The 144,179-nt window shown below is 39.0% G+C and overlaps 1 protein-coding gene and 1 pseudogene across 1 annotated transcript; both read left to right on the top strand.

The window, feature by feature from the left end:
* Window positions 1–37,786: 37,786 nt before the first annotated feature.
* PRRG1 (proline rich and Gla domain 1) lies at window positions 37,787–141,986 on the top strand. The gene is made up of 4 exons (XM_033202100.1): window positions 37,787–37,907; window positions 99,883–99,933; window positions 115,467–115,627; window positions 137,869–141,986. Exons 2-4 carry the CDS (start codon window positions 99,924–99,926, stop codon window positions 138,352–138,354), a joined length of 657 nt encoding a protein of 218 aa, XP_033057991.1. The 5' UTR covers window positions 37,787–37,907; window positions 99,883–99,923; the 3' UTR covers window positions 138,355–141,986.
* LOC117078543 lies at window positions 125,965–126,691 on the top strand (annotated as a pseudogene).
* Window positions 141,987–144,179: the final 2,193 nt, after the last annotated feature.

Raw genomic sequence — 144,179 nt, 5'->3', positions numbered from 1 at the left:
TTAGATTGAAAAATATTCTTTTTTTTTTTTGAGACAGAGTCTCGCTCTGTCGCCCAGGCTGGAGTGCAGTGGCGCACAGTCTCTGCTCACTGCAAGCTCTGCCTCCCGGGTTCACGTCATTCTCCTGCCTCAGCCTCCCGAGTAGCTGGGACTACAGGTGCCCACCACCACGCCCAGCTAATTTTTTGTATTTTTTTTTTTTTAGTAGAAACGGGGTTTCACCGTGTTAGCCAGAATGGTCTCAATCTCCTGACCTCGTGATCCGCCCGCCTCGGCCTCCCAAAGTGCTGGGATTACAGGCATGAGCCACCACACCCCACCTTGAAAAATATTCTATTAAACATCCCTAGATGAGCATCTTCTTGTTACTATATTCTGTTTCCTTCAGTATGAATAAGTTTGATTAAATAAAGGACTTGGAGACTGGGGTGGAGCAAGATGGTGGAACAGAAGTTTCCACCAATCATCCCCCCTGCAAGAACACCAATTTAACAACTACTACACAAGAAAAAGCACCTTCATAAGAACCAAAAATCGGATGAGCACTCACAGTACCTGGTTTTACCTTCATAGCATTGAAAGAGGCACTGAAGGGGTAGGAAAATCTGTCTTAAACTGCCTATGCCACCCTTCCCCCTTCCCCTAGTACTGACAGCATGGTGCAGAAAGCATTTTTGTGTGCTGGAGAGAGAGAGAGCTTAGCAATTGTGAGGCACTGAACTCAGTGATGCCCTGTTATAGCAGAAAACAAAACTACACCAAACTCAGCTGATGCCTGGTATTTAAAGGACCATTTAAACCAGACTTAGCTACAGGGGAATCACTGATCCTAGTGGTTCAAACATGAGTTACTGCAAGCCTCCTGACCACAGGCTAAAGTGCCCTGGGTCCCTAAATAAACCTGAAAGCACTCTAGGCCACAAGGACTGCAACTCCTGTGTGAGTCCTAGTACTGAACTGGACCCAGAGCCGGTGGATTGGTGGGGGGCACACAACCTACTGAGACAGCAACCAGGGTGGCTAAGAGACTGTTGACATCACCCCTTCCCTAACACCAGGCTTCACAGCTCATGACTCCAAAAGAGACATTTTCCCTGTGTTTGAGGAGAGGAGAAGGAACAGGGGGAAGGACTTTGTCTTGCATCTTGAATACCGGCTCAATCACAGAAAGATAAGGCACTGGGCAGAGTCGTGAGGTCCCTATTCCAGGTCCTAGCTCTTGGACACCCCTTCTGGCCCAGGTGTGCCTAGAAATGTCTTGAAGGGAAAGACCCAGTCCTGGCAGGATTCATCATGTTAACTGAAGAGCCCCGAATAACCAGCAGCAATACCCAGATACTATTTTGAGGGCCTTGGGTGAGGTTTTGAGACTTGCTGCCTTCAGGTGAGACTCAGCACATTCCCAGCTGTGGTGGCTATGTGATGAGACTACTTCTGCCGGAGAAAAATGGATGGAAAAGTAAACTGGACTTTGCCTTGCCTCTTAGGTATCAGCCACAAGGGAGGTAGAGTACTAAACAGGCTTCGGGGACACCAATTCCTGGATTTGGCTCTTGGATGGCATTCTGCACCTGCCCTGGCCCAGATAGGAGCCCACTTTCCTGAAGGGTGAGTCCTAGGCCAGGCAGCATTCACCACAACCTGGCTGAAGAGCTCTTGCACCCTAAAGGAACAAACATTGGCAGTAGTCTGGCAGTATTTCCTGTGGGACTGTGGTTTTGGTGGTCTCAGGGTGAGGCTCCACTGCCTTTGGAAAGGGGAAGGAAGAGTGGCAAGGAATGCATCTTGTGGTTTGAGTGCCATCTCAGCTGTAGCACAATAGATCAGCAGAAAAATATCTAAGGTTTTGATTCTAGTCCCTGGCTCTAAGACATCACCTCTGGACCTGCCTGGGGCCTGGGGGAGCTAGCCACCCTGAAAGGAAGGACACGAGCCTAGCTGGCTATGACATCTGCTGATTGTAGAGCCCCAGGGCCTTGAGTGAACATAGGAAGTAGCCAGGGAGTGGTTATACAAAGCCTTGGGCAAGACCCAGTACTGTGCTGTCTGACCCAGTGCAGTCTGCGTGGTGGTGGCTACAGGGGTGTTTATGTCACTCCACTCACAGCTCCAGGTAGTTCAGAACAGAGACAGAGAAAGATGCCATTTGTTTGAAAGAAAGCAAGGGAAGAGAACAAAAGTCTTTTCCGGGTCACCCAGAGAATTGGTACAGATCTTGTCTAAAATCATCAAGGCAGTACCTCAATGAGTCTGCGAGAAACACAGCATTACAGGACTTAGAGTGCCCCCTAAAGCAGACACAGCTTAGATCACAACACCTAAGTCCTTCTGAATATCTGAAAAGCCTTTCCAAGAAGGAAAGGTACAAACAAGTCCAGACTAGAAAGTCTACAATAAATACCTAACTCTTCAATGCCCAGACACTGAAGAACATCTACAAGTATCAGAATCATGGAGGAAAACATTTTCTCACCAAATGATCTAAATAAGGCACCAGGGACCAATCCTCAAAAAAATAGAGATATGTGACCTTTCAGACAGAGAATTAAAAATAGCCATTTCCAATAAACTCTAACAAATTCAAGATAACACAGAGAAGAAATTCAGAATTCTGACAGATAAATTTAACAAAAAGGTCGAAATAAAAAGAACCAAGCAGAAATTCTGGAGCTGAAAAATGCAACTGGCATACTGAAGAATCTGAGCCTTTTAAAAGAAGAATTGGTTAAACCAAAGAAATAATTAGTGAGCTTGAAGATAGGCTATTTGAAAATACAGTCAGAGGAGACAAAAGAAAAAAAGGAATAAAAAAAAATGAAGCATGCCTACAATATCTAGTAAATGGCTGAGCAAACTTAACATTTATTGGCCATAAAGAGGAGATAGAGAAAAACACAGGGGTAGAAAGTTCATTCAAAGGGATAATAGAGAACTTCCGAAACCTAGAGAAAGATATGAGTATCCAAGAACGAGAAGATGATAGAACACCAAGCAGATTTACCTCAATAAAAAGACTACCTCAATGCATTTGACAATCAACCTCCCAAATGTCAAAGATAAAGAAAGAGTCCTATAAGTAGCAAGAGAAAAGAAGCAAATAAGATACAATGGAGCTCCAGTACATCTGGCAGCAGACTTTTCAGTGGACACATTACAGGCCAGGAGAGGGTAGCATAACATTTAAAGTACTGAAGGAAAACCAAAAAAAAAAAAACTTTTACCCTAAAATAGTATATCTGCTAAAAATATCCTTCAAACATGAAGGAGAAGTAAACACTTTCCTAGACAAACAAAGGTTGAGGGATTTCATCAACACCAGACCTGTCCTACAAGAAATGCTAAAGTGAGTACTGCAGTCAAAAAAAAAAGGATGTTAATGAGCAATAAGAAATCCTCTGAAGGTACAAAACTCACTGATAACAGTAAGCACACAGAAAAACACAAATTAATATAACACTGCAACTTTGGTGTGTAAACTACTCTTATCTTAAGAAGAAAGTCTAAATGAAGAACCAATCAAAAATAGTAACTACAAAACTTTTCAAGACATAGACAGGGCCGGGCGCGGTGGCTCAAGCCTGTAATCCCAGCACTTAGGGAGGCCGAGACGGGCGGATCACGAGGTCAGGAGATCGAGACCATCCTGGCTAACACGTGTGAAACCTCGTCTCTACTAAAAAATACAAAAAATTAGCGGGCGAGGTGGCGGGCGCCTGTAGTCCAGCTACTCGGGAGGCTGAGGCAGGAGAATGGCGTGAACCCGGGAGGCGGAGCTTGCAGTGAGCCGAGGCCGGCCACTGCACTCCAGCCTGGGTGATAGAGCGAGACTCTGTCTCAAAAAAAAAAAAAAAAAAAAAAGACATAGACAGTACAATAAGATATAATAGAAACAACAAAAAGTTAAAAAGCAGAGGGGCAAAGTTAAGGGATAGAGTCTTTATTAATTCTCTTTTGCTTGTTTGTTTATGCAGACAGTGTTGTTATTAGCTTAAAGTAATGAGTTACAAGATAGTATTTGGAAGTCCCATGGCAATCTCAATCCAAATAACATGAAACAAATACACAAAAAATAAAAAGCAAGAAACTAAGTCGTATCACCAGAGAAAATCACCTTCACTAAAAGGAATACAGGGAGAAAAAAAAGAGGAAGAGAAGATCACAAAACAAGCAGAAGACAAATAACAAAATGGCATAAGTCCTTACTTATCAATAATAACACTCCATGTCAATGGACTAAACTCTCCAATAGAAAGACGTAGAGTGGCTGAATGGACAAAAAAAGGCCCATTGATTGATTGCCTACAAGAAGTACACCTCACCTATAAAGACACACATAGACAAAAAAAAAAGCATTGAAAAAAGTTATATCATGGCAAAGGAAACCAAAAAGAGAAGGAGTAGCTATACTTATATCAGGCAAAATAAATTCTAAGACAAAAACTATAGAAAGAGACAAAGAAGACCACTATATAGTGATAAAAGGGTCAACTCAGCAAGAGGATATAACAAATTTAAATATATATACACCTAACACTGGAGCACCCATATATATAAAGCAAATATTATTAATGCTAAGGGACAGATAGACTGCAACACCATAACGTCTGGAGATTTCAACACCTAACTTTCCACATTGGAGAGATATCCCAGCCAGAAGAAAATCAACAAAGAAACATCAGACTTAATCTGCATTATAGATCAAATAGACCTAATACATATTTACAGAACATTTCACCCAAGAGCTGCAAAGTACACATTCTTCTCCTCAGCACATGAATCATTTGCAAGGATAGACCATATGTTAGGTCACAAAACAAGTCTTAAAACATTCAAGAAATTGAAATAATACCAAGCATCTCTGATCACAATGGAAAAAAACTAGAAATCAATAACAAGAGGAATTTTGGACACTATACACACACATGGAAAGTAAATAATATGCTCCTGAATGATGTATGGGTCAATGAAGAAATAAGAAGGAAATTGAAAAATTTTCTGAAACACATCATAATGGAAATACAATATAACAAAACTTATGGAATATAGCAAAAGTGGTACTAAGACGGAAGTTTATAGCTAAAAGTGCCTACTTCAAAAAAGAAGAAAAACTTCAAAGAAAAAACTGGGTGATGCATCTTAAAGAATGATAAAAATGAGAGCAAACCAAACCCAAAATTAGTAGAAGAAAAGAAATAAGAAAAATTAGAGCAGAAATAAATGAACTTGAAATGAAAACAATACAAAAGATCAAGTAAACAAAAAAAAATTGGTTTTTTTGAAAAACTAAATAAAATTGACAAACTGTTAACCAAACAAACTAAGAAAAACAGAGAGAAGATCCAAATAAATAACATCAGATATGAAAAAGGAGACATTACAACTGATACCACAGAAATTCAAAGTATCATTAGTGGCTACTATGAACAACTATATGCCAATAAATTGGAATATCTAGAAGAAATAGACAAATTCCTAGACAGATATACCTACCAGGATTAAACCATGGAGAAACTTTTAAGAAATGAATACACCAGGCCAGGCGCGGTGGCTCAAGCCTGTAATCCCAGCACTTTGGGAAGCCGAGACAGGCAGATCACGAGGTCAGGAGATCGAGACCATCCTGGCTAACACGGTGAAACTCCGTCTCTACTAAAAAGAATACAAAAAACTAGCCGGGCGAGGTGGCAGGCACCTGTAGTCCCAGCTACTCGGGAGGCTGAGGCAGGAGAATGGCGTGAACCCGGGAGGCGGAGCTTGCAGTGAGCCCAGATCGTGCCACTGCACTCCAGCCTGGGCGACAGAGCGAGATTCTGTCTCAAAAAGAAAAAAAAAAAAAGAAATGAACACACCAATAACAATTAACAAGGCTGAAGCCATAATAAAAAGTTGTTTAGTAAAGAAAAGCCTGGGCTCCAATGCTTCATTGCTAAATTCTATCAAACATTTAAAGAAGAATTAATACCAATGCTACTCAAACTATTCCAAAAAATAGAGGAGGAGGGAATACTTTCAAACTCATTCTATGAGGCCAATATAACCCTGATACCAAAACCAGACAAAGACACAACAACAAACAAAAACTACAGGCCAATATACCTGATGAATATTGTTACAAAAATCTGCAACAAAATACTAGCAATCCAATTTCAACAATACATTAAAAAGATCATTCATCATGACCAAGTGGGATTTGTCCCTGAGATACAAGGATGGTTCAACCTACACAAATGAATCATATTAAGAGAATGAAGGACAAATCCATATGTTTCTTTCAATGAATGTGGAAAAGCATGTGATAAGATTCAACATTCCTTCACAATAAAAACCCTTAAAAAATTGGGTATGAAAGGAACATACCTCCGAGTAATGAAAGCCATATACAACAGACCCACAACTAGTATCATACTGAATGGGGAAATACTGAAAGCTTTTCCTCCATGTTCTGGTACATGACAAAAACGCCAACTTTCACCATTGTTATTCAACATAGTACTGGAAATCCTATGAGATTCAATCTACCAGATTGCTCTAGAGCAATCAGAGAAGAGAAAGAAATAAAGGGCACCCAAATTGGAAAAGAATAAATTAAATTATCCTTGTTTGCAGATGATATGATCTTATATTTGGAAAAACCTAACAACTCCACCAAAAAAACTACTAGAACTGATAAACCAATTTAGTAAAGTTGCAGGATACAAAATCAACATACAAAAATCAATAGCGTTTGTATATGCCAACAGTGAACAATCTGAAAAAGAAATAAAAATGTAATCCCATTTACAACAACCACAAATAGAATTAAGCACCTAGGAATTAACCAAAGAAGTGAATTATCTCTATAATGAAAATTAGAAAACACTGATTAAAGAAATTGAAGAGGATATACAAAAAATGAAAAGATACCCCACGTTCATGGATTGGAAGAGTCAATATTGTAAAAATGTTCACACTACCCAAAGCAACCTACAAATTTAATGCAATCCTTAACAAAATACCAATGACATTCTTCACAGAAATAGTAAAAGCAATCTTAAAATTTATCTAAAACCACAGAAGGCCCAGAATAGCCAAAGTTATCCAAGCAAAAAGAACAAAACTGGAGGAATCATACTACCTGATGTCAAATTATTCTACACAGCTATAGTAACCAACACAGCATGGTGCTGGCATAAAAACAGATACATAGATCAATGGAATAGAATAGAGAATACAAAAACAAATTCACACACCTACAATAAACTCATTTTAGACAAGGATGCCAAGAACATATATTGGGGAAAAGTTAGTCTCTTCAATAAATGCTGCAGGGAGAACTGCATATATCCATATATAGAAGAATGAAAATAGATTCCTATGTCTCACCATATACAAAAATCAAATCAAAATGGATTAAAAACTTAATTCTGGGAGGCTGACGCAGGAGAATCGCTTGAACCTGGGAGGCAGAGGTTGCGATAAGCCAAGATTGCGGCAATGCACTCCAGCCTGGGCAACAAGAGCGAAACTCTGTCTCAAAAATTAAAAATAAATTAAAAATAAATTTTAAAAAAAACTTAATTCTAAGACCTAAACCATGAACCTACTACAATAAAACATTGGGGAAACTCTCCAGGACACTGGTATGGGCAAAAACTTCTTGAGTAATACCCCACAAGCACAGGCAACCAATGCAAAAAATGGACAAATGGGATCGCATCAAGTTTAAAAACTTCTACACACTAAAGAAACCATCAACAAAGTAAATAGACAACCAAATGAATGAGATAATACATTTGCAACTATCCATCTGACAAGGGACTAATAACCAGAATATGTAAGGAGCTCAAACAACTCTGTAGGGAAAAAAAACCTAATAATCTGATTTTTTTTTAATAGGCAAAAGTTTTGAACAGACATTTCTCAAAAGAAGACACACAAATGGCAAACAGGCATATGAAAAGGTGTTCACCGGGCGCGGTGGCTCACGCCTGTAATCCCAGCACTTTGGGAGGCCGAGACTGGCGGATCACGAGGTCAGGAGATCGAGACCATCCTGGCTAACACGGTGAAACTCCGTCTCTATTAAAAATACAAAAATTAGCTGGGCGTGGTGGCGGGTGCCTGTAGTCCCAGCTACAGGAGGCTGAGGCAGGAGAATGGTGTGAACCTGGGAGGCAGAGTTTGCAGTGAGGAAAGATGGTGCCACTGCACTCCAGCCTGGGCGACAGAGCGAGACTCCGTCTCAAAAAAAAAAAAAAAGAAAAGGTGTTCAACATTACTGATCATCAGAGAAATGCAAATCAAAACTGCAATGAGGTATCATCTCACCTCCATTAAAATGGCTTTTATCCAAATGACAGGCAATAGCACATGCTGGGAAGAATGTGGAGAAAAGGGTACCCTCGTACACTGTTGGTGGGAATGTAAATTAGTATCACCACTATGGAGAACACTTTAGAACTTCTTCCAAAAACTAAAAGTAGAGCTGCCATATTATACAACAATCCCACTGCTGGGTATATACCCAGAAGAAAGGAAAACAGTATGTAGAAGAGACATCTGTACGTTCATGTTTGTTGCAGCACTATTTGCAATAGCCAAAATTTCGAAGTAACCTAAGTGTCTTTCAACAGTTGAATGGATAAAGAAAATGTGGTACTTATACACAATAGAGTAATATTTAGCCATAAACAATAATGAGAGCTTGTCATTTGCAACAACATAGATGGACCTGGAGGTCATTACGCTAAGTGAAAAAAGCCAGGCACAGAAAGGCAAACTTTGCATGTTCTCACTTATTTGTGTCATCTGAAAATCAAAACAATTGAACTCAAGACAGACAGTAGAAGGATGTTTATCAGATCGGGAAGGGTAGTGAGGGGGTGAGGATGAGGTGGGGATGGTTAATCAGTGCAAAGAAATAGAAGAATGAATGAGACCTATTATTTGATAGTGTAACCAGGTGACTATAGTCAATAATAATTAAATTGTACATTTAAAATGACTAAAAGAGTATAATTGGATTGTTTTTAACACAAAGAATAAATGCTTGAGGGGTTGGATACTCCATTTTGCATTATGTGGTTATTACACATTGCAAGCCTGTATCAAAACATCTCATGTACCCCATAAATATATATATACCTCATGTATACCTCTATGTACTCGCAAAAATTAAAATGTCAAAAGGCTCAATAATTTAGATCCACTTTTATTTTTTTTAGAATGAACCTTTTTAATGGCCTGCTTGATTTTTGCTATCCAACCTTTACTCATGGTAATGTTATGAGAAACCATGGCAGTATTTACTTGAATAACAGTGACCCATACACTCAAAATGAATTACTTTAGAAATTGCTATTTTGGGAACAAAACTCTCTAGCTTTCTCTTCAGAAATCTAGAATTATGCTCACCAGAACGTGTCTCTAACCTCATTTTTATCAAAGTCAGTCACTGGTATAACACAACATAAAACTGTCATTTATGAAGTAAAAATTGCAGACAAAATAATTTTATTTATATATATAAATATACAGATATAGGTATCCATATACAGACAGTGCCTGTTTTCTATGTAATTATAGTATTCTGATCAGAGTTTGTTTTCATGTGAACACAAGTCCTTTCACTGACTCTGGGTCTAAGGATAGATCAGATCATTTCCCTGTCTACACTCCTGGAATAGATAGGAGAAGATGCCACAGATTTAATGTTTATTTAAAATAACATTTATCTAAAATAATTCTCTCAGGTACTTATCTCCCCTTACCCAGCTGTCTAACTGCTTGTAAGTTTGGACGTGAGTAAGTGAAAGGTAGCACAGGAGAAGCATAATTGTGATTTGCTTGAAGGCTTATATAGTGATCTTCTCTTCTTTTGCTGATAAATGCCACATCACAATTTCATCATTTCTTTTCGAGTGGTGCTATGCACATGGTTGTATTGTAAAGTTGCTGCTAGTCCTGCTAGATTGTTTTACATTGAAGTGGAGAGGAGGGAAAAGAAGACAAGGAGATGAGGAGTACATTCTGAACCTTTTGTAGGATATTTATACACTTTAAATTCAGAAGGATGGTATTTCATCAAAATTTTCATGGCCCTTTTTCTATGTATAAACATCCCATAATGTTTGCTTACATATTGATTTAGTTAGTGAACTTTGTTTCATGCCATTAAACTGTTACATGTTGAAATAATCTGGGTAAATAAACTGCATCAATGCCATTTTCATTATTTGTCTAACTTAATTTTATATGTGTTTCTGTGATAGAGAAGATTCATTATGAAAGTTAAGATATTGGTTCTGTGGTATTCTCTTTTGCCAGCATTATACCAGGTATAGGATGCATCTGCAGCTTGGGTCCTACTGTATAAATAAAGGGGAGTAAAACACAATCTTCTGGAAAGGGTAATGTTTAAACACAAACAGTAAAATACCTTTCTTGTACACCACTGAGATTTCAAGATTGTTATGGCAGTATGTACTAGACTAATCTCACCATTTACTTTATAAACCCATTTTTTTGTAAATGGAATTGTATTTTCATTTACTACATTTGCGTTTTAAAAAATCCAATAAAAATATTTTACTACTGCAATACATAGTCTACCTAATTTATATTTTGGATAAAACCAAGTTTGTATATAAGATGTAGTTAAACTGCAGTGTACTTGTTCAAAAACAGCCTGTAATGGTCAATAATAATATTTGGATCCAGTTTTAACTCCAGTTACTAAATGAATATTTGAAAAATTATTTTATTTTTTCCTTTTTGGTTTTGACTTTAGTTTGACTTGACATTAATAAATGTAGTTTCAAATATGGAATAAAAGTCCTCTCGTAGATGCTTTAATGGGTACATTAAATCTTTGAAGCCATATTCCAAAAATTGTAAACATTTATAAACTGTTGCTTCAAAAGAAATAATGAAAAGTATTTGATATATACACAATGGAATATTATTCAGCCATAAAATTAAAGAATGAAATCCTGTCACTTGCAGCAACATGGATCGAACCGGAGGTCCTTATGTTAAGTGAAATAAGCCGGGCACAGAAAGACAAATATTGCATGTTCTCTCCCACTTGTGAAAGCTAAAAAAGTGGATCTTATCCAAGTAGAGGGTAGAACGTTGGTTACCAGAGGCTAGGAAAAGAAGGAGCAAGGGGGAAGGATGAAAAGAAGTTAATGAAGGGATACAAAAATACGGTTAGAAGGAATAAGTTCTAGTATTTGATATTATAGTAGGGAAATCATAGTTTATAATCATTTATTATATATTTCAAAATAGCTAATAGATGTGTAATATTCCCAACACAAAGAAAAGATAAATGTTTAAGGTATAATGGTTATCCCAATTACCACGATTTGATTATTACCCATTGTATACAGGTATCCAAACATCACATGAACTCTAAAAATATGCACAACTCATATATACTTATATATATATGAATTTGATATTTAGCAGTATAAAAAGCAGCAATAAACCTGAAATGAATAATTTCAACCCTGATTGCAAACAATATAAATTTGATTTTTCAGTCTTTAATATTTACATGACTAGTATAGTTTTCCAAAACCATTATCATAAGCAGAATGACCTGATTTTCAGATATTTCTGTTGTCTAAGAGAGAACTGCATAAAAAGGTTAGCTTCATTCCTACTTCAGGAAAATCAATAAGTAGATTTTTCTCCTGGGTTGTTTGTATCATCTGAAATTCATAAATATATAATTCCTAAAGTACATTTTTCTATAATGTATTTTGCTCCAGATATTCAATGTGTGCATACATGTATTTGTATTGCTTTAATTCAAAGTAACCCCTCAAAAATGTACTTTGACTAGCAAGTATGTTTCTGAGAAAGTCTATAAAGTTTACTAGGTTGCAAGCATGGATTATAGATTTTATTTTAATTAATATGGATAGTACCAGCTATACAACGCAATGTTTGTATTTAAAGCCAACTCTGACTCATCCATGGTCATGAAAAACAATGATCATTACAATAATAATTTCTAAAATGTACTAAGCAAAGACTATCCTATGTGCTTCATATATTTTTTAAATTTAATCCTTTCAATGCTCAGAAGGAGGAGCTGTGATTTTTTTCCCCCCCATTTTACACATTTGAAGATTGGGGATAGGTTAAAGGACTTACCCAGGGTCACACAGTTAGAAAGTGGCATAGAAAGCACTTAAATTCCCATCTCCCTGGCATCAGAATTGGTATTCATAAATTCCACCCTATTCTCAGGACCAAGTTCCCTTTGTGCGCACCAAGTCTCACAAAATGAAATAGGACAATTTGGATTATCCAATTGAACTTACTCACCTGGGATTCTTTTTGTTTGTTTGTTTGTTTGAGACAGAGTCTCGCTCTGTCTCCCAGGCTGGAGTGCAGTGCTGCGATCTCGGCTCACCTCGGGTTTAGGCCATTCTCCTGCCTCAGCCTCCCGAGTAACTGGGACTACAGGCGCCCGCCACCTCGCCTGGTTAATTTTTTGAAGTTTTTAGTAGAGACAGGGTTTCACCGTGTTAGCCAGGGTGGTCTCCATCTGCTGACCTCGTGATCCGCCCGCCTCGGCCTCCCAAAGTGCTGGGATTACAGGAGTGAGCCACCGCGCCCGGCCAGAGATTCTTGCATAAATAAAATTTTTAAAGGAGTTACTTAGGGCCAGACAAAATACATCCAAGAAGTAACAGTAGGTATGACTGAGCCTGATAGAAAGACCTGCATTTCAAGTATTTAAGTAGTAAGTAGAAGGCTTTCACAAGTTAAAAGAAAAACAAACAATTGTGGTTAATTATAAGTAGGTGAATTCTTAATGTTAAAGGAGAAATAACAATAAAAAATAAACTGCTACGTATACTAAAAACTTGGTTACTAAAATTGAGATGAGCAGCAGAGAATGTGGAGTAGCTTCAACTTGCCTATCAAAAAGTGAACTTCACTATGCCATAAAACTTACAGTAGCCAAAGTGTCATAATCAGATTTTAGTTTTAGTAGGGTCAGAGAGAAATTACATTTTAACTCTGATTAATTCCAACAGCTTGTTAATTGCATACTTTGACAATCTAGTTAATGAGACCATTGACAGAAAAATGTAAGATCAATTGTTTTTACTGAAGCTTTTCCAATTCTATTCCCTTCACAAAAATAAACTGATAAATTATATGGGAAAAATCTGTATTTGTAACTAGGAAACAAACTGCTAGGCCAATAACTTTGCTGAGGCAGGTAGCCTGCAGTATAAAGGGCATTTATTTTTAGGTAAACTGTAGGTGTTCAAGAATTTCCTATTGGCAAAGGCTACCTTGGTTAGCCACTGTGCAGAAAAGAGTTGAGATACCATGCCTTAGCATTCTATCGTAAGAAACGTCTGCTTGTAACTTTGGCCCTTGGCTGGCATCTGTTAACCTGGATTTCAAGAGAGTTCCTACCATTCCCAGAACTGATAAAAGCGGCTCATTGTGCCAAAACTGTACAACCAATGTGGTTTATGCTGAACCCCTGCTTTCCTTCTGCTTGTCTGGAAATTTGGTACATGATACCTACATGACCAGCCTCCAGTCAAAATCCTGGGTGCTGAGTCCCTAGTGGGCTTCCCTGTGCAGAAACATCACACACATGTTGCTGCATTTTTTTTTTCTGGGGAAGAGTTTGCTCTGAGTGACCCTCATCAGAGGAAGAGAGCATGAAGAGGCTAGCACATAGATTTGTCCACATTCTGCATGAATCTTTTCCCTTTATGATCAGGCTGTGTAATTATACTATTTCTCTAGTAAGTCTTCTACATATGTACGACTATTCGCTGAGTCCCACGAGTTTTTCTAATGAATCTCCAAATGTGAGTGTGGTCTCACAGACCTTTGACGCAGCCACTTTCCATAGGCATCTTATTTCCACAGACTTTAATTTAAAAAGCAGTACAGGGTTAATATGTTCCATCAGAAATTTGTGGAGAGACTTGGCATTTGGTGACTGTGCTGATAATATAAATAAACTCCAAATGTATTTGCAATATGTGATTTCAATACATCACTCTGCAATGGGCATTTTACACAGTGAAACGGAAGGAAATCAGGAAGGCAGTGGATGCACACAGCAGAAACAATAGTGGACTTTTAAAGAAAAATAAGCACAAGTGTCATTGTTCTTTTATCCTTAGGGCACAATTATTCTTTGTTCTGAGAAATGTGAGAAAAAAAATCTAAGAATCCATGTAAAGATCTCTTGTGGACTTCCAAAAATATCAGCTGAGGGAGAAAGTAGGCAGAGATAGAAAGGAATCATGTTATTAATTAATGCTATCTTTCAAAATTACAGAAACCACGTTTGCTACATTGTCAGTGTGTTCTGTCTGCTCTTTTTTTCAGATATAGGAGAGCTGTTGAATATTTGTGAACAAAGGAAGCAAAAATATTCCTACGCTATGTTTGGAAATTGAATTGAAAACAGAAAAGAAGAAAGCAGAGTGTTCATACAGATGATCACATCAAAAGAAAATATTCCTGTCATCAAATTAAAATAAAATGCTGATTCCATAATAAATATGTCACAAAGAGCTACCGTAACACAGTGTAACATGTTGGAGACAATAATTCCATGTACATCTTTTAAGCATCACTGTAATTCTTTTCTCATCCTTTAAACCAATGCGATTTTTTTTTTAGAATGAGTAACATGTAGTGTTATTGTAGCAGGATGAGCAGCAGACAAAACTCCTCAGACACCGAGTTACAGAAGGAAGGGGTTTATTCGGCCGGGGGCATGGCAAGACTTCAGTCTCAAGAGCCGAGCTCCCTGAGTAACCAATTCCTGTCCCTTTTAAGGGCTCACAACTCTAAGGGGGTGCATGTGAGAGGGTCGTGATTGATTGAGCAAGCAGGGGGCACGTGACTGGGGGCTGTGTGCACCAGTAATTAGAGCGGAACAAAACAAGATAGGGATTTTCACAGTGCATTTCTATACAATGTCTGTAATCTATAGATAACAGAACCAATTAGATCAGGGGTCGATCTTTAACTACCAGGCCCAGGGTGCAGCGCCGGGCTGTCTGCCTGTGGATTTCATTTCTGCCTTTTAGTTTTTACTTCTTTCTTTGGAGGCAGAAATTGGGCATAAGACAATATGAGGGGTGGTCTCCTCCCTTATTATGACAGTGTTGAACACATTTCATGTAGTTTCACAGAGCATTTCCAGAAAACGAGTAGCAATTTAAGACAGATTTAATCTATTGAGAGTATGACTCCAAATTATTTTCCTATTCTTTAAGATTCCTGTGACATTTATGCATCCTTGGCATCTACTCCCTTTGTTTTTCCCCTTTCCATCCACTTACTATGTTATGTCACCTTATTTTCTCCTACAAATTAATGACTTCTTAATAGAGAAGAAGTTATTAACACACTGGCCTTAAGGGGAAATGCAAGAGGATAGAATTCAAAAAAAGGTAATGAGAATGATAAACAGTTTGAGGACTGTAGATTTTTATCATTATGATACAATTACTCTAATTATAATGGCATGCCTATTAAAAAGATCTGTCATTAAAACTGCAGTGTTGTGGCAAATAATTTTGTCTATCAAATAATTTTAATTTTGTCCTAAAATGATACTGTTTGAATGCTCTCAGTCCAGTTAGAATACATCAATTATTTATAACAATGATATTTTTGCTTCTGTTACACCCTTCTTAATAAAGTTGTATGAATTTGGCTTCACAAAATTTTGACTTTAAACTCGTTTAAGAAAGGGAAATTAATTCATCACTCTTTGCTTGTACTTTTATCTGAACATTCCCCAACTCTTCCCAATGCTTACTCCATAATAGGAATTTGAAAGGGAAAAATGTAGGGGGTTACAGGAATACTTTACTCCTTTTGGTGCTATGTTATAAAAATTATTTTCCTTTTTAATTCATAATGGACAGGAGAACAACAACTCTAATGATTTCAATTCTAGAATTTCCATTGAGTTCTTCTTTATAGTTCGATTTCTCTGCTGAGATTCCCTGTCCTTATATTTATTGTGAGAGTATTTTTATTTATTTCCCTGGGCATAGTTGAAATAGTTCCTTTAATATCCTTGCCTAACAGTTTAGATAATTGCATCATGTTAGGGTTCATCTCCGTTGATTGCCTTTTCTCCTAAAAATAAAATGGGCCACTTTTTTTGTTTGTTTTATTGAGTAATTTTGGATTTTACCCAGGATATTGTGAATGTTATGTTGTGGAGACTCTAGATTCTGTTATACACTCCTGAAGAGTTGATTTTGATTGATGTAGTTTTGTTGGCTTGTTTTTTAATCAGGCACAACATTTGGTTGGTCTCAAAGTGCATGATCCAAATTTTCTGAAGCGGCAACAGTTCAAATTTCAGTTTATTTAGATTTAGCTGTGTTAACTTGAGCCTACCTGGCACTATTTGTGGTTCAGTCACAGAAATGAAGAAAGTTTATAGAGAGAACTTGGCACACTCCTCCTCTGTCTCTTTTTCCATGTCACTCCCTCACTTTCCCTTTCCTGTGGTTTCCCTGAACTCTGTCCTCTGAATCTTCAGACCAGGAATACTACAGGTTTCCTTCTCCTTTTTTTTTTTTTATATTATACTTTAAGTTCTAGGGTACATATGCACAACGTGCAGGTTTGTTACATATGTGTACATGTGCCATATTGGTGTGCTGCACCCATTAACTTGTCATTTACATTAGGTATATCTCCTAATGCTATCCCTCCCCCCTCCCCCCACTCCATGACAGGCCCCGGTGTGTGATATTCCCCACCTTGTGTCCAAGTGATCTCATTGTTCACTTCCCACCTATAAGTGAGAACATGCAGTGTTTGGTTTTCTGTCCTTGCAATAGTTTGCTGAGAATGATGGTTTCTAGCTTCATCCATGTCCCTACAAAGGACATGAAGTCATCCTTTTTTATGGCTGCATAGTATTCCATGGTGTATAAGTGCCACATTTTCTTAATCCAGTCTGTCACTGATGGATATTTGGGTTGATTCCAAGTCTTTGCTATGGTGACTAGTGCCGCAATAAATATACATGTGCATGTGTCTTTAAGCAGCATGATTTATAATCCTTTGGGTATATACCCAGTAATGGGACGGCTGAATCAAATGGTATTTCTAGTTCTAGATCCTTGAGGAATCGCCACACTGTCTTCCACAATGGTTGAACTAGTTTACAGTCCCACCAACAGGCACTTCGCAAAAGAAGACATTTATGCAGCCAAGAGACACAAGAAAAAATGCTCATCATCACTGGCCATCAGAGAAATGCAAATGAAAACCACAATGAGATACCATCTCACACCAGTTAGAATGGCAATCATTAAAAAGTCAGGAAACAGAAGGTGCTGGAGAGGATGTGGAGAAACAGGAATACTACAGGTTTTCTATCAGAGTTTTAACCACTCTGTGTAGAGCTACCTTTGTTTTGTACTAACGCTAAAAGGTAAAAAGCTAACCCTATCCCCTGTTCTTTCTTTCAAGTTTCAAGCTTCCTTTTGGATATTTTCTTCCAGAATTTTGTTTTGTTTTGTTTTCTGTGGCAGGGTTGGATCTGGTAGAGCTACTCAGCTATACTATTCATAATAGCCAAACTCTATAGCTCTATGTGATTTCAAACATTACAACTGTAAAATAAACTTTGTGACTGTAAAAGTTTCTATGCTGTTTTTGCTAGTTGCTAGTCAGATGCTATAATAAAATAATTTAATCATTAATACAGCTAATAAAGCTAATAAAATTCAGCCTTTCTATAAGCTATTTAAAATTTTAAAACAGAATTTTTCAGAAGACCATAAAGTAACAATAGGAAGTAAATGGAAAAATAATTACCTGGTAATTCACATTATAAATTAAGAATGTTTGAGAGAAGAGTAAGTGGCATTACAGAAGCCATAGGTGAGAGGTAAATAAAAAGACTGTGACCTTGATTCTAAGTCATTGGAGATAAAGACATTGTAACTCAGTGCACATTTTCTCCCTCAAAGTCTGATGTGGGTTGGCAGGGGCTTTCCTACATTTGGTGACTCAGGAATCCAGCTTCCTACCATCTTGTGATGGTGCCATGTAGACATGCTACCTCCATAACCTTTGCTACAGGGAGAAAGAGTGCCAGAGAGTTGTACACAGTCATTTTACAGCTAGACCTGGAAATGTCATGCCACTTCTGCCTGCCTCTCATTGGTTAGAACCCAGTGAAATGGCACTAATGCAACTGCATCTGCCAAAGAGGCTAAAAATGATGTTCTTTTGTGTGTCTAGGAAAAGAAGGTAGTTTGGTAAACAAATAGCATCTCTATGCCACATTCTCCTTTCAATCAAGTCTAGCAGCAGAAGTAAAAAGACATGATTTTTACTCCACATTTCTCTTCTCAGTAAGGGTAGAGATAGTACTTTCTTTCCACAAAAAGAAACTTGCTACTTTTGGGGGCTACTTTTTGGGCAATATTACCAAGAACATTGAGAGAAACAAGATTACCTCAGAAAAAAAGTATTTATGGAGTTTATTTAAAGGGAGCAAAGGAATAAAGAGTAATATCTTTATTTATAGACAGACAATATTTTGGGAGTTGCTGGTGTTTTAAATGTCATTGCTGCTCCCTCTTAGTAGCAGTCTTCTTAGCAACCTGCTCTATGTTACAACAGCAATACAGAATCTGTGGTTGTTGTATAATAAGAGACAAGGGTGTATGATTTCTGCGTTTTTACAAAGGTAATCTATAGCCTATATGGAGGTTAGGAGCACTGGAGACCTGTCACTGAGAGTTGGTGCAGCTGGGGCTATATTCATACTGATGGACCTTTATCCCCAAGGAGGCTGGTGGCCTGCTTTGATCTTTCTTGTGTCTCTCTCTCGGCATGTAAGAGAGACCTACATGTAATCCATTCAGAAACCTCAAAGCGTCCAAAGTTCTCCATTGATTAGATTACTGGATCTCTCCTTAAAAACATTCCCTGCATTAGATTTTGGACTTATTATGCATCCATTGTTTTATTGTTACAGTTGACTTTATTATTATTTTATTTAGAAGATCTTAGCTAACTTCCATAGAGGTTTATCTGGTTGGTTTCTTTGTTTTAACTGTCTAAACTCTTTTTTCAATTTTATTTAGTCAATACTTAACATATTTAGCTTTATTTTTAAAACTCCTTTCATACACACATACAGAGAGGGAGAGAAATAGAGAGAGAAAGTAAAAGATATATACAATATGGTATTTTTGTAGAGAAAATATCAAAAATGATTTTTCCAAAAGAGCCATCGTCTCTTCTACAATAGATAATTTTAGCAAAAAAAATTATATTGTTTTAAGTATAGTCTACAGTATTTTCTACTATAGAATTTATGTAATATAAAGTACTTGAAAAATAATCCCCAAAAGTCAAAAGATAAACAAACATAACTCATAATCCATCATTCAATCACTATTTAATATTTAGAAAACATTTGCAATGAAAATTTAATGATGTTTATAAATGGATAGAGAGAAAATCCAGTATAAAATCAAGAACAGCTGGTTAGCTGAGTAGGTGGTCCATAGAAATCGAGTGGGAGATTTGAGACATTGACATTAGAAGAGCATAAAGCAACTAAATGATTGAAACAGAGTGAAAATGTTATAAAGATATGGGTTTAAAATATTCAAAAGGAAAAGTAAAGGAAGTAGTAAGCAACAAGCAAAATTCCTTAAATCAAGAAAACATCCCGGCCGGGCGCAGTGGCTCAAGCCTGTAATCCCAGCACTTTGGGAGGCCGAGACGGGCGGATCACGAGGTCAGGAGATCGAGACCCTCCTGGCTAACATGGTGAAACCCCGTCTCTACTAAAAAATACAAAAAACGAGCTGGGCGAGGTAGCGGGCGCCTGTAGTCCCAGCTACTCGGGAGGCTGAGGCAGGAGAATGGCATAAACCCGGGAGGCAGAGCTTGCAGTGAGCTGAGATCCGGCCACTGCACTCCAGCCTGGGCGGCACAGCGAGACTCCGTCTCAAAAAAAAAAAAAAGAAAAGAAAAATCCCTCCTGCTAGTTCCCTGATGGAAAAGGTTAGAGATAGCTTATTAGCTTTCAATATAGAAAAAAGTGATGTCACCCCTAAACCAAGTAACATTACCCCTAAGAGCCCACTGGGACTTCAGCCTAGCCAAAGTGAGTCAGAGTTTTCTTCCCAACTGAAATAAAGAGCATGAGGTAAAACTAATGAATCTAATTTTATGGTCCGAGTTGGGGAAAGAGCAATCTGGCAATTTCCTCACTGGATGCAAGAAAAATAAGTTATTCTGTTTATTTTTATCTTGGCATTTTATATGTATGTCTAGCATCTTTTTTTCAAATGAGTACTTCCATTTAGGACTGACAACAGAGAAAAATGCACACTCAGGCTAGATTTTACTTATTATTGAGTTCAAAATTGAATAAGAAATGGCTGTAAAAGCTCAAGAACTTACATAGAGTCATAAATAATATGCAGGGGAGCATAACTGAGAGAAGGCAAGGAAGAAGATAGGGAAGAAGCTGAAAACAAAGGAGGGAAAGAGGGAAGGCATGTGAGAAGTAGGGAGGAGTTTTCTTTATAATTCAAATAGATGTTGTTTTAAAAGGAAATGGGCCATGTATGCTACAAGTTCACAAATTCAATCTGAAAATCTCCATTACCAAAGTGTCAGGCCTCTGAGCCCAAGCCAAGTCATTGCATCCCCTGTGACTTGCACGTATACGCCTGTGACTTGCACGTCCGCATCCCCTGTGACTTGCACGTCCGACCGCCCAGATGGCCTGAAGTAACTGAAGAATCACAAAAGAAGTGAAAAGGCCCTGCCCCGCCTTAACTGATGACATTCCACCACAAAAGAAGTGAAAATGGCTGGTCCTTGCCTTAAGCGATGACATTACCTTGTGAAATTCCTTTTCCTCGCTCATCCTGCTCAAAAAGCTCCCCCACTGAGCACCTTGCGTCCCCCACTCCTTCCCGCCAGAGAACAATCCCCCTTTGACTGTAATTTTCCTTTTCCTACACAAATCCTACCCAAATCCTGTAAAACGGCCCCACCCTTATCTCCCTTCGTTGACTCTCTTTTCAGACTCAGCCTGCCTGCACCCAGGTGATTAAAAGCTTTATTGCACACACAAAGCCTTTTGGTGGTCTCTTCACAGGGACGCGCATGACACAAAGTTCTTAAATTGCTTTCAAAAGAGATTACTGCTTATTTTCTCACAGTTTAGACATTCTAGGTATAATCCCTGCTTAACATATCAATGTGATTAACTTTTTAGTTTACTTTTGGAAATTTGTCTCTAATTAACCCAAGTGTAGCAGGCCAAATAATGTCCACTAAAGGTATACATGTCCTATCCTAGTCTTTGGAACTTGCAAATGTATTATCTCACATGGAAAAAGGAACTTCGCAAATGTGATTAAGTTGTGGATTTTGAGATGGTAAGATTATACTGGATTTTTCAAATGGGCCTTAAACATAATCAGAAAGATTCTTACAACAAGGAAAAAGAAGAGATTTGGTGACAGAAGAGGAAATGTGACAATGGAAGCAAGAAGTTGGAGTGATGTGAGGAAGAGGATGAAGGGAACCATTAGCCAAGAAATACTGGCAACTTCCAGAATTTGCAAAAGGCATAGAAGCAAATCATCTGATGAAGCCTCTAGAAGAAACACACTCTGCCAACATCTTAATTTTAGACTTTTTCGGACTTTAAACAGTTCTGAGCTCCAGAACTGTGAGATATTACATATATGTTGTTTTAAGTCTCTAAGTTTGTGGTTATTTGTTACAGGAACAGTAGGAAACAGCAAGTCAGTTTGAATAGATGTGAAAGCTTTAAAAAAGGCTATTACATACATATAATATGTATATTATAAGGCTATATATATGTGGAGATATAGATGGATAGATAGATAGATGGAGGCATATCAGTATCTATCTATCTATCTATCTATCTATCTATCTATCTTTTTTTGTTGTTGTTGTTGAGATGGAGTCTGGCTCTGCCGCCCAGGCTGGAGTGCAGTGGCCGGATCTCAGCTCACTGCAAGCTCCGCCTCCCGGGTTCACGCCATTCTCCTGCCTCAGCCTCCCGAGTAGCTGGGACTACAGGCGCCCGCCACCTCGCCCGGCTAGTTTTTTGTATTTTTAGTAGAGATGAGGTTTCACTGTGTTAGCCAGGATGGTCTCGATCTCCTGACCTCGTGACCCGCCCGTCTCGGCCTCCCAAAGTGCTGGGATTACAGGCTTGAGCCACCGCGCTCGGCCCTATCTATCTATCTTTAAACCATCTGACATGTTGGATTTTTAATATAAAATGGAAAATAAATACAGTGCTGTAGCACATTCCCCTGGAATCATGTGACAGTACTGTTATAATATGCAATATTGCTATACCACTTGTGATAGTGGTAAAACGCAAATGAAATATAAATACGACAAAAACTCTCTTAACTGACCTTCTCTTAAAGTAGTTGTAGATTAACTGATGATCTCCGTTTCAACTGTAGCACATAGAAACTTATGTTCACAGCACCTCGAATATTCTTGGACAATAATACTCCTGCTGGCCGGGCGCGGTGGCTCAAGCCTGTAATCCCAGCACTTTGGGAGGCCGAGACGGGCGGATCACGAGGTCAGGAGATCGAGACCATCCTGGCGAACACAGTGAAACCCCGTCTCTACTAAAACTACAAAAAAAACTAGCCAGGCGAGGTGGCGGGCGCCTGTAGTCCCAGCTTCTCGGGAGGCTGAGGCAGGAGAATGGCGTAAACCCGGGAGGCGGAGCTTGCAGTGAGCTGAGATCCGGCCACTGCACTCCAGCCTGGGCGACAGAGCGAGACTCCGTCTCAACAACAAAAAAAAAAAAAAAAAAAAAAAAAAAAAAAAATACTCCTGCTTACTTCTGATTCCTCCACTGAAGTGCTGTGTTCTAAAAGCAGTTGTATTTTATCCCCAAACTATTTACTTTAATTGTATACCTGTAATTTGATGATAACTATTATGATCCTTTATACACAGTTTTAATTACATAATTTGACTAAATGATAATTTGACTAAAATGATAAATATAAATTAAAAAGAAATTTCTTGTTTCTTTAAAAATGCTTTGGAAAGATTTAATGCTAATGAATAGCTAATAAAATTGTTGCTAAAGTATGTATGGGGGAGACAACTTAAAAGTTTTGAAAGCGATCATAAAAAATCTGGAAGGGTTCCATAGTTAGATTGCTTCCCAAATGTCTTTAGTTTCTTAAAGTTCCTCCTCTAAAGACATCCAAAAATGGAAATCAGAGATGCTGTTGTCCTGATTAAGAGTACAACTTAAGAGCCAGACATCCTGTACTTTAATTTTATATCTACCATTTACTAATCATAAATTTTAGGCAAGTTTCTTACCCTCATATGTAAAATGAGGATAAAATAATAGTTGCTACCTCCAAGAGACACTGGGAGGATTAGTAATAGCTAGTGCATAGTAGTGCTCAATTATTAATATTAATATTATTACTGCTACCATTGATGTGGTTAATTCAAGAATGACTACCTAGAACATTTATTGGTGGAGCTATACTCAAAGAAGAGGCTTGGGCTTTATGTCAAAGAAAAAAAACACCTGATAAATAAATGCACATGTTATCGTTATGTTAAATTTTTCAATTCTCTTATTTGGCCAACTTTGCCAATTAACAAACCAGTTTCAATCCTAATCACTTCTGATGAAGGGTTTTCTTATAGATTGATTTAAATTTCTGTAAATTATTAGCTTAAAAACATATATATAAGACACAAATTTTATGAAAATTCAAAGCTCCTGTGACATATAAGCATCACTCCATCCAATCTTTTCTTCTCAACCTTGTTTCTTAAGATTAATAGTCTAAAACAATGAAACAATATGCCTGCGGCCCATAACACCCCATCTCACTTTGATTCTTCTCTTCTGTTGTAGCAGGACGAGCGGCAGACAAAACTCCCCAGACAACGAGTTACAGAAGGAAGGGGTTTATTCGGCCGGGGGCATCGGCAAGACTTCTGTCTCAAGAGCCGAGCTCCTCGAGTAACCAATTCCTGTCCCTTTTAAGGGCTCACAACTCTAAGGGAGTGCATGTGAGAGGGTCTTGATTGATTGAGCAAGCAGGGGGTACGTGACTGGGGGCTGTTTGCACCGATAATTAGATCGGAACAAAACAAGATAGGGATTTTCAGAGTGCATTTCTATACAATGTCTGTAATCTATAGATAACAGAACCAATTAGGTCAGGGGTCGATCTTTAACTACCAGGCCCAGGGTACGGCACCAGGCTGTCTGCCTGTGGATTTCATTTCTGTCGTTTAGTTTTTACTTCTTCTTTCTTTGGAGGCAGAAATTGGGCATAAGACAATATGAGGGGTGGTCTCCTCCCTTACTGTCTCAGTACACCACTCATCTTATACAAGGCTCAAAGCCCTTTCAAGCTGAAATTGCCTTCTGCTGGACCAAAAGGATTCCCTTTGTATCTGCTTTCAAACATTTCAATGTTGTTGAATTTCTGTTGTTATCTTACCTTACAGAACCATACTGAAATAGATGGTTTTAGAGCTATCCTGAGACCTAGCTTGCTGTTTTGCCTGGGATCACTCGGAGAGGCCTATTGAACAGAAACAGGAAACAGGAAAGTTACAAAATAAACAGAATTTCTTTTTTCTTCTTTGGGATAATAATAACTACTTATGGTTAGACAATAAAGGGCTGAAGTGAAAAGAGTAGTGGGATCCCAGGTTGCGTCTGGTAAAATCATCTCAATGTTTTAGCAATTAGGAATTGGGCTTTACTCAGATGTTTTATACTGGAAGTTTGTAATTATTTGGGAAAAATTGTTCCCTACTTTTTGGATTGGATTAGGGCAAAATACCCCAAAGTCTACAGCTGATTATTAAAAGGGAAGGAAGAAAGTATCATCCAAAAATATTTATTAAGGTCAGGCTTTGTTGGGGTTCTTCCCAAGGATTATATGACACTTGGCTCCTTCTTCCAGCACTAATAGATTTAGGAAAATCAATTCAGATTGTGATGAAATTTAAGATACATTAGAGCTGAAGACAGAATGGCCAACAAACATTCAGACTAAGTAGAAAGAACAGAGAAAATTACTAAATATTGCCAATTTTTATTTTTCTGTTCTGAAAGCTGGATGTTTGTTTGACTAAAGGAATTCAGGATTCAAATGTCTTAGATTAAGAATCACAGCTTTTAGCATTAAAAGTGAAAGTAACGATTTAGAGGTAATAGCACAAAGTGAGATGTCAGAAGACCTGGATTCTAGTTCCAGCTCCACTATGTATCAAGGTGAAACTTATGAAATCTCTTACTCTTTCAGAGATGAGTTAACTGGGACCGAACATTTATTGGACATTAATCTAGAACGTTAGATGCAGTGTTTATCCTTTCCTAGTTTTGGATTCATTATTTGTAAAATGGGGATAATAATAGAACCAAACTATTATGGGTAGAAGTGATGATTAGAAGGAATAATGTATGTAAAGAGCATAGAACCGTGTCTGGCATCTGAACAAATATATTAGCTGTAATTTATTTATCCATTTGTTAAAGATGAGGTCAGAGAGACTGACAAAAAAAGAACACATGTCAGAATTGATGGCATTAGGTGATTAAAGGGGAGCAATTGTTAAGTCATTATTTATAATTTTATCAACCTCTGAAGAAATGTTGGTACTCCAGAGCAAGTCCTCAAGTGACTGCACCCTAGTCAATCAATCAAATTTCTGATCACAAATCTTACTTTTTTATGTGAAGATCCAGAGTCTGTGAATAGCTTTTTCATAGTACCCATTCTGTCTAATTTTAAACAATTAACCTTGGGAATACAAGAATGTGCAGAAACACAATTTATATGTGTGATTATTGTTTTAGCTTTCATTCCAATATTAACTATACTGTATTAATATTAGTTACTATCCCACAACAATTCAGAACTGTTTACCCACCAAGAAGATGATCCAGATTAAATGAGGATTAGAAGAGGTTTCGGGGAATGCTGGAGAAATAACTTCTGTGAAAGGTAAATGGGGGAAGAAGCAGGATTGGGCAGAGAAAGCCTTAAGCCTGAGATGTTGATTTGATTACCTTTGAAAGGCAAGTGGGGAGGAAGCAAGTCAAAGAAAACCTCAGACAAAGGTGCAAATTTGATAAAGTCTCAGCCAACCCAAGAGAGAGCTCGGGAGCAAAGACTGATGTTAGAGAAGTGCTGCACTAGGCAGAAATGGCCAGGCATCAGTACCCCATGGTGCTCAGTCAATTGGTGGAAATTGTCTAAAAAGTGTGCATTGGCTTTCAATGCATACTTTGAAGATGGTATCACTGGAGGCTGCCAGCAAATTCTACTCCTTGTAACTAAACAGCAGTTTTCTTTCTTGACGGAAGATCTGAGTGGTGTACCTGAATGAGTGCCAAAGAGAGTTTCCTATAATATATATACCTTCAGTATATTTTATTAGAATAAGAATTTTTTCTATTTTTCATACCTGACATAATTTTAAATTTTATAATTTAAAGCATTTATATCTTTTCTTGTATATACTTTACCAAATTCTTGAGTTGTTAATTTTAAATAGCAAATTACAAATTATAGTAGAGGAGTTTAAAATATGTATTTAAAGTTGATTTACTTTATTTTTAAGGCAACTAAGTAAAATGTTCTTTCCTGTATTCTCAAATATAACAATGGAGTTGGCATTTAAAATGCTGAGATACCTAACCATAACATTTCATCCATATTTTTCATTAAATTAAAATTCATGATTCTGAAATAATATTTTTGTTATTGCAAGCTCATTTTAGATGCAAAACCAACATGCTCTATTAGTTTTCCAGTTGTTTGAGAAGTTGTATCTGTATATTCCAAGTATATTCTAAGAAATTCTATGCTGCAATTGTAATGAACAAAGAATCACTGCACATTTTCGGAATGTGATAAAAGAGTATTTAAAATACACCCTGCCGGGCGCGGTGGCTCACGCCTGTAATCCCAGCACTTTGGGAGGCCGAGGCGGGCGGATCACAAGGTCAGGAGATCGAGACCATGGTGAAACCCCGTCTCTACTAAAAATACAAAAAAATTAGCCGGGCGCGGTTGCGGGCGCCTGTAGTCCCAGCTACTCAGGAGGCTGAGGCAGGAGAATGGTGTGAACCCGGGAGGCGGAGCTTGCAGTGAGCCGAGATCCGGCCACAGCACTCCAGCCTGGGCGGCAGAGCGAGACTCCGCCTCAAAAAAAAAAAAAAAAAAAAAAAAAAAAAAAAAAAAAAAAAAAATTAAAATACACCCTTCACATCTGTGAGTCATACAAATCATTCATTGAAAATGAAATATGTTTCATACATGTCCTTACATTTTACCAAATTCAGGATGATAGGCTATGGCTTTGTATTACTCTACAGTATAATGAAAGCTGTAATCAAAATGTGCCAGGTACATTAGAAATGAAAAGCCGTGCCGGGCGCGGTGGCTCAAGCCTGTAGTCCCAGCACTTTGGGAGGCCGAGGCGGGCGGATCACGAGGTCAGGAGATCGAGACCATCCTGGCTAACACGGTGAAACCCCGTCTCTACTAAAAACTACAAAAAACTAGCCGGGCGAGGTGGCGGCGCCTGTAGTCCCAGCTACTCGGGAGGCTGAGGCAGGAGAATGGCGTGAACCCGGGAGGCGGAGCTTGCAGTGAGCTGAGATCCGGCCACAGCACTCCAGCCTGGGTGACAGAGCAAGACTCCGTCTCAAAAAAAAAAAAAAAAAAAAAAAAAAAAAAAGAAATGAAAAGCCGTACTCTGATTATTCATTGTAACAGCAAACCAGAGATATTCTCTCACAAATATTTTTACAGAGACATGTGTACAGATAGATTGATTATACAGATATATACTGGAATTTCAAATTCACTTAAAGACATTTTAAGATGTGTGAATATTAGTTCCCTAGATATTCTAAAGATTTAAGAAATTTAATCATTATTTAAATGATGATCATCGTTATTATGTAACTAACTTCTGTATTTTGTAGCCAAAAGAAGTTCCCTGTATTCCGATGAGACTTAGTAAACACGGATAGCAAAAACATTTCATTTATTTAACATTTCCTTAGTACACCACATTTTGCTCAGTATTTTTCCAATGTTTTACTATAAAATTTTTCAAACATACAGAAAAGTGGGAAGAATTGTATCATGAACACTCACCACCTATATTCTACAAATAGCATTTAACTTCACTTGTTTCATCACATTTTTCCATCCATATGTCCATTTCTCTATTTCTACATCAGTTCAACTTATTTTTAATGCATCTGAAAGTAGGTTGATAAATCAGTATATTTCTCTTAAAATACCTAAGAATGAACTACAGTTTAATACAATCTGCCCTATGTATCTATGGGTTCTACATCTATGAATTCAACAAACCATGGATTAAAAATTCAGTAATTACCAGGCATGGAAAGGCCGACCTTTTTGTATCTACAGGTTCCACAGGGTCAACAGAGGATCATATGGGTAAATTTCGATATCTGCAGGGGTCCTGGAAACAATCTTTGTTGATACTGAGAGACAAAGGAACAACTATATTTATTTGTGTGTGTATGGTGGGGTGGTGGTGGTTTGTTTGTTTGTTTGTTTTGACAAGGTCCCACTTCCTCACCCAGGCTGGAGTGCAGTGGTGCTATCTGGCTCATTGTAAGCTCTGCCCCGCCCCCAGGGTCAAGTGATCCTCCCGCCTAGGCTTCCTGAGTAGCTGGGACTACAGGTGTGTACCACCATGCCTGGTTCATTTTTGTGTTGTTTGTAGAGACAGGGTTTCACCATGCTGCCCAGGCTGTTCTCAAACTCCTGGCCTCAAACGATCTGCCCACCTCGTATTTGTGTGTGTGTGTTTCATTTGAGATAAAATTTTCACACAAAATAATGCATAATGCTTTGAGTGTATCATTCAATGAATTTCTACAAATGAACAAACCTGTATAACCAAAATATAGAATATTGATAATACCCCAGAAAGTTATCTCAAGCCTTTGTACTACTTTCCAGCCAATCTCCCAACACTCCACAGGAAAATATCCCTCTTTTTTTCCCCCATAGATGATTTTTGCTTGCTCTAGAAATTCCTAGTAATAGAACAACACATACTCTCTCATGTAAGGCTTTATTCACTCAATAGTTATTTTCAGATTCATCCACATTATTACTTATTTCAGCAGTTCATTCCTTTTTATTTCTGAGTAGTATCCCTTTGTGTAAAGATATTTGTTTTTTTAATCCATTATTCTCCAGATTATGGCCCAATATAAATAAAGCTGCCGTGAACCTTCTTGTACTAGTAATTTTTTGTATGCATTTTTCTTGAGTAAATACTGATAAGGGGAATTGATGGATTATAAAGTAAGTATATGTGTTGCTTTAGAAAAAAATTTCAGATCTTTCTTCAAAGTAATTGTATGTTTCACTTCCACCAACAACATATAAATGTTTCAATGACTCCATATCTTCCCCAACACTTGCTTGTGTTAGTCTTTTCAAGTTTAGCCAAACTGGTGAGTGTGCTATGTTAGTTAATTGTGGTTTTATTTTGGATTTCCCTTATGACTGATGTTGTTGGACACATTTTCATATATTCATTGGCTGTATCTTTTCCCTTTTGAATTTTCTATCAATGTTTTTGTTAATTTTTAATTTACTTATGGTTGAGTTGCAAAAATTTTGTATGTATTTTGATACCAGTATTTTTTTTTTTTTTTTTGAGACGGAGTCTCGCTCTGTCACCCAGGCTGGAGTGCAGTGGCCAGATCTCAGCTCACTGCAAGCTCCGCCTCCCGGGTTTACGCCATTCTCCTGCCTCAGCCTCCCAAGTAGCTGGGACTACAAGCGCCCGCCACCTCGTCTGGCTAGTTTTTTATATTTTTTAGTAGAGACGGGGTTTCACCGTGTTAGCCAGGATGGTCTCGATCTCCTGACCTTGTGACCTGCCCGTCTCGACCTCCCAAAGTGCTGGGATTACAGGCTTGAGCCACCGCGCCCGGCCTGATACCAGTATTTTATCAGATATATGTTTTGCAAATTTTTCTCCCACCCCGAGGCTTGTTTATTAATTTTCTTAATGGTATTTTTTAATGAGTAAATATATTAAATTTTTAAGGTTTAAATTTTCATTATTTTTCATTTACGATTATTGCTTTCTTTGTTCTAAAAGACCTTTGTCTATCTCCAAATCACAAAGATAGTCTATGTTTTCATATAAAAGATTCATAGTTTCACTTTTTACATTTAAGTCTATTGTTCTATCTCAAATTAATTTTTGTTTATTGCATGAGGCAGGAATTGAGTTTCATTTCCTTGCATATGGATACCCAGTTGTTCCAGCACTATTCATGGAAAAGGTTTTTCTGTCCCCAATGGATTGCCTTGGCTATTTTGTCAAAAAATCAAATGAACATATAAGTGGAGAGACATTTCTAGTTTCTCTATTCAACTCTACTGATAGATTTGTTCATTTTTACACTACACTGTCTTGATTGCCATTATGTTATAGTAGATCTTAAAAGGTAATTATTGTAAATCCTCTAAGTTTGTTCTTTTTCAAAATTACTTTGCATAATCTAGGTTCTTCCTTTGTATGTCTATATGCCTTTATTTTCCTATATGCCTTATATCGTTGGTCTATTTCCTTAAAAGTCCACTTAGATTATAATTGGGAATGTGTTGACACTAAAACTAATGTTGGGATTAATGATATATTCATAATATTGAGGCTTTTCATCCATGAACATGATATTTTTTTCATTTAGTTAGGTCTTGATAAATTTCTCTCATCAGTGTTTTGTATTTTATAATAAAGAAGTCTTGCATATTTTTATTAAATTTCTTTGTAGCCATATTATAGTTTCTGATGTTATTATAAATCAAATTGTTCTGACATTGTTTTGAAATTATTTTCTAATTGTGTGCTAGTATATAAAACATAAGTTTTTTTTTACATTATTTAGTTTCCAAATATAGGAAACTTTTCTAGATATGATAGTGTTACACATTTCTAATTTAATTTCATTGTAGTTAGAGTACATGCTTTTTATTTCAATCTTTTTAAATTTATTATCCTGGTTTTATCATATAATATGTCTTACTACATGAATGTTTACTAAGAATTTTTTAGAAGATACAAAAGAAATACAAAAATTAAACCCTGCTTTCCTGCAGGTAACCAACCACGTGGGAGTTAAAAATGTAAAAGTGCCAAACAATATGACATTCAGGAAGGGCTAAAATTACATCATTAGTATGAATTGAATACATAAGTGATTAAAAGTCTGAAAAGAAAAGGTTTATCAAAGTAGGGGATCATTCAGGGTATACACCCCTCCAATATTTTTAGACATGAGTCTTGAAATGGGTGTTTGGCATAAACTATTGAATTGGAAGTTGGTGAAATCATTAGTAACACAAGGGATTTTAAAAAGCATTGGCAATTCATGAGCACAAGACAGCATGGAGTCTTCTTCTTCCTCCCTTTTGTTCTTTTTTCATAAGATTTTTTTCCAACCCAGTATATGTCATACTTTGTGATTAACGCTAGAGCTACACTGTCTGTCTCTCCACGCAGAGATCTCTCAGTGAAGAGAAAGATGTAGGCATAAATATATTAAGGCATAAGCCTTAAGAAGGGGGATGCGGGCCGGGCGCGGTGGCTCAAGCCTGTAATCCCAGCACTTTGGGAGGCCGAGACAGGCGGATCGCGACGTCAGGAGATCGAGACCATCCTGGCTAACACGGTGAAACCCTGTCTCTACTAAAAACTACAAAAAACTAGCCGGGCGAGGTGGCGGCGCCTGTAGTCCCAGCTACCTGGGAGGCTGAGGCAGGAGAATGGCCTGAACCCGGGAGGCGGAGCTTGCAGTGAGCTGAGAGACGGCCACAGCACTCCAGCCTGGGTGACAGAGCGAGACTCTGTCTCAAAAAAAAAAAAAAAGAAGGGGGATGCAAGTACAGAGATAGCGAGCAGAGTGTCAATAGCTGATTTACTTTGCCTTGAATGGCACCAGGAAGAATTTATATAGTGGTTGTCTTTGAGCTGGATCTGTAAGAACGTGTCTGCCAGAGAGAGAAAACAGGAAAGTCCTCACAGCACGAAAGTATAAGGCAAATATAGCTAGCAGCTTAGGGTGCGTATGATGGGTAGGGGAATGAGTTTGCAAAGGTGCAATGCAGCCAGATAACACGATTTGATTGTGCTGAAAAAGTTTGTATTTTATGGTAAAGTGGACAGGAGTCATGAAATGTCTTTAAGTAGTACAGTGGCTTGATCACATTTGTGTGTATAAAGCTATCTGGCAGAACTGGGAAGGATGGATTGGATTTGGGAGAAACTAAAGACAGGGAAACAGCTGGGAGACCATGTGGTAGCTCAGGTGATTGGTGATACATCTGAAGTGAGGCAGGAAAGATTAATTAATATGTGAACATGCAGGAGGTAGAATGAATAGAAAACTGAGGATAGAGAAAAAGTGGTCATGAGTGATTTACCACTTCTTTTTTTTTTTTTTGAGACGGAGTCTTGCTCTGTCACCCAGGCTGGAGTGCAGTGGCCAGATCTCAGCTCACTGCAAGCTCCGCCTCCCGGGTTCACGCCATTCTCCTGCCTCAGCCTCCCGTGTAGCTGGGACTACAGGCGCCGCCACCTCGCCCGGCTAGTTTTTTGTATTTTTAGTAGAGACGGGGTTTCACCGTGTTAGCCAGGATGGTCTCGATCTCCTGACCTCGTGATCCGACCATCTCGGCCTCCCAAAGTGCTGGGATTACAGGCTTGAGCCACCACGCCCGGCCTGATTTACCACTTCTAATGTGTTTGACGGGGTGCATAGTATTTTCATTATGAAGAAAATAAAATGCAAGAAGGAAGGCAGATTTTGGAAGAGAAATTGAGTTTCATTTCTTTTTTTTTTTTTTTTGAGACGGAGTCTCGCTCTGTCGCCCAGGCTGGAGTGCAGTGGCCGGATCTCAGCTCACTGCAAGCTCTGCCTCCGGGTTCACACCATTCTCCTGCCTCAGCCTCCCAAGCAGCTGGGACTACAGGCGCCCGCCACCTCGCCCGGCTAGTTTTTTGTATTTTTTAGTAGAGACGGGGTTTCACCGTGTTAGCCAGGATGGTCTCGATCTCCTGACCTCGTGATCCGCCCGTCTTGGCCTCCCAAAGTGCTGGGATTACAGGCTTGAGCCACCGTGCCCGGCCGAGTTTCATTTCTTATACCTTGAGGAGGAATAATCCATTAGCCAGAAAACCAGAGATCTGAAAATCAGGAGAAGGATTAGGGCTAGAGATTTGATTTGCAAGTCATTAATACTGACTTGACATAAGTCAAGAAGAGAACCGGATTTACACCTAACTGGTGTGTCTAAGGGAGACTTGGACTATTGGATGAAGATGAGGCTGAGATAATTTATGAGGCCTCTTCTGGGCTTTTGAGTAACTATAAAGTGAAAGGAAGAGTGGAATAATATGGGGTAACTGGGAGATGGATGCTGGTGAAGTAGACAGAAGATCTGGAATACCAACTCTAAAGTCTGGTTCTTAAGCCTGCCTTATTTATGTAACAAAAAACATATCAGAAACAGGTAATTGGAGGAAAGTTAAGCTCTCATCCTATATTAATTAGAATATTTTACGGTGTATACAAGAGAAGCTAACTTGAGCTAGCTTCAGCAAAATAAGATACCTTCTTATGAGGATTCAGTGGTTCCTCATAGAAGCCAATGATAAGAATGCCACTGTAACTATGAGGCAGACAACCATTGAGGATCCAGGCTCAGCTCCACTGTGTCTACCTCTTTCTGTCTCTCTCCTCTTCCATCCAATCCAGATTTGTTTTCCTAAGATTCTCTTTATGTTATAGTTCCTAAATTGACACATTATAGCTTCAGACACCCAGTGTTACCAATTCCCTGCCACTATTCTAAATCCCCAGGGACGTTCTCTGGCCCAGAATGGGTCAGAGATGCTCCACCCTGATCCAATTCATTCTGTGTGTGTTTAGAGGGGCCAAGGGACTCCAGGTCAATTAAATAATAATATCTGGGGGTAGGATCCAGATATCAGTATTTTTTTTTTTTTTACAAGTGTTTCAGTTTGAAAACCAGTGGCTTAGGCTTTGTTACTTTTATGAAAAGAAAGACTGTAGTAGGGATATTAATGTGCCCCAAAAGATATCCCCGTGCCAATACCCAAAACCTGTGAAAATATGTTACATGGCAAAAGGGAATTAAAGTTACAGATATAATTAAGGCTGCTAATCAGGGCCAGGCGCGGTGGCTCAAGCCTGTAATCCCAGCACTTTGGGAGGCCGAGATGGGTGGATCACGAGGTCAGGAGATCGAGACCATCCTGGCTAACACGGTGAAACCCCGTCTCTACTAAAAAATACAAAAAACTAGCTGGGTGAGGTGGTGGGTGCCTGTAGTCCCAGCTACTTGGGAGGCTGAGGCAGGAGAATGGCATGAACCCGAGAGGAGGAGCTTGCAGTGAGCTGAGATCCAGCCACTGCATTCCAGCCTGGGTGACAGAGCAAGACTCCGTCTCAAAAAAAAAAAAAAAAAAAAAAAAAAAAAAGGCTGCTAATCATTTGACCTTCAGATAGGGAGACTGTTTCGGATTATCTTAATGTGCCCAATATAATCAGAAAGGTCCTTACATGTGGAAGAGGTAGGCAGAAGTATCAGTGTGTCAGAGTAATATTATTGTTGGCTTTGAAAATGGAATAGAGCCGGGAATGAAGGAATGTGGGAAGTCTCTAGAATGTGGAAAAGGCAAGAAAAAAGATTCTCCCAAAAAGTTTCCATAAAGGAACTCAACTCTGCTAACACCTTGATTTTAGTCCAGTGTGACTCTTGTCAGACTTCCTCCAGGGCCATATGATAAATTTGTGTTGTTTTAAGCCATGAAGTTTGTGGTAATTTTTGTAGAGCAGCCACAGAAAACTAATACATAGACACCGTTAACCAGCTTTGTTAATACTTGAATATTTGGAGAGGCAGGGAGAGGGAGAGAAAGAGGGGTCAAAGATAATTCCAAGGCTGTATTCCTTAAATACAGATGTTCTATGGTGGACATTTTTTTTTTTTTGTCTGTCCAATGCCTGTCTCTTCTGAAAATGGCATCTCCCTCTTACTGTTTGTTTTCATTTAGGAATTTTTCTCTTTATTTTTTTTTCTTTAACCATGTGGTTATACTTGGGTCCCATTCTTGTGTCACATATGCATTTTCTTTTCAGGAGTGGTTATGGTACTCAATCCTACCCAATCAGATGCTTTAACTGTTGCTTTAAAAACTGGAAGTGAGAGAAGAGAGATACTTTCTGTCTGGTAGCAACTTGGTAGGTGTGAGCAACTTGTAAGAGGCTACGGTGCCAAACCAGCAGAACATGACTTTGAGATGTTCTGTTAGAATGACCCTGTCTGGATTGAGAGCCTGAGCTGGAATTTGAAGCATTCCTGTTGCTGGTTCCATTTAATCCTATGGCCAATCATAGAACTACCCTTTCACAACTTGGGTTACACAATAACTTCCTCTTTTTGCCCAATCTACTTCAATCTAGTTCTTGTCATTTCAACCAAAATATCCTGAAAAATTTAGACAAAAAAGAAAAAAATAATCAAGTGAAAAGTTAAAAAAAAGAAACAACACATATACACATCTATTAAGGATGCAAATCTTACTTTTATTAACCAGCATTTTTTTTTTTTTTTTTTTTTGAGACGGAGTCTCGCTCTGTCACCCAGGCTGGAGTGCAGTGGCCAGATCACGCCATTCTCCTGCCTCAGCCTTCCGAGTAGCTGGGACTACAGGCGCCCGCCACCTCGCCCGGCTAGTTTTTTGTAGTTTTTAGTAGAGACGGGGTTTCACCGTGTTAGCCAGGATGGTCTCGATCTCCTGACCTCGCGATCCGCCCGTCTCGGCCTCCCAAAGTGCTGGGATTACAGGCTTGAGCCACCGCGCCCGGCCCGTTTTTTGTTTTTTTTGTTTTTTGTTTTTTTTGTTTTTTTTTTTTTGAGACGGAGTCTCGCTCTGTCGCCCGGGCTGGAGTGCAGTGGCCGGATCTCAGCTCACTGCAAGCTCCGCTTCCCGGGTTCACGCCATTCTCCTGCCTCAGCCTCCCGAGTAGCTGGGACTACAGGCACCCGCCACCTCGCCCGGCTAGTTTTTTGTATTTGTTTTAGTAGAGACGGGGTTTCACCAGGTTAGCCAGGATGGTCTCGATCTCCTGACCTCGTGATCCGCCCACCTCGGCCTCCCAAAGTACTGGGATTACAGGCTTGAGCCACCGCGCCCGGCCCGTTTTTTGTTTTTTTAAGAACCTGTATGTGAAATATTTTACTAGTGAAATGAATAGGACAAAGTCCTGCTTCCAGGCACTTACAGATCTATTAATCGTGCAAAATTTGTGTCTACATTACCAATCTCCTTTTGGCAACAGATCTCTCTACATCCTCCCTAGGCTTATTTGACAAGTGCAAGATAGAAATGAGTTCTAGAAAATCTGATTTGTAAAATATATGAATGGAAGACAAGAAAGGTTAAATGGAAGAATTTCAGGATATTCATATCTTTAAGGGCAATTACCAAATTCTCCCATAAAATGTCCCCATCACAGTTAAAATACTTGCTGGGAGAGACTATTGGTGTGGTCCTGTGGCAATTCGTTTATTCTTAATAAGTCAAATGTTTCTTAATTCCATCACAATTAAAGTAAAAAGAAGGGGAAGTTAGTTTGGAATAAATCACTTCAGGCCCACAGCCCAGTTCACTTTGGATTCACTCAGGTGTGTGTTTATTTTAATAGCTGATCTGAAGGCATGTGAGATGCCACAGCTGAGCAGACTGTAAACAGAAAAGCATACAACTTAAAACCAAGCACGCATGCAGCATGGAATAATAATCAAGCTAGGCTCCTTATGATGCAAAATGCCAGAAAACCTCCAAGCATTAGGTCAAAGTTTACACAATAGCAAAAGCCTTTTATTCTGTTTCTTAGAGGGGCCTGTAGAATTCTAAGGTTCCAGTTCTAAGATAGCTCTAGTTTTACCTAAAAAACGAGGTCAAAGATGGGTTTCTTCCCAAGATATTTGGGTAAGTTTGTACAAGACTTTTTTTTTTTTTTTTTTTAAGAAAAAGCAGATAGTTGTCACCAAGAGTTGTCCGGAAACAGTGGCAAGGGAATTATTCCTCAAGGAAAGGGCAATTCTCTGAGCTTTAACAGTGGGCAGTGGTCGAATAGTCACCAACCACGATCTGGGCTCACACATAGCAAAGAGGTATATTAACTAGGATGCCCTACACAGGCGGTCTGTGGATGAGAAATCCTTATGCCCCTCACTTCACCAGGGCTGAAGAGTACGCGATGAGGAGAAACTAGTAGGAAAAGGAATAATGTGTGGTGAGGTATGTATGCGAAAGAGAAAAAGGCCGGCGGGGACTCGTGGTAGCTAGAAGGAGAGACGTGGCGGCCCGAGGGCTGACTACTTGGGCCCGCGCCGAGCCAGGCTTTCTCCATAGTGCGTGTGGGAGTGCACAGACGGGTCTCGACGGCTTTTCTGTATGTGTTATAAATAAACCCCAAGAGTGGAAAGCTCCAGCAGGATGCCCTGAGCGCTGGTTCTTCCCAGCAGAAGCGGTGGAGGATCCGCCCCTCGTTTCCCACCCTCCGCCCCAGCTCGTTCCCACCCCTTCTCTCCTAACCCCGCCCAGCCCAGCCCCCGCCTCTTCCCACCTCCCTTCCAGTCCGCTCGCGGTTCCTGGCTCCGGCTAGGCTCCGCAGAAATAGGAGCGCGCAGGCGCGACGTGCGGATCGCAGAACGCTGAGTAGCGGAGCCGGACCCGCTGTGAGTGTGGTGGCCGCGCTGGGTTCCTAGCTGGGGAAACGTGATCGGGGCGAAGCGCCCCAGGAAGGATTGGGGTGTGTGGGGGTGACTTCGGTTCTGCGAGGAGAAACCCGTCAGACGTGCGGTAGCGTTGGTAGCGACGCTGCCTGTGGGCGTCCGGCCAGGGCCGCGTGGGGAGCGGAGTGCGTGGTAGCGGGAGTGGGTGAGGGTGGGTATGACGAGAAAAATATTGAAGGAATGGGATTCAGAGGCTGGAAGTCCGCACACAGGCTGGGCAGGACCGCGAGGCTTGCAAACGGTGCTGGAGGGTGTCCCAGCTTCAAGTTCAGTCCCCTGCTTGGTGCCCCTGAGGGACGTCCCAGGCTCATCCCCTCCTCCAGCGCTGCTTTCTCTGGTGCGGAGTTGCTAGAAACATTCCCCGTCGGAGGGGAAAGGATTTGGAGGCGGTGGGCTGTCGGCCCGGGCTAGTCCCAAGGAGGGCGTGGCATTCGTGTGACTTTCCTTTACCCACCCCCGGGAATGTGTCCCTCTTCTGGTCCATTGTGCCCGTGGACATTTTAACAAAGGCTATGACTGTTTTGTAGGCAGTGACGGGTGACAGTGGGAGGGGGTGCGTGCGAGGTCGGTCGCGGTGCGGCCCTGGGGGACGGGAGAGCGCGGGGAGGGGGAGGCGGCGTGGGGGGAAGTGGGAGGAAGAGAAGAGTCTTCCTGCTTCAGCTTTTTCCTTCTTCCTGGTCCGCTGAATTTGATCATTGGTAGGAACAGCCCCAAGAGGGATATGACTGGAAATTAGTGTTTGCGCGTTTGGACTCTGGCTCCAGCCACTGGTTTTTGTGATTGTGCTGTGCATGTATTTTCTACGAGTCCCTTTAGGAGAAAAGCGAAGCTAATGGGATTTGAGAGGAAATAATTGAATGAAAGGATGAAGAGGTGGAGTAACAAAACTTAGAGCTTAATTATTTGTCTGTTGATGGTCATACTATAAAGCCAGACTTTGAAGGATGCGAAGGTGTCCAAGTCAGGGTAAGTGAAAAGTTGGTTAGGCTACTGTTGATTGTTTCAATCAAGAGTGGATTATTGGGCATGTGTGTGGATGTGGTGTCAAGGTCTTGGGCCGACTCACTTTAGAACCTTTGAAAATGATATTAAGGATACAAAACACTAGGGCAAATGTTATAATATTGGATAAAGTTCCATATGCTTTCATTTTCAAACTTAGGGACTTTTATGAAAGATAGTATATGTGTTCCCAAGCATAGATGTTGATATTTTTCATTTGTTTTAATACAACAAAATAAACTGAACTTCCTCCTCCTCCACCCCTTTCCCTTGATTGTAAATCCTGTTTTATAAATGTTTACTTTCTGAAGTATACTTAAAAACACAATTACCCCCCAACCCCTACCCCTGCACCAACCCCAGGCATGAGGTGAACAGGATTTCTTCTGGTTTTGTTAGGTTATTCTTTCTTTTTCTATTTTCCCAAATTTGGGGCAGGTGGGGGGCGGGGAATGTTAGGGATGCCTTTTCTCTTTTCTAGTGCCTGATGAACTCCTATTCATCCTTCTAGACTTAGCCTAATTCACTTCCCCCAAAATTTTGCCATCTACTCCAGAGTGAGTTAATCACACCTTTTTCTGTTAAATTTATATCACTTGCCTTTTTTCTCCATTGCTACTAGACCCGCAGTCTTCTATGTTACCCTTATACCTAGAGCTGCCTGGCATGTGGTAAGCACCTAATAAACTCACTTACAGATATATATTAATAAATGCTGTTAGAAAGGTAGTAATTCATAGGCTGGGCGCAGTGGCTCACTCCTGTAATCCCAGCACTTTGGGAGGCCGAGGCGGGCAGATCACCAGGCCAGGAGATCGAGACCATCCTGGCTAACACGGTGAAACCGCGTCTCTACTAAGAATACAAAAAAATTAGCCGGGCGTGGTGGTGGGCGTCTGTAGTCCCAGCTACTCGGGAGGCTGAGGCAGGAGAATGTGTGAACCCGGGAGGTGGAGCTTGCAGTGAGCCGAGATCGCGCCACTACACTCCAGCCTGGGCAACAGAAGGAGACTCCGTCTCAGAAAAACAAAGAAAAGAAAGATAGTAATTCATATTGCGTAAAGTTCATGGGATAATACAAGAAATTCAGAATTCTGAAATTGTATTTAATATTTGAGCAGCATTATTTGGAATATGGATAAGCACTGAGTGTGGAAATATGTTCTCATGTATTAGTCATAGTTTATCCTTCTAAAAAGAGGTGCAAAAACTCTACAGATAAAGGGAAAATAGGGATCAGAAAAAGGTGAAGTTTTTCAAAAGGCCAATTTCTGATACTAAAACTAGTGAAGTTAACTATTTGTAGAAAGACACAAATAGGTTGCTGCTGGAATTTAGGAAGTACTGCAAATGAATCAAGTTGCCAGATGGTATTCTCTGAAGGGTGATATAACTAAAAAAAGCTGTAACCTAACCAGTTGTATTATACTCCTTTTAAATCTTAAAGTATTTTCAGCCTTTGGCTAATGGGTCTCTTCATGTTACAGTTCCCTGATAGGCTTGGTCTAACCATTTCTGCCAACCTGCCTTTGATATCTCTCTTAACTCCGCCAGGATCACTGGCCTTCCAATTACCTCTGGCTCCTAACAGGAATTATCTTCCCCCTGCTTCTCACCTCCAGCCTTCTTCTCCTGAGTGGATTTATGTATTTGAGAAAATACCATGAGCAAATAATCACTTATAGTTTAAAAATAAGTCAGGATTGGCTACCTGCTTAGCCTAGCCTTCTGTGCATGCAAAGCAGACAGAGAACTATGACCATTAGTAACTCTTATTTTTCTTCATTTTTCCCTTAGTCATCTAAATGCAAAAGCACTTTTAAAAAATTTCACTTTTAAAAATAACATTAGTCATTGTTCCCAACATACTTCAAGTTAGTCCCTGTTTTATTTTTTATTTTTTATTTTTTTTGAGACGGAGTCTCGCTCTGTCGCCCAGGCTGGAGTGCAGTGGTGCAATCTCAGCTCACTGCAAGCTCCACCTCCCGGGTTCACGCCATTCTCCTGCCTCAGCCTCCTGAGTAGCTGGGACTACAGGCGCCCGCCACCACACCCGGCTAATTTTTTGTATTTTTAGTAGAGACGGGGTTTCACCGTGTTAGCTAGCCAGGATGGTCTCGATCTCCTGACCTTGTGATCCGCCCGCCTCGGCCTCCCAAAGTGCTGGGATTACAGGCGTCCCTGTTTTTTTGACTAAAACTCAAAACTTGGGGAGGAAGAGTAGCATCCATAAAACTTTTTTTAAAGTTCTGCATCATCTGTGGACCTACTGAATGAAAAAATATTTGAAACCAACCATTGTGATTATGCCTTCCTTCTTAAAACATTCCTCACTTAGACTTCCTCCTCATATTTCTGATTTTTTCCTCTAATTATTTGACCAGTTAACCTCAGTCACCTCCACAGTCTTCTTAGGGTTCTGTTCAAAACTCTTTTTCTCAGTGTATGCACAATAGTCAAGGGCATGGAAATTGGAGGAATTGAAAATTGGAGGCAAGACAAGAATTTAAACTCTTCTTTCTAAGCATTAGTTTCCTCACTTGTGAAAATGATAATTATAATACTTACCTGATAATTAAGATCAGGTATATAGTGATGTGATGCATAATTGCATTTTGGTCAACTATGGACAACATGCATGATGATGGTTCCCATAAGATTATAATGGAGCTGAAAAACCTGGTGTCTTTGTAGCCTTTGTAATGTCACAGTGCAGTGCATTACAGTATATAACACTTGATAATAATATTAAATAACTATGCTAATGGTTTATTTACTACACTATACTTTTTAATTATTATTTTAGAGTATACTCCTTCTACTTATATAAAGTTAACTGTAAAACAGCCTCAGACAGGTCCTTCAGGAAGGCAAGAAGAAGGCATTGTTATCATAGGGGATGATATCTCCACACATGTTATTGCCCCTGAAAACCTTCCAGTGGAACAAGATGTGAAAGTGGAAGAGTGATATTGATGATCCTAGACTGTGTAGGTCTAGGCTAATGTGTATGTTTGTGTCTTAGTTTTTAATAAAAATGTTTAAAAAGTTAAAAAAATTAAATAGATAAAAACTTATAGAATAAGGATATAAAGAAAATGTTTTTGTACAACTGTCCAGTGTATGTTTTAAGTTCAGTATTATTACAAAAGAGTCAAAAAGTTTAAAATATTAAAAAATTTATGTAGTAAAAAAGTTATAATAAGCTAAAGTTAATTTATTATTGAAGAAAGAATTACATTTTTTATATGTTTGGTGTAGCCTATGTGGAGAGTGTTTATAAAGACTACAGTAGTGTACAGTAAATGTCCTAGGCCTTCACATCCACTTACCACTCACACACTGACTTACCCAGAGCAGCTTTCAGTCCTGCAGGCTCTATTCATGGTAAGTGCCCTATACAGGTGTACCATTTTTTATCTTTTTTTTTTTTTTTTTTTTTTTTTTTTTTGAGACGGAGTCTCGCTCTGTCACCCGGGCTGGAGTGCAGTGGCCGGATCTCAGCTCACTGCAAACTCCGCCTCCGGGGTTTACGCCATTCTCCTGCCTCAGCCTCCCGAATAGCTGGGACTACAGGCGCCCGCTACCTCGCCCGGCTAGTTTTTTGTATTTTTTAGTAGAGACGGGGTTTCACCGTGTTAGCCAGGATGGTCTCGATCTCCTGACCTCGTGATCCGCCCGTCTCGGCCTCCCAAAGTGCTGGGATTACAGGCTTGAGCCACCGCGCCCGGCCCATTTTTTATCTTTTATACCTATTTTTACTGTACATTTTCTGTGTTTAGATACACAGACATCATTGTGTTACAATTGTCTCTTCAGTACAGTAACATGCTGTACAGGATTGTAGCCTAGGAATAATAATAGGGTATACCATATTGTCTAGGTATATAGTAAGCTATACCATCCAGGTATGTGTAAGTACACTCTGTGATGTTGATACAACGACGAAGTCACCTAAAGAGGCATTTCTCAGACCATATCCCAGTTGTTAAGTGATGCATGACTGTTAACAGCTTATAATGTGTAGCACATAGAAGTGCTCTAAACATGTTAGCTGTTGTTATTTATGTCTGCTGTTTCTTTTTTTTTTTTTTTTTTTGAGACGGAGTCTCGCTCTGTCGCCCAGGCTGGAGTGCTGTGGCTGGATCTCAGCTCACTGCAAGCTCCGCCTCCCGGGTTCACGCCATTCTCCTGCCTCAGCCTCCCGGGTAGCTGGGACTACAGGCGCCGCCACCTCGCCCGGCTAGTTTTTTGTAGCTTTTTTAAGTAGAGATGGGGTTTCACTGTGTTAGCCAGGATGGTCTCGATCTCCTGACCTCATGATCCGCCCGTCTCGGCCTCCCAAAGTGCTGGGATTACAGGCTTGAGCCACCGCGCCCGGCCTATGTCTGCTGTTTCTTGTGTGCTCCCATTATTTCAGTAGCAGTTAACTTCAGAATGTGGATGTATTGATATTTCCCACCCTGTTTGAGCTCCAGTTCTGTATTTGTAGATAACTCCCATGTATTTCCAACAGGTTGCTTAGCACAGTGGTTCTCAAACTTCAGCATATACAATAATCACAAGATGCATAGATTTCTGGACCCCGTACCCAAAGTTTCTGATGTCTAGCATAGAATCTAAGAATTTCCATTTCTAATAAGTTCATAAATGATGGCAATTCTACTGTCCCTGGGAAAACATTGAGTGGCATTTGTCTATATGGCATTCAGACAATTTGGTGGAGAGGAAGGGAGAGGAGACCAAAAGACCAAAAATGTATAAAAATTAAGAACAGAGTGCACTTGAAGCTGGTAGTGCTTTTTTTTGTTTGTTTGTTTAAATTGAGACAGAGTCTCGCTCTGTTGCCCAGGCTAGAGTGCAGTGGTGTGATCTCGGCTCACTGCAAACTCCGCCTCCCGGGTTCACGCCATTCTCCTGCCTCAGCCTCCTGAGTAGCTGGGACTACAGGTGCCCACCACCATGCCCAGCTAATTTTTTTTGTATTTTCAGTAGAGACGGGGTTTCACCGTATTAGTCAGGATGGTCTCGATCTCCTGACCTCGTGATCCGCCCGTCTTAGCCTCCCAAAGTGCTGGGATTACAGGCGTGAGTTACCACGCCCGGCCGGTAGTGCTTTTAAGACTGGAGTTTAGAGTGTCCTCTAAAATGTGGAGAGGATAGGACTGAGGAAGATGCTTGGATTTCATGACCATAAGGTTTTCTTTTGTTTTTGGTGTGTTTCAGGTGCAGATTGTTGGTTTAATTATACTTCTCAGTTAGTATTATATTATCATTATTATGACCAGGAGAACATATCACAGGTGTTTGAGGTAATGGTTTTTCTTTGTTTGTTTGTTTTTTGAGACAGGGCCTTTCTCATGCCCAGACCGGAGTGTAGTGGCACAAACACGGCTCACTGAAGCCTCAACCTCCTGGGCTCAAGCAATCCTCCCACCTCAGCTTCCTGAGTAGCTGAGACAACAAGTGTGTGCCACTATGCCCAGCTAATTTTTAAATTAAAAAATTTTTTTTGAGATGAGGTCTTACTATATTGCCCAGGCTGGTCTCAAACCTGGGCTCAAGTGATCTTACCACCTCAGCCTCCCAAAGTGGTGCGGTTACAGGCGTGAGCCACCATGCTCAGACATAGAGGTAATGGTTCTTAATCTGGTGTGTGCATCAGACTGTCATAGGGAGCTGTTTCAAACAATACACTTAAGTTTAGTGCCCCTCCCCACAGTATTGACTCATAAATCTGGATTTCAGGGTTTGGGATCTAGGCATGAAAAAATTCCCTGGTTAAGAGTCATCTCTTCAGCAATGGTGGGCAGAATATGGAAACACTGAAAATAAAAGTTTTATTGGTAAATTGTTGGTGAAAGGAGAATAGAAGAAAAAGACTGGAGTTTGAAGATTTTTAGAGTTCAATAAAATGGGAATATGTAAAAGAGAGGTGAAAAGCCTGCCGGAGTCAAGGAGTGATTGAATGTGTAATGTTATGAACATATAATTGATGGAATACAGTACTGGAGCAGGAGAGCAGGAGAGAATGGAATTAGTGGGTACCATAAAAAGAGAGGAGAAGGCCGGGCGCGGTGGCTCAAGCCTGTAATCCCAGCACTTTGGGAGGCCGAGACGGGCGGATCACAAGGTCAGGAGATCGAGACCATCCTGGCTAACATGGTGAAACCCCGTCTCTACTAAAAATACAAAAAATTAGCCGGGGGAGGTGGTGGCGCCTGTAGTCCCAGCTACTCGGGAGGCTGAGGCAGGAGAATGGCGTGAACCCGGGAGGCGGAGCTTGCAGTGAGCTGAGATCTGGCCACTGCACTCCAGCCTGGGTGACAGAGTGAGACTCCGTCTCAAAAAAAAAAAAAAAAAAGAGAGAGGAGAAAAGAGTGAAAAAAAGCAAATTTGAAGCTGGAAATGGGAGAAGCTGAAAGAACTCTCTTTAAGGAAGGTTTGTTTGCACACTACTGTTCTTCAGTGGAACGTAAGTAGTCTTGAACTCTTAAGTAAAATGGATTTTTTCAAGTTTAATAATGCTAGCAAATAAATCAATAATTTCAACTGTTCCAGTTACCACTAATGGCTACGAGTGTATTTTTCTTCAACTTAGCTCGAATAATTATTTTTTGAAATTAAGTCTAGACATGCTGTGTTGTAATGTTATTGCCCTAGCCCTTGCCGTAAGACTGCCATATCATATGTTTCATATGATTTTCATTCAGTTATTCAACAAGTATTTGTATGATTGTCAATGGCCATGCATTCTTCTAAACACTGAGGATACAGCAGTATATAAAACAGTTGTATTTTATTAGAAATTTCTGCCTTTGAGGCGCTTGCATCATATTTGAGGGAGGCAGATAATAAAGTAAATGAGTAAAATATAAGAAATGTGAGATATTAGGCCAGGCGCGGTGGCTCAAGTCTGTAATCCCAGCACTTTGGGAGGCCGAGATGGGCGGATCACGAGGTCAGGAGATCGAGACCATCCTGGCTAACACGGTGAAACCCCCTCTCTACTAAAAAATACAAAAAAACTAGCCGAGCAAGGTGGCGGGCACCTGTAGTCCCAGCTACTCGGGAGGCTGAGGCAGGAGAATGGCATAAACCCGGGAGGAGGAGCTTGCAGTGAGCTGGGATCCAGTCACTGCACTCCAGCCTGGGCTACCGAGCGGGACTCCGTCTCAAAAAAAAAAAAAAAAAAAAAGAAATATGAGATATATATAATTTTGTATACGTATATATGCATAAATATACATATATGTTAAGTGACATGGTGCTGCATTCTTTGGAGAAATACAAAACAGGGAAGGTGAATGGGGGGACCCATAGGTATTCATCTATAGGTGAATAGAGCATGTTGGAGGGAGGTAATCAGGGAAGACTTCACTGTCAGCAAGGACTTGTAGAAGATAAGAAAACCATTTATTTGGAGGAAGAGCTTCCTAAGCACAGGGAACAGCAATTGTAAAAGTCTGGAGGTGGGTTCTTTTTGAGACCTTTTAGCTAAAAACAGCAAAATAGTTTTTGCGGCTGGAGTAGCGTGAATGAGAAGGGGAGAATAATAAGGCATAGAGTCAGATAAGCAAGAAGGATTATGGGAATGGTGGGAAGATTACAAGAGGAGAAATTTCTGAGTGGGAAGATCAAGAACTACGTACTGGCCGTGTTGAGTTTGAGATGATTATTTGATACTCCAGGTAGAATTCATGGGATAGGTATGGGTAAACAGGAAACTCTAGGAATGAATCACAACATTTTAAGGGAAGAGAAGGGGTCATTCCTTTGCTTTGTTTTTAAATTTAAAAACTTTAGTTTTTAGTTTTGGCCGGGCGCGGTGGCTGAAGCCTATAATCCCAGCACTTTGGGAGGCCGAGACGGGCGGATGACGAGGTCAGGAGATCGAGACCATCCTGGCTAACCCAGTGAAACCCCGTCTCTACTAAAAAATACAAAAAATTAGCCGGGCGAGGTGGCGGGCGCTTGTAGTCCCAGCTACTCGGTAGGCTGAGGCAGGAGAATGGCGTAAACCCGGGAGGCGGAGCTTGCAGTGAGCTGAGATCCGGCCACTGCACTCCAGCCTGGGCGACAGAGTGAGACTCCGTCTCAAAAAAAACAAAAACAAAAACAAAAACAAAAAACAAACAAAAAAAAACTTTAGTTTTTAGAGCAGTGTTAGGTTCACGGAAAAATTACAAGGAAAGTACAGACAGTTCTCACATACCCCCTCCTCACATACACAACCTCCTGCACTATCAGGACATCCTGTACCACAGTGGTACATTTGTTGCAGTTCATGAACCTCCATTGACATATCATTATCACCTAAAGCTAATTGTTTATATTATGGCTCACTCTTGGTATTGTACATTTTATGGATTTGGACAAATGTATAACATATCCACTATTGTATTAATATTATGATATGATATAGTTTCACTACCCCCCAAATTCTCTGTGTTCTGCCTTTTCAACTACCCTTCCTTCCCGCCCCTGGAAGCCACTGATCCTTCTACTGTCTCCATAGTTTTTCCTTTTTTAAAATGTCATATAGTTGGAATTATAAAATATGCAGCCTTTTCATATTGGTTTCTTTCACCTAGTAATGTTCTTGTAAGCTTCCTCCATGTTTTTTCATGGTTTAATAGCTTATTTCTTTTTAGTGCTTAGTAATACTCCATTGGATGTACCACAGTTTATTCACTCACCTACTAAGAAATATCTTGGTTGCTTCCAAGTTGTAGTAATTATAAATAAAGCTATTATAAATATCTGTGTGCAGTATTTTATGTGGACATAGATTTTCAATTCATTTGAATACAAAGGAGCTCAATTGCTGGATCATATGGTGAGAATATAGTAGTCCCCCTCCCCATCCATGATTTCACTTTCTACATTTCCAGTTACCAAAGGTCAGCTATGGTCTGAAAATGTTAAATGGAAAATTCCAGAAATAAATGTCGTAAGTTTTAAATTTTGTGCCATTTTACATGATGAAATCTCGCACCAGCCTACCACATTCTGCCTAAGACATGAATCATCCCTTTATCCAGTGTATCCATGCCGTATATGCCTTTCGCCCATTAGTCACTAAGTAGCCATCTAGGTTGTCAGATCAAAAAAACAGCACATATAGGAGTTAGTACTATCCAAGATTTCAGGCATCCTATGGGGTCTTGGAATGTATTCCCCATGGTTAAAGGAGGACTATTTTATGTTTAGTTTTGCAAGAAATTGACAAAGTGTCTTCCAAAGTAACTTACCACTTTTAATCCCATCAGCAATGGAGAGTTTCTATTGCTCCACATCCTTGCCAGCATTTGGTGTTGTCAGTGTTCTGTATTCTGGCCATTTTAATAGATGTGTAGTGCCAGCTCATTGTTGTTTTAACTTGCAATTCCCTAATGACATACGATGTTGGGCTTTCCATATGTTTATTTGCCATCTGTATCCATCTGTATATCTTCTTTGGTGAGGTGTCCACATATTTAGTTCATTTTCAAATCAGGTTTTTTTTTTTTCTCATTGCTGAGTTTTAAGAGTTGTTGTGGCCGGGCGCGGTGGCTCAAGCCTGTAATCCCAGCACTTTGGGAGGCCGAGACGGGTGGATCACGAGGTCAGGAGATCGAGACCATCCTGGCTAACACAGTGAAACCCCGTCTCTACTAAAAATACAAAAAAACTAGCCGGCGAGGTGGCGGGCGCCTGTAGTCCCAGCTACTCGGGAGGCTGAGGCAGGAGAATGGCGTGAACCCGGGAGGCGGAGCTTGCAGTGAGCTGAGATCCGGCCACTGCACTCCAGTCCGGGCGACAGAGCGAGACTCCGCCTCAAAAAAAAAAAAAAAAAAAAAAAAAAAAAAGTTGTTGTATATTTTGGATAATAGTACTTTATATGTTATGTCTTCTGCAAATATTTTCTTACAGTCTGTGGCTTGACTTCTCCTATTCTTGACAGTGTATTTTACTGAGTAGAAGTTTATAATATTAAATCAAGCGTACCCATCCTTTCATGAATCACACTTTTGGTGTTATAACTAAAAACTCATTACCATATCAGAGGTCATGTAGATTTTTTCCTATGTTCTAGGAGTTTTATAGTTTTGTATTTTACATTTAGGCCTATGATCCATTTTGAGATTTTTATGAAGGATGTAAGGCCATATCTAGATTCATTTTTTTTTTGTATGTGGATGTCCAGTTGTTCCAGCATCATTTGTTGAAAAGTCTGTCTTCATTGTTTTGCCTTCGCTGCTTTGTCAAAGATCAGTTGACGATGTGGATATATCTGTCTATTCTGTTACATTTATCTGTTTGTCCATTCTTTGGCACTGTCTTTATTACTGTAGTTTAATAGTAATTATTGAAATTGGGTAGTGTCAGTCCACCAACTTTGTTGTTCTACAATATTGTCTTGGCTATTCTGTATCTGCTGCCTCTCCATATAAACTTTACAATCAGTTGTTTTTTAAAAAAATTCACAAAATCACTTGCTGGGATTTTGACTGGGGTTGCATTGAATTTGTAGATCAAGTTGGAAAGAGCTGATATCTTGAGACTAATGAGTCTTCCTATCCATGAACATGGGATATCTTTCCATTTATTTAGTCTTGATTTTTTTCACCAGAGTTTTGTGGTTTTCCCAATGGAGATCTTGCTCATCACTGATATATAGGAAAAGAATTGACTTTTATTTATTAACCTTGTATCCTGTAACCTTACTATTATCACTTATTAGTTCCAGGAGATTTTCTTTCTTTCTTTATTTATTTATTTATTTATTTATTATTATACTTTAAGTTCTAGGGTACATGTGCACAACGTGCAGGTTTGTTACATATGTATACATGTGCCATGTTGGTGTGCTGCACCCATTAACTCATCATTACATTAGGTATATCTCCTAATGCTATCCTTCCCTCCTCCACCCACCCACAACAGGCCACAGTGTGTGATGTTCCCCTTCCTGTGTCCAGGTGTTCTCATTGTTCAATTCCCACCTATGAGTGAGAACATGTGGTGTTTGGTTTTCTGTTCTTGTGATAGTTTGCTGAGGATGATGGTTTCCAGCTGCATCCATGTCCCTACAAAGGACATGAAATCATCCTTTTTTATGCCTGCATAGTATTCCATGGTGTATACGTGCCATATTTTCTTACTCCAGTCTGTCATTGATGGACATTTGGGTTGGCTCTAAGTCTTTGCTATTGTGAATAGTGCCGCAGTAAACATATGTGTGCACGTGTTTTTATAGCAGCATGATTTACACATGAGAGTATATGTGTTCAGTAGACTCTGTATGTGTATGTATGGAGAGTGTATGTATACCCAGTAATGGGATGGCTGGGTCAAATGGTATTTCTAGTTCTAGATCCTTGAGGAATCGCCATGCTGTCTTCCACAACAGTTGAACTAGTTTACAGTCCCACCCACAGTGTAAAACTGTTCCTATTTCTCCACATCCTCTCCAGCACCTGTTGTTACCTGACTTTTTAATGATTGCTATTCTAACTGCTGTGAGATGATATCTCATTGTGGTTTTGATTTGCATTTCTCTGATGGCGAGTGATGATGAGCATTTTTTCATGTGTCTGTTGGCTGCATAAATGTCTTCTTTTGAGAAGTGTCTGTTCATATCCTTTGCCCACTTTTTGATGGGGTTGTTTGATTTTTTTTCTTGTAAATTTCTTTGAGTTCTTTGTAGGTTCTGGATATTAGCCCTTTGTAGATGAGTAGATGGCAAAATTTTTCTCCCATTCTGTAGGTTGCCTGTTCATTCTGATGGTAGTTTCTTTTGCTGTGCAGAAGCTCTTTAGTTTAATTAGATCCCATTTGTCAATTTTTACTTTTGTTGCCATTGCTTTTGATGTTTTAGACATGAAGTCCTTGCCCATGCCTGTGTCCTGAATGATATTGCCTAGGTTTTCTTCTAGGGTTTTTATGGTTTTAGGTCTAACATTTAAGTCTCTAATCCATCTTGAATTAATTTTTGTTTAAGATGTAAGGAAGGGATCCAGTTTCAGCTTTCTACATATGGCTAGCCAGTTTTCCCAACACCATTTATTAAATAGGGAATCCTTTCCCCATTTCTTGTTTTTGTCAGGTTTGTCAAAGATCAGATGGTTGTAGATGTGTGATATTATTTCTGAGGGCTCTGTTCTGTTCCATTGGTCTATATCTCTGTTTTGGTACCAGTATCATGCTGTGTTGGTTACTGTAGCCTTGTAGTATAGTTTGAAGTGAGGTAGCGTGATGCCTCCAGCTTTGTACTTTTTGCTTAGGATTGTCTTGGCAATGCAGGCTCTTTTTTGGTTTCATATGAACTTTAAAGTAGTTTTTTCCAATTCTGTGAAGAAAGTCATTGGTAGCTTAATGAGGATGGCATTGAATCTACAAATTCCTTGGGCAGTATGGCCATTTTCATGATATTGATTCTTCCTATCCATGAGCATGGTATGTTCTTCCATTTGTTGTGTCCTCTTTTATTTCGTTGAGCAGTGGTTTGCAGTTTTCCTTGAAGAGGTCCTTCACATCCCTTGTAAAGTTGGATTCCTAGGTATTTTATTCTATTTGAAGCAATTGTGAATGGGAGTTCCCTCATGATTTGGCTCTGTTTGTCTGTTACTGGTGTATAAGAATGCTTGTGATTTCTGCACATTGATTTTATATCCTGAGACTTTGCTGAAATTGTTTATCAGCTTAAGGAGATTTTGGGCTGAGACGATGGGGTTTTCTAAATATACAATCATGTCATCTGCAAACAGGGACAATTTGACTTCTTCTTTCCTAATTGAATACCCTTTATTTCTTTCTCCTGCCTGATTGCCCTAGCCAGAACTTCCAACACTATGTTGAATAGGAGTGGTGAGAGAGGTCATCCCTGTCTTGTGCCAGTTTTCAAAGGGAATGCTTCCAGCTTTTGCCCATTCAGTATGATATTGGCTGTGGCTTTGTCATAAAGAGCTCTTATTCTTTTGAGATAAGTTCCATCAATACCAAATTTATTTAGAGTTTTTAGCATGAAGGGCTGTTGAATTTTTTCAGAGGCCTTTTCTGCATCTATTGAGATAATCATGTGGTTTTTGTCTTTGGTTCTGTTTATATGCTGAATTCTGTTTATTGGTTTGCATATGTTGAACCAGCCTTGCATCCCAGGGATGAAGCCCACTTGATCATGGTGGATAAACTTTTTGATGTGCTGCTGGATTCAGTTGCCAGTATTTTATTGAGGATTTTTGCATCGATGTTCATCAGGGATATGGTCTAAAGTTCTCTTTTTTTGTTGTATCTCTGTCAGGCTTTGGTATCAGGATGATGTTGGCCTCATAAAATGAGTTAGGGAGGATTCCCTCTTTTCTGTTGATTGGAATAGTTTCAGAAGGAATGGTGCCAGCTCCTCCTTGTACCTCTGGTAGAATTCGGCTGTGAATCCATCTGGTCCTGGTCTTTTTTTGGTGGTAGACTATTAATTATTGCCTCAATTTCAGAGCCTGTTATTGGTTTATTCAGGGATTCAACTTCTTCCTGGTTTAATCTTGGGAGAGTGTATGTGTCCAGGAATTTATCCATTTCTTCTAGGTTTTCTAGTTGATTTGTGTAGAGGCGTTTATAGTATTCTCTGATGGTAGTTTGTATTTCTCTGTGGTCGGTGGTGGTATCCCCTTTATCATTTTTTATTGCTTCTATTTGATTCTTCTCTCTTTTCTTATTAGTCTTGCTAGTGGTCTATCAGTTTTGTTGATCTTTTCTAAAAACCAGCTCCTGGATTCATTGATTTTTTTAAAAGGGCTTTTTGTGTCTCTATCTCCTTTAGTTCTCCTCTGATCTTAGTTATTTCTTGCCTTCTGCTAGCTTTTGAATGTGTTTGCTCTTGTTTCTCTAGTTCTTTTAATTGTGATGTTAGGGTGTCAATTTTAGATCTTTCCTGCTTTCTCTTGTGGGCATTTAGTACTATAAATTTCCCTCTACGCACTGCTTTAAATGTGTCCCAGAGATTCTAGTATGTTGTATCTTTGTTCTCATTGGTTTCAAAGAACATCTTTATTTCTGCCTTCATTTCATTATGTACCCAGTAGTCATTCAGGAGCAGGTTGTTCAGTTTCCATGTAGTTGAGCGGTTTTGATTGAATTTCTTAATTCTGAATTCTAGTTTGATTGCACTGTGATCTGAGAGACAGTTTGTTACAATTTCTGTTCTTTTACATTTGCTGAGGATTGCTTTACTTCCAACTATGTGGTCAATTTTGGAATAAGTGCGATGTGGTGCTGAGAAGAATGTATATTCTGTTGATTTGGGGTGGAGAGTTCTGTAGATATCTATTTGGTCCGCTTGGGGCAGCCTGAGTTCAATTCCTGGATATCGTTGTTAACTTTCTGTCTCATTAATCTGTCTAATGTTGACAGTGGGGTATTAAAGTCTCCCATTATTACTGTGTAGGAGTCTAAGTCTGTTTGTAAGTCTCTAAGTATGATTTTGAAAAGGAGTGGTGAGAAGGGACATCCTTGCCTTTTTTCTGAGCTTAGAGGGAATGTTTCAAGTCTTACACCATAAGTATGATGTCAACTGTAGTGTTTTTATAGATGCCCTTTTCCATTTGAGTGTGTTCCCATCTATTCCTAGTTTGCTGAGATTTTTTTTTTTTAATTCATGAATCAGTTTTGGATTTTGTTAAGTGCTTTTTCTGCATATATGGATATTATTGTGTATATTTTCCCTTTAGGCCTGTTGATGTTCTGGAGTACATTAATTGGTTTTTGAATATTGAACCACCCTTGCATACTTGTCATATATCTCACTTGATCATAGTGTATAGTTTTTTTGTATGTGGTTGGTGGATACAATTGATAATATTTTGCTGAGGATTTTTCAATCTGTGTTTATGGTAGATATTGGTCTGTAGTTTTCTTTTCTAGTAAGTCTTTGTCTGGTTTTGGTTTTAGGGTAATTCTTTTTTTTTTTTTTTGAGACGGAGTCTCACTCTGTCGCCCAGGCTGGAGTGTAGTGGCCGGATCTCAGCTCACTGCAAGCTCCGCCTCCCGGGTTTATGCCATTCTCCTGCCTCAGCCTCCCGAGTAGCTGGGACTACAGGCGCCCGCCACCTCGCCCGGCTAGTTTTTGTATTTTTAGTAGAGAGGGGGTTTCACCGTGTTAGCCAGGATGGTCTCGATCTCCTGACCTCGTGATCCGCCCGTCTCGGCCTCCCAAAGTGCTGGGATTACAAGCTTGAGCCACCGCGCCCGGCGGTTTTAGGGTAATTCTGACCTCATAGTATTGCCTTGGCTTCTAAATTCTGGAGAGATTGTAGAGAACTGGTATAGTTTCTTCCTTAAATGTTTGGTAGAATTCAGCGGTACACCCATCTGGGTGTGGTGCTTTCTGTTTTGCAGGTTATTATTGTTTCAATTTCTTTAATAAATATAGTCCTTTTCACATTGTCTATTTCTTTTTTTTTTTTTTTTTGAGGCGGAGTCTCGCTCTGTCGCCCAGGCTGGAGTGCAGTGGCCGGATCTCAGCTCACTGCAAGCTCCGCCTCCCGGGTTCCCGCCATTCTCCTGACTCAGCCTCCCGAGTAGCTGGGACTACAGGCGCCTGCCACCTCGCCCGGCTAGTTTTTTGTATTTTTAGTAGAGACGGGGTTTCACCGTGTTAGCCAGGATGGTCTCGATCTCCTGACCTCGTGATCCGCCCGTCTCGGCCTCCCAAAGTGCTGGGATTACAGGCTTGAGCCACCGCGCCCGGCCACATTGTCTATTTCTTTTGTGAGTTTTGTCACATTGTATCTTTCAAGGAATTGGTCCATTTCATCTAGCTTATCAAATTTGTGGGGATAAAATTGTTAATAATATTCCTTTATTATCCTTTTAATGTCCATGGGGTCTGTAGTGATGTCCTTTCTTTTATTTCTGATAATAATTTGTATCCCCGCTCTTTTTTTTCTTAATTACCCTGGCAAGAAGTTTTTTGAATTCATTCATCTTTTCAAAAAACCAGCCTTTGGTTTCATTTATTTTTCCCTATTGATTTTCGGTTTTCAGTTTCACTGATTTCTGCTTTAATTGTATTATTTCTTTTCTCCTATTTACTTCAGGTTTAAGTTGCTCTTCTTTTTCTAATTTCCTAGGATGGAAACTTAGATGATTGATTTCAGATCTTTCTTTTTTTTCTAATGTGTGCATTCAAGCTATAAATTTCCCTCTAAGCACTACTTTTGCTGCATCCCACAAATTGTGACAAGTTGTATTTTAATTTTCACTTAGTTCAACATATGTTTTTAATTCCTCTTGGGATTTCTTTTTTTTTTTTTTTTTTTTTTTGAGACGGAGTCTTGCTCTGTCGCCCGGACTGGAGTGCAGTGGCCGGATCTCAGCTCACTGCAAGCTCCGCCTCCCGGGTTTACGCCATTCTCCTGCCTCAGCCTCCGGAGTAGCTGGGACTACAGGCGCCCGCCACCTCGCCCGGCTAGTTTTTTGTATTTTTAGTAGAGACGGGGTTTCACCGTGTTAGCCAGGATGGTCTCGATCTCCTGACCTCGTGATCCGCCCGTCTCGGCCTCCAAAGTGCTGGGATTACAGGCTTGAGCCACCGCGCCCGGCCTCCTCTTGGGATTTCTTCTTCAATAATCCATGTGTTATTTAAAGGTATGTAGTTTAATCTCTACATATGTGGAGGAATTCCAGCTATCCTTCTGTTACTGTTTTCTAGTTTAATTCCACTATAGTCTGAGAGCTGACATTGCATGATTTCTATTCTTTTAAATTTGTTAAGATATGTCTTATGTCCCAGAATGTGATCTGTCTTGGTGAATATTCCATGTGAGCTTGAGAAAAATGTGCAATGTCTGTTGTTGGATGAAGTAGTTTATATATGTCAGTAATATCCACTTAATTGATGGTACTATCGAAGCTGTTGAGTTCAGCCGTTTCCTTACTGATTGTCTTCAAATAACACTATACCCCTTCATGGGTACAACCTGTTTGTATTGCAACACCTTTCCTACAATGGCAAAGTGATTTGGTTATGCTGAAAACCTGAGGGACCATAGAAATAATGTTATCATTGCAAGTTGCCTTTTGAATCTCCTAAGAAAATAACTGTATGTCAAACCTTAGTTCAGCATGTACTGAACACCTTTGGCATGTAAGGGGTGTGTGTGCTAGCTTTACCTTTTGTAAATTAGCGACATAATTACTTCTCAAGATGTCATTGGGAATAATGAAATGAGAATCAAAGTGCCACAGGGTTGGGGTAGTCATAGCTCTTAAAAATGGTCAAAGCCAGGTGCAGTGGCTCACGCCTATAATCCCAACACTTTGGGAGGCCAAGGTAGGCAGATCACGAGGTCAGGAGATTGAGACCATCCTGGCTAACACAGTGAAACCCTGTCTCTACTAAAAATACAAAACATTAGCTGGGCGTGGTGGTGGGTGACTGTAGTCCCAGCTACTGAGGAGGCTGAGGCAGGATAATGGCGTGAACCCGTGAGACAGAGCTTGCAGTCAGCCAAGATTGCGCCACTGCACTCCAGCCTGGGCGACAGAGCGAGACTCCGTCTCAAAAAAAAAAAAAAAAAAAAAAGCTCAATAATTGCTTTGCTTTCTCCATTATTGTGTGGTAATAATTGGTATAGTTATTTTCAACCTCATTTAAATATCGATGATGAATTTTTTTTTTTTTTTTTTTTTGAGACGGAGTCTCGCTCTAGCCCGGGCTGGAGTGCAGTGGCCAGATCTCAGCTCACTGCAAGCTCCGCCTCCCGGGTTCACGCCATTCTCCTGCCTCAGCCTCTGGAGTAGCTGGGACTACAGGCGCCCGCCACCTCGCCCAGCTATTTTTTGTATTTTTAGTAGAGACGGGGTTTCACCGTGTTAGCCAGGATGGTCTCGATCTCCTGACCTTGTGATCCGCCCGTCTCGGCCTCCCAAAGTGCTGGGATTACAGGCTTGAGCCACCGCGCCCGGCCTCGATGATGAATTTTTGATAGCAGTTGTTATCTTCTTGAAAGGCTTGGCAATTAAATGCACTAGAATTGAAATAACAATTTCACAATTTGAACTTTTAGGTACATTTTTTCAGTGCCTCAGAATTCGTAACGTATGATGTCTTTGGGAGAATGTGTTATATTTTAATCTTTGAATTTGAGTAAGTTGTCTGTGGTCTATTTCTTCCCCTCTTTCAAAATTGTGTCTGCGATGTGTGTTGTTTTCTGGAGTCCTAGTTAACCAAACACCTCCTTTTTCAGTGACAAAGCCTTGTTATTGAAAGCACTTTATGTTCAGTGACTCTCATCCAATCTGTCTCCAGTGTGCTTGTTCTTTGTGGTTTGGTTTCTAATATTATGCATTCCAATTTTGTAAAAAAAATCTATATGAGTAACTTTCCACAGTAATCCTCTCTGACATGTTTGCTTCAGGGAAAAAGCAGGAAAAGTCAGAAACATAAGCCTAGTTTTAAAATTTGCTGTCACTGCAAAAAAGTGAATAGAATATATTCCAAATTTCTTTTTCTGTATTAGTATTACCTGTGGGACCAGAATAATTATTTTGGCAAGGATATATTTAATTTCCTATATAATTTTGTCCTGCTTCAGTATCTTAGTCATTTTTCCTTTGATTTGTCAAAAAAATTACAGAAATAAAAAAGAAATTTAATTATTTAGGTTTATAAACTGTCTAAAAATACAAATATTTTTGTTGCATTAAATATGACTATAGTATAAAATAAATACATGTGTTCTTTGAATTTTAAACTTCCTTTAACTTATAATGCAAATAGTATATATTAACATGTACTTTTTAATGTATTTCATTCTCTAAACTATGAATGTTAACACGGTTTATATACTTGACCTTTGCAAAGTTTTGAATAGTCCACTCCTACTGCTGTTGTCCTAGCATTATTTCCTTCCTAATATGGTAGTCATTTTTTTTAACTTTTCTCCCCAGTCATTTCTTGCCTGTCCTTAACGCAAGTCTGCCCATCCACAGATATTGAAAGCTTCCGACCTTCAGGAACCACCCTTCACATTACTCCTAGAAAGCCCCATCTAACCCTACAGATCAAACTGTTCACTTTCAAAGTTTGTTTGTACCTAACCTTTCTTCTATTTTTTTCTGTTTGCATTCCTCATTTGCATTTCAGTTCTTCACCTTTTAACTGAGGCTAGTTCTCTACCAGAATCTCAGCCCCATTTAACCAGGGGTCAGAGCATCCATATTGTCTTTGTCTACTTGGTTTCTGGTTGGTTCCCACTACCAGGAATCAGGATGCTGAATATCCCTAGAATCCTTGCCATTGGAGTGGGTAGACTCTAGTTTACTTCGACTGGGACTGTCAAGAGGGAAAGGATGTTTGAGTCCTCAGCAGACTGGGAGGGGGCCTGGAGCAAATCCTGTGTTAAAATGGGATTTTGTTTTTTCCTCTGGGACCCAAACCCACTCTTGACAGTTCTGTTCTTCACATGAAAGTATAGTGATTGTTCATTATTCAGAAGATTGCCCAAATTATTTTTTCCTCTGATCTGTTGAGCAATTCCTGGCCATATAGATTATCTTCCTTAGTAATAATTTGAATGATAATAATAATAACCATTCTGTGGTGCACCAGATATTTTATTTTTATTATTTTTATTACCCTGTAAGATATATGGCTTTTATCTCCACTTTCTAGTAAGTACATTGCAGTTCAAAGAGTTTAAGTGCCCAAGCTCACTTTGGAGGTATATAGTAGAACTGAAATATCAAATCAGGTTTCTCTGACATTAAAGCATGGAGCTTTTTTTTAGGAGACTCATTTCATGAAGCATAGTTTTAGGCTGTCTCTTCTCATTCTCAGTTTCACACAGTAAGACTTTGTGTTTATGAAGATAAAATATATATTGAGAATTTACTGTGCATGTATTTCATGCATCCAGCATTACGATCTAACATGGATTAGTGCTTAATGAATATTAACTAAAGGAATGAGTGGAGACTCTGTAAATTTGTTAGAAAGGGTAATCTCCCTGTGCTTAACACAGTGGCAGGCATATGGTAGGTGCTAAAAAATATTTGTTGAATTCATGAGATCAGCTACTCAAATATTGTTGAATTAATGATATTATCCACTATACCGTTCCATTAAAAGAGATGACAGTGAATTTAAGTAGTTGAGCCATTGATCCAGTTGTCTGGTAAAGGAAAAGATCAGTTTAAATGGATGCTTTTCCTTTGGATGCCTGAAAGTGTACTTAGTATCATACTTGCAAAAGAAGGGTGTCACTTACTTGCTTCATCTTACTTGACCTTTCACTCATTCACCCCCAAAACTTCTTCCTTGACTTTTGCCCCTTCCCTGGATAATGCCATTAATTCCCATGACTTCAACCTCATTCTTCACACTGAAAATTCTCACATCTGTACCCAGTCAAAATTTTCCCTGAAGATTCAGAGGCATATACTTGACTGCCTACCTTAAAGTAAACTGTCCAAAAACAGAACTTCTCCCCCTGCCTAACACCCCACCTATATATCTGCTTTTTCTCCTTTTTTTTTTCTCATTTTGTTAAATAGGAAGGAGGCCCTATATTCAGGATAAAGACTTCTGGATCCTGGGTATAAACAGGAATGTGACCACATGGGGTTCCCTTTGCCACTCCTTTGGAGAAATCACAGTCCTGGTGCTAGAGTTAAGGCCCCTATATTAAGGAGCTAATGGTAGTCTATATCACCCCCTCCAAAAAAGTTTCTGCTTTTTATTGCTTTCTGTTAACCGTCTACTCCTCCTTGCTGATACAAGCAGGGATGGTAAGAAACTGAGCCCTCTTTCTCATTACCTCCTTTTCTCAAGCATATGTGGGAGAATGCAATCTGATTATCATTTATAGGCTCTCATCCCAAACTTATTTTAAATGCAAATCTTGAGATTAAAACCATTTTGTCTTTTATCTAACATTGGATTGACTGCAATAATCATGTGATTTTGTAGATCACTTTGAGAGTTTATACTGTACTATAGGTTTAGCTATCCCAGTGTCTATCTGTAGCCCATAATTAGTGAAGACAATAATATTCTCTTGAATTTTTATTGTGGCTTCATGTCCACAGAACTCTCTCAGGGCTTGCGTGGATTTTTCCCCATTATCCATTTCTTTCTTAGCTGGATAATAGGCCACAAATTGTTTTATGAATTCCTTTTCCTGTTACTTCCCATCTTCACAAAGGTAGAGTTAACTGTCACCTCCCTCTCTGGGCCTGTCTATGGTTTAATCCTTCTTGTGCTGTAGTTACTGGACTTCAACTGATGGTATTAATGTTTTTTCTTGTTACATTGCTACAATGGCATGTGGTTTTGCTTCTCTTTTTTTCCATCATCACACACTTGGCAGGACCAGTTTGTCTGAAACAGTATGTGAATTGTCTCCAAACAGCCTTATTTAAGTCAGATGTTGTCTCTGTAAAACATTGGCAAAGAAATCTTAAGCATTCCCTTCCTACATATAGTCATATTAAATAGAACTTTATGAGGCATTGCATTCTTTTTATTCCAAAAATGTTTAATATAGCCCCATATGTAGTATTGATAGAAACTATGAATTCTATTAAGATGGCCAAAAGTTAATGAACTTCTGCGATGGACCCTGGTGGACTGAGCAAAGGAGGATGAATGCAGGAATAAAGACAAAGACAAAAGAGTATGTTTGGAAGAAGGGGTCGGGGGCTCCTTGCTTCTAGTGAACAAGAGCCTTGAGCTTCTAGAGCCCTTCACATTTATTGAGTAAAAGAAATAGGGAGAAGGGGGTGGTTGTTGGTCAGCTGCTTGATTTAGTGCAGGCCTGCATGACTGCTTTCTCTAGATGTTCCAGTAGATAACCTCAAGGAGCATGGCACCAGGAAGTGACTGCCCTCAGCATACCTTCTGGCGGCAGGTGCAGATGTGAGTTTGCCCACATCCTGCATTCATGATAAACAGTTTGCTGTTTGATCATATTGCCTCCAGTGGAATGCTGGGTTGGTCACAACCCTTAGGCTTTTGGCTCCCAACAAATTTCTCACCTTTTTTGGTATAGGTAAATCTTAGTTGCTAATAATAATCTGTTATCTGTCCATATCTGCATTTAAAGAAATGTGATTAAAACTCATTTTATTGGAGGTTCTCCAGCCAGCCAGGGTTAAAGCAGAGTATCTCAGAGAGCTCTGACTTGATCTTATTTTACAGCTTAGGTTCTAGCACTTTCTTGGGTAGATGTTTCTCATTGTAGTGCCCCTGTTGTTTTAGAACCATTGCCTTTGATTTGACCAGAAACAACAGCATTATTTTCAGGGAGTATTACCAGACCTTAAGGGTATCCTTCTGTGGGACCAAGAATGTGTGGTTAGGTAGTACAAGTGCTTCCTTCACTGTGCGTAGCAATATCCTCCCACAAATAGGTACCCTGCTTCAGGGGTGCCTGTATTTTGAGTGATTAATTGCATTAGCCTTTATAGTAGGTGACAGGATATTCGGTTCAAAACTTTATGCTTATCCTACTCCACTACCACTTTCTTTTAACTAATTCAAGTCTCAGCCGAGACTTCAAAAATTTTGAAATTAAATGTTATTCTAGTACTTCTGGTTCACAGAAAATCAAATAAGTTCAGCATATTACAGAACAGCCTTGCTGTGCAGCCCTCTGACAACTTTGCACAACTTAGTATAGGATATGGGGGCAATGCTTGACTGTAGTCTGACCCAAGTCTTGGTGAAATGCCCTGCAATTCTGGCTAGAGCAAGGAAGATAAGAAGCCTGGTGAGGAGCTGCCGTGAGACAGTTTCTCATCCCTATCATGTAGGAAACTGCCAAAATACCATTTCTCACCCATTTTCTAGTTTCAGTTGAATGCAGAACTTTTGACCTTATACCCTGTGTGGGATAAGCCTATGAATTTTCTTGGGTTTAGTTTAGAGATGGCTCTTCAATAGCACCATGATCCATTGCTTGGACCATTTGTCATCTGTATCTTCTAGTTTGGTGTCATGATGTGAGACTAGGGACTTGGGAAACTGATACCATGCTGATTTAGCTTTTGATGTCTATGTAAGTAATGTCTATATAAGTTGTCTGAATTCATCTGGGCCCAATTTCCTTTACCAGCCAAATCAATGGAAGTGTGGCAAGCCAACCTAACAGCTGTGTTAGTAATACTTGTGGCCCTGTTAGCCACCACATTGCTGCTTTGGTAATGTTTAACTGTGTAACAAAGTGGGACTCTTACTGACCAAACACCCAGCTAGTATATGTACTATGGGATATTCCTTGAGCCTTGTACTTGTCACTGGGCATAATGGAGCCCCCAGTTTGGCAAGTGGACAGAGGCGAGGGCTGTATATCAGAATTACTCTGAATTGCTTTCTCACGTTGTCAGCCCGAGGAAGATACCAAGACCCGCTAGTTGAAAAGCCATATTTACACAACTAGAAGGGCCATACCAATTCTGAAGCTGCCCTCACACACACATCTGAGTGTGGTAAGAAAGGAAGCATGATAACAGTGTTTGGGCCTACTCAGAATGGTGCGCTTTGAATATGTGGTTGCCTCCTGCTCATCAATCCTGTGGTCTCCTCAGTCTATGGTGTTTTGCGTTTCAAAGAAACCAAATGTTTGACCATATAAGCATCTGTAAAACATTTCTAGTTTGGCATAATATCTGGAAAAAATAGAAGGCAACATGGAGAATAATCTTTAAAGTATACATTTTTGTAAAAAAAATGCAATACTTGTTGATTTTGCATTATATTCTTTTTTAATATAGGCATTTAAGGCATTTTTGCCTTCTAAGCACTATTTTAACTGTGTTTGTAGATTTTGATATGTATTTTTATTACTATTTAGTTCAACATTTTGTCTGTTTTCTCTTGTAATTTATTCTTTAATTCAGTGATTAATTTACAATTGTGTTTTTACTGTCCAAATATATAGAGTTTTCCTGGTTTTCATGTAGGTAAATTTGAGAGGAAAATATTAACATAGCAGATCTGTGTAACATTCAGTAGATCTCCTTCGTATCTCCAAGGGAACTTGGAATCATGATTGACTCTTGATCAGCCACTGGGAATGTGGCCCTTTGGATGTCTTTTACATAATGTTGAATTTTTGTTTTTCTACACCTGGATCAGTGGACCATGTAGGTACCTGCTTGTCAAAATTGCTTTGTACAAACATCAAGATTGATAAGGTATGCCTGGTTTCTAAGTCTTGGTTATTGTGGCTGGTCCTATAGCTGGATATGCCTATATGATCAGCCCTCTATAAAAGCTATGAATGCTGAGACTTAAATGCTCTTGTGCTCTTCTTCAAACAGAGATATTCTGTATATGTTCTTATATTGCACTACTAGAGAGATAGCACATATAAAAAGCCTGTGTCTGACCTCTCTGGGTTCTACCCAATGCATATCTTTTTCCTGCTGCTTTTACTCTGCTCCTTTTGCTGTAATACATATTTTAGCCTTGATTGTAACCTAATATTGAGTCCTTCTGATGAACCTCGAACTTGAGGGTGGTCCTGGGTTCCCCAAAACTGTATTCTAATTTAATTCTTTTTTTTTTTTTTTTTTTGAGACGGAGTCTCGCTTTGTCGCCCAAGCTGGAGTGCAGTGGCACGATCTCAGCTCACTGCAAGCTCCGCCTCCCGGGTTCACACCATTCTCCTGCCTTAGCCTCCAAGTAGCTGGGACTACAGGCGCGCACCACCACGCCCGGCTAAGTTTTTGTATTTTTAGTAGAGACGGGGTTTCACCATGTTAGCCAGGATGGTCTCGATCTCCTGACCTCGTGATCTGCCCGCCTCGGCCTCCCAAAGTGCTGGGATTACAGGCGTGAGCCACCGCACCCGGCCTCTAATTTAATTCTATTGTGGTCAGAGAATATACTCCATATGATTCCTTTTTTTTAATGTTGAGACTTGTTTCATGGCCTAGAATATGATCTTTTCTGTTAAGTACATCACATGCCCTGAAAAGAATGTGTATTTTGGCATTACTGGATATATTGTTCTATAAATACCAATTCTATAAAAGTAGCTAATAGAGTTCAGATCTCCTGTGTCTTGCTGATTTTGTTTTTCTAGTTCAGTTAATTGCTGAGACAAGATTGTTAAAATCTCTAGGTATGATTGTGGAATTATGGATTTCTGCATTCAATTCTGACAGTTGTTGTTTCATATATTTTAAAATGCTGTTGTGGGATTCATATGCATTTGGTATGATCTTTTCTATTGAATTGACCCTTTTATCATTATGAATTGTTCCTCTTGATCTCTTATAATACATTTGGTTTTTATATTTGTCTTCTGATGGCCATTCTAGCTTTTTGCTTAACTCTTTGCAAGGTGTATCTTTTCCATCCAAGTACTGTTGACACATCTGCATACTTACATTTAAAATGAATGTCTTATAAACGGTATATAGTTGCTTTGGTTTTTTTATTTTTACCTTCTGACAATCTCTGCTGTTTTAATTGAAATCTAGTTCAGTAATTTATAACTGCCAAATAGTTAGGTTTAGACCTAAGATCTGTTCTTTTTTTTCTACATGCCTCTTCTGTTTTTTCTTCCTCTTTTCCAGCTTTTTTTTTTTAATCTGAAAATGGTTTCAGAATTCTGTTTTATTTTTCCTGTTGATACTCTAGCTATTCTTTTTTTTTTTTTTTGCACTATTTTTTTGATAGTGGCTGCCCTAGGGATTATAAGATACAGCCATAACTTTCATAGTCCGCTTACTTAGTTAATAATGTGCTACTTCAAGTAAAATATGAAAATCTTACAAATTTCCAGGCCCACACCCCTATTTCGATTGTAGTTATTACATGTAAAACAAACTCCCCTCTACTCACACAGCCCACAAGGCACTATTATCATTTTACTTTTAAACAGTTATTGGTTTATACAGAGGAAAAAAAGGATAAAATAGTATTTTACGTTTTCTCTACTATTTGCCCTTTCTGATTCTCTTCATTCATTTTTGAGTATCCCAATTCCATTTGGTATAATTTCTCTTCTATCTAAATAACTTCTAGCATTTCTTATAGTGCAGGTTGGCCAATGACAAATGCTTTTAGTTTTTTTTTTTTTTGAGACGGAGTCTCGCTCTGTCGCCCAGGCTGGAGTACAGTGGCTGGATCTCAGCTCACTGCAAGCTCCGCCTCCCGGGTTTACGCCATTGTCCTGCCTCAGCCTCCCGAATAGCTGGGACTACAGGCGCCCGCCACCTCGCCCGGCTAGTTTTTTGTATTTTTTGGTAGAGACGGGGTCTCACTGTATTAGCCAGGATGGTCTCGATCTCCTGACCTCGTGATCCGCCCGTCTCAGCCTCCCAAAGTGCTGGGATTACAGGCTTGAGCCACCGCGCCCGGCAAATGCTTTTAGTTTTATGTGAAAATATCTTTATTTCACTTTCACACTTCAGTGATATTTTTGCTGAATATAAAATTCTGGGTTAACATTTTGTTTTTTTCACGCTTTAAAGATGTTTTAACAATTTTTCGGTCCTCCTTTTTTTTAATTTAAAATTTAATTGATGAAAATTACATAGATTTGTTTAAGATGATGTTTTAAAATATGTATATATTGTAAGATGGCTAAATTGAGCTCATTAACATATGCATTACCATACATATCATTTTTGTGGCAACATCACTTAAAATCTACTTTCTCAGCAATTTTCTTTTTTTTTTTTTTCTTTTTTTTTTTTTTTTTGAGGCTGAGTCTTGCTCTGTCGCCCAGGCTGGAGTGCAGTGGCCAGATCTCAGCTCACGGCAAGCTCCGCCTCCCGGGTTCCCGCCATTCTCCTGCCTCAGCCTCCCGAGTAGCTGGGACTACAGGCGCCCGCCCCCTCGCCCGGCTAATTTTTGTATTTTTAGTAGAGACGGGGTTTCACACTGTGTTCGCCAGGATGGTCTCGATCTCCTGACCTTGTGATCCGCCCGTCTCGGCCTCCCAAAGTGCTGGGATTACAGGCTTGAGCCACCGCGCCCGGCCCCACTCAGCAATTTTCAAGTATACAATACATTGTTATTAACTATAGTCACCATGTGTACGGTACCTTTGAATTTATTCCTCTGTCTAACTGAAATTTTGTATCATGTGACCAACATCTCTTTGATCTTCCCCCACCCAGTTCCTGATAGCCACCTGATATGGTTTGGCTGTGTCCCCACCTAAATCTCATCTTGAATTGTAGCTCCCATAATCCCCACATGTCATGGGGAGGGACCTGGTGGGAGGCAATTGAATCATGAGGGTGGGTCTTTCCCATGCTGTTCTCCTGGTAGTGAATAAGTCTCATGAGATCTGATGGTTTCATAAAGGGCAGTTTCTCTGCACACCCTCTCTTGCCTGCCATCATGTAAGACGTCCCCTTTGCTCCTACTTTGCCTTCTGCCGTGATTGTGAGGCCTCCCAACCATGTGGAGCTGTGAGTCTATTAAACCTCTTTTTTTTTTTTTCCCCAATAAATTTGGTCTCAGGTATGTTTTTGTTAGCAGCATAAAAACAAACTAATACACCACCACTTACTCTCTGCTTCTATTAGTTCAACTTTTTTAGGTTTCATGTAAGTGAGATTATGTGATATATAACTTTCCGTGCTTGGCTTATTTCACTTAATGCCCTTCAGGTTTATCCATGTCATTGCAAATGACAGGAAATCCTTTCATTTTAAAGGCTGAACAGTATTCCATTGTGAGTATATACCACATTTTCTTTATCCATGTATCTGTTGAAGGATACTTAGGTTGATTCCATATCTTGGCTATTGTGAACACTGCTGCAATGAACATGTAAGTCAGGATATCTCTTTGACATGCTGATTTATCTTTTTTTGCATATATACCCCATAGTGGAATTGATGGCAGCAGTGGCCCACCTAGAGCAGTCGCTGCCATGACACTGGGCTGCAGTGGGGGAGGTAGGGCCAGGGCTGCTCACTCCATGGAAGCAGCAGGGGCTGGGACTAGGCAGGGGCCATGCCCTCCTGGGCACAGCTGTAGCCACCCAAGTCATGGCTGTGGACTCTGGCCTTCCTTTGCCCTTGGGGGCTGGGAGCAGGCCGGAGCTCTACCCTCCTGGGTGCAGCTGCAACTGTCCAAGTTGTGGCTGCAGACCCGGGCCTCCCTGTGCTCCTTGGGGCCAGGAGCAGACAGGAGCCCCATCCTCCCAGGTGCAGCTGTAGCTGCCCAGCCATGGCTGTGGACCCAGTAATCTCTGTACTCTTGGTGGTCTGGGAAGGCCCCCCATGCCCCTGCAGGCTCAGAAGTACCTGCTCCTGCTGCCTGGTCTTTCCCCACTCCTGGTGCCCGCTCTGATCTCGGAGCAAAGTTGAGGCTGAGCCCAGGCACTGTTGCAACTGACCAGGTGGGTGCCAACGAGCCTGGGAGGGAGGTCAAGGTGGAGCTGAGGGCAGTTTGGTGCTGGCGTGCAGGCACCCCTCAGCAAAAACAGCCTGGATGCCATGAACAACGGCAGGAGGCAGACAGGCTCCTGAGTAGAAAGGGATAGTTCACCAGTGAAGCCCCACCTTCAAGCCAGGGAAGTCCTGAAGCCTGGGAGCCAGGCTGCCAGTCACACAGACTGGAGTGGGAACTTATGGTGCTTTTCCCAGCCCACCCATAGCCACTCATGGACCAGTCAGCATGCACTTCCTCCCCTCTGAAGCACATAAAAATCCCAGATTCAGCCAGACTCAAGGAAAGGATGAGATGTCCAGCTGCGGAGAGGAGCTACCCACTCCAGGGTGTCCTCTCTGCTGAGAGCTGAACACTCATCAAGACACCCTGCCTGTGGAGAGGAGCTACCCAATGTCTCCTCTGAGCTGTTCTGTCGCTCGATAAAGCTCCTTTTTGCCTTGCTCACCCTCCACTTGTCCATGTACCTCATTCTTCTTGGATGAAGGACAAGAACTTGGAACCCATCAATGGCAGGGCAAAAAGAGCTGAAACACACCCCTTGCTCACCACGTTGTAGGCAACAAGAAGGAGAGAAGAGAGAAGGAGAGAAGAGCTGCTTCCCTTCGGAGAGCCGAGACCTAGAAGTTCCCTGAGCCAGGGCTGTGACAACCTGTTTGGGGTGCTGTGGTTCCTGGCATTTCCAAGCTTCTGGATACCACTGTGTTCCCTGGTGTCAGCCGTGGAAGCTGATTGCAGTACGCCTGGTCCAGCCACAGCCTTGCAGGGAGCCAGCGCCCATGCCAGCATCTGGAGCTTCCTGCCCCACTGCAGTCAGCATGTCTGGCTGTGCACAGAGGCTGGACCCTATACTTGCTCACACACCCCTCACCGCTCTACGCCTGGCTTGCCCTTGGCAGGCATGGGAGCCAGGCTGGTAGTGTGAGCCGAGTGTAGCCTGCCAGGCTGAGTGGGTGGAATGAGCTCAGCAGGCCCAAGCAAAACTCAGGCAAAGATGCCACTGGCCACAGAGGTTTCTGGCTGGTGAAGCAACACCACAAGAATCCTGTGACAGAACTGCTGGATCATGTGGTAGTACTTTTTAAATTTTTTGAGGAACCTCCATTCTGTTTTCCAAAATGGCTATACTAATTTACATTTCCACCAATGGTGTTGAAGGTTTCCTTTTTCTTCATATCTTTACCAACACTTGTTGTCTTTTACCATTTTGATAAGTGCTGTTCTAATAAGTGTGGGGTATATGTAGTTGTGGTTTCAACTTGCATTTCCCTTAGTGATGCTGAGCATTTTTTTTTTTTATATACTTGTAGACCGTTTGTATGTCTTTGAGAAATGTCTATCAGGTACTTTGCCCATTTTAAATTTAAGTTATTTATTTTTGAGATAGAGTCTTGTTCTGTTGCCCAGGCTGGAGTGTGGTGGCACAATCTCAGCTCTCTGCAACCTTTGCCTCCCAGGTTCAAGTGATTCTCCTACTTCAGCCTCCCAAGTAGTTGGGATTACAAGGTGCCCACCACCACACCCAGCTAATTTTTTTGTATTTTTAGTAGAGACAGGGTTTCACCATGTTAACCAGGCTGGTCTTGAACTCCTGACCTCAAGTGATCGACCTGCCTTGGCCTCCCAAAGTGCTGGGATTACAGGCATGAGCCACTGTACCCAGCTAACTTCACTCATTTTTAAATTGGACTATTTGTTTTTTGCTATTGAGTTCTTTGAGTTCCTTATATATTCTGGCTATTAACTCCTTATCAGATGTATAGTTTGCAAATATTTTCTCCCATCCCGTGGGTTATCTCTTCATTCTGTTTATTGTTCCCTTGGCTGTCCAGAAGCTTTTTAGTTTGATGAAATCTAATTTGTCTATTTTTGTGCCTTTGTTGCCTGTTCTTCTGGTATCATATTCAAAAAACTATTGCCCAGACCAATGTCTTGTACCTTTTCCCTTATGTTTTCTACTAGTAGATTTATAGTTTCAGGTCTTACCTTTAGGTCTTTAATCCATTTTGAGTTGATTATTGTATATAGTGTGAGATAATGGTCCAATTTTACTCTTTGCATGTGGATATCCAGTTTTCCTACCACCATTTATTGAAGAGACCCTCCTTTTCCCATTATGTGTTCGTGGCCCCTTTTTGAAAAATCAGTTGACTGTTAAATGTCTGGGTCTGTGTCTAGGCTCTCTATCCTGTTCTGTTTGTCTATGTGTCTGTTTTTATGCCAGTACAATGGAGTTTTGATTACTTTAGCATTGTAGGATATTTTGAAGTCGAAAACTGTGATGTGTCAATCTTTTTTTCCCCTCAAGGCTGCTTTGGCTATTGGGGGTCTTTTGTAGTTCAACATGAATTTTTGGATCGTTTTCTCTACTTCTGTGAAAAATGTAATTGAAATTTTGATAGGGATTCCATTGAATCTATAGATTGCTTTGGGTGGCAAGGACATTTTAGCAATATTAATTCTTCCATTCCATGAAAATAGTGTGTCTTTCCATTTATTCATGACTTTTCCAAATTTTTTCAATGTTTTATAGTTTGCAGTGTGCACATCTTTTACATCCTGGTTACATTTACTCCTAAATGGGGTTCTTTTTGGTAGCAACTATAAATGGGATTGTTTTCTGATTTACTTTGTAGGTAGTTCATTATTAGTGTATAGCAACACTACTAACTTTTTATGCTGATTTTGTATCCTGTACCTACTTTAACCAAATCTGTTTATTACTTCTAACAGTTTTTGGTAGAGTCCTTCAGGTTTTCTCTATATGAGACCATTTTATCTGAAAATAGTTTAACTTTTTATTTTCTAATTTCACACCTTTTTTTTTTTCTCTTGCCTAATTGCTCTGGCTAGGACTTCCAGTTGTTTTTTTTTTTTTTTTTTTTGAGACGGAGTCTCGCTCTGTCGCCCATGCTGGAGTGCAGTGGCATGATCTCTGCTCACTGCAAGCTCCGCTTCCCGGGTTCAAGCGATTCTCCTGCCTCAGCCTCCCGAGTAACTGGGACTACAGGCGCCCGCCACCACACCCGGCTAATTTTTTTGTATTTTCAGTAGAGACTTCACCATGTTAGCCAGGATGGTCTCGATCTCCTGACCTCGTGATCCGCCCGCCTCAGCCTCCCAAAGTGCTGGGATTACAGGTGTGAGCCACTGCGCCCAGCAGGACTTCCAGTTCTATTTTGAGTAGAAGTTTTGAGAATGGGCATCTTTGTTCCTGATCTTAGAGGAAAAGCTTTCAACTTTTCATCACTAAGCATGCTATTAGCTGTGGGCTTGTCATATATGGCCTTTATTGTGTTAAGATACGTTCTTCTGTACCTAATTTGTTGAGAGTTTATCAGGAAACAATGTTGAATCTTATCAAATGCTTTTCTGTATATATTGAGATGATCATATAGTTTTTGTCTATCATTCTGTTAATGTAGTGTGTCATATTTATAGCTTTCCATATGTTGAATTATCCTTGTGTTCCAGGAATATATTCCATTTGATCTGGTGAGTGATCTTTTAAATATGCTATTGAATTCAGTTTGCTAGTATTTTGTGAGTATTTCTGCATTTGTGTTCATCAGGGATATTGTCTGTAATTTTATTTTCTTTAGTGTCCACGATCCATAGTTTCTGATGAGAAGTTAAGCATTAACTGAATTGTTGTTTTGACTGTGATATATCATTTTCTCTTGCTGCTTTCAAGGCTCTTTCTCTTTGACTTACAGTGGTTTATTATTTACCTCAGAATGGACTTCTCTATTTATTCTGCTTTGAAATAATTTCGTATCTTGTATGTATTAATAGCTGTCTTTCATCAAGTTTGGGAAATTTTCATTTATTATTTCTTCAAATTCAGAAATTATATTTTGTATTTTAAAATTCCTTTTTTATTGCCTTTATTTCTCTGCTGAGGCTTCCTATTTCTTTACTGAGGTTTTCATGAATTGATAAATCCAAGGTCTCTGTCATAATTGAGGTTGGTTCTGATGTTCTGCCTCATCAAACTGTGTCTTTTTACTTTTTAGTATGCTTTGTGTTTATTTTGTCAAAAGCTGGAGTATTGGGTAAAGGGTGTAAGGTTTTATGTGTATTTGGTTAGGGATTAGGCTGTGTTTAGTGTTTTCTGTAGCTGTAAGTGTCAGGAAATAAAATTTCCTCTGCTGTCTTTGTTTTTTTTTATTTTTATTTTATTATTATTATTTTTTATTTTTATTTTTTATTATTATTATACTTTAAGTTCTAGGGTACATGTGTGTAACGTGCAGGTTTGTTACATATGTATACTTGTGCCATGTTGGTGTGCTGTACCATCAACTCGTCAGCACCCATCAACTCGTCATTTACAGCAGGTATAACTCCCAATGCAATCCCTCCCCTCTCCCCCCGTCTTTGTTTTTTACTTCCCTGTTATATTTGAGTTCCTCTAGCAACTTTTTCTTAAGATTTGAGATATGCAATTCTTTCTGTTGTATCCCCCTGTTATTATACAGGATCCCTATTGATGTAGTAAGGTGCAGGGAGATAAGTGTTCTATGGTCCTATGATTGGGTCTCAATCTTTTAGTGAGCCTGTGCCCTAGACTGTGACCTTCGCAAATGCTTCTCAGTTTTGCTTTGTTTTTCCCACCTTTAGGTGAACTAGGAAGGCTAAACGGGAACAGGAATTGGGCATTTCCTTCTTCCAGGTCAGTTAGGGTCTGCTAAATCCCCAGTTGGTTATGTTCTAGTAATACAGATGGCCCTCTGTATCCATGAGTTTCACATGCATGGATTCAACCAACCATAGATGGAAAATATTTGGGAAAAAAAGCAATAAAGAGTAACAAAATAACAATACAATACAAAATAACACAAATAAGAATTGCAGTATAGCAACTATTTACCTAGCGTTTATATTGTATGAGGTATTATAAGCAATATAGAGATGATTTAAAGTATATGGGAGGATGTGCATAGGTTATGTGTAAATACGACACCATTGTGTATAAGGGAGTTGAGTATCTCTGGATTTAGGTATCCTTGGATACTCAGGAACCACTATTGTTTCACTTGAGGGTAGGCCTTGGTAAGAAGGAGAATGTTCTTGAGTGCTTCATAAAATGGCTGTTTTTTCACTTTCCCTGCCTGAAGCCCAAGATAATTTTTCTTTGATCTTTACCGTGAGAACCTGATAGGGCTCCTGGAGCTAAAACTCACAGAAGTGGGTATAGGTCTACGATTGGGACTCCCTGGAGTTTCTAACTCTCAAACTACAGTTTATGTTTTCTTAGCCTGATACTGGTTCTGGAGTTTTCTCCTAGGCTTCTGCTTCAGAAAGTTGGATTTTCTATATCTGCCTGTCGGTCTCTATAGTTTTGGGGGCAGTGGTTTGCCCTGCAGTTACAACCTCTAATGGATCTAGGAAGAGTTGTTGATTTTCACTTTGTTTAGCATTTTTCTTGTGAGGATAAGAGTGATAACTTCCAAGCTCCTTACATTCTGAACCAGAAAATGAAAGTCAGTTTTTCATGAATTAGAAACATGTCTATTTGTATTTCATTGATGATAACCAGTTTAAAATCTTATGTTACTTCCAACATCTGGTTCATCATGGAGTTGGACTCAATTGATTTTTTTTTTCCTGGTTATAATGTGTTCTGTTTTCTTGATTCTTTCTATGCTGGGTTCTTTTGAGTTATATCTTAGATATTATGAATGTTAAATTGAGGAGATTCTGGATTATGTTATTTTCACCCAAAAAGTATTGGTTCCTTTGTTTTAGCATCTAGTTTTGTTGACTGGGCTTGAACAGCTAACTCTGTTTCTTTTGCAGCAGCTCTTATCTTCATTCAGATCTTTTGTTTTTGGGGCTGCTGAAAGTCTGGACTGTATAAGCATGGTTCAATGTTTAGTCAGAAATGTGAGTAGACAGAGCTTAAGAATCCACTTTTCAGCTCTTTGTCATCAGTGCTCATGGTTTTCTGGGATTTTGTTTTTGTATTTTAGGCCTGAGTGACTTTTTTTTTTGTTTTTCCACTTCTGCTGTGCATACTTTGTATCGAGTCCTAGACTAACACCATCTCCTCTCCTGCAAGTGAGTGCACCAACTCCACCAGTGTGTATCTTTTTCTCTCCACTCACCAGTACCTTCAGGGTGGCAGCTTTAGTCTCAGTTTAGAATTGTTCTTTTGCTTTGTATCTGTTAAACAGGAACATGGTTCAAGGTTCAGTGTGAGTGAACAGAGTTTAGGAATTCCCTCCCTGGCTCTCTTCCTTCTAGTATTCCCCATTCTCATCAGCATTTTCCAACTTTTTGATTTCCTAAGACAAAAAACAAAATGAGAGGATTTTTTCTTCTATGCGTGCCCCCTTCTCCACTAGCTGTTGTTCACCACAAGGTCTACACTTAGCCCAGATTTAAGTCTCCATTCCTCATAGCAATTGTGGGTTTCTCATCTGAATCTGTGTGTTTCTGTTCACTGTCCAGTAGCTTAAGTTCATTTCTGTTTGTATTATATCCATGTTTTATAGTTATTTGCTCTCTCTATATATCTATATAGATATATAGATATGTTTTCTATATAGATATATTCTATTATATATAGATGTGTTCTATTTTATATATATATATATTCTATAGCAGACCACATTACTATCTTTTGTCTTATTCTGATATCTCATATCTCTTTACTATCCTTTCTCTTATTCTCATATCTCTGAGATATATATATATGTGTGTGTGTGTGTGTGTGTGTGTATATACACACACACACACACACACAACACGCATACTGAGGGGGGAGAGGATCCTATACATTCTGAACTCATCATACCCAGAAATGGAAAGTTTTCCTTGAGGGCAAAAAATATCCTCTGCTTTACTGAATAATCTCTTAGAAACCAGGACCATGTGTTCCTTCAGTAACTTTTGGTAAGGTAGAAGCTTGTGATGTCCCAGTCTCTTGATTTCCGTATAACAGGGAGTGGGGGAGGGAGACATTGTGGAGATAATCAGAAACCTTTGGAGGCTATGAGCAGCCTATGTCATCCCACCTCTCTCAGTTATACTGAAATTTGACTAGCTTTTCACAGAGTCTGGAAATTTTTTATTAACGTAGTTAGGACTTTTTTGAGCCAAATGCTCATTTCTACTGTTCTTAATACAATGCCTGTTACAAAGTTAGGTATTCAGTAAATACTAGTTGAATCTATTAATTAGGAATTGACCATAAATTAGTCACCACTAATAAATTACCTAAGTGTGAACGTTTTGTTTATCTCAAATAAGATGATTAAATAAAAATATTTGCATATTTTTCATCTTGCATTAATGTTGATACACAGCCAATATATTTCAAGTCATTTTAAATAAAAGATTAATCTGTCCATGATATACTTTGTTAGATAAAGCTATTTAATGAATTGTTTTTGGATAAATCCTGTAATGGTGTTTTCTACTTCTTCTGTTTAACTCATTTGTTGAAAGACGGTAGGGAATAGTGGACCAGGAATTAAATAAAGTTCATTTTGTAGTTTCTGCCTCATATTATAGCCAAAGTAAATGAGATTATTAACATGAACACTTTAAAGATGTATATCAAAATTAGGAGGCTTGTAGAAATTCTCAAGTAATTTAGAGTGTAGCATAGCAAATAATGAGTTTCTCTAATATTGGGGTTAAGATGTTCAGCAGAGCATGAATTATAAAATCCTCAAAATACAACTTGAAAGACTTTTGACTTTTGGCCCATTATTCTCTTGTTAATGCACATGTAAGAGATTATGTGGGGTCTTTATGTCATTAGGGCAAATTATAGGCTGTACTATAGGTGCTATTCAGTATTGAATACGAATGAGTTCAAAGTAGCTTTGTTGATCTTTCTCTAAAACTAGGTATTTGGCATTGACTTATCAGTGTGATTGTAAAAGAGATGTAGTGTGGAACCGTTTCCTGAGATTGATCCAAGTATTCAGTATCATAGTTTAGAAACTCCCTTCAGTTATCTGCCCTATGTCTCCATTTACTCAGTAATGTACGCAGACTGGGAAACCTTAAGGAGGCTTGAGACTTCTGGGTTCATTACAGAGCTGTGGGTAGCCACCTTGCTGTTGTTGACTCTAGTGACCTGTAACTATAGATCAAGCTGTATGCAGCGTTTTTCTCCTTCGGGTAAGTTGGGTTGAAATCCAGTGCTCCAAGCTGCTCTGAGGCTTTAATTGCATGAGTGAGCACTGAAAATGTGAAAAACAATTTTAGACCAGAATAGCAAGGTGAGTAAGGCCAAAGACTGTATTCTATGGATATTCATGAATGTCACCCACAGAATTCAATATTTTTTCCAGACGATTCTGAAAGATTTTAATTTAATGAATGTTTGTTTTATTCTTCTGAGGACCCGGTAGAAATCCTGTTGATTCTGTAGCAGACCACATTACTATCCTTTGTCTTACTCTCATATCTCTGAGGTAGATGAATGCTTCAGAGGTAAGGTGTTATATTTTCAAAGGACTTTTCGTATGTTTTATTGTATCTGTGTGATCAGAAGGACAGGGAGAAAGTCTGTTTTAAAATTAACAGCATGAGGTATTGGAATCCTATAATGCTTATATAAAGTTTGGTGAAATGGTTAGCCAAAGATAATTTTCTCCTCAAACTAGTAACTAAATTGATATGTAGGAGCAGCCTTTCCTGAGTTACTTTCCTTGGTAGCTAAAACTGCAGCAGGACATTTCAGTAGCAGTTTCCAAGGAAGTGAATGGATAGTGAGGTAATTTCTTAAGTACTTGGATTCTGATTGTCTCCAGAGGCTTTGAAGCTGTTAGTTACACAACAGACGGATTTGATCTCCTAGGATCTTTGCCAAGTTTGTAATTGCACTGAGATTTTTAATGATCACAAATGACAACATGATGTCCTTCTCTTTATTCTGGGAGTGAGATAATTTGTACATAAGAAACAAAATTAGGCTTTAGTTTGAAAGGCTTGGAGAATCAGACTTCTTTTAGGCCAGATACAGTGTATATCTGAGAGATAGTTATACAGCCATTGAGTTGTAATTGCTTGGTTCATTAAGGTATCCTTGAAAATCATTAGTCTGTCAGTAGCATGAGGGCAGGTTTTATGTCATTTTGGTAATCATTGGGTCCTAGCACAATAGTTGACTGTGGTAAGTCCTTATTAATTTTTGTTGGAAGAATGGGAAGTATGTTGAGTTGCAATGTCTTTTTGCAAATTTTTTTTTTTTTTTTTTTTTTAGCATGGGATTAGAGGTAGCAGTTTTGGACAGGAGGCAAGGTAGAGTGTTCTTTCCCTTCTGCTCCTGGCAGGCAAGTCTTCTTTTTTTAAGACTCTCAAGTGTCACCATGTTTGTGAAGACTTCTTATCTTTTTTAGGTGCAATTGACCTGACTAGTCTTTCTAAAATGTGTCCTTTACTTACTGCTTTTATAGCATCTGTGATGTGTTTATTGCATTTTTATTTGCTTCTTTTACCATAGTAGAAAATTCAATTATTATTATTCAATTATTATTCATCTGTCTATTCCTGATATATATATAGTAGAAAAGTGTTCCACTGCAAGTAACAGCAATAATTATCGGCCAAGGAAGTTTTTTTTTTTTTTTTTTTTTGAGGCGGGGTCTCGCTCTGTCGCCGGACTGGAGTGCAGTGGCCGGATCTCAGCTCACTGCAAGCTCCGCCTCCCGGGTTTACGGCATTCTCCTGCCTCAGCCTCCCGAGTAGCTGGGACTACAGGCGCCCGCCACCTCACCCGGCTAGTTTTTGTATTTTTAGTAGAGACGGGGTTTCACCGTGTTAGCCAGGATGGTCTCAATCTCCTGACCTCGTGATCCGCCGTCTCGGCCTCCCAAAGTGCTGGGATTACAGGCTTGAGCCACCGCGCCCGGCCGCAAGGAAGTTAATCTCAGAAAATAGTAAGAAATGTGTATAAAATATAGGTAGGTATATTTTTAGTGCTGTTTATAATGAAGAAATAGAACCATCCTAAACTAAAACCAATAGAGGACTGATTAAATAAATGATAAATATTTATATAAGGAACTATGAAGTAACAATTAAAATTTATGCATTTTCCAAATTACCTGCCTTAAGTATACATCAGTTTGGTGAACAGAAAATATTCTTCACCCATATCATACAATAATCTGTATTCAACCCAATGTTGGTTTTGTGTTATAGATCAAGTAGAAAAGGAGCAGTAAAGAGGAAAATGGGAAATTAAAATACTGTTCAAATCTACAATGAAATAAAGGTAGTGAAGTAGGCAACTGGTTTGTTTAGACAGTCCAGGGGATTTGGTATCTTATTCATCAGTTGTTGAGTGTATTCTCTGTGCCAGCTAAGTGTTGGATGCTATGACAGATGCAGATAGGCCAAGTCATGGCCTCATCCCTCAAAGAGCTTGCAATCTGGGGAGAATAATACACACATAGAAAATGGGTGAGCAAACAAAAATGAGTACTACAGATTTGAATGCCATAGAAATTTAGAGGACAGAGTGATTACATCCTCCTGGGCTGGTGAAGATACATTTCTAAGGAGGAGAAGAATTATACTGTCATTAACGATGGCTTTAGGATTTAAATAAAAATGGAAGGAATATCATATTTAAACGAAGGAGAATGGGTGAACAAAGGCATGGAAATGGGAAAGTAGACAGCATTTGCAGAGAACTAGCTCCACTCAAATTTTAAGATTCTTCTTGCAGTGGAAAAGCAAGGGCCAGAACTGTAAGAGCCTTTCTTAGAACCTCTGATTCATATTTGCAAGGTGCAAAAATGGGCATTTAAATATTAGAAAATCTACTGTAGGACATATGAAATTAAGCTGAGAGCTGAAAATTTTCCATTCTTGGTTCAATACTTCAGTGAAGACAGCATTAGATTAAGAATCAGACCTGGAATGTGGTACTACAGGTTATAATAAGTAGTAGCTCTGTAACCAAACTAAGCCTTGGTTTCCTCATCTGTAAAACAGGTATGATTATTCACCTCTCTGGACTCATTGGGTTCTTAATGAGCAGATCAAGTAAAATGGTATAAATGTTCTTGATGCAGAACTGGGGGAGCAAGAGAAAAAAAATCTTCAGACAGAACTCCCTCCATACCTCTGTTCCTGTACCTCAACTCTGATGAAAAGATATGTAACTAAGGGAAAGAAGGGATTTACAGAGAGATTTGAATCTACCTGAAAATGGAGTATTAAAGTGGTGATAGTCCAGAAAATGTTTCCTCCACCCAGTACCAGATCCTTTAGTACATTGTTTCCAGACAGTTAGACTCCAGTATAAGCTTGTGGGGATACATTTTAGCTATAACCATATAATAACAAACATCCTGTTTTCTTGTGGCTGATTGATCCCAGGGCTGCACTGATTCTGTAAACCAACTTGGCAGGATTTCCACAAACTGCTTCTGGGGAGTAGTAATTCTTAGGGACCCAAGGCTATCCTCAAATGAACTATAATACCTTGCCCTTAATTCTTTAGAATGGAAAAATAATCAGAATTATCTTGGCCCATGGGGTTGCTTATAAGCAGTTCTCTCAGGACTGCTGTTCTTTTTTGGAGAAGGGCCAGTAGAGTGAGTCAGATCTTTTATGTTTTGTTTATAGAGTGGCCATCAGACATTGGTCTGAACCACCCAGGTGCAATGAGTTTCCTTTGGCATGGTCATTCCACTAGGTATGCTTTTGATTGTGTCTAAGTTGTTTTAAGAAGCCATTTGAGTGGGCCAGTTTCTAAATATGTTATACAAATATAGAGTACATTGCTTCTATGCTATCTTGCCCTTGGCCGACTTACAAGAAAGAAGTTATAAGAAATTATGACATTAAATGTGTTATTGTATATACTATATGGATGTTGAAGACATCGTTCATTACATTTCTTCTTTTGAGGACACTGGATAATTTTTCTGTCTAATCTCAAAATCATAAGTAATAAAATTTCTGGGCAACTGGTTTATTTTTATCTTAGGGATACCATAGCTCATGTAACAAATTATTTTTTGCTATTGGCTACTAGGAGGTTTACCCCTTCCTTTATCAAAATTAGAGAACCTTCTATAACTGTTTTTGTGTGTGTGTGTGTGTGTGTGTGTGTGTACAGACCTGAATCCTGTCTTTGTCTTATCTCTCTTATTATTGATCTTTCCCTTTGTCATGTTTTTTTCAAATGCTTATTTTTAAACTTTTATTTTATCTTCTTTTATTACATGATTTTATGTAAATCATGTTTAATTCTTTCCAGAACAGGACTACCTAGTGTGAATAAATAAAGTGAATTTGATACAGAAATATTAAGTTTAATTTGTTGAATTAGTGTACGTATTTCCTTTTTGTTTATCATGATTTGGTGATAATCTAGGACAACAATTAAGTGATATCCATAAATATATACAACTGAAATTTTATATAAGATAATTTGTGAGGTCAAACAACAATTGATCATATGTATATAATAACCCCTGCAATGAACAAACAAAGTGTATCTTGACCTTTTCTTTTCAAGCTTCCCTAAGTCTTCATACATTTCACCTGGAAGCCTTTTACAGGGGAGGAAACATACTCCTAAAAATATCTCACATTTGGTTAAGGAACAAAATGGACTTGTCTGTTGTATATTGCCTGGTCAGAATCAATTATTCCACACTCACCCTTTGTGATCTCTTTCACTGCCATACCATCTCCACTTCACTATAGGAAAGCTTCAATTTTTGTAGTTTATTTCAGTTAAGTATTAAGAGGCAAGCTGGTTAAATTAATTGACACGTGTGAAGAACTGATAACCCCCCTGTTTAATTTTCCCAGTAGTATGCACTTGCTTGCCCCAAATAATAAGATAGCTCTGTCTCCAGATGTCTTGATACAGGTTTTCACACTCTTCTTCCCCAAGGAAATAATGTAGCAGTGTACTAAGATATACACAGCTATGTTATTTGCAATTACAAAAATATAATCAAATCTTAAAGGCTGCATAATTTTCCAGTGTATGGATATAACAAAGTTTATTTCCAAATGGTAAAACATTTAGGGAATGGTTAAATTATGGTACATGAATATAATGCAACTATTAAGAATCATGTTTATAGGAAGATTCTTATAATGTATAAATAAAAACATAGAATATAAACTGGAATAACATATGAGCTCAATTCATTAAAATATCTTTTTAATTCAATAAATTTTGATGCATATGAGGAAATAGCATCAAATAAGATATACATGATTTCTGAAAGCATTAATTAAAATAGGACATCATTACAAAATCAAATCTCCTTTGGGGATTGGTAATTTTTAATCAAATGTGATTAAGCTCATTTTCTAGTTCGTGGACTTTCCAGGACCCTCGTTTCATTTCTCTTCTGCTTTCTGTCTGAGAATTCATAATGCTCCAGTTCAAGAAGATTGAGTTGAAGAGTATAAAAGCAAAAGAAATGGATAATTCAAGCCTAGAATTCCACATTATTTTTAGATTTTCTTTACCTACATAGTTAGTGTAACCCAACAACATCACTTTCTCCCAGGAATCCATCCTTGTAATTTTGTCTGGGCTACTTCTTCAGGAAAAGATACTAGTTTGCAAAGGAAAAAGTGCTTCTGCAGGTGCCTTTTAATTTTATCTTACAAAGAAACCCACACTCATGCTTTTATGGGATGTAATTCTTATTGTTATGTAGCTTTATCAATTTAATTTTTTGTTGAGACAAATTTCCTTTGAATAATTTTTAATGATATTTATAGGACGTGGATCTTTACTTAGAAAGTCTTTATTGAACATGTAAATCTTATTTAAGAATTCATCCTGCAAAATATATATTCTTGAGAATTGAGGCTAATATTTTAATTATCTGTGTCAAGTCATTACATTTTGGTTCTGGTAGTTTTAATGTGATATTCTTGAACATTCACTACAATGACATGATTTAGTAGCTAGTGATGCAACAGTATTACATGTCACAGAAATAACTGTGTCCTTCTAAGGCCTCAGAGGCATGTCAAATTTGTCCCATATGCTATTTGCAATGATTTCTCAATGTCATTTTTTTTGTGACATGCTTGTACAGTATGACAATGTGAGAGTTAAAAATATGAGAACCTATTTCTCTCTGGTTGATTTGTTTATATTGATCTCTTGAAGTAATTTAGTATATCTTTGATCTTATTTATTTAAAAATTAAAATACCTGAACTTCTTATATGATCACTTTTAAAACACCAGATTTGTTACATTTGGAGCTAAAATTCTGTGCTCTGTTATGCCTAAGATAATACAACCAAAGCCACATTGTTTATTCTTCTACTTTTTTACTTATATGTGGTGTCCATTATGCATTGATCTTGTCCAGCAAAATTAACTTTTTTAACTGATTGTTCGGCTATCTGAAGAATCTTATTAAAATTTAATCGGTAAACTAAAAATAAGCACCTAATGCCATAGTGCATTCTGGTAACTCATAAAAGAAAAGAAAAAAAAAAGAAGAAGAAAGTAAAGCCTAATGTAGGCTTGTAAGGTTAAGGAAGGTTAGTATATACTTATTGGCCATTCAAGGGTATATATAAATGACCATTTTTCTTCTTTTGAGAAGTGTGATATAATGCAACCACACTTACAAGTGATATACTTTCCCGTTTGCAGAATATTTACTGTTTTGCCTACTATCACTGAACTGCCCTGAGTTATATACCACTATATAATAGGGTTAAAACTCATCCATGTCCCTTCTATTCCATGGAAAAGACTTTCTGGACGGTGGCTAAGGCTAACATAAGATTCTTGAGCTATCTCCTCTGTGTAGCTTACTTCCCACTCACCAAAAAGAAGCAAATCCTGTCCAGATGCATTGTCTTCATAATGGCTTCTCTCTTTTTTTTCTCATTTCTACCTTAAGGATTCCTTCTGCCTTACTGCTATTCTTATTTCTCTTATATTTCTAGAGGAGGCACCTAACTATATTCCTACTATTAGTTTTATCTTTCTTTTATTTTGATGACTGTTCTGTTGTTCCAAGACTCTTATTTTCATAATACCATACAAAACTCATAAGTTTAGAAAATTATGGCCTTTAGCTGATCTGAAAAGTGATGTATGTTTAAATGGACAAAAGACTTGAAACAGGCACTTCACAAAAGATATTCAAAGGGCCGGTGTACAAAAAGGTATTCATTTTCATCACTCATCAGGAAAATGCACAATGTGATACCATTACCCCCACAAGAGTAACAAAGGTGAAAAAGACAATACCAAGAGTTTGTAAGAATATAGAGATGTAGAATAATTGGAACTCTGCTGGGAGTGTAAATTGGTGCAACCACATTGGAAAACTGTTTAGTAGTAATGAGTAGAGCTGAATATAGGCAGCATGGGACCCAGTAATTCTACTTCTACACCCAACAGAAATAGAAATATAGGCATACACCCAAAAGAAATAGATATATAGTTTCATCAAAAGACATGCACAAGAATGTTTACCACACTACTTGTAATAAACCTAAACTTGAAATAACTTAAATTTCTATCAGTAGAATGAATAAATGGGGATATATACCTAACATGGAATCAGTAGTGAGAATGAATGAGCTACAACTATATGCAACAATATGGATGAATCTTACAAACATGATGTTGAGCAAAAGAAGCTTGATCCAAATGAGTACATACTATGATTCCATTTATATGAAATTCAAAAACACACAAAACTTGTAATAAGTCAGGGTAGTAGTTACCCTTATTAGGAAGTAGTAACTGGACAGGAAGCAGAAGTAGGGTTTCTGGGGTGCTAGTAATTCTGCTAAGTGTCTTGATTTGGGTGCTGGTTACGTGGGTGGCCTCACTTTTTGAAAATCCAACAAGGTATATACTAATGATTTGTATACTTTTCTGTATGTATGCCCTATATATGTGTGTGTGTGTATATATATATATATAATTTCACAAAAGAGCAATACTATATGCTATATTATTTATCTACCACTGCATAACAAATTACCCCAAAACGTAGCAGCTTCATGTAACAAACATTGGTTATCTCACACAGTTTCTGAGAGCAATCTAGGAGCAACTCAGCTGGGTGGTTTTGGCATAGGGTCTCTCATGAGATTGCTATCAAGATGTAGACTGGGGCTGCAGTCATCCAAAGGCTTGACTGGACCTGGAGCATCTGCTTCCAAGATGCCTTTTTTTTTTTTTTTTGAGACGGAGTCTTGCTCTGTCGTCCAGGCTGGAGTGCAGTGGTGTGATCTAGACTCACTGCAACCTCTGCCTGCTAGGCTCAAGTGATACTCCTGCCTCAGCCTCCCAAGAAGCTGGGATTACAGGTGCCTGCCACCATGCCTGGCTAAGTTTTGTATTTTTGGTAGAATTGGGGTTTTGCCATGTTCACCAAGCTTATCTTAAACTCTGACCTCAGGTGATCCACCAGCCTTGGCCTCCCAAAGTGCTGGGATTACAGGCGTGAGCTACTGGCACCCAGCCCAAGTTGGCTTCTTCATGTACCTGTGGAGGGATGCCTCAGTGAAAGCTCTTTGTATTGCCAGAGGCTACAAAATAACCTCACAGATAACATTATATATATATATATATATATATATATATATACTCTTGCATATTTGTTTATACATATATAACAAATGATATCATGAATACTGTTTTATAATGTTTACTCATTACATTGTGGACATCCTTTTTTATTTTTTGACTGGCTTATCTATAGATCTATTTCATCCTTTTTTCATAGAGCTCTATTGAGGTATGATTGTCATATAATTGGCATACATACACATATTTAAAGTGTACAATTGGAGATTTTTTTAAATGTATGTGTACAGTCATGAATTTATCATCACAATCTAGGTAATGGGCAAGCAGTCACCTGCAAAAGTTTCCTCCTGTCCCTTTGTAATCCTCTTCTCATAGTTTTTAATGGCTGAAAAGCTTTATTTGCATATATAAAGTGTCTATAAAATCCATACTTACTTTGCTCACACATAGCTCAAGCTAATATTTTGTTTAAATTGTAGAACTCTCACCCCATTTAGAGAAAGAAATACACTCCCCAACCCCAGTCAAGAACCTGCTATTGTATGTCATCATTGATTACCTAGGTTATCTAGGTAATTACCAGATTACCTAGGTAAGAATCTTAGCCTTGCCACTTTACAGACATTATGATCTTGGGCAAATTGCTTAACCACTCTGTATCAAATTCCTTACCTGTAAAGTGGGGATAATAATAGTTTTATATTTAACTCATAAAATTGCAAAGATTAAAGGAATTAACACAATGATCTGATAACAAAGCACTATGTTATTATCTGCTGCTGTTATTATTCCCATGGTTTGTTATGCTAAAAGCCTCTTTTCAGTTTCTCCTGATGATGTTAAAGCTATGAGTTGCTAGGACCTTGTATTCAAATAGCCTACCAGAACTTATCTCCTCTTTTTTTTTTTTTTTTTTTGAGACGGAGTCTCGCTCTGTCGCCCAGGCTGGAATGCAGTGGCCGGATCTCAGCTCACTGCAAGCTCCGCCTCCCGGGTTCACGCCATTCTCCTACCTCAGCCTCCCGAGTAGCTGGGACTACAGGCGCCCGCCACCACGCCCGGCTAGTTTTTTGTATTTTTTTAGTAGAGACGGGGTTTCACCGTATTAGCCAGGATGGTCTCGATCTCCTGACCTCGTGATCCGCCCGTCTCGGCCTCCCAAAGTGCTGGGATTACAGGCTTGAGCCACCGCGCCCGGCCAATCTCCTCTTTTTACTCCTACTTCTCTATCACCTCCCTCTGAGCATCTTGATAAAGGTGAGGAGAAGTATGTAGCTAATCATAGGCTGTTTTAGTATTGGAGAGTTTGGCTTTAGGGACATTTCATAAGGTGAGAGATACCCAAAATAGAACACTTAAAACAATTCCAAGACCTTATCAACCAAGATGTCAAAATATGAATGACATTTCTACATTAAAAGCTGTTATTGATCACTTTGATGGTAATGATTACACATGTATAGTAACCTTTCCTTGAGCACATACTAAGTGTATATTCTAGGAAAGATCCTAAGAATTAAGGTATTTATTGTCTTTATGAAGCGTACTATATTAGTCCATTCTCACATTGCTATAAAGAAATACCCAAGACCGGGTAATTGATAAAGAAAAGAAGTTTAATTGGCTCATGGTTCTACAGGCTGTACAGGAAGCATGATACTGACATCTGTTTAGCTTCTGGGGAGGCCTCAGGGAACTTAGAATCATGACAGAAGGCGAAGAGCCAGCACTTCACACGGCTGGGACAGGAGAAAGAGAGAGAGGGGGGAGGTGCTACACAGTTTTAAACAATCAGACCTCGGGAGAACTTACTATCACAAGAAAAGCACCAAAGGGATGGTGCTAAACCATTCATGAGAAACTGACCGCATGATCCAATCACTTCCCACCAGGACCCACCTCCTTGATTGTGAGATTTGGGTGAGGACACAGATCCAAACCATATCATTCTGGCCCTAGCCCCCCACAAATCACATGTCCCTCTCACATTGCAAAATACAATCATGCCTTCCCAATACTCCCCCAAAATCTTAAGTCATTTCAGCATTAACTCAAAAGTTCAAAGTCTTATCTGAACAAGGCTAGCCCCTCCCACCAGTGAGCCTATAAAATAAAAAACAACTTATTTCCAAAATACAAGGGGGTATAGGCATTGGGTAATAAATCCCCTTCCAAAAGGGAGAAATCAGTCAAAAGAAAGGGGCTATAGTCTCCATGCGAGTCTGAAATCCAGGAAGGTAGTCATTAAGTCTTAAACCTCCAAAATAATCTCCTTTGGCTCCATATCCCAAATCTATGACCCACTGATACAAGGTGTGGGTTCCCAAGGCCTTGGGCAGTTCCACCCCTGTGGATTTGCAGGGTTCAGCACCCATGGCTGCTTTCAAGGGCTGATGTTGAGCACCTTCTGCTTTTCCAGGCTGAGGGTACAAGCTGCCAGTCAATCTACCATTTGGGGTCTGGAGGATGGTGACCCTCTTCTCATATGTCTACTAGAAAATGCCCCAGTGGTAACTCTGTGTGGGGGCTCCAACCCCAAGTTTCTCCTCCTTACTGCCCTAGTAGAGGTTCCCCATGTGGGCTCTGCCCCTGGAGCAGGCTTCTGTCTGGGCATCCAAGCTTTTCCACACATCCTCAGAAATCTAGACAGAGGCTCTCAAGCCTCAACTCTTGCTCTCTGTGCACCCACAGGCATAACACCACGTGGAAGCTGCCATGGCTTATGGCTTACATCTTCTGAAGCAGTGGCCTGAACTGAATCTGGGCCCCTTTGGGCCATGGCTGAAGCTGGAGCAACTGCGATGTGGGGAGCAGTGTCCCCAGGCTGCACAGCAGGGCAACAGGGCCCTGGGCCTGGCCCATGAAACAATTCTTCCCTCCTAGGCCTCCAGGCCTTGATGGGAGGGGCTGCCATGAAGATCTCTGAAATGCCTTTGAGGAGTTTTTCCCTATCATCTTGGCTATTAGCATTTGGTTTCTTTTTACTTATGCAAATTTCTGCAGCTTTCTTGAATTCTTCTCCTGAAAATGGACTTTTTCCTATCACATGGCCAGGCTGCAAATTTTCCAAGCTTTTATGCTCTGCTTCCTTTTTAAATGTGTTCCAGTTTTATGTTATTTCTTTGCCTACACATATTAGAATAGGTGGGTAAAAGCAGCCAGGCCACATCTTAAATGCTTTGCTGCTGAGACATTTCTTCTGCCAGATATCCTAAATCATCATTGTCAAATTCAAAGTTCCACAGATCCCTAGGGTGGGGGTACAATTCAGTCAAATTCTTTGCAAGGGTATAACAATAGTGGCCTTTGCTCCAGTTCCCAGTTAGTTCCTCATGTCTATCTGAGACCTCTTCAGCCTGGCCTTCACTGTCCATATCACTATAACCATTCAACCAGTCTCTAGGAAGTTCCAAACTTTCCTGCATTTTCCTATCTCTTTCTGATCCCTCCACACTCTTCCAACTCTGCCCGTTACCTAGTTCCAAAGTTGCTTCCACATTTTTAGGTATCTTTATAGCAATGCTGCAATCCTTGGTACCGATTTTCTTTATTCATTCTTGCGGAGCTATGAAGAAATACCTGAGACTGGGTAATTTATAAAGAAACAAGGTTTAATTGGGTCATGGTTCCACAGGCTGCATAGGAAGCATAATGCTGGCATCTGCTTGGCTTCTGTGAAGACCTCAGGAAACTTACAATCATGGTGGAAGGTGAAGGGCAGCCAGCACTTCACATGGCTGGAACAGGAGGAATAGGTAGAGGGGAGAGGTGCTACACACTTTTAAACAACCAGATCTTGCAATAACTCACTCATTCACTCTCACGAGAATAGTACCAAGGGGATAGTACTAAACCATTCGTGAGAAACTGCTCCCATGATCCAGTCACCTCCCACCAGACCCCACCTTCTACATTGGGAATTATAGTTGAACATGAGATTTGGGTAGGGACAGATCCAAACTGTATCACATACTATCAATGTAAAGAGATGTGGCTAGGATTTGTAGGGATGAGAATAGACTGGGATCTGGTGTTACAGCAAAGGAAGTGAGTAGGTCCTACTGATTGGTAATGTTAGATTGAGCCAGGGATATTGCCACTGTTTTTTTTTTTTTTTGAGACGGAGTCTCGCTCTGTTGCCCAGGCTGGAGTGCAGTGGCCGGACCTCAGCTCACTGCAAGTTCCGCCTCCTGGGTTTACACCATTCTCCTGCCTCAGCCTCCCGAGTAGCTGGGACTACAGACGCCTGCCACCTCGTCCGGCTAGTTTTTGGTATTTTTTAGTAGAGACGGGGTTTCACCTTGTTAGCCAGGCTGGTCTTGATCTCCTGACCTTGTGATCCACCCGTCTCGGCCTCCCAAAGTGCTGGGATTACAGGCTTGAGCCACTGCGCCCGGCCATTGCCACTGTTTTAAACCTGTGTAATGGGAGTTTGTTTTACTACTTTCCCTAAACTGAAAACAACCTGTCTTAGTTGATTCAGGCTGCTATAACAAAGTACTTTAGGTAATTTTTGAAAAACAAAAATTTATTGCTCAGTTCTGGAAGCTGGAAGTCACAAATTAAGACGACGGCAGATTTAGTATCTAGTGAGAGCTTACTCTCTGCTTCAAAGATGGTACCTTACTGCTGTGTCCTCACATGGCAAAAGGGGATGGGAAGCTCCCTCAAGCCTCTTTTATAGGGATATTAATCCCATTCATGAGAATGCAGCCTCATGACTTAATCCCTTCCCAAAGGCTCCACCCGTTAACACTGTCATAATTAGGTATTAACTTCCAACATATGAATTTTGGAGGACACCAACATTCAGACCATAGCACAATCCAAGTGTCTGTCACTGGTAGAATAAATAATGAACAGGGGTGTGTGTGTGTGTACGTGCCTGTGTGTGTGCGTATAATATACAGAGCCAGTGGTAAGAATGAATCTACTACATTACCTGCAACAGTATGGATGAATCTCACAAACAAGATGCTAAGCAGAAGCCAAAAAGATCTAAAAGCATATACTAATGATTTCGTTTATATGAAGATCAAAAATGTAAAACTCATTTATGGTATAAGAAATCAGGTTAGTGATTCCTAGTGCCTACCACTCCTTTCCTCACTCTGCTAATTCCAAATACAGAGCTTGTTCTCATCACTGTAACCACCACCACTACTCTTACTGTCACAGAGTGTCCAGGGTCGTCTTCTTCAGGGCTTATAAGGTCCAGGGAAGTTATAAGGATGGCTGTCTACAAGGAAACATTGAATGGGAACTGGCTAAAGCCTCAGGTATGGCTAAAAATTGGATGGGAACTGGCTAAAGGGTCACACATGGATAAAAATTGGATGGCAACTGGCTAAAGCCTCAGGCATGGATAGGCATCCTTACAGTAGGGAGGTCATCAGCAAGGGAGTGGCTACTGCCCAAGGGAAGCCCTCAGCATATAGCCCCAGGAAAGATTCTGACCATGTGCTTGCTCTTATGGCTTGTAGATGCTGAACCCACCCCCAAGGGGCTCCTGAGCATTCAAGAAATGGCCCTCACTAAAAATGCTTCTTCATTTTTAATCTGTTTGATTCCTTTCTGGTCTGACTCTTCCAACCTAGGCCCCACTGATTTCTCTCTTTCCTTCAATGCAGAGGAGCCTTTCTAGCCTGGAAGGTGGGTTTGGGTGGGTAGGATTGGAGGAGGAACTTCTGCTGTCATTATTTTATTTAATAATTTCATCTGCTAGAAGACTTCTTGGTTTTCCCAAGTACCTTAAAAGACAGAAAAACTTACTTTTTCTCTTTTTCTGACCCATAATTGTCTTTCATTTGAAGCAATGAACACAAAATGGCTTAGGTACTTGTAGGGCAGATGGTAAATACACAGTAAAGAAAGAAGCAAAAAACATAAACTATTGGGAGAAACAACTTTAGTAAACATCTTAAAATGTCATTCCATAAGACTTGGGTTGAATTAGGTAATAAAAGTATTATTAATATTATGAAATTTCGAGGAGAAACGAGTTTATGTGTGTGGTGGAAAAAATATTTGTTTTAGATTCATGGTATTTCAGGTGGTGGCAAGATATCCAGGTGTAGATTTCTCTGAGGCATTTAGACTTGTGAAACTGAAGGGATGGGTCAAGGCTGAATGTATAGATTTATTGGGATGGAAGGTAAAATTCAAACATCATTGTGGATGAAATAAACTATTTCTGTTAGAGAATACAGTTGACTTTATGAAGTGATTTATAGGGCATCTAGATTGTTTGATGTGGTGTGCAATGACTTTTTTATTCACTGAGGTGTTTCTATAGTTTTAGCATAATTTATTTAAATGGTTGTACCATTATCTTTAATATTTTATTGTGCACTGGAAATATAAGTCCCACTGTCATATAAAATTAATATCTCTCACTTGAAAGTTAGAGAATTCTCTTCCTGTTGTTACTGATGGTGCTGGATCTCTGTGTTTCAATGATACTTACACTAGGCTTCCTTGTTATTTCTTTGACTTGTTGACGTATGAAAATTCAGTAAGCCATTTCATTGTATACACCAGGGATTGTTAAATAATGGCTGGCTGCCGGTTTTTGTGTGGCCATGAATTGAGAATGGTTTTACATTTTTAAATGTAAAAAAATTAAAGAAGGGTATTTTATGATACATGAAAACTATATAAAATTCACATTTCAGTGTCCATAAATAAAGTTTTTATTAAAATATAGCCACACAGAATTTGTTTCTGTGGCTGCTTTCATGCTGTAACAGTAGAGTTGGGTAGTTGCAACAGAGACCATATGACCCTCACAGCCTAAAATATTTATTCTCTAGCTTTTTACCGAAAAAGCCAATTGACCCCGATATACACCAACTGTTGTATCATTAGAAAACTAGTGCCAGGTGTGGTGGCTCACACCTGTAATCCCAGCACTTTGGGAAGCTCAAGCTTGCCTAGCTTTGCTTAGGCGGGTGGATCACTTGTGCCCAGGAGTTTGAGGCCAGCCTGGGCAACATGGTGAAACCCTGTCTGTACAAAAAAAATACAAAAATTACCAGGAGGCTTAGGTGGGAGGATCACTTGAACCTGGGAGGCAGTATCCCCCAAAAATACATAAACCCACAGAAGTATTTATCTTACACAGGCAATAGTTATTTAATAACATCTTTTCCTGCTTTATTTTTCTCCTTGATAGGTACCACTATTTATCACTGTTTTACATACTATACTTTTGCTTGTTTAAATAAACAGACACAGGTTAACTATTTCTTCCCTCTAGATTGTAACTTTAGTGAGGGCAGGGGTTTGTGTCTGTATTGCTTACTGTTGGATTCTCTAGCACCTAGGCATGTAGTAGACACACAATGTATATTTTATTTGAGTATTTACATAATATATATCTGTTGAATTGAGAAACGAACGGCTGAATTTGCTACATATTACTGTATCCAACTCTGAGGATGACTGGGCGATAGAAACAAAGTATCCTTTGTTCATTTGCATAGCTTGCCTAGCTTTGCTCTAGAGATTGTAGGAGGTATCTCTGAATTTCAGCAATATCTAACAGCATTTTGATGCTGTTCCCTAGTGTATATAGCACTGAAGAACAGCATGTATATACATATTAGATACATTCATTTTTAAAAGTATTTAATAATATACTTTTATAATGTATTTTATATAATTATGTTAATAGATCATATATTATTTTATATTAATATTTAATGTTAATTATACATATGAATATAAATTTACATATATCTATACCTCAAGCTTTTATATCAATTATTGTTTTTATACATTGAAACAGTAGGCTTTGTGAAGTGAATGGCACATAGTAAATACCTAAAGGTTAAAATAATTGAAGAATTAAGCAAGCTCTTAGGTAATAGGTTATTTTATGAAGACAGAGGTATTGCTTAGTGGTTTCCCACTGCTTTTACAATGAAATCCAAATGGTTTTCCAGCCAGTAAAGCCTTGTATGATTTGACCATTTGTCTTTGTCTCCCACCTTCTCCCTTGCTTGTTATGCTGAAATCAAACTGAACTTTTTTTTTTTTTTTTTGAGACAGAGTCTCGCTCTGTCTCCAAGGCTGGAGTGCAGTGCAGGGGTGTGATCTCGGCTCACTACAACCTTCACCTCCTAGGTTCAAGCAATTCTCCTGCCTCAGCCTCCTGAGTAGCTAGGATTACAGGCGCACACCACCACACCCGGCTAATTTTTGTATTTTCAGTAGAGACGGGGTTTCACCACATTGGCCAGGCTGGTCTTGAACTCCTGACCTGAGGTGATCCGCCTGCCTTGGCCTCCCAAAGTGCTGGGATTACAGGCATGAGCCACCACGCCCGGCCCGAACCGAACTTCTTTAAGTTACTCTATTACCTTAAGGTCCTTTATTTATAGTTAAACAAAATATAATGACTCCCCCATAGACTCTAAGCTCTATTAGGGCAGGGATCACAGATGCCTTATTCACCATTAGCAACCCAATGTTTAGCAAAATAACTAAAATGTAATAAGCAGTAAGTAAATATTTTTTGAATGACTACATATGTGATTAAAAGAACACTGGAGTTGATGTCAGAAACCCTAGGTTAAAATCTTGGGAATGCATTCTGAATCTTGACCTAGGTACCAATTACACAACTGTGTTTGTCAAAAGTCATCGAGTTTTAATGTTGGCCTTTTTTATGTAAATGTGTTGATAAGTTTTTAAAAACCCAATCCTAAGATCCTCCTATTTACTGTGTGAACATGAGTAAGTCCATTTCTCTGAAGTTTAGTTTTATCATTTATCAAGAAGTCTTTTTGCACCTATCTCAGAGTTGTTGCAAGCACTGATAAGATGACATAAGTGAAATTGCCTTATCATAATAGATATACAACAAATACCAGTTGAATTTCTATTCTGTGAAGGATATAGAAGCAGAAAGATGCAGAGGTGAAACTCCCAGAGGCCAAATAGGATGAAACTTTCACTTACGGAAGAGCTCTTAGATAGCCAAAGAGAGTTGTGACTTTAAGAGACACCACAAGGAGGGAATGAACTCCAGGGAGCACCTGATCTCTAGAGTTTGCCACAGGGCCCTTAGATCCTTTTACCCTTAAAAATTAGAAGGGCCTTGGGGTCTGGGGAAGAGCAAGAGGCTGGGACTGGTAAAGCCTTAAGGAGAGTTACCAGAGATTATAGTCATGGTGTATTCAAGCACCGTGGTAGACAGTGAAGTGATTGACCTGCCTAATCAACCATGAGAGAGCCATGTGGCTAAAAAGTAAAGTCAACATAGAAGTTCTCTACAAATTAAAATGTAGCCTGCAGTGTTTCAAAACTAATAAAGAGCTAGATTTAATTGAATCTCAGAGGATTACTGGAAGAAGAATAACTACCAAGAATGGGAGTTTCCAGTCTATTGTCATGGGAAGGCTAAGAAAAGAGGGGCAAGTGCATTTAAGGAACATCAAAAATGGCAAAGGAACTCTGAGAGAACTGGAGGTTCTCTAAGAGTTCCAAATTTAAATCATTCCAAATTTAAAACATCAAAGCAGCTGAAGCCAAATCATATTTTAATTTAAAACATTCAGCTCACAAAATATACCTTATGTCACTCTCTGTCTGAAGTAGTAATAGTTACACTTAATGTATTGAACCATATTGATCAACTAGAAAATAAACCTCAAGAACCAGATTGTACCAAAACATTTTGAGGGGAAAAATACCAAATCTTTGTTAGTATCCTCATAGGTCCTGCTTACTGTTATTAATAACTATTAAAACTGTTATTTAATCCTCCGTCAAAGCCTGTGAAATTAGAGCTACTATTAATAACCCCATTATGGTTGAAGAAACTAAGTCTTAAAGAGGCTAAATAACTTTCCCAAGATCAGATAGACGGTAATTGGCAGACCAGGCCTCAAGCCCACATATGTATGATAGCGAAGCCCATGCTCTTACCTATTGTTGGAACTCTTTGTTGGGATGTATATAACATGTCATTATTTAAAAGGTCATGCTTGTACGTGTCTATTAAGATGGTGGCTCAAGCCTGTAATCCCAGCATTTTGGGAGGCCGAGACGGGCGGATCACGAGGTGAGGAGATCAAGACCATCCTGGCTAACACGGTGAAACCCCATCTCTACTAAAAATACAAAAAACTAGCCGGGCGCGGTGGCGGACATCTGTAGTCCCAGCTACTCGGGAGGCTGAGGCAGGAGAATGGCGTAAACCTGGGAGGCGGAGCTTGCAGTGAGCTGAGATCCGGCCACTGCACTCCAGCCTGGGTGACAGAGTGAGACTCGTCTCAAAAAAAAAAAAAAAAAGATAAGTATATCAAGGCTGGGCACAGTGGCTGACTCCTGTAATCCCAGCACTTTGGGAGGCTAAGGCGGGCGAATCACGAGGTCAGGAGGTCGAGACCAGCCTGTCCGACATGGTGAAACCCCGTCTCTACTAAAAATGCAAAAAAATAGCTGGATGTAGAGACGGGTGCATATAATCCCAGCTACTCAGGAGGCTGAGGCAGGAGAATCGCTTGAACCCGGGAGGCGGAGGTTGTAGTGAGTTGAGATTGCACCACTGCACTCCAGCCCAGGCCACACAGTGAGACTCCATCTCAAAAAAAAAAAAAAAAGGTAAGGATATGAAAACATCAAGTTATGCACCTTAAATATATACAATTAAGGAAGACTATAGTAAAAAAAATTCAGATTGAAAAATCAACAGGAAACAAACCTGATATGGTTCTCAAAAAAGATATACTTTCCAAAAGGTAGATAAAATATGATACAGATTCTATTATTGTCCCAAATTAAGGAAATTTTAGCATATCTAATAAGATAAGTAATATATAAAAGAACCTAACATTTTCCCTAGTATATTATAACATAGTAATTATTCAATCAACATTCAAACAACTGTATATTATACAGTGGTATTTTGTTTGGTGTTTTCTGAACTGAAATGATAGCAGCTCCCAGGACATTGATATAAAGTCAGTCTGGATCTCCATCAAAAACATAGTGTCCACTTTGCAATCTTCAGCCTGTATTTGGGGATGCATAGTTCTGTATGTAGTTCTTTGACAGTTTTAGTGATGCTGGGGTCCTAATAATGTGGATATTATCTTGCTCTACCTAAGTACTGTACTGAACACTGCATTTCTGCATTGTTAAGTTGTCATTTCTAAACTGTAGGAACAGTATAAAGATCAATAAAGTCTTCACTTACAATTTTAAAAGCTGTGATACTGGAAATCTGTTCGGTGCCAATATGACTTCCATGTACAAGAAATGCACACAGAGAAGAAATCCTGAAAACTGTAGATTGTTGACTCTTACTTGAATATAATTGATATGGTTTGGCTGTGTCCCCACCCAAATCTCATCTTGAATTCCCATGTGTCATGGGAGGGACGCAGTGGGAGGTAATTGAATCATGGAGGGCAGGTCTTTCTCATGCTGTTCTTGTGATAGAGAGTAAGTCTCATGAGATCTGATGGTTTTATAAGGGGGAGTTTCCCTGCACAAGCTTTCTCTTTTTGCCTGCTGCCATCCATGTAAGACGTGACTTGCTCCTCCTTGCCTTCTGCCATGATTGTGAGGCTTCCCCAGCCACATGCAATCATAAGTCCGTTAAACCTCTTTGTAAATTCCCAGTCTCAGGTATGTCTTTATCGGCAACGAAGAGACTAATACAATACTGAGAGAGAGTATCATGTATAACATTGTTACTGAATTGTAAACTCAAAAAAAAAAAAGCAGAGAATTTGTCTCTCTTGTTTGCCAATTTTTTCTCTAAGGCAGGGTTTTTTTAACTTTGACACTATTGACATTTTAGACTGGTTAATTCTTTTTTGTAGGGGGCTGTTCCGTGCATTGTAGGATGTTTAGCAGTTCCTGGCCCCAACCCACTAGATGTCAGCAGCACCAGTCTCCAGTTGTGACAAACAAAAATACCTCTAGACATTGATAAATGCCCCCTCGGGGGAAAATTGCTTCCATTTGAGAACCACTACTCTGAAGAATAAAATAGCATATGGCAAATAAAAGACACTCACCAAATATTTTTGTCTTGACTGAATACAGGAAAGAACAGTCTTCCACAAAATGTACCACTTGTGATATGCTTTAAATATCTAAGTATGACCTGGAAACATTTCTATAACTTTAATAGTTATATATTCTATATACATTAGAAAATATAGAACATGACAAACCCATGTTTTTGCATAGTATTTTATAGGACAGCGCTAAAGTGGATACTGAAGTTAAAAAGTAACTTAATGGAAAGAAACATTAAGTAACTGTACACAACAGAAACATTAAGCACAACTCATCAAATTGATTAAGGTGGTATGTGAATTACTGGAGTTTGAAGCACTCATTTATACTAAGGGAAACTTAAGCACAAATGAACTTCCCCTAAGTCTGGTTTGTGTGCACCACTAGAATCCTCTTTAGGAATGATCTAGTGCCTTGCACAGGCTAGATACAGGTGTTGATGACAAATTGCTTACTTACCCTTTGAGAATTAGTCTGATAGATACTATAAGATATTAACATCTGGATGAGGTAGCATTATGAGAGTTCACAGGAAAAAGAAATTACTTTCTACTCAGGTAATGAGGGAAAGTATCACTATTGATATTGAAGGATGAATGGAGTTTTTGTAGTAGATAATACAGAGGAAAAGAGTAGAGGCAAAGAGTTGGACCAGTTCAAAACATATTTAAGGGATGAGTAGGGGCTGGTTTGGCTGGAGTGTAGTATAGCTATTAAGAAAGGTGGAATCTGGTTGTAGAGGGCGTGTAATGCCAGGGTGGGTTAATCCATGGAACAAAGATTATTTGATTTTCTAATGTCTGGCTAAAAACTGCTTTGTTGTTATTGTTGTTTTTAAGTGTATTGCCGTTATTTTAGAAGTAATGTTTAGTTTGGGATGGGGACCTGACTGAGAATCATAAATAAATACTGCTGCTTAGAGAAGTATAAAAACTAACACACACACACACACACACACACACACACACACACACTAGCTGAAAGAAGAGACCAGAGACTAGAACAGCAGAGGATCAGAATGGAAAGATCATGACATCAGAAGAAGCAAGGAGGTAACCTGGGCCTGGGGGAGTTTGCGGTTTGAGATGATATGGGTAGTAGGCCTGGAGCCTTTTATCTCTGTAAGAAAATTGTCTTATTTAAAATAAGATGCTGATCTTTGGAGGTTTATTACTGAAACGCTAGATGAGGTGGCTGACATGTAGTATTGATTTTTGCCTCCTTGGTTTTATCTTCCCCTGGAAGATAGCTGCCTCCAATGATGCTTGTTGTTTCCACCATGCTGACCTCTGGAGCGGCAACTCCTCTTTGAAAATCCTGGCCCATGCCTGACAGCTCTTTCCTTTGTGGTTTCTCCTAACACAACTGAAATAGGCTTGATTCTTTTCTAAAAGACTTTATTAAATATTAAAGAATAAACAAGAAATAAAATACGAGAAGTCCTGCCAGATTTACCTAGCATCTCTGATATCACTGTCCCTGGTCAAGCCACTCTCATACTTCAAATCTCCTTGCCCTACTGCTGCCAGAAGTGTCTTCTTAAAATCCCAATTTAGCTATATCACTGCCCTGCTTAACTCTTTCATGGCTTCTCATTTGTACATGGATTACATTTTAGTATATTAACTTTCTTTTTGGTATTTCCTGGAGTAAGGATGGTTTTATAGTTATGTTGGCATAATGATTATTTCATTTATGTGATTTGAATGGGTTACAGTTAAAATTGAGATGATACTTGGGAAGGGTGAGAACCTTCCTGTAAAAAGGTATGAGGTCTAACACTTTCCTAAAGGTTTCCCAGAATAGCTTTATTTGAAGGGTCAGGAGTCACTGGATTTCAAATTGTGCTTCCTAGAGTGCTAGGTTTCTGATGAGGTATGTCCAGGTCACCTCCAGAAAAAAATCTCAGTGGGTGAGACTACAACCCTCCACCCCAATTCTGCCTGAAGAGTTCCACCCTAACCCATTTTTTATATATTGGTGGTCTGCATAAAATTTTTTGAGGACTGTCTGCTGCTTTCAAAAAAGATGCATTGATGAGAAGTCATTAGATGATTTCTAAAGTTCCTTTCAACTCAGAATTATCTGAGAATCCAGCCCCCTTGACTTCTTTCTTGATTCACTTTATGCTAATTTTGTTCCATATGATTAATGCGTTGTTAGAAAGTAATAGAATTTCAGAGCTGCAAGAAACTTTAGCAGTTATCTTGTCCAGTTTTCCAAAATGAGCGCCAAAGAACAAGACTCCTGAGAAATGCCCGTTGCTTACAGAAAGGACTATATAGCTAAATACTTTGAGACTGTACTTCTGTCCCATTGCTCAGTAGCATTTTAAAGGCTCTGAAAAGTCTTATAATAAAGAAACCTGATTAAATTAAGTCAGTATTTCCTACATTGGAAGCATGGGCTTTGTTTCAACTTACTGTGACTTTCTTTATCTGAGACTAGTTTCTGCCCTATTACCAGATCAAAGAGCCCTGGTTTTGAATAACATACTTTTTAACATGCTGTGTGTCATGCGCGTCCTTGTGAAGAGACCACCAAACGGGCTTTGTGTGAGCAATAAAGCTTTTTAATCACCTGGGTGCAGGCGGGCTGAGTCCGAAAAGAGAGTCAACGAAGGGAGATAAGGGTGGGGCCGTTTTATAGGATTTGGTAGGTAAAGGAAAATTACAGTCAAAGGGGGGTTGTTCTCTGGCGGGCAGGAGTGGAGTCGCAAGGTGCTCAGTGGGGGAGCTTTTGAGCCAGGATGAGCCAGGAAAAGACTTTCACAAGGTAATGTCATCACTTAAGGCAGGAACAGGCCATTTTCACTTCTTTTGTGGTGGAATATCATCAGTTAAGGCGGGGCGGGGCCTTTTCACTTCTTTTGTGATTCTTCAGTTACTTCAGGCCATCTGGGTGTATACGTGCAAGTCACAGGGGATGCGATGGCTTGGCTTGGGCTCAGAGGCCTGACACTGTGGAGAATAATTTGGGAAAACTCATATAGTTAAGCCTCCTCCTTTTGCAAAGAATTTACGATAGAAAATGATTGATCAGGTGTCACACAGTTGGTTATCAGGTCTCAGTCTAATATTTATTCCTTAATGGTCTCTGCTTAACTTCAAGTAGGTTATAGATTCCTTAATGGACTGACAGTTTATGTCTTATAGCTTTACCTTTCAGGTGCTTAGTTTCATATTGGGAACATGACAAGTGAATAATAAATGCATGATAGCTCTATGATTGAATCCTGTGAGAATATGAAGCATTATGATATGAATTGGTTTCTGTGTATGTATGAGGTGTTTTTTTTCCCATCTTTTGGAAACAATTTCTGCTCCCCTGTGTACACCCTTTCTCTGTAATTGCAGTGTATGTTTTTTGTTTCTCCAAAGTTTCTGTTGTCAGTAGTTTATGGTCATTGATTCATACTGTTTATTGGAAATAACTCTGTGGGCTGCTTTGCCTCAGGGCTAATTTGATTAGGGATGCTGTTGTTTTACACCATTTGGGAAAATGTTACACTATAAAGGCTATTGAATTTGTCACAGAATGATATTGAAGGGAAGCCAGAGACAGGAAAGCTAGTAACTTGCTGGCCTGGTTATTAGCATTGGGCAGTTTGGGATTTTTGTCTGCCATTTGTGTTGATATTGCTGTTTTCTGAAGAGATAAATGTGTGACCAATTGAGGATTGTTATTTGGCATGGACAGAAACTAGTACCAGATAAAGAAGGTCATAGTTAGTTGATATAGATTCCCTGCTTCCAGAATATTGTGCTTCTGTCCTCTGAGGTTAGATTATCTGTTTGTGAGGGAGAAAACATTTATGTAAGGGAGAAAGATTGGAATGTACTGAAATGAAATGCTCACATTGACCACATCAGCTGTACTGGAGCTTATCTGATGTAGCCACTCAGCCTCTATCAATCTGACTGTGTGTATGTGCTCTGTTTTGTACAGGGAATCGTCATCCAGGGACCTGCCAGAAACCACAAGAAAACATGGGGAGGGGTAAGTTTCTCTTCCCTTTTAAGTAATTTAGACTGTCTCCATAGCTATTATAGTCAGGAAATTAAATTTCTAACTCATAGTATATTTGTGGACACCTAAATTGTATTTCTTGTTAGTGTTAAAAAGTTTTTGTCTGAAGCAGGGCTTTGCAGAGAAAGATCATCAACCACATTTGTTCTCTGGATCTTTGATTTCTTCTTTTGTAGAGACCTCCCAGTACAGGGAGAGATGGATGAATATATATATAGTATATATATATTAGTATATTTACTATATAATATATATAATACTATATGTATACTAATATATAGTGTGTATATATGTATTGGTGTATATATAGATATATATACTATAATATATAGTGTATATATAGATATATATACTATAATATATAGTGTATATATAGATATACCTATATATATAGACCTTCCCCAAACCCAGCTTCTTTACAACTTTTTTCTGTTTTCTGTTTTCATGCTAGTAACATAAAATAAAGAGTCTACTATGCAGCCAGTGAAAGTAGTAAAAATAATCATCTGTGAGGCTGATCTGTAATTTTTTTTTTTATTTTGAAGCCCAGCATTAAGAACCGTTAGATGAATTACTTTTGTTTATTTTTGCCTTCTCATAAGGCTGTTTATGGGCAGTGGACAACAGATAAATTTAAGTTCATTTCCTTGTTAATATTAAGCAGCCACCAGAGGGACTTCATAAATAATTCTAATTAATGTATATCATGGCAACCTAAAATAATCAAAGGGTCAGAATCTAGTTTAAAGAGTTTATTCAAGTGCAAAGGTTGAGGACGGACTCATCTGGAAAGCACTGATTCCAAAGAATGGAAATCACTGTTTCCAATTGTAGAAGTTTGGGGACCACTTGAATAGACAAAGTTTAGGATATTTTAACAGAATTTTAACATCTTTCTATGTAAGGCTTACTGCATAGTTACAATGACCTGATTGATCCAGGTGTTCCTTTTCTTTCAGGAAAGGTATATTTAACATTCCACACTGAAGATGTGATTGTCATGGGGTTTCTGTTTGGGGCACCCTCTGATCTGAGTTAGGTACAGGATAATAAAGGAAGGGTAGCAAAGATCAGTGACTGAAAGTGGGAGGTCTAGCCTCTGGTCTTTACTATTCATTTACAAAACAACAGCAATGAGGAAGAGTGTTAAACTATAACCTAAGAAGCAGAATTGCAAAATATGTTATGTGACTGAAACCACAGTCACATCTCTCCCAAGGCTTAAAGTGTTTTGGGGGGTTCCAACAGCTTTTAAATTTTATTAATTTTCACAATCATAAAATTAGAATGCTATGAAGGATCTCAGAGGAAGATTTGGTGTGTGGTGTGGTATAGTATAGTGAGAAGAATACTGGATACAAAAGGCCTGAATTCAAGTTCTACCTCTACTACCTTGATCAAATCCTAGAAACTCCCTAAACTTGTTTGTTCATCCCTGAGGTGGGATTAATACATTCTGCACTTCTAGCCTCAGAAAGTTGTGGTTGGCATAATGTGATAATACATGTAAAAGTGTTTTGAGAGTTCTAAAGTGTAATGGAATACAGCAGTGGGATCTGCCCATTACTGTCCTTACTAACTATATCTTCATTGTTTTTTTAATGGGTAAAAATGAAGTTATTTGACCAGATGCTTCTGTAGGCAGCATGACTGGGACTTGAGCCATGCAAGCAACTGAGAGTTCCTTCTTCTGTTGCATTTTGCTTGCCCCACCCTTGTATGGGCCCTGGTAGGAAGCCCCAAGGATTATGAATCAATCACGGAAAGTATCTTCTTGAATCTTGCTGAATCAGCTTTTGTTCCTGTTTTCTCCAGAGCTTCCCTTGGAAATGATTAGGCCTGGCTATTCTGGTTCTTTCTAAATCTTCACAAAAGATGGCAATCTCTGATGGTTTGGAATTTTTAAAACTAAATAAAATTTTTAAAAACTATTCGTAATTCTGGGACTAATCTGTGCCACGGCCTGCCCGCAAATCAGCTGTCAATGGAAGCTTCCAGAGTAGTGATACAGCTCCAATGGCTGGGGGAACTCCAGGGTCCTTAGTCTCACGCGGAGTTAGATAAAACGACACAGACACACGTGGAGTGGTTTTAAGTAGTGGAGAGTTTAATAGGCAACAAAGAAGGAAGAAGCTCCCGCCTACAGAGACAGAGGGAGAGGGGCTCCCAGCTGAGAGAGGAAAGCTGGAGTGTGGTGGAAAAACAGCCAGTTATATGAGGAGGCTGGAGGAGGCAGTGTCTGATTTGCATAGGGCTCAGGGGATTGGTTTGACCAGGTATGTCATTCACATAGCCTGTGAGAAAACTGGCCCTCCCACTCTAGCTTTTTAATGTGCAAATGTAGGGCACCATGATGTTCTACATATGTGGGGATATGTGGGGACGGCCACGTTGCCAGGAACATGTTGGGGCAAGAGGAAGAAGATGGTGGGAATGGCCATGTTTGTGTGGACCAGTTTCCCATGGCCAGCATTTGCATATCAAAGCTTGCCGGCCCAACTCTAAGAGCCTGGCCTTTCCTGCTAGACAAGAAACGTTTCTGGAGCTGCTTTAAAAGAAAGAAAAACTTCCCAAGGACCCCTTTTCCTATCTATCTGCCTAAAATAATTTCTTAGTAACTCCTATAACATTAACACATCATGTTTGGTCCTCACCCAATCCCAAAAGCTTCAAGTGGATTTGGAGAATGCTGTGGTTGTTGGATACTGCCATAGCCATATAGAGGAGAGAGCTGCACTGAGACAAGGAAACCCATTCTTTCTCATTTCCTCTATTCATTTTTAGACTGCTCATCAGGTCACTAGCAAAGGAACTATTATTAGGTGCTTAGTTTAGAAGATGTCTCAGCAACTTTTTGTTCAAATGGTCAGGCAATTAGTATATTTGAACAATGTGGGGGCTAGGGATGCTGACTCTGTTGCGTAATCAAAAATTCATGTATAATTTTTGATGCCCCCAAAACTTAACTACTACTAGCCTACTGTTGACTGAAAGCCTTACCAATAACATAAACAATTGATTAGCACATACTTTATATGCTATGTGTATTACATACAGTATTCTTATAATAAAATACACTGGAGAATAGAAAATATTATTAAGAACATCATAAGGAAGAGAAAATGTATTTACTATTAAGTGGAAGTAGATCATCATAACGGTCTTCATTTTTGTCATCTTCACATGGAGTCAGTGGAGGAAGAAGAGGAATTGGTCTTGCTGTCTTGGGAGTGGCAGAGACTGCAGAAAATTTGCATATAAATTAACCTGTGCAGTTCAAATATGTGTTGTTCAAGAGTCAACTGTAGTTCTTGCTAAAGAACAGGGCATGGTAATGTAATCTGCAAAGATAGGCATGTTTCCAAGCTGGTGATGAGATAAGGGAAGTGCTTCAAAGAATGCTGCTTTTACAAATACAGAAGCTTGTGATAGCATTTTCACTGTGTTGACCACTTTGAAAGCATTTGTAATATCCTGAATCTCAAAGAGACTCTATCCTTTACTCTCTAAGCTTTGCTTAGTTTGCCTGATTACATTTGTTAATTGCTGACACTGTTATTGGGGAGAAAAAGATGCTAATGTATGCTCATTTTTCTCTTTTCTGGCACTGTACAATGAAATTTTCCCTGCATTTGGCAAAGATTCTCACAAACGTAGCCCAGTGTATCATACAGAGGGACACAGAGGAAAAATATTGCAAAGATATGGCACTAGTCTCATTACATAAATTAAGGATGCATGAAAACAAAAAACACAGTTGGATAACTGTACAGTTTAGGTGAGAAATTAAAACTGAGGTGAATTTCTTTTAGCATTCTTTGATACTAGATGAAGAAGTTATTTGTACATATGTGTTAGAAGAATCATTCGTTTATGTGACATGAAGGATTATAAACAAAATTTAAATCTTGAGGTGGGGAAGATGTGAACAGCTTTGTATATTTAATTTTTTATTAGCCTACTACTACCAGTGTCCATTGTGTGTGACACTGAAATCCCATTTACTATGTATGAATTCTTAAACAGGGCTTAGTCTTTGGGACTCTTAAGAATCTGTAATTATTCTGATATTAACACATTTCTGTAGAGCACTTTATAACTCACAGATATTCCCTCTGCATTATCTTGAGTTGCAAGACAACCCTATGATGTAAATAGGAATTGTTATCCTCATTTTATGTGTTATAAAACGGAGGTTCATAAGAAAAAGTCTTATCTATAATCCACAGACTACTAATGGAGAGCCAAAATGCAAATCTAGGTCTTCTTATGTCACATCCAGTTTTTTTCTTCCAATAAACCATATTCTGAATATCTTAATCATCAGTAGTGTGTAAGTCAATTAAAAACTTAAGAGCTGTCTGTTGCTATGAGAGGTATAGAAGAAATTATTTTTTAATATCTGCAGTGTTCATATATCATGAGGGACTGAACAGAAAGGCAAAGGGAAATGGCTCATTGTTCATCAACATTTAGGGTAACAGCTAAAATATATGTGTATCAGATGGTGGCGTGCCTCAAAGATGAAAATCCTCTGAGCAGCAGTGGTCCATGTCTGCGGTAATTCAAAAGGCAGCCACACTGATTGGCAGTGACCATAGTAGGTAACAAAACAATTCCGTTCAGAAGCTTGTGCTACACAGTCCGCAAGGGAAGGTGCCTAAAGTAAAGGGCCTTTTGCTGCTTACCTGGCCTATGTGAAACTCACCCGTTTGACTGATGAGTTTTTATCTTTGTGGTTTCTGTTGACACAAGGAATATAATGCATCATGGAGCACCAGAATAGCATGAGATAACAAGATGAGATACTGGTTCAAAAATGAACAGCATATATAAATAAAACTATATGTAAAATTCTAGTAGAGAACATTTTTACAAAGAGAACGTGAGGATTTTACAAATGTGTATATATAGGCTCACAAAATATTATAATATAATCAGGCCTCCATATCTGTGGGTTCCACATTTATAGATTCAACCAACCGTGGATTGAAGTTATTTGAGAAAAAAACAAAAAAATAAGAATACAACAATAAAATGCAAATGAAACAATACAGTATAACAACTATTTTCATAGCATTTACCTTGTATTAGGTTTTATAAGTAATCTAGAGATGATTTACAGTGTACAGAAGGATATGCATAGGTTATATGCAACTACTATGCCATTTTATATAAGGAACTTGAGCATTTTGGTATCCGTGGAAGTCCTGGAACCAATCCCCAATGGATACCAGATGACTGTTCTAGGGTATTTATCTTTAATCATCTTCAGATGGTAATTGAAACTATATTTTACCTTTTCATTTCTCCTCTGACCAACTGGTATATTCATGATAAAATGGTAAAAGGCCCAGTACTCCCAGTAAGTCTTATCTTTATCTACAATGAATATTTTTCAGTTTTCTTGCTTTAAAAATTTTGTAATTATTGTTTTTTTAACAGTGTTTCGGTAGAATTTGTGTTTTAAAGATATAGCTACTTTCCATCTGAGTTTTTTTCTATCTCAGAACACATTTCTATTACTGAATCTTCTAAGTGCTGTAGAAGCAAATTGTGGTGTCTGCTAGCCTCATATGAAGTTATTAATGGCTATTTTCACTATCTACCTTAAAAACAGAGCTTCTGGGAGAAGTTCATGTTGTCTTGATAATAGCAAACCATGAGCTAGCTGCTTTTACACATCTTCCACAAAATAGGAATAATACTTAGCCGTGAATTTTCAAAAGGATTAATTTTGCTTTGTTATATACAAAGCAATATCTGGAATAGCTTAATGATTGCAATCAGGCAGGTCTTATTAGTGGAGGATAATCCGAAATAAAATATGAAGATAACTTAGCATTTCTTTTTCTGTTTTTCCTCTTCCAGTATTTAGTCTTTGGAAATAGGTCTTACCTACCTAGCTTAGAAGAAAATCGTAGGTCTATAAAATCTTAATATGAAAAGTCAGTTTCCATTTTCATTTTCTGTACTTAATAGTAACATGACCTTAATGTCTTAGCATAAATGAATTTTTATGGTCGTGCTATAGCGAAACAGTGGTAGTGTTGCCAGTTAGTCTTTGTTTCTTATTACAACATAGCTGCATAATTCCTCTGGGTCATTGCATGTGCTGGGCTCCTTTATCCCAAGGAACTCAAACATATCCCCCTAGTTGTCAAGACTTAGTGGAAGGGAAAATGGTTTACAGCCACCACAGTAAATACATAAGTTATTTGATTCACTGCTGAACTATTGTTAAGTTGAAGCCAATTCTAAACTTTAACTGAGTGTACAGCTCTATGTTGTCGAATAGGGATGAACGTTCAAACTGACAAGCCTTGTAAAGTAACTGTCTTATAATGAAGTGCCTAATTTTATTTGGCACCTCCCCTGGTTTATGGTTCAAGTGAAGGTATCCACTTAAAGTCAATTAATTATTTCATTTTTCTGCCTGTATTAGATTTGAGAGTCTCTTTATTATGGTGACATATTCAGGCCTCTTTAGTTTAGATGATGTCAATAATTTATTATAAATTCTTATCTTCAGAATTTTATAGCAGTAATATGGGTCTGCTTGTGGCTGACAACTGCATAATTTTTTCTTGGCAAGTTTTTCTCACTAGAAAAGAAAAGAACTGAGAGTCAGGCTACTTTTTAAAAACTCATTATAGTCTTGATGCTTTTTGTGTTTGATGCAATCCTCTCTGCCATTTACTTATTAAAGAAGAAAATAACCTTTGGCATATACGTTTAGAAAGGTTTCTCAACTTTAGCACTATTGATTTTTTTTTTTAATGGAGGCAAAATTTATATAACATAGACTTGACTATTTTAAAGTGTATAATTCAGTGGCATTTAGTACATTTTGTAACCAGAAGGTTGCTGTGCTGTAAGGAAAATAGTTACAAAATGTACTAAAGGTTGCTGTGCAACCTTCTAGTTACAAAACATTTTCCTCACTTCCAAAAGAGATCCTATTCCCATTAAGCAGTCACTTAATCCCTTCCCATTATCAACTTCCCTTACCAGAGAGGTACATTTGTTACAATCAATGAAACTACATTGACATGTCATTATCACCCAAAGTCCATAATTTACATTAGGGTTCACCCTTGGTGTTGTATATTCTATGAGTTTGGGTAAATGCATAAAGATTGACATGTACCCACCATTATAGTATTATACAGAGTAGTTTCACTGCCCTAAAAAAAGATACTCTGTGCGCCACGTATTCATGCCTCCTGCCCACTCCCCCTCCACTCCTGGCCATCACTGATCTTTTTATTATCTCTGTAATTTTGCCTTCTCAGATTGAAGAGAAAGAAGCCTTCTCAGATTGGCTTATTTCACTTGGTATTATGCATTTAGGATTCCTTCATGTCTTTCCATGATTTGATGCTTGTAAATTCTCAACTGTTTGGGGATAAATATCAAGGAGTACAATTGCTGTGTCATGGTAAGAGTATGTTTAGTTTTGTAAGAAACCATGAAACCATCTTCTAAAGTGACTGTACTATTTTACATTCCCACCAGCAATGAAAGAGAGTTCCTATTGCTCCATGTCCTTGACAGCATTTGATGTTGTCAGTGTTCTAGATTTTGGCCAGTTAAATAGGTGTGTAGTGGTGTCTTCTTGTTTTAACTTGCAATTCCCTGATGATATATAGCCATGAGCTACATAATGATGTTTTCTTCAATGACAGACCACATATATGAGGGTGGTCCCGTAAGATTATATACCATATTTTTACTGTACCTTTCCTGTGTTTAGATATGTTTAGATACACAAATACTTACATTATGTTACTTACAGTATTCACAGTATTCAGTAAGTTGCTTATAGTATTCAGTACAGTCACATGCCATACAGTTTTGTAGCCTAGGAGCAATGAGACTATACCATATAGCCTAGGCATTTAGATGTATAGTAGGTTATGCCATCTAGGCTTGTGTAAGTACACTCCATGATGTTTGCACAACAACAAAATCACCTAACGATGCATTTCTCATAATGTTTCCTGCCGTTAAGCAACACATGACCATATGCTGTGGAGCATATTTTCATATGTTTGTTTGCCATTCACGTATCGTCTTTGGTGAGGTGTTTGTTAAGATCTTTGGCCCATTTTTATATGCTTGTTTTCTTACTGTTTTAAGAGTTCTTTATACATTTTGGATAGCAATCTTTTATCAGATGTACCTTTTTCAAATTTTTTCTCCCACTGGGTGGTTTGTCTTTTCATTCTCTCGATATAATGGTGTTTTTTTATAGAAGTGAGTTGAGTCTAAAGGAGAGCAGAGTATGATTCTGGAGACCAAGGTATAGTTCTAGTCCTATCATCAAGTAGCTGTGGCTTGGGTAAGTCACTTAACCTATAGATTTCAGTGTAGTGTTCTGGTCAGTAAAATGAAGGGATTAAGATGGATCAGTGGTTTCCAATGTGTTTGGTGAAGCCACAGGTCTTCTAAAGGGGCCACCATGAGTGAAGGGAGGAAAAGGAAGTGCCCCTGGTATATAACACCTCTCCTTCAGACAGAACAACTCCACTACGTTGTATTTTATCTGTTTTTATTTCATGATAGGTTGATTTGCAGAGGATCCTATGACTAATAAAATTTAGAAAGCTACCAGATCTCTTTCAGTTCTGAAAATCTGCGACTCATGAACATTAATTACCATCCACATTTTGAGGCTGTATTAAAATGTGTGAACAGATAGGAAAGAAAGTGATAGAAGAACTAGTGGAATAGCTACTATTATGTGCTTCTCTGATGGTGACAAATCATTCACTCTCTATTTCATGGTTTTGAAGTATATAATTCTTCCAGTGTTTCCAATGTGGCCTATGTTTTAGGTTGAACCATATGAACCTACACTCCACGTATTAGGTTGAACCATGTGAAATGGCTGGAAGTCATGATTTTGGCCTTCAAAAACTGTAATTTCATGTACTTCAACCAATAGAAATGCAGTATGCATTGAGTTCAGAGGCTTCTTAAAGCACCTAGCTCGTATATATATATATATATAAATGAATTAATTAAAAATGTGTCACAGCCAGATGCAGTGGCTCACACCTGTAATCCCAGCACTTTGGGAGGCCGAGGCGAGTGGATCACCTGAGGTCAGGAGTTCGAGACCACCAGCCTGGCCAACATGGCGAAGCCCTGTCTCTACTGAAAATACAAAAATTACCCGGGCACGGTGGTGCACCCTGTAGTAGTCCCAGCTGCTCGGGAGGCTGAAGCAGGAGAATGGCTTGAACCCAGGAGGCAGAGGTTGCAGTGAGCCGAGATCACACCCCTGCACTCCAGCCTAGGTGACGGAGTGAGACTCTGTCTCAAAAATAGCACTTTGTAAAGCTACTACATTTCATACCAGACTTGACCAAGGAGACCAAACTCCCAGGCATTCCTGAAGTTAAGGAGACAGACTCACGGCAAGTTAATCCTATTTATTCTATATTTTCTAAGTGTATTTTTATTATCAACTTGATAAATATCAATTTTTTTCTTTCACGGAATAACTGCCACAATGGTAGTGACAGTGAGTCACACTACTACCTATTGTAAATTTGTTCTTTTTCAAGCCCTGAGCAAAGCACTCATTTATAACTTACAACTTGAGATTGGTGCTATTTTTTCAGTTTTACAGATGAATAAGTGACAGTTCGGTTTTTGTTTTCTTCACATAACTATTTGTTCTGACACCCCTTTTTCTAACTAGTGCATACTACTTAACAAGCTTAGGATATCAATAAGAATAAATTCATTACTCAAAACAACCACAAGGCTCCCCCCATCAATGCCATAATGTCTTTATTCCTTTTCTGACTAACCTTGTTCCCATGAGAAATCCAATAACTCCAGGGTTGCACAATAGGTCTAGAGGAGAGGCCCTGACTCTTGCATTGAAGAAGAGATATGGAATGCTAGGTTCATTTGTAGAAAGTCCTCATTCTCTGTTCTTGATGTTCTTGCTACTGTTGCTGGTGTATAGTTTTATATCAAAAATAGGGCACCTATGGCCAGGTGCTGTGGCTCATGCCTGTAGTCCCAGCACTTTGGGAGGCCAAGGTGGAAAGATGGCTTGAGCCCAGAGTTTGAGACCAGCGTGGGCAACATGGAAGAACCCCGTCTATGCCAAAAAAAGAAAAGAAAAGTCGAGTGTGGTGGCACACACCTGTAGTCCCAGCTACTCAGGAGACTGAGGTGGAAGGGTCGCTTGAGCCCAGGAGGCAGAGGTTGCAGTGAGCCAAGATCGCATCACTGCACTCTAGCCTGGGCTACAGAGCAAAACTCTATCCCAAAAATAAATAAATAAATTAGGGCATCCAAACCACAAACTCACACACCCACCAGAAATATGCCTGCCTTCTGACCTTGAATATCCATCATGTTCAGTCTTACAATAGAACTCTTTGTGTATCTCTTTTATTGTATCTCTGTTACCTCTTGCACTGAAGAAACTTGAGGACAGAGGTTATCTGCTACTCATCTTTGTGACTTGTTGCATCCACTTACTTCATTTATTTTTATTACTTTCTTTTGAAGAGAAAGCATGGATGAGAGCTTATTTATTTTGAAATTATGAAAAAGTGGTTACATTTTTGGAATAAATATACTTATTTTGTGTGTATGTATGTGTAAATATGCCTTAGATTTGCAATATTTAATAAGAGTGTTTCCTAACTGAATCTGAAGAAAAAAAGTTTAGTTTTTTATTTATTTCCTTTAATGGGAAAACTTCATGTTTTAAATAACACCCTAGTATTGTGTTCTCAAGGCACATTTACATTCTGTACACTTGTCACATCATGTAATCCTTCATTAAGGCATGCACATGATTCCTGATAGCTGTAATTTAACTCACACAATTTAAGGAGAAAGAGGCAATTAAGGAAGTGATCACTCAGTTTAAGGAAGTGATCAACTTTAGTTTCAAACATCATGGCTTTAGTTAAATGTCCTAGCACAAGACCTTGCAGCCTGGAAATTGCCCCATGTTTTTAGAGGAGATAGTCTGATTTCATCCTAGAGATCAAAGCTGCCACCTTCTCCTTTATTTTGTTTTCGTATTTAAAAAAATTATAATTTTAGGGGCACATGTTCTCAGGATCTCCTGAGGGCTGTGTCATGGGCAAAAAAGAAAATAATCTAGTTCTGGTATCATCATTTAGGGTCCATTAGGCTTCCAAATACTTTGATGAGCACTGGCATATTCTCTGCTACTACTTCCTGTTACCTAATATGTGGCAGACATAATTAATCTATAATAGTATCTTTCCTACAGGTCAGATTCTTACTTAAAGTGATATCTTCTAATGGACTGGATTTGGCAAGTGAGATAAAATCTGCTTGCCAGCTGAATCCATGTTGAGTTCTCAGTATTATATTACCTTGCCGCCCAGTACAAGAAATACATAGAAGATGATTATGGAATGCTTGGTAATTTGATTAGACTTGGATTAGAAGCTTTGTGTCCTGCTATATTACCTTCCAATTGCTTATTCTTCTAAATTAGACTGCTTTCCGGTTACTGGAGTTAGTGGCTTGCTTTGACTCACCTTTTTGAGTTGGATAGCATATAAGAAAATAATTGTCTCTTAGAAGCATTTAGCTTTTTTCTCTTAAAAGTTCAAAATACATTAATGTTGATTGTTTGATTTATCCTCAGAAAAACTGATTCAAAACCCAGGGATGTCTTAGACCACATTAACATATGTATTGTCTTTAAAACAAGGAAGCCGATAATCCTGATCAGTTTTGCACTTGTCAGACCAAACACAAAGTATTGCACTCAGCATAGGTCACTGTATTTTCAGAGGAAGATGATGCAGACTCAAATCCATTTTCTTTTTTTTTTTTTTTTTTTGAGACGGAGTCTCGCTCTGTCGCCCAGGCTGGAGTGCAGTGGCGCGATCTCGGCTCACTGCAAGCTCCGCCTCCCGGGTTTACGCCGTTCTCCTGCCTCAGCCTCCCGAGTAGCTGGGACTACAGGCGCCCGCCATGTCGCCCGGCTAGTTTTTTGTATTTTTTAGTAGAGACAGGGTTTCACCGTGTAGACCAGGATGGTCTCGATCTCCTGACCTCGTGATCCACCCGTCTCGACCTCCCAGAGTGCTGGGATTACAGGCTTGAGCCACCGCGCCCGGCCTCAAATCCATTTTCTATGGCAAACAGATGAAGAAACAAGACATGTTTATTCTGGAAAAGAGAAGTCCCACGGGAAACCATTTACTGTCTTTCTTCATGTATTAGTTGGCCTGTGATATGGAGGAGACGTACGTGTTAATTCAGAGGGTATAAATAAGACCAATGACTAGGAAGTTGTTAAGTCAGTAAAATATCTCTTGAAAAAGGGTACTGTAGTCAAATATCACAAATGCATGTATCATGTTCCATTTCAGGAGACTTACAAATACATGCATGCATAATGATGTTTCAGTCAACAATAGACCGCGTATACAATGATGGTCCCATAAGATTAGGAGCTGAAAAGTTTCTATTGCCTAGTGACATCATAGCATCACAGTATAACACATTACTCACATGTTTGTGGCAATACTGGAGTAAACAAACCTGCACTGCTAGTCATATAAAAGTATAGTACATACAATTATATATTGTACATAATACTTGAAAATGATAACAAATGACTATGATGCTGGCTAATAATGTATTTACTATTTATCGTCATTCTGGAGTAAACTCCTTCTACTTATGAAAAAAATTAACTATAAAATAGCTTCAAGCGAGTTCTTCTGGAGGTAGTACAGAAGAAAGCATTGTTATAATAGCAGATGACAGCTCCATGCATGTTATTGTCCCCGAAGACCTTCAAGTGGGATAAGATGTGGATGTGGAAGACAGTGATACTGATGATCCTGACCCTGTGGAGGCCTAGACTAATGTGTGTGCTTGTGTCTTAATTTTTAACAAAAAAGTTTAAAAAGTAAAAAAATACAATAAAATTTTTAAATAGGAAAAAGGCTTATAGAATAAGGATATAAAGAAATAAAATATTTTTGTACAGCTGTACAATGTGTTTTAAGTTGTGTTATTACTAAAGAGTTAAAAAGTTAAAAATTTAAAAAGAGTATAAAGTAAAAACGTTATAGGAAGCTAAGGTTAATTTATTACTGAAAAAGGAAAAACATTTTCCTTCTTTTTATTTTCATTTCATTTTATTTTTTATTTTTTAATTTAATTTAATTTTAATTTTTTTGAGATGAGGTCTCACTGTGTTGCCCAGGCTGGTCTCGAACTCCTGGGCTCAAGCAATCCTCCCACCTCAGCCTCCCAAAGTGCTGGGATTACAGGCATGAGCCACCGCTCCCAACCAAAATATTTTTTTTAAGAAATATATTTTTATATATGTAATGTAGCCTAAGTGGACAGTGTTGATAAAGTCTACAGTAGTGTACAGTAATGTCCTAGGCCTTCACATTCACTCACCACTCACTCAGGCCAACTTTCAATCCTGTTAGCTCCATTTATGATAAGTGCCCTGCAAACTCCTTTTATGGTAAGTTCCCTGTACAGTACTATTTTTTATCTTTTATATCATATTTTTCCTGTACCTTTTCAATGTTTAGATATACAAATACTTACCATTGTTATAATTGCCTATAGTATTCAGTATAGTAACAAGCTGAATAGATTTATAGCCTAGGACCAACAGGCTATATCATATAGCCTAGGTGACTAGTAAGCTATGCCATCTAGGTTTGCGACAATACACTCCGTCCTGTTTGCACAATGATGAAACAGCCTAACGTATTTCTCAGAATGGATCCACATTAAGTGATGCATGACTGTTTATACTAAATATATATTAAGGACCCTAAAAAGTCATTCAGTGAAAGATCTCTTTAAATTTGTTAACCCTAGCATTCCATAAATACTTCCTCAGAATGGTTCCAAGGAACTCTCATTAGGGTAGTGATTCTCAAACTGTGGTAATGGGAGCAGCAGCAGCAGCATTTCCTGGGAACTGAGTAGAAATGTAATTTTATAGCCCTACCTCAGATCTATGGCATCAGAAAGTCTGGAGTGGGACCCAGCAGTCTGTGTGATAGTCCTTCAGGGATTCTGATGCGGCTAAAAGGCAAGAAGCATTGTTAGAAAATTTTACTATTATTCTGCAACTTAACAGTAACCTTTTGCTTTCCTTCATTACACTTACCACAATTTGTATTTTCTAAAGTTTGTTCTAATGATGTTCTATGAATCTGTGAATTCATATTCCATATCATAATCTATTCTCTGAATTTCCTTCCTTCTGTACCTCATAAAGGGTCATAAAGGCAACCCTTTATGAGGTACAGAAGGAAATACTCATTGAAGGCCTATCATGGTTTTCACCCTGGTATAAGTGCCATCTAGCTGGTATCAATTTGGATACTTTAAAGAATCCTAAATAATAAGTCCATATATCTTATAAAGTAAAATACTCATTTCTATAACAAAGCAAAACTTTACTCCATTGCTGGCTGTCGTTGTCATTTTTAAAAGAGCACATAACTCTTTTAAAGTTTTTCATTTCCTTCAAAATGTTTTTCAGAAAATGTAGACTTTTTTAGCATCTTGAAAGATCTGTAATATGCCTTTTCTCATGTCAGAATTCTATAAATTAGGAAATGTTCTAATCTCTTGCATTAACAGAGATGAAATTCTGGTGACATTATATATGTCTCTCCAAACAAGCAACATTCTTTTAGAAAAATGTAATTGAAATTGAACTTAAAATGTATTTGTATTTAAAAATAAAAAATCTCATTTTTATTTTTATATTTTATTATTAAAATAAAATAATCTTATTATTTTACGTGGTTTCATAAATGTATTTTGAATGTTTATATTGAAATGCCTCTGTACATCATGCAGAAAAATTTTCTTTTTCTAAAGGACAGTAAAATGAGGTTGAATGTGTTAAAGCATCACACTATATTTAACTCAAGTACATTTAGAACAAAATTATTATTAGGATTTCCATAGAATGAATCATGGCCAAATTTAACTTCTCAAAATTTTTTTTTAAACCTATTCTTTTCATAAAAGTAAGAGCTCTCTGGGTTTATATTACTAGGTCAACTGAAGTGTTATTTATTTTTAGGTAGAGGGACAAAGACTGATAATCTAGAGACTGGATTTGATTTGGCTGCTGCTGTCCGTCAGCAGAATGCCTTGGGGTATCTACTTACAGTAATGAGTATAAGTAGTGCTATCAGTATTACTATATTTAAACACTCATGGTTTGCAGGAATGTGCTAAAGTCTGAATATAACATAGTTAGTTATGTCACTGTCCCTGCCCAGGGCAACTGCTATTGAAAGGACATACTCACATGATGAGGAAGATAGCAGATACAGTGGTTTGGAGCTAAGTGTTACTTCATTGCTGACTCACAGAAAGAGGCTTAGGATGTTGGCTATGTTTAGTTTTCATCTGGTATATCAACTTCCCACGTAGGTTTTTTATTACATTTTTATACTTCTTATTATATTTCTTTTTAGTTTTCCTCACGGGAGAAAAAGCCAATTCCGTATTAAAACGCTACCCAAGAGCTAATGGGTTTTTTGAAGAAATAAGACAGGGCAACATTGAGCGTGAGTGCAAAGAAGAATTCTGTACATTTGAAGAAGCAAGAGAAGCTTTCGAAAATAATGAAAAAACTGTAAGTATGTTGGCAATTAAAAACAGTTGCCCAAATTTGCCTACCTTTTTGATGTATATTTGAAATCTGCATCCCTGAATTATGTACATTGCTAGCAATTAAAAATTCCTTTGTTAGGAACTCGGAAAGTGGCATCTAATTAGTAATATTCTGTGGGTTGGAGAGCTAGGTTCACTTCCCCTTGTGCTGGACTGTCTTTGAAAGCCCCGTTTCTATAGGATTCTGCTGAGCTAGGATTTATCGTCTTGACAAGTAGGAAGGATTTGATTTGTATAAAGCTTTGTTCTAGAAGGTTATAGATAACATCACTTTGCCTAATTACAGAGAAAGTGTGGAGGAAGCTAATGGATGGTGATAGTGTTTTAAAAGGTTTTACAAAAGAAAAGACATCCAGATATACCTTCCCACTCCACGAGAATACTCCTCTTTACTTCTCTTTACTCTAGACTATATGCTATTCAAGGAGAGCAGGAATGGGACAGCACAAGGCAAGGGTGAAAATTCTGTGGAACTGCTCCACAGCTGGAAATTGTTACCAGAGGTAGCCATTGTGTAAAGATTCAGTCCTGGGCAGCAGGAAAATAACCCTAGATGCTAAACAAGTGGTGTCACTTAATGCTAAAAAGATACTAAATATACCTTAAGAGCAGCAGATGCAAAAGTTTTAAAGAAAGGGGTAAGAGGAAGAAGTCACATCTTAGTCAAATCACAGGGTTAGAAATAGGGAAAGAAATATATCATCCATGATACCATCATGCAATCACAAAGCACTGCTGGCCTTTATTTCCCTTCCAACTTTTTTCCTTTGCGTCTGCTTAGTCATTGTTGGTTTTATTTTATTCATTTTACTTTTTAAAAATAGTATATGTTCATTGTAGAGAAATTTAAAAATGTAGTAACATAAAATCACTTGAAACCATGGGCCAAGCTGTACCTTAGCCCATTTTAGCAATGGCTGGAGTGACTGGGATTCAGGGCACCACGTCCCTAGGCTGCACACAGCATGGGGACCCTGGGCCCAGCCCACGAAACCATTTTTTCCTTCTGGGCTTCCAGGTCTGTGATAGGGGTGGGTAGGGGCTGCTAATGAAAACCCATGACATGCCCAGGAGACATTTTCCTCATTGTCTTGGGGATTAACGTTTGGCTCCTTGTTACTTATGCAAATTTCTGAAGCCGGCTTGAATTTTTCCTCAGAAAATGGTTTTTCTTTTTTACTACATCATTAGGCTGTAAAATTTCCAAACTTTTATGCTCTGTTTTCCTTTTAAAATGGAATACTTTTAACAGAACCCAAGTCACCTCTTGGATGCTTTGCTGCCTGGAAATTTCTTCCGCCAGATACCCTAAATCATCTTTCTCAAGTTCTAAGTTCCACAAATCTCTAGGGCAGGGGCAAAATGCTGCCAGTTTCTTTGCTAAGACATAGCAAGAGTCACCTTTGCTCCAGTTCCCAACAAGTTCCTCCTTTCCATCTGAGACCACCTCAGTCTGGACCTTATTGTTCATATCACTATGTGCATTTTTTGTCAAAGCCATTCAACAAATCTCTAGGAAGTTCCAAACTTTCCCACATTTTTCTGTCTTCTTCTGAGCCCTCCAAACTGTCCCAACCTCTGCCTGGTACGCAGTTCCAAAGTCACTTCCACATTTTCGGGTATCTTTTCAGCAGTGCCCCCACTCTACTGGTACCAATTTACTGTATTAGTCGTTTTCACGCTGCTGATAGAGACATACCTGAGACTGGGAAGAAAAAGAGGTTTAATTGGACTTACAGTTCACATGGCTGGCAAGGCCTTAGAATCAGGCGGGAGGTGAAAGGCACTTCTTACATGGTGGCAGCAAGAGAAAATGAGAAAGAAGCAAAACGGAAACCCCTGATAAACCCATCAGATCTCATGAGATTTATTCACTATGGTAAGAATAGCACAGGAAAGACTGGCCCCCATGATTCAATTACCTGCCCGGGCCCCTCCCACAACACATGGGAATTCTGGGAGATACAATTCAAGATTTGGGTGGGGAAACAGCTAAACTATATTATGTGTATATACCACATTTTCTTTATACAGTGATCTGTCAGTGGGCATTTGGTTACTTTTAGTTAGGAGTAATATTTAGAAACCGAGATCTGGGAGCTAGAATATGCTCATTGCTACCAGAATGTCATTACTTCTGGATCTTTCAGCAATAGAGCTAGGAAAAAAAAAATCACATATATGTATACATGCATACAAATTCTATATATGTCTATATGTAGACATGTAAACATATGTATACATGTAGACATATATGTGAAATAACTAATTCATTATGCTGATTTCCAATTCCAATCCAACCCCTCAGCACTCCTCCAGCCATTCTATATTTGTAGATATGCAAAAATTCCTTATAGATGTTTTTCCACAATGAGAATTCCAGCACCCAATAACATCAATGTATTAATAACTCATTTGCTTAGTTGTTTAATACACACACAATGGGTTTGGAATTGTAATATCTATAATGTAATGGGGAGAGGGCCGGGCGCGGTGGCTCACGCCTGTAATCCCAGCTCTCAGGGAGGCAGAGGCAGGAGGATAGCTTGAGCCAGGAGTTCGAGACCTGCCTGGGTAATACAGCGAGACCCCGTTCTCCACAAAAAGGAAAAAAAAAAAAAAAAAAAAGACAAAAAAAAAGAAGTCTGCTTTCAATAGAATGTTTATTGTTGGAATTATTTACCTAATTTGGTACACAAGTCTAATTATACAATGGGAGAAAACATATTGTATTTCATGGTCCTCATTTTCATCATGTAGAAAGTGGGTCAGATTTATTCAGACATTATCTGCTGAATGCCTGCTATGTAACAGACACAGTATATACGACAATGTATAGGTTGTTCCTCCCTCATGGCATTTGCGCTCTGGTAGAAACAGCAGGCATATGCACAAAGGCTTATATGAGCATGCTGTAAACCTTAAATATACACAATTTTTATTTGTCAGTTGTACCTCAATAAAGCTGAGTTGTCATGCCAAAATCCTCTGCTTTGAGAATCAGATGGACCTTGATTTGGTGTCTGAGCTCTGTCACCTACTGACTGTATTGCTTTTTGCAAACATTTCATCTTTTAGGCCTTAATTTTTGTATCTTTTAAAAGGAGAATATTATACCTACAGCATTAGGTTTGAGACTGTGCACTTAGCATAGTGCTTGGAACAGAGAAAACTTTCAATACATATAATTATTCTAGTTTTTAGGTGCTGAATTCTTGCCACTTTATTTAGGAATCATTATTTCACCACGGTCACTTTTTCTCTCTTCTCTCTATGAGACTGTGAGGGTTCTCTGCATTTTGGAACTGTTAATCTCGCACTAACATTGAGAAAATAGTAGTAATTCTTTTTTTTTTTTTTTTTTTTTTTTTTTTTTGAGGCGGAGTCTCGCTCTGTCTCCCGGACTGGAGTGCAGTGGCCAGATCTCAGCTCACTGCAAGCTCCGCCTCCCGGGTTTACGCCATTCTCCTGCCTCAGCCTCCCGAGTAGCTGGGACTACAGGCGCCCGCCACCTCGCCCAGCTAGTTTTTGTATTTTTAGTAGAGACGGGGTTTCACCGTGTTAGCCAGGATGGTCTCGATCTCCTGACCTCGTGATCCACCCGTCTCGGCCTCCCAAAGTGCTGGGATTACAGGCTTGAGCCACCGCGCCCGGCCAATAGTAGTAATTCTTTAAAACAATGATTATAGAACTTTTAATCATATATAATTTCTAGTTTATTTTGCTTGACTTTCCACAGTGGTTGTCTTCAAACTTTAGCGGCATAGGAACAGTCTGGGTGCTTAGCAAACCTGCATAGTCCCACCTAGTGCCCAGATCTGGGTTTCTAATTCCATTCTACAGTGAAATAAAACAGGACATTTTAGGGACATGGCTAATTATTGGGCTGGAGCGTGGAGCATACAAGATGAACTGGAGAACATTGTGGTACGAGAAAGTAAGGAAGTGCTATAATCCAAAGAATGGGAGCATGTTAAAGGGACACAGGAGGTAACCTAAAGAAGCTCTCAGTGGCCAAAGCTGAACAATTTTAGCCACAAAATAAATAATGTAGTATAGGATTATAGCCCAAAACACAAAATAAATACACACAATTATATAATGATATAAATGCATGAATGAATGAAAAGGTAAAAAGAGAAAAATCCACACTATAGAATTCCAAATTATGTATGTAAATACTCCACCCCAGAAGGTAGAGCTTAATTTCCTTCTTCCGTTGAGTGTGGCTTGAACTTAAAGACTAGCTTTCAAAGAACAGAGTATGGGAAGGGTCAGCGGGTAGGGGGTGGTGGGGTAACTTTACAATGGAGAAAACTGTCAAACTACTTTGACCTAGTGATCAAAGTTACTAAGTCACACATATGATATACTGAGAAGACACTTCATTTATTTCCATCCCCACAAACTCATAATCCCAGTCTAATCATGAGAAACTTACAGAGAAATCCAAACCGAAAGACATTCTCCAAAATGTCTGACTACTATCAAAAGAGTCAGGGTCATGAAAAAAAAATTAGAACTAGGAAACTGTCACAGACCAGAGGAAACTAAAGCGACATGATTAAATGAAATGTCAATTAGATTCTGGAAAAAAAGGACATTAATGGGAAACTATACAATCTAAATAAAGTGTTATGTTTAGTTAATAGTAATGGACTAGGATTAATTAGCCAATTAATTATAACAAATTTACCATCCTAATGTAAGAAGCTCACATTAAGGGAAACTGGGTGGGGAGTACAGGAGAATGTTATGTATTATCTTTGCAATTTTTCTGCAAATTTAAAATTACTTCAAAATAAGAAAGTTCATTTTTAAAATGCACAGTCCAGGGGTCACAAGTCTCCTTGGGGCCAGGGAACTTACCTTATTTTGTAACACGTTGTTAGATTCTAAAGAAAGCAGTTTAGCTAAAACCACTTAGAATACTCAGAGCTCTGTAGTGGGTGATATTTCTAGGGATATGGATGACTGTTGTGTCTGGGTGCATCATCCCAAGTCTTTATCGCATTCTTGTGCACTCCATGTGCCATTCTACCCCAAGTTGCAGCTATATTTTAGGAACTTAGTTATTAATATCCAGGGATCTGAGATCTGAGTTCAGCAATTCCTTTTTAGATGATATCCCTCATTCCAAAGTGTCACCATTTAAATTTGTTTATGTATAAATTACTGGGGAAGAAAGAGATATGCAGTCCCCTTTCATACTAGGATATGTTACAAAAACTACATTGGAGATTGTTGAATTCAGAGCCCATGGCAGGAGGTGGCATGTAGACACTTGTGAGTTGGGATTAGTGATTACAAGAAATACTGTGTCTGAGGTATCTAAAAATTGATCACTAGGTCCTGGAGATTACTCATGGCACTTGCAGGCAGAAAGTCCGATTCTTTGGCACTGTTAGGGAAACTCTCATTTCACTTAGCGTCTCATGATCTGCTGATGGCACTACAGCCAGATTCAGAATATTGTCCCCACTCCTAGTGTCTAAAGAGTTGTGAGGGATGAGGGAATTCAGGAAAGAAGGGAGGTGGAAGTCCAGTCTGGGCACAGAAATACAGGAGGCAAACATGGGGCATTGCTGTGGCCTTCTTCTAGCCATACCTTATTCATTTCCATTGAGACCTTCTCCTGCCTTCCCTAGATGCATCCCAGACCCTCCTTGGGGAACCAAATATGAAGTTTCCCTTTAGGCACATGGGGTGGTTTCCTGGGGCTCCCAAAGGCTTCCTCACTACTTCTTTTGGAACCACTTGAAAATAAGTTAAATAGGGCCAACATATGTCATTTTGTGCAACTGGTATTCTGAGCTACCTTCTGTAAAGATGAGGAAGGTCTGACTGTTGCAGGTCGATACATGTTGTCCCTTGTATGATTCATTTAAAGTAAGTTTTTATTGGTTATATTGCTGATACTGTTTTTAAGTTAGTGGTGAATTTTAGTCTCTAGCAGTTGGGCCCATTTGTAGATTATAAATTATGTGTAGTGTCAGTTACTCATGTCAGGTTATGGTAGTAACTGAATTAGGAGAGTTTCAGCCTGTATGATATTAATAAAGTAGTAGACTTCTTCAATTGGGGCGGGGGATACTCTCCTCCCCATGCCAGCAGTATGTTAACCTTGACCTAAAGTTGCCTCAGCAAGTTCCTTTCCCAGTACCCGTGCCAACCTTTTTCAGAACTATCCTCAGAGACTGGGTACCAGTGAGGCTGACACATCTATTTGTTGTCGTTTGTAGAATCATTTGCACCATGGATTTAATTTAACTTGTGGCCCTGTCACCTATCATGCTGCTGCTTTAGGATCCTTCACTGCTTAATAAGCAGTACTGTCATGATTAGGAAATGGCTCATGTATCCGTTACAGAGCTGCAACCAGTCAATGGAATTGATGACAATAAAACACTCACATTCAAATCAGGATTTGAGTAGAACCCTAGGGCAGCAACTTTACCTGATAAATGTCTAGGGAATCCATTTTTCCATCTGAAAGATGATGTCACATGTCTCCCATAGCATGCTGGGAAGAAGTTAGCTATGAATTCAGAGAATAAGGGGCCAGCTGTTACCTAAGGAATTATATTCTTTAGCCTAATACAGTAAACCTCTCCCTCCAAAAAAGGACAAGAAGAAGCAAAAACCACTCAATCAATGATGAGACAGAGGTGTTGTGAAATGGTATGATAGCCAGCAGAAAATACCTTTTTTTTTTCTTTTTTGTTGGTTTCTATGGGAGGCTGAGGTGGGCAGATCACATGAGGTCAGGAGTTTGAGACCAGCCTGGCCATCATGGTAAAACCCCATCTCTACTAAAAATGCAAAAACAAATTAGCCAGGCATGGTGGCGTGTGCATGTAGTCCCAGCTACTCAAGAGGGGGAAGCAGGAGAATCACTTGAACCCAGGAAGCGGAGGCTGCAGTGAGCTGAGATCGATCGTACCACTGTACTCTAGCCTGGGTGACAGAGCATCTCAAAAAAAAATAATAAATTATTAAAAAGTATAAATAATTATAGATAGTGAAAAAATATAGCTACTTTGATAAATGTATCCAGGCAAGTAGATGACCAAACCAATTAAACATTATATTTCATTGATTCTCCAATCATTTATTCACATTTTAACTTCTCTGAAATTGAGGTACAGTTTACATACTATGACATGGTATGGATTCATTGAAAGCAGTATTTTTTCCTTTTTTTTTTTTTTTTTTTTTCTTTTTTTCTTTTTGAGATGAGGTTTCGCTCTTATTGCCCAGGCTGGAGTGCAATGGCATGATCTCGGCTCACTGCAACCTCTGCCTCCCAGGTTCAAGTGATTGTCCTGCCTTAGCCTCCCGAGTAGCTGGGATTGAAAGTGCCCGCCACTATGACCAGCTAATTTTTGTATTTTTAGTAGAGACGAGGTTTCACCATGTTGGCCAGGCTGGTCTTGAACTCCTGACCTCAGGTGATCCACCCACCTCGGCCTCCCAAAGTGCTGGGATTACAGGCGTGAGCCACCATGCCCAGCCCTTTTCTCTTTTTTAATACATAAAAATGGTGTACTCTTCAATTCGTGCTATGTTATATTTGATAAAGTACAGCAACCAGTCACCACTGCTACTCACTTCTCAGAGGTTTTGATCTGGATGGGGTGACTACTGTAATTCAATTATTGTTATAGTGGGTATCTGCTCATTTCCTTAATAACGGGGTTTCACTAGTTCTTTCTTCCAATGTTAGGGTACAGTCCCCCCTAGGGCAGAATATTTGATCATGAACTCTCATGGTTGGTATATCAGTAACTATAGAAATAAGATTCAGTTTAGCCATTTCCAGAGTACAATAAAAGGAATTGCAAAATAATTTGTAACTTTGTCATAGCCCTATGTTGTTAGCCCAAGTCTTGGATACTGTCAAGCTGAAACAGGAAATCTATCTTCTAGTGAACTACAACAACCAGTAGTTCCAAAGAAGGCTCTGGTTTTCCTTGAACTGTATATTTTAGAGGGTCAGACTAATGCTATAACTTAAAATCGCATTATTTAAATATTAAGATAGTATCCAATTCCAAAAGCTAATATTTGGTACCAATCACTGATCATCACGAATAGGCTAAAAGCTGCCTTTTCATTCCATCCCATTGTTGAAGAATGACTTATGGAATTGGTTCTAATTATCTTTTCATGGGGTCCACAAAAACTCAATAGGTTGAACTCTTCATTTCACAAATGAGGAAATAGCCCCAGAAATGTTGATTTGCCCATTTTCTCATTACAAGATACTGATGAAGCCCAAGATAGGAGCCAGGTCCCAGGTCTTCTGTTTCCATCTTCCTCATTCCCTCCCCTCCCCCTCGCCTGCAATTGAACACAGTGCCCTCCTAATTTAATTAATGATAGTTATGACAGGGCCTTTACAATGAAACAATTTACCTTCAGGCTTCTTGTGCCAGTCCTTATTGGGCCAGTAGTAAAGACAAATGACATGGTACTTATTCAAGCTTAGATATGATAGAAACAGAAAAAGTGGTATCTGGTACCTATTCTTAGCCTTAGCCTTTGTTTTAATTTCTACTGCTTTAAAAATTCTTTTTTTTTTCTTTTTCTTTTTTTTGAGAGGGAGTCTCACTCACTCTGTCGCCCAGGCTGGAGTGCAATGTTGGCTCATTGCAGCCTTCGCCTCCTGGATTTACATGATTCTCCTGCCTCAGCCTCCTGAGTAGCTGGGACTACAGGTGCCTGCCACCATGCCCAGCTAATTTTTGTATTCTTGGTAGAATCGGGGTTTCACCATGTTGGCCAGGCTGAACTTGAACTCCTGACCTCAAGTGATCTGCCTGCCTCCACCTCCCAAAGTGCTGGGGTTACAGGCAGGAGCCACCGTGCCTGACCTCTACTAATTAAAAATTCTTTAGAACAATGTCATTTGGGATGGACAAAGCAGGTGATATTCTTTCCATCTTTAGACCAATATTTTAAGTGTCCAAAAGACCAGTGATACTTCCAGCTTCTGAATGGAATTGGAACTTGGGCTTTTGATTCTTAAGCCAATATTCATCAGCATCATACCATGTAGCTGATATACTTGCAGCCTAAGACAGAATGTCTTGAAGAGAAGAAAACCTAATGGAACCTACAATATAATTAGGCCAATTTGGGAGGAATATAAGAGGAGGCTGATTTCTTGTTATCTGGGAAGTGGCAATCTGAACTTTTAAACAGACAATTTTGAACTTTTTTGGTTTGATACTGAGATTAAGTTCAAGGCAGCTACCTTTACGTTAAAGAAACTGATGAGGTTTCATTATAAGTCTAGAGTAATGTTTGACAAGGTAGAGGAGATGATAAAGAAGTAGTTCTATCTAAAGTTATTGAAAATTTTCAATGCTACAGAGATTCATTTTTATTACTTTGAAAGACAGATTATAAAGATACAGGAGGGTATTAAGTAAAATGGGATAAATTAATAAAAATTATAATTCCCTATTAACCTAGGTTTTATATTGGTTTTTCTTTAAAACTGTTGCATTCCACTTGCTGTTTTCTATTTTATTTTATTTTATTATTGTTTTAAAATTGAGACAGGGTCTTGTTCTGTTGCCAAGGCTGGAGTGCAGCTGTGAACATGGCTCATTGCAGCCTCAACTTTCTGTGCTCAAGTGATCCTCCCATCTCAGCCTCCCAAGTAGCTGGGGACCACAGGTGCATGCCACCATGCCTGGCTAATTAAAAAAAAAAAAAAAAATCTGTATGCAGACAAGGTCCCATCATGTTGCCTAGGCTGGTCTCAAACTCCTGGACTCAAGTGATCCTCCTACCTTGGCCTCCCAAAGTGCTGGAATTTATAGGTGTGAGATACCATGCCTGGCCATCTATTTTAAAATATTTAAACTCAAGGCAAACTCTAGACAAAACAGAACTAAATCTGGAAGGAGCTATAATACGGGAAACAGAAGAGAATGTTACCAAAAATATCAAATTGATATTCTCAGAATTTAAAAAAACAATAGGTTTATAAAACGAGAAGAAGCTATTACAGAGGGGACCAATTAAGGGATAATAGAAAGTCCTTGGACATTAGAAATGTTACTGCAAAGCTAAAAACTGGACACAGGTTAGACAGTGCAGAGTTCACTGGGTTGCACACGGAACGTAGTGCTCATTCTCCTCCCTGCCCACTTCCACTGAAAAGGAATGCACCCCTCCCCCGATAATGGACCCAAATACCCACTTCCGGCCCTTTCCGCCATTAACCATCCGCCTTCAGCCAACCAGTACCACCACAGCTCCCGCCTGCCTGCTCACCGCGCCCCAAGGTGCCCGCCATGGCCACCACCCCAATGTTGCAGGTGCATCAGAACTACTACCCCAACTGCAAGGCCGCTGTCAACAACCTCATCAACCTGGGATTCCATGCCTCCAACGTGTACCTGTCCGTGGCCTTCTACTTCGACCAGGATGACGCGGCCCTGGAGCACTTTGGCCGCTACTTCCTGCACCAGTTGCACAAGAAGAGGGAGCACGCCCAGGAGCTGATGAGGCTGCAGAACCAGCACGGTGGCTCCATCTGCTTTCAGTACATCAGGAAGTCAGAGCGTCAAGACGGAGAGCAGGCTCGAGGCCACGGAGTGCGCCTTCCACCTGGAGAAGAGTGTCAACCAGAGCCTCCTGGAGCTGCACCAACTGACCATGGAGAAAGGTGACCCCCAGCTGTGCGACTTCCTGGAGAGCCACTTCCTGACCCAGCAGGTCAAGGCCATCAAAGAGCTGGATGATTACCTGAGCAACCTGTGCAAGACGTGGGCCCCAGAAGCAGGCCTGGCAGAGTACCTGTTTGACAAGCTCACTCTGGGCGGCAGCGAGGAAGACCCCTGAGCCAAGATGGGCCCCACAGCCACAGTGTGCTTTCTCTGGGTCAGGCCACCAGGCGGGGTGTGCATGTTGCCCTTTCAGAACGTTCTCTTCAGTTTTTCTCCTTTCAGTGTTACCATTATTGGCAATAAAATTATCTGTTCTCAAAGCAATAAAGGTATCCAGTTGATGCGTGCCTGCACCACTCTCACCTTTTAGGAATCGGCACATCCCCATGCAGGTTTTTTTTTTTTTTTTTTTTTGAGACGGAGTCTCGCTCTGTCGCCCGGGCTGGAGTGCAGTGGCCGGTTCTCAGCTCACTGCAAGCTCCGCCTCCCGGGTTTATGCCATTCTCCTGCCTCAGCCTCCGAGTAGCTGGGACTACAGGCGCCCGCCACCTCGCCCGGCTAGTTTTTTTTTTTTTTGTACTTTTTAGTAGAGACAGGGTTTCACCGTGTTAGCCAGGATGGTCTCGATCTCCTGACCTCGTGATCCGCCCGTCTCGGCCTCCCAAAGTGCTGGGATTACAGGCTTGAGCCACCGCGCCCGGCCGCCATGCAGGTTTAAAGTAGGTATCCAGCAATCTTTCCACCCAGCCCTGTCCCATCTGCATGCAGCTCAGGATCTGCCTGGTGGAAGGGAAAGGTATTCTATGGGCCTCTGGAAAACACATTAGTCTTCCCCTTATAAACTCTGAGGGCATGTGGGATGGGGTGGGGTGAGGTGAGATGGATGAGGTGGGTGGGGTCAGGTGGGTTGGGCAGTCTTGGGCCATGGTATCTGTGAGTGCATGTGCATGGTACAGTGTAAAACATGGTATGGAATTCATCCTAGTGGCTGCCTCTGGGGAAGAAGTGAAGGGAGTGGGATTGGGCAGGGATTAAAATAAAGGGGGTCTTCAACTTTTCATGAACATCATGAGCACTTTTTTGAAAAATAAGCACATGATAAATTTTCTTGTTTCTAGACTGCGAGATGGGGGCTCTGGGTGACAGCAAGGCAGAGCACCTCTTTGGCAAGCTCACCCAGAGTGACAGTGATAATGGGACTGAGCCTTAAGTTGACTTCCCCACAGATATGGGGGTGATTTCCTGCATATTGCCCTTACAAATCCTCTACTCCTGTTTTTATTCTTTCAATTGTGTCATTTCTTCCAATAAACTAATACGGAAAAAATATACCTCAGTAGAAGGACTGAAAAATATAAGGTCAAAGTTGGAGGTCAAATTTGTGATATGAATAGAAAGTAGATTAAATACCCCCAACTGTTAAGCCAGTGACTGGCTGCTTTGAAGAATGTAGAGGGATTGGGGAGAGTTGAAGGTGCAGAACAGGTAGAGCCATTGTAGCTGATCCAGGTGAGAGCCTAGTGTGGCTTGAACTGTGATAGAGGCTGAGGAAATGAAGAGAGATTCACTAGTTCCAGATGGATTTTGGACGAGGTGACAAGTTTTGCTCATGGACAGAAGGTGAGGACTGGGAGATGAAAACAATAAGTTCTGGTGTTTGATCTTGAGCACCTGGGTTAATGGTGCTATTATTAACCTCAGGACATTTGCAGTGGGGACACCTAGGGTAGAGGGTTGGGGAATACATGTCATGTGAAATCTTAGCTCCTTATTATATATCCAAATGGAAACGTCAATCAAGTAGATGGTAAAATGAATGTCAGCTTTGGAAATATACATAAGGGAGACATTATAGATGGTATTGAAGTCATGTGATTGGATGAGCTCACCAGAAAAAGAGTGTAAGAGAGAGTGTGACAAATCCATCCCCAAGCTCAGGGCAGCTAACATTTAGGGGATAGTTGAGATGTTTGAACACCCAGAGAATTTCTGGTCCCACCTGACCATTACCTTATTCCAGACTATGACCCCCAGTGTCCACTCCCAGTGTATTTTCAAATAAGCTTATCCTGATGTCAGTGTGACCTCTGGTTTCTCCTTTCTAGATGTGGAGAAGAGTTCTGTTATCTTGTCTTATGGCTATGGATAGAATGAAGTTATCTCCCAGTAAGAAAAAGATTCCTTAGAGAAATGGTAGTGATGTAAGCGTACATTTTTTTTCCTCTCTCCTTTCACAACTCCGCCATATCTTTTGGCCTATTCTCTACCTAAACAGATGAAATTAGTATGTAAACCTTAGATTATGCATGTTTCTGAAAAACTGCTCGAAACATTTTGTTCTTTCAGTGCTACATGTAGATTATTATATAAAAGATAAAAATTACAGGTTTTGTATGTAGTATTCAAAGTTACATGTGTAGCTCGAGTCTTTTTAAAGCTAACTGGTTTGAAGAGTAGTAAAATATGAACAAGTTTAGCGATGCAATAATTACCTTATTTCATAACTGTACTTTAACACTTTCTTAAAAAGGAGGATTATGGTCATTTAAGTTTTCAGAAGGTATTTTTGCCCCTTTACTATTCTAAGTCTAACTTGGTCCTCTCACTGTATTTCTTTGTCTGCCTGATTTGAGAATCTCTCCCCTCCCTGACTTTGTCTCAGATCATACATATATTTTCTCTCCTAGATATGAGGAAGAACAAAGTGAGCATCTCTTTATGACTGTTTACATTTTTAAAAGGATTCTTCTTACTTTCGTACTTTGGAGAGATAGTTTGCTATAGTGGTTTCTTAACTTCAGATTGCCTGGGTTCAAATCCCAGCTTAGCCATTCATCTTGACTTGCTCAAATCATTAAATTTTTTTGTGCCTCAGTTTCTTCATATATAAAATAGAGATAAAAGCATCAACCTCATTGGGTTGCTGAGATTAAATAAGTTAATGTATGTAAATCACTTACAGCAGTGCCTGGCATAGTATAAATGCATTATGTGGTAGCTGTGAGTTACCATCATAATCACCATCGTCACCCTCCACTCACTTCTAAGATCCTTTGTATTATTTATGCTTTGGGGGAAAGACTTCACTTGTATACATTAGCACTGCATTTCTACCCATCATGTCACCCTGCATACAGAGGTGGGAAAACCCTTAGAACCTGGTTTGGTTGTCAGGTGCCACCAGAACTCAGAAGGGTACATGGCTGATTTTGCTGTCCCACACACAGGCTGAAGACTGGAGACAGCTTTTGTTGTGATAGCTTTCTGTGGTAATCCCCACCAATTCTATCTCAACCAGCTTTCCCTTGAATTCACCCCTAGAATACTGTGCTTGTTCTTCCCAAACCCAGGTTGCCTGAGCCTCCTATTTCCACCCTTAACGTCCTCCCACTCCTCAGAGATGGACAAGAGCAACAGGATGAAGTTCTAACCCAGATCCCCACCTTCATCTGGATGTTTGGAGCTGAAAAGGAGAGGAATGGCTAGGCGGCACTTGGCAGGAGAATGAGAAAAAGGGAACACACATTAGAGCCACTGATAACATAACTAAAATCGATACATCATCATGAGCTTTGGCATAGAGGCTCTCAAGCTTTGCTGCACATTCAAATCACCTGCAGAGGTTTTAAAAAATTTCAATGCCTAGATCAAATACTTACGCTTCTGAGGCAGGACCTAGGCATCCCAGACATTGAAAACCAGTGTTAGCATCTTGCTGCTCAAAGTTGGTCTGGACCAACAGCATCAATCTAAACTGAGAGCTCGTTAGCAATGCAAAATCTCAAGCTCCACCCCAGAGCTACAGTATTAGAATCTGCATTTTAACAGGCTCCCAGGTGATGAGTATGCACACTGAAGTTTGTGAAGCACTGCTTTAACGTCCTGGTTCTCTACCCTAGCTGTACCTTGGGATAACCTGGGATACTGAAAAATGATACTGATGCTTGAACTTAAACAGCGTACTCATGCACATACTGCACCAAACACCAAAAACTTACTGTAATTTCAACAACAATTATTGAATTGACAAATATCCAGAAAGACTTGGAAACTTTCTCATTTGTGTTTATGTTCCACACACATATAACATGTGCACACTTTTAATCATTCTGTTTTATAAATGATTTGGCAACCCATTCGTTTTTTCACAAGCATGGGTTGGAAACAATATGGCCTAAAAGCATATGACCTAGAAGCCAAATATAGCCCACCATCTGTTCTTATAAATAAAGTTTAATTAGAACAGATGCATGACCATTGATTTACATATTGCCTGTTGCTGGGTTCATGCTGCAAAGGTAGAGTTAGTATGTAAGACTAAGACCATATGTCCTACAAAGTCTAAAATGTTTACTATCTAGTTCTTAACAAAAAAATGTTTACCAATCCCATTGTATAGTAACTTATCACAGGCCCTGAATTTACCTAAAGCCACCAAATATTTTTAAATGTGCAATTGTCTCTATACCTCCAATATGGTCATTGCAGTTTGGTGCGTAATTTCCCTATTATCACACACAATGTGTAGCAGAAATGAAAGCAATGTACTGTATTAATTTAACCTAAGATGATAATGATTTAATATAGCACGTCCATGTAAGAGGAGTATAGAAGATACTTTTGGTTACTTAGCCAACAGCCATTTTACTCCTTCATCCTTATTAAGGCAATACTGAATTTTTGGGGGGAGGTGGTGAGTAACAATGTGTCCTATTCCTAGTAATAAATCGAAATTAGTCTACACAGGTCCCTAAACTTTGTCTACATCTTTATTACAGGCTGCTATCTCAACCTGTAATTCATAGCTAGGTTTCTAGAATGGGTTACCTGTACCTGTTGACTTCCCAGAAATAATGCATTTCTTTAAGTGTTAGAAGAAGTAATACATCCATAATGTTCAGAAGTAAAATATGTAAAATGATATGTGATGAAGGCTTCCTCATGTCCCTGCCTGCAGGCTCTCAAGTGTCTTTCATACCAGCCCCACTGAAAGGTTACCTTCCTTAGGAGTTTTCCGTATATCCTTTCTGTCTTCACCTCTTTTGTGTGTTACTATGACAGAATCCCTGAGACTAATTTATAGAGAGGAGATTTATTTAGCTGACAGTTCTGCAGGCTGGTAAATTCAAGGGGCATGGGGCTGGTATCTACTCAGATTTTGTTGGGGGCTTTTGTGCTCTGCCGTGACATAGCAGAGAAGGTCAAAGCAGAAGCAGGCATGTGTGAAGAGGGACCAAACCTGAGGAGGAACCTTCCTTTATAACAACCCACTCTCTTGGAAACTAATCCATACCTGTGAGAACTAATCCAGTCTCTCCAAAGCAAGAATTCACTGACTACAGTGAGAAGGGCACCAAGACATTCATGTGCCACCCCAGACTCAAACACCTCCCACTACAGCCCACCTCCCAACACTGCCACACTGGTCATTTAACTTCCAACATTTTTTTTTTTCAATGAACATAAAACAATTTTATTAAATATAACAAAAATTAAAACATAACAAAGGTATCACACACAATGTTATAGTACCATTTAAATATAACACAGAAAAATACTACAAAATAAGAAATACAAAAACAAAAACTAGGTAAGATTTTATTTACAATGATGAGTGTGCTTGCCTGTTCATAAATTCATTCCAATCTGGAACACAGGAAGATAATGCTACCCGCATAGCTGGTACACCATTCAGCTCATTTCTTTCCTTTGTTTTTAACAGGATTAAGATAGAAAACCCTAGTTCACACAAACTAGTTGTGGTGAATGGTAGTAATAGCAGGACACTCTTTCTACTTAACAATGGAAAGTCTTTCTTTACCTTAATCAAAATGCTGATAAACTTAAGGTCTCATAGTCATTCTTCAATGTATATGAAGAACTAAGCTGCAATAATTCATTCTCTTCTTCAGGTACCAAGTTTAGCTCAATTATTGGTTCAGGGTTTCAAAAAACAAATGCATCTTTTACCCAACTGTTTTCCCTTAATGTTTCAAATTTTTCTTCTGGAAAGAAATGGCTACAAGTTTGAGATAGAGAAGTGAGATGCAACAATATCTCTAATTTTATTTCTTTCAAAATGTTTTCATTAATAATATTCTCTTCAATATGTTGCAAAAATCTTGGAAACATGTAGTAGCTAGGACGATTACTTTTAAGTCTGGCTTGCCATAACAATAACGTCTTTCGAAATCCCTGGATACGTTCAACACCAACATGAGTTTTAGCAAGAAGAAACCACATCCAAACCATAGCACTTACAAACTTTTGTTTTATGGAGAAGTACACATGCATGTATATATACCAAATAGTAACATAATTCACAGGATCCTGCACCTTATGTTTCTCTCCTTAACGATATAAAGAGTGAGTTTTCAGCAGTCAATTTACATACTGGTCACTAGTGATATTCTGGGACTTGGGATTCCTCCTTTTGCTTATTACACCAGGCCAGGTACCAATCCCCCCATTTCTTTGGTTCTGTTACCAGTGTAGGGTCTTGATGAGTCATCCAGGTTCTTGATGTGTTGAGCAAAGAATTGGACAAAACGCACAAACAAAGCAACAAAAGAATGAAGCAACAAAAGCATAGATTTATTGAAGCAAAAGTACGCTCCACAGAGGAGGAGCTGAAGAAACACGTGGCTAAAGAGCACCGGTTGCAAAATCTTCTGGGGTTTAAGTACCCTTTAGAGGTTTCCTATTGGTTACACCCTGTGTAAATGAACACCTGACCTGTGACCAGTCAGAGGCTGAAGTGAAGTTATAGCCTATGCAAATGAAGACTTGTCCTGCAACCAGTTGAAGGCTGAAGTGGAGTTACACCCTATGCAAATGAAGACTCGGCCTGTGACCAGTCACAGGCTCAAGTGAAAGCTCCTTGTCTCCAGACCCTATTCTCCTGCTTCAGTTCCATTCAAGTGTCCTGAATCCAAACCATAACCATTTCCAAATAATTCCATCTAAATTATGAGAATTTTCTTTATGTAACCTGTGTGCAACCTTGCAAAGTATAGTGCCCATAATTAATTGAAACAGCATGCCACCAACCTTTGGTCTTCTCCATCCCCCAGCCATATCATCTTCAACTGGTAGTAAATTGAATTGATGCTTATCATGCCCAGCATAATATTGTTTCCCAGTAACTTGTCCATCTTCTACTGACAGTTTTCAAGATAATACCTTACTTTTTGACAAAATAATACAAAACGTATCTTTTAAGATACTTTTTAAAGAGCTGGAATCTCCCTGTGTTTCCCAGGTTTGTCTCTAACTCCTGGGTTCAAGGGACCCTCACACCTCAGCCTCTGAAGTAGCTGAGGGTACAGGTTTGTGCTACCACACCTCCGCATTATGTATCAATTTAAAAATTATCTTTTCTACTTTTTCATAGCTTAGATATACATGTTACTACCTTAGAGACAAAGAAATTGACCCAAAGATGTTAAGTGACTTGTAAGTCTGGCCATTTTCCCTAGAGTATCACTTTTGATAAGGAATCTTAAAATGTTGGACTACACTTGCTTGGATTTTCCAACTTGGGAGTATTTCTGCCTTCTACTCTCAACAAGGCAACTTTTGGAGATAGGATTGATTTTTAGTCGCTCGTCTCCTAAGGTCCTTCCTCCCTTTTAATGGCATTCTCTTTGAAGGATAGGGAGAAGCTGTAGGAGAGCTGTATATAAATGCTGCTAGGCCCTCCTCATCAATACAGACTCACTGGGAAAATCATCCACTTCCCAACTTTTTTATGTAGGTTCTGAGCTGATTGATCAGATTGCAAAACATGCCCCACTCTACTATCTTTCCAATTATGAAAGCCTTGAGGTCAGGCCTTGAGTCACTCAAATTCTGTTCATAAATGGCAGTGAGAACATTCAAAACAAAAAGCACACATTTTATAAAAGGGAAACAAATATTCTTTGTAAGAATCTTGCACCTACTGCATTTTGTTCTAGCACTCAGCTTACAGGATGAAACGTCTACCTCTTGGGACTCTTCCCTCTGAAATGGTTGTCAGACCTCTCTGGCAGCTCCAGATTGTGTTTATCACTTGTTTAATTTTATCCTGAGCTAAAACTATAGAGTTCCTATAATGACTCTTTTCTTCATTCACTCTTTTACATCATGCTTAAGATTGCTATAAAAGTATGATTCAATTTATGATAGTAATTCTTGTTTAGGCACACATGTTTGTGCCACATTATTGCCTGCCACTAATGTTAAATCCTTCTAAAGCACTGCTCTACCAAGTCTTGAAATCACTTGCTTATTCTAAATACCTTATTGTTGATTTGAAAAGAAAAAGAACTGTATAAATAGCTTACAGAAACATACTTTGAAATTATTTGTTTGAATGATAATTATTAGAGCTGATTTCACATGAATTTTCTTCTGACCCTCTGGCCTCAAGGACATATCAGTCTCTTTTCCAAATAAATCTGTCATTGTGTTTTTATTTAGATCATTGTGAACTTAGTTGAAAGTATTTAATCTGTAAAATGAGGCAGCTTGCTTTTGACTACACACTGAAAATGGTGGAAGACTGAATTTTAGGAAAGTAGCCAAACTGATTCCAAATTACTTATACATCAAAGCAGATTGCTTATTGGTTTGCTCTGGTGGCAGACCTCTTGGGTTGAAATCCCAGCTCCAATGTTTAGATGTTAAATGACCTTGACTTTATCGTTATGTAACCTCTCTGAGCCTCCATTTCCTCGTCTGCAAAGTGAGGATGATAACAGAGCCTACAGTATTTTATTGTTAAGGATTAAGTTGCTACCTGTAAAATTAAAATCTGGTTTACTCATTCAGTTTTTGCCTAAGCTTTGTTTTTATCCGTTAAAAATAAATGCCCGATTATTTTTCTGTAATTTTTTTCCAAAGCGGAAAGAATTAGACTAAAATTTTTTTATTTCCCAGAATGCCAAAAAACAGAAATTGAATTATGCAAGCAAGCATGCAAAAAAGATTCATGTAGATTAATCCTTGGGTATTCCAAAGTAATGTGGACAATATAAAAGAGCCACATTTTATTATATTTTTCTAAGATTAGCATCATATAATTATTTAAATCACATATATTTATTGGTATTTTTGGATAAATTGAAATAGAGTAAAAGGAAGTGGTGACCTGAGAGACTGGGAAGAGAGAGGTTAAAGTCTCACCTGCAGATAAAGGAAAATTTACTATGGATCAGATACTTGATAAGTTTATTTTATTTTATTTGGTGCAGTTTGATTCCAAATTTGTAAAAGAGTCTGTTGTTTTTTAGGAGTGCAACTGTGATTGGCAAGTGTACAGGAGAAAGAGATGTAAAGCAATTTTTAAATGATGGAAACCTAAATGTTAATACTGCTTACATCTTTATGATGGAACTACAAGTGATTTGTTTTCATTTTTGCTGTCTTTGTTTTGTTGAGACAGAGTTTTGCTCTTGTTGCCCAGGCTGGAATGCAATGACGCAATCTCAGCTCACCCGCAACCTCTGCCTCCCAGTTTCAAGCAGTTCTCCTGCCTCAGCCTCCCGAGTAGCTGCAACTACAGGCATGCACCACCGTGCCCGGCTAATTTTGTATTTTTAGTAGAGACCGGGTTTCTCCATGTTGGTCAGGCTGGTCTTGAACTCTTCACCTCAGGTGATCCACCTGCCTCAGCCTCCCAAAGTGCTGAGATTACAAGCGTGAGCCACCGCACCCAGCCCCATTTTTGCTGTTTTTACATGAGTGAAGTTTTATATAATTAACTTTTCTCAATCCTAAAAGTGACAGTTATATAAAAAGTTAATGATGTGCAATTTTAGGAGCAAATTTATTGTGTAAAAAGTCTTCATATATCTATATTTAATAGTTTTTACCTGTGAATATATTTCCATATTAGTGAAACAAATGAGTCCTTTGACAATTTCAGATATTAGATATTATCCTGAGATGATTGCTGTATCTAGACTCTACTTTTTCTTCTTTGGGCTTTTTAAAATATTGAATCTTGCATATTTTCATCTGGATTTTTAGGTGAAATTCATTGCGAACCTGTACAGCCTTTAGTAAATCATACAATATTTCTTACAACATGTCCAGTTCCTCTTAGAATTATAGAATGTTGGAGTAATAATGTACCTTAGAGATCTCATTCGGGAGTCATTATTATGACCACAGGGTTCTTTAAAAGGTTATATGACTAAGTGAAGTAAAATATATGACTATAAAACAAGCAGCTTTAGTGCCCATAGTATTAGTTTGGACCAGATTTGGTGTTTTATCTAAATTCCATGCCCCCATGGGACATCTGAGTTCAGAATTCCAGGTGTAATCCAACTCCATTTGTCCATTCGTGTAGTGAGCTAACTCCTCTCCTCAGCTCTTCTTTTTCCAATTTGCATTCCAAGGGCTTCCTCCCTTGATGCCAGATAATTAAATAATATGAAATGGAAGACATTTCAAATATTATTAGTGACCCGTAATACCTGCGAATAAATATGACTGTGAGAAAAGCACTTTGATAAATGGAGTCAATAGCATTGCAATTGTGGGTGGTCTTTGTATCAAAGTAAGGGACAGGTAATCAGTCATTTTGAAGCAGAGATTCGATTATAATATATAAAATTAATTATAATCACTAATATGTATTGAGTATTCATATGCCAGGGACTTAATTAGATGTGTTATAAATATTATCTCACTTAATGCACAGGCAACCTATAAGGTAGGTTTGTATTATACCATTTTACAAGTGAGGAAACCGAGGCTTAAAGGAGTAACTTGCCCAGGTTTCATAACTAGTAATTGGGTCAAGTTTCTTTTTGATCTTTTAAATACTTCCCCCTACATTCGGTAAAGTCTTGAACTACTGGATTACTTTTCATTTGGGATTAAGGTACAGGTTTAGAAGTAACCTAATGCAGTTTCTTCACTAGCTTGAGGTCTCTCCTAGGAACAATATGTAATTTTGACCTTCAGTCACCATCTGTGTACTAAACTCTGGGGGTGGAGAGGGAGCTGAGGAGGAATGTCTGGTGGCAAGAAACCCCAAACAGAACCATTAGAAAACAAGGTGTTTCTGGAGTGTTTGAGCACTGAAAGACTACAACAGCCTAAACTTGTACATACTGTTAATGATTATAGGGATCATGAGATGAGAATCTTGTAGTTGGATATGGAGAGCGATGATATTTAACATATTTTAACAGTAAATTATTTGGTATAATTAGTAAAGGGGAAAACCCTTATTACTTATTTTTCCCTCTAAAGTGTCATAGCTGAAAATATAAATAACTCCAAGTCTTAAAAAACACTCTTGGATTCTGATTGACCATTTTAGGGAGGATCCAGAATGAGTACAATAATGTATTTGTAATTTCTTGTCACCTGGAAAATATAGACTGTAGGTCCTTTGGTTCAGCAAATTTGGTTTTGGGTTTTTGTTCATTATGTTCATTGAACCCAGACATTTATTCATCTGGTATTTTCCATCTTTTATTCATACTGATTTTCTATTTATTTTGTATTGTATTTTCAGAAGGAGTTTTGGAGCACCTACACAAAAGCGCAACAAGGGGAGAGTAACCGAGGAAGTGACTGGTTTCAATTTTACCTTACCTTTCCATTAATCTTTGGCCTCTTCATTATCCTCCTTGTCATTTTCCTAATCTGGAGATGCTTCCTAAGAAACAAAACTCGTAGACAGACAGTGACTGAAGGCCACATTCCTTTCCCTCAGCACCTTAATATTATCACCCCACCCCCCCCACCAGATGAAGTGTTTGACAGCAGTGGATTGTCTCCAGGCTTTCTGGGATACGTAGTTGGGCGCTCAGATTCCGTCTCTACTCGCCTGTCCAATTGTGATCCCCCACCAACCTATGAAGAAGCCACTGGCCAGGTGAACCTGCAGAGAAGTGAAACAGAACCTCATTTAGACCCACCCCCGGAGTATGAGGACATAGTCAACTCCAACTCAGCCAGTGCCATTCCTATGGTGCCTGTGGTCACCACCATCAAATGAAGCTGCAAACTTCTTTTTACTCTAATCATTTTTAAAATACTAATGAAAGAACTTTCTAGCACTTTACCACTACATAAATGTTCATTGACTTATTTTATTGGACTCTTACAGCATACCACTTCATACTTTCTGGTTTTATTTTCTTTAGTTTTGTTTCTTGTTATAGAATCATTATCCATGCTCATTTTTGCTAGGGGAAATATATGAAGAGGGGAAACATACTAATGGGGTCTTTCAGTGATGTGATGAGACATACATGTAAGTGTATATATGTGTGTATAGGCATATATACATGTGTATGTATCAACACAGTATATGTAAAACTGTCTTAAAAATCCATTAACTTCTACCTAAATCACCTGGAAAGAGAGCATTACTCACCAAAATTGCAAAACAAGGGTACCAAGAATTTGTGTAATAGCCAGTGACATGCTGTAGATTTTTGCAAACTGGATGTACTTAGCATGTTTTCTAATTCTGACTGGCTTTTATTAACTTGATAATTCTTCATCTACCTTAAAAAGAAAAAATTACACATACTCATTCTTGATGTTATAAATAGAAAGAGAAAGAGTGTGTGTGAGCAATCATGCGTAAGCTACTGATAACTTGCTTACAGCAGATAGCAATAAGGTCTTTGGTAGCATTGGCTTGTTTTGTAATAGGGATTTTTTTTTTGGTTGACCACTCCCCCCCCGACTTCCAAAATTAAACAGTGTTTTCTTAGCATCTTGAATATCTCCTGTGGTGTATATTAACATCTTGATGAGACAGATTCCAGGCAATGAAGTAATTTCTAAAATAGATATATGTGTGGATTAATGACAGGCAGTAGATACCCATTACTCCTTTACTCATGGATGGTAAAATTATTCTCACTGCTTTATTGCCTTTTACTATACGTTCTACACTCTCTCCTACTGCCACAGAATTTTCAAGCCCTTAAAAGTTTAGTTAAAATAAAATTTTTGAAATTATTTTCTTAATATTTTTATATAGGCTGATGTCTTTGCCTCAAGATTGTTAGGAGGTAATTTTCCATTAAATTATGAACTGTGATTTTTATATTGCTCTCCAATTGGTATAAGAAGATTGCAAAGTCCGTGTTATGCTAGGTTCACAATAAATCTAGTAATAGCCCCACACAGATCTCATCATTGTTGCTACTTCCTTTTGTATTTTCATCAGGTATTTTTTTAACTGTAGGGTTTTTACTTTTTTCTTGGAGCAGAGAGAACAGGCTGTCAATGGGTTGCCAACATAAGCTGGCTGAAAAATAAAAGAAAACAAGACAGTTGTTTCATAAAGTTTCATTTTGTATGCACTGATGGCAAATTCATTAGGTCAGTTAAGGGAAATGTTTGTACCACTTCGAAACCTTTCCAGCGTGGATAAAATGGTTGATGAGGCAGGCAGAAGGAATGTAGGTTTCAGGTGTGTCATTTCTGCTGCTTCCAGCTCCACCCCTATGGACTCCCCCAGTCCTGCCCTGGAACCAAAGGAAGGAGTAACACTGAGGGGAATCCTGAAGTAGGAGTCAGATGACCTGAAGTCAGATCTCCCTCCATCACATACTTGTCACCACTGTACCTTGAGCAACAACCATATCTGACCCTCAACCTCCTCAACTCCAAAATGGGGATAATATCATCTTTACAAGGATCAAATGAGATGGTGTGTATGTAAGAAATTTGTAAAATGTGAAGAGCTATCTACACTAAGTTGTAATGTTATTATTATTGTGCTTCAAGGATAATTTTCCCGTTTTCCTAAATTGTATGAGATCTTTCACACAGTGAGAATAGAGCAGGCTGCCCCATAAATGGGTAACATATTCCTAATCTGAGTGTGTGGGCTGTTAGAGAACCCCTGTCATGCTCTGGTCTATTCTGAAAATGTGCCAACTGAAAGATGATAGCCCACACAGCACAGCACAAACAGGTTTAAGCAATGTTGGAAAGGGAACTAAGGCATGCTTAGTTAATAGGTTTAGCAGCTTTCATGGACTAAAAATGATTGATTGTATCTTGACCCTGGTCTCAGAAATGGCATTTTTAGTTTCGCCATGAGCACACATCAATCTTTGGCTTCTATTTAAAGCTAAAGGTAGAAGTGTTTGACCCAGTGAACTGTGTATGTATGTGTGGGGTATTTTTTTGTTTATTTTTAAATGAAAATTAAGACACCTTTTGTGTGGACATTTTTTTGTCTTTAATGTCAGGCTTTAGATTAGATCAGCAGTTTTCAAAGCATCGCCCGTGGACTCCTGGGTTCCTTGAGAGCCTTTCAGGGGGGACTATGAGATCAAAATATTTTTATTATAATGTGAAGACATTAGCTTTTCACTCTATCTCAAAAAAAGTGTTGCAAATGTAAAACATTGCCATCTTCTCACAAATCTTTTTCTGTTTTTGAAAATATGGCTATTTTTCATAAAATGTTATTTGTGTTAGCATGTAATGGTTTATCATGTTTAAATAAATTCTTTAAAAATTTTCAGTTTTTTTAGTATGGTAAATATTGATAGATATAAACCTCATGAACAAAAGCACTTTGGCATCCAGATCCTCAATAAATGTTAAGGGAATAAAGGGCTCCAGAGACCAAAAGTTTTAGAGCTACAGGATTAGGCATAGGAGCAGGATATTCTGTTAGTAAGTGTGATTTCTTGCAACTTTATTTTACATTTTAAACTCCTGATATTGGATATAATGCTGCCTTTTAGAGACACCTGAATTGCAGTATCAGAATGAATGTTGATATTTGAAGCCAAAAAGCCAAATGCTTAAACTGATCAATGACTATAGCTGTTTAGACTGTTGGTCAAATAACATACTACTTCACAGTAACAGCTTTATCAGCCATAGATCTCATGGTGGCTGCTGCATGATAATGATAGGATAAACAAAATACCACTGTCTTCAAGAAACATTATCTTAGGTTTGTTTGTTTGGTTTGAGTTTGATTTGGCTTTTATATTTTTTAAAATCCCTTTTGCTACCCCATCTGGTTTTATAAACTGAGTTCTTAGTATTTGTTAAAATTTAGGGGTTTGTTGGAAAAATACATATTTTTTATGCTTTTGCCTTTCTTACCTGATTGATATTACATTCACCTTTGATGTTTTTTAAAAGTTTATTTTTACAGATATATTTAGTACGTTTCTTAAGGAGTAACAATTGAATCAACCAGTTTGCATTTAAATAAAAGAACGGGCTCAATGGTCTTCCTGTGGAATGGTTTACACATCTGCGTGTGCAGTAGTTGTGTCTGGAATCCTAGAATTGGCACTTTCTGCCTCCCTGCTCTAAATGTCACAATAAATTATACTTCCTTAAAGTAAATATAATGATTTCTTCTTTTCCTATTGACCAGTACAGATAGAGATGTTGTGTTTGTTTCATTTTTAATGATGACTCAAGATTGATTATCTGATCCAGTAACTGTGGAGGTAGCTTTAACTTGGTTCTTTGTAAATAATATGTATTTTATTATAATATTTCACATTTTAAGATGCTTGGTTTACATTAAATTATGGTATTTAACTATTTTTATGTTTATACTAGGTAGGGTCTTTCTTATATTTCTGTGTTTTTGGTATGCTAAATAAAGCTATTTTTAAACCCAAGAGATTTTTTTCTGCCATGTGTTAATCATATTATGGTTAGGTGGTAAATATGCTGCATATGTTCTTATTAATTATGTTCTTTTTAATAAGGTAAAATGGTTATGTTTCTTTTTTCTTATGCATTTAGGGAATATAGCTCAGTAAAAACAACAGGAATCATCTGATCAAAACCTCAGAGTGTTCTCAGCATGAGAAAGAACTTTCTATAATACTTTTGAATGATTTTGGCATGATACAAAATGGAAACAATTGCTCTAAAGGAATAGACTGAGCTCCCTGCATAGTGTAGTTTGTCAAGTCCTGGGAATAGTGTTGTCTATAGATGCCAAGGAGCCAGTTGTTTCTTGCTTAGCAGAACAGCTTGTGTTTGAAAAGAAAGCACAAGATGAAAACATTGTGACCAAAGGGCATCTTCCTATGTGTAGAGCTACCTCAAAGATTAAAGTTGGTTTGTCACATCACTAACCAAACATATGTGAATATGAGTTGATATGATAAAAAGAATTAAAATTATTTACTCCATATTCAAGGATGAATTTTAAATATAAATTATAAACCTAAGTATCCATTTAATAAGCAGAAGTCCTCAAAGAGTTGTCCAAATAGTCTTTAAAAGGTACTTAAAAAAATCTATAGCAATTTCTAAAAGTTATATAACTTACACATTGATGACTACAATCATAAAACCCAAAAACCTAGATCAAGAAATTTCTAGCACTCCAGAAGCTTCCTCATTCCCCTTTCTTAAAGATACCATGATTCTAACATCTGTCATAATAGATCACTTTTTAAAAGTTCATACTTGGCTGTGGCCATATGGACTTGCCTTTTTTTTTTTTTTTTTTTTTTTTATGCTTTTAACATATTCAGAAAAGTTCAAGCAAAGATCCAGAGCTGCTCTTCCACCTCTCGGCCCTCCTTAAATTCAACTACTTGTTTTCTCTGAGACTTTTCAACATTCCTAAAGCTCTTTGAGGGCAAGAATTGTGTTTAATCCTTTTAACTCCCCTAAATACATCAAAAAGTGAGGGCTGTTTTGTTTTTTTTGTTTTTTTTTTTTGCCTACAAATTGGCCAAAACACCATTCGCTTTCTGGCTGGCCTCAATGCTTGTATTTCTGCTGTGACTCTTATCCCCTGCCACTTCCCTCAAACTTTGTGTCATCACATTCTGTTCTCAGTAATTTTATTTACTTTATCTACCTCTGTGTTAACTTGTAACTGTCACATGCGTCCCTGTGAAGAGACCACCAAACAGGCTTTGTGTGAGCATAAGCTTTCTAGTCACCTGGGTGCAGGTAGGCTGAGTCCGAAAAGAGAGTCAGCAAAGGAAGATAGGGGTGGGGCTGTTTTATAGGATTTGGGTGGGTAGTGGAAAATTACAGTCAAAGGGGGTTGTTCTCTGGTGGGCAGGGTCGGGGGTCTCAAGGTGCTCAGTGGGGGAGCTTCTGAGCCAGGAGAAGGAATTTCGCAAGGTTAATTGCTCGGTCAAAGTGGGGCAGGAACAAATCACAATGGTGGAATGTCATCAGTTAAGGCAGGAACCGGCCATTTTCACTTCTTTTGTGATTCTTCACTTGCTTCAGGCCATCTGCATGTATATGTGCAGGTCACAGGGGATATGATGTCTTAGCTTGGGCTCAGAGGCCTGACATTCTTATCTTAATAAGAAAAATAACGTAAAATAGTATTGAAGCATTGGGGCAGCGAAAATTTTGGGGGGATAGTATGGAGAGATAATGGTTGATGTTTCTTAGGGCTGCTTCGAGCAGGATTAGGGGCAGTGTGGGAACCTAGAATGGGAGAAATTAAGCTGAAGGAAGATTTTGTGTTAAGGGGTGATATTGTGGGGTTATTAGAAGAAACATTTGTCATATAGAATGATTGATGATGGCCTGGATACGGTTTTACATGAATTGAGAAACTAAACAGAAGACACAAGGTCCGAATAAGAGAAGGAAAAAAACAGGTATTAAAGGACTAAGAATTGGGAGGACCCAGGACATCCAATTAGAGAGTGCCCAAGGGGGTTCAGCGTAATTACTTGCTTGGTGAGTTTTTTTGGGCTCTATCCTTGAGTGTTTCTATGTTGTCATATACCAGGCCAGATTGATTTAGGTAAAAACAACACTCTTCATTTAAAAATATAGAGAGTCCCCTTTAGCAGTGAGTAAGTCGAGGCCTCGGCAATTTTGGAG

Source organism: Trachypithecus francoisi, unplaced genomic scaffold, assembly GCF_009764315.1.
Source record: "Trachypithecus francoisi isolate TF-2019V2 unplaced genomic scaffold, Tfra_2.0 Lachesis_group6, whole genome shotgun sequence".
Taxonomy (NCBI): Eukaryota; Metazoa; Chordata; class Mammalia; order Primates; family Cercopithecidae; genus Trachypithecus; species Trachypithecus francoisi.
The sequence above is the reverse complement of the archived record's forward strand: the minus strand, read 5'-3'. Positions and strand labels throughout refer to the sequence as shown.

What these genes read in the sequence shown, in the direction of transcription:
- PRRG1 (XM_033202100.1), top strand. An exon ending in TCGAAAATAATGAAAAAACT is followed by an intron (nt 115,628 to 137,868) that starts GTAAGTATGTTG and finishes TTGTATTTTCAG; the next exon opens with AAGGAGTTTTGGAGCACCTA.